Source organism: Pan paniscus, chromosome 18 (assembly GCF_029289425.2).
Source record: "Pan paniscus chromosome 18, NHGRI_mPanPan1-v2.0_pri, whole genome shotgun sequence".
In the NCBI taxonomy this organism is placed as follows: Eukaryota; Metazoa; Chordata; class Mammalia; order Primates; family Hominidae; genus Pan; species Pan paniscus.
Window position 1 is genome coordinate 64,570,727 of NC_073267.2, and position 144,179 is coordinate 64,714,905.

Here is a 144,179-nt window from a genome sequence, read left to right on the forward strand (position 1 = left end):
GGATGTGGTCAGCTGCAATTAATAATTCTTCTACCGTGGCTCAAACAGAAGAGAGTTTATTTTTTATCACACAACCAAGAGTCTATGAATAGAAAGCCTGGGGCTGTAAGTGACTCAACAACATTAGGGACTTCGGCCATATCCATCTTTCTGCTCCACCATGCTTAGCATAGTGGTCTTGAGCCTCAAGCTTGTAACTTCATAGTCACAGCATGGCTGCTGTACCTCCAGACTTACATCCACATTCCAGGCAGGAAGAAAACAGGAGAGAAGGAGAAAAGGGCAGCATATATGTCAGAACAACAAAAACTTTCCCAGAAACTCCAAGTCTGTGTCTTATTAGTCAGAACTGTGTGGTGAACCATAGCTTTAAAGAAGAATAAGAAAGCTTTTTTTCTGGGCGGGGGGCGGGGGGGGGTGCGGTGAGCAGCATATTGCTACCCTGAGAACAAACTGGGGTTCAGTTGGTCAGCAAAAAGGAATAATGAATCTGGAGTGGGAACTAGCAGTTCTGTCTCAAAAGTGGAAGTTAAAATATTATTAACCATCTCCTGAGAACAACCCCTTACCACTGATTCTCTACAATTCAGCTGCAGTGAACAATCAACTAAATTGAACCAAGAGCCAAGTATTAAACAGTTAGGATTTCACCATCACGAATTTGAGAAATATCTCACTGTTTTCTCTGCCACAAGCTATTTATAGAAACTGATTTCTAATAAACACAGATTGGCAGGTGTGTGTGTTGCGGGGGGGAGGTCAATAGTGCACCCACACAGCTTTATTGATGCCTTGTCAATCAACTGCTCTTATTTTGTTGTTTAATTTTTTTTAAGTGCATGTAAGCACTTTCCCTGCTAATAGCAGATTTATTGAACAGCACCACAAAGCAGTTCATCTCCCCCATAGACTGTGGCAGCTGGTTATCAACTTTGTGGCTTCAGGTCGGAGGGTAAATTGACCCCGTATCCATGGCCCCTTCCAGGGGAATTGCAGGGGTCTCAAAAATTCAATACAGTCCAATAAAATGTCCTACCCCTCACTCTCCAGGAACCTAACTCAAGGCCTCAGCTTTGCTGTCAAACCAACGGATGTAATTTGACAAATGGAACATCTAAGCATGTGGTCATGTTGGCAGTTTTGTTAAGACCCAAGGAGAATTTTCTTATCTTAGGAATTTGGCCTTTCCTAAAATTGTGCCTGAGCATGCACACTCCTTGCTCTGATTGAATCAGCTTCTAGTTAAACCATGCCTGGTGCTCACCCCTCCCAAGCCTGGCATTTAGGCCCAACTTAGCCTACCTCCTGTATCTCATTTCCCCTTCTCTCTGTCTCTTATACCCACTCCAACCAAATGTGTTATTTGCTAATTCCTACACACACCTGGGCATTATCCCCACCTCACCTGGAATGCCCTCCTCTCTCTTCTTCTCTGACTTTCCACCTCCCCAGTGACTTCACTTCTTGTCCAAATTCTTCCCATTCCTCCAGGCACATCTCCAAATCTTCATTATTTAATAAACTACCTCTTATCCTTCTCAATGAATGAAGCCTAATCCTCTTACGAAAGCCCAGTATTGGTATTTCTGGAAGTTCAGATGATGATGATGATTGATGATGATGATGATGATGATGATGATGATGATGATGATGAAAGCAGTTCTCATTTATCAACCTCTTACTGTGTGCCAGGCAAGGTGCTTTTCATGGGTAATCTCATTTTATCTTTTCCGTGACTCCATAAGGCAGGTGCTATCCTTATTTCCATTTTATAGACAAGGAAGCAGGGACAGAGAGAAGTTAAGTGGCTTGGCTGAGGATACATAGCTGGCAAGCAAAGGGATTTTGAACCCCTAGAAGCACATTTCAAGGCTGTCATATTTGGCTTTATGTCTTTGTGAATGTGCCTGGTTCCCACCACCCACCTCTGGTCAGTGTAACTACACACTCCAGGAAGCAGGAACCCTTGGGGGCATAAGATAGACACAAGTCTCAGCTTACAACATCTGAGAAAGGGGAATATGCAAAGAAAAGACCAGGAAAAGTTCAGTTGATCCAGAAGAGGCTGTAGTCAGTCCCAGGCCTTGGTGTCCAAAGATATGAAAGAAAAAAAAATGTTCCTGGTTGACACCTCTGGCAAAATGAATCCAGCAGAGACTGGGAGGAGGGCATGGTTCTCAAAGTTTGAAATACTTAAACCAAAGCTCTTTTGACAGAGAGGCTGTCAACAGGCCCTCTAATGTGGAAACAACAGCTGCCTGCACAGGGTTTAACAGACAGATTCTCAGAATAAAGCACGTCTTCAGTGAAGATTAACTCCCCTCTGGGGAGGGCCTGCCTGACAACTTGCCCCTCTCATTTGTACATATTACCAGCCCTTTGGTTCCAGGAAGTGTTGTAGCTGTGAGGGCAGATTGGGGCCCATTGTCTGCCGTCTGCTGTTCTTCCTCTGGTCAGCAAAGCGATGCCAGCGAAGATGGAAGCACTTAAAAAGGCATCATTTGTGATGACTCAGATCTGGAGGTTTGACTTAGGGGAGGTCTGTTAATCCCGCCCCTTCAATTAATCCCCCCAAGACTTGCCATCAAAACCCAGTTAGCTGTCTAATCTTAGAATGAACAAGAGAGCAGAGGACTTGAGGAATTTAAATGTTCCAGGAAGAAAGAGCAAGACTAGCTTGTGGGGAGAGGAGGAAAGAGGATGCTTGGTTCTGTATGCCCAATCAAGAACATCACACTCATCTGGGAATCTGGGGGGCCTGGTCTCTAAGGCTCTGCAAGGCAAGTGACTTTCTATTATGGGACAGTGTTCGCCCCCCTGCTAAGCTCACAGCAACCACATAACATAACACAGCATGTCAACATAACACTGCGAAGGCATTGCATCAGATGAGGACGGGAATGGCGGTGATTACCCCTTTATTAAGGCTAGACAGAATGGTTTAAAGCAGGGGTAATGAAGTCAAACATCTTACAGAGTTATAACATAAGCTATTACTGCCTACCCCTGGACCTTCCAGCAAAACATATCATTCCAGTGCACTGTTTTCTGCCGCCAGTATAAGCCTTTCTTTCCTAGCGCTTTCTCCAGCCAATGCCTCTCTCCCTGCTTGTGCAATCTCAACAGTCAACTGACAGGAGTGGGTGTACAAATACCCCAGCTCCCTTGCCCCTCTGAAGCAATGACTCAAAACATGTTCTTTGCTGACTCTCACATGGTCGCAACATGATTTAACTCCAGCTGCCTACAGCAGTAACTTGCTCATCTACACATTTTTATTGGCTCTCTTCTCCCTGTCTTACTTTCCCATCTTCTACAGGTGTTTTCTAGAATCACTTCCTGAGTAGAATATCTGCTTTCCATTTTTGGTCCCAGGATCTTTTCAAAGTGTGGAGAACAGTCTTTAAAGTACTGGAAACATCTCACCTACAAAGGTGTGACTGTTGTGTGGCTTCCCATGTTGTATGTCCCAGTTCCTGAAACACAAAGTCAGAACTGGAAATCACAGAGTCCAACCCAAAGCTCTGGTGACAAGTCATCCCCTGGCCTCTCCTTACATATCTGTAGTCATCAGGGGTTCACTGTCTCCCATGCCAATCCATCACATGGCTAGGTGGCTGTCATGTTCAGAAAGTCTTCTTTTCTGTGATAAAAGCTACCTCTCTAAAACTCATCCTCAGTGGACAAATTCTGCTTTGTGGAGCTACGTACTTAAGATAGTGAAACTCAGCAAGAAGATAAGGAAGTAGGTTGGGTGGATGCAACAGAATCTCCAGGTGAAAAAAGGGGTAAATGATGTAAATGGTTTGAAATTGCACAATTCAATTTATAATATTTAAAGCTGAGAAATGAAAAATAAATTCTATTTTCCATGATACAAACAACAGCTTGATGACATCTTGGCTGATGGGATACCCAGAGGTCAGAGCCACTTGTGCCCTTTCAGAGGACAGGTACCAGAATCCCCAGGACATCAAGGAGTTTTATGTTTATCAACGGGGGACACGCTCTTGGTTAAGTAGTAGAACTTAGTTTGATATACGTCTTACAGATTTGCCTTCAGACATATGAAGACAGCTGAATGCCTGCGCCTGGAACCCTTCCTGTTAGCAACAATCACCCCCAGTTCTTCTAGCCACTTCTCCTGGACTCAGGTCACAGTTCCCTCCTTGTTCAGGTCACTCTCCTTTAAGCTTCTTCCCAAATTGGCTCATCATGTGCTTTTCAAACTGTGCATGTACATCTGGGGAAGTAATCGGAGATAAGGTAGGGATTAGGTGAAACCTTAGGAAAAATATTATTTTAAACCAGAAAATTTAATATTAAAGAAAACAAGAATTTTTTGGCAAGTGGACTATAATAGCAGAATAAAAATCTTAAATTTTTAAATGTAAAAATTCAGGAAACTTGAGATATACCTGTAAGCCCTGGTTGCTTCAGGGAATACCCCAAAATCATGGGGTTTATGAGTTCACATTCCTCTGCCTTTATCAGTGTTTTGATTGGCAAGTCTGAGGATCCCTGGGATGTCAATGTGTCCCCTGAAAGGGCAATGCCCAGAATGAAAACCAAGTGGAGGGGGCAGTTGCCTCTCTGTTATAGGGCATATATAAGGAGCACACATGCAGCCTTGCCTTATTTATTACTGGCCAAACTTTAACCAGGCTGGAGCCAGCCTTGGAGTATACAGAAAGGAGAGTTTAGAGCTTGAATATCTTGAAAGCAAAACCAGTGGAAACTTTTCAGCGAAAATCTGGAATTTCTGGGCTACAGTCCCCCATGTTCTGGATGGAGGCAGGTCTGCTTATTTTTGTTTGGACCTCAAAATATAACATTTCTTTTTAAAACTTCTATAATCCAAAGAGCATGTGGTGATTTCTACAGTGACAATATGTTCATTTATTCATTACTTCAACAAATATTTATTGAGCCTCTAACCATATGCCAGAAACAGTGTTTGGCAAATAGAGGTCCCCACAGATCTACTTTAATGACTAAAATCTGATGTATCATTAACATGCCCGCCATTGGCATGTGTCCGTGTGTGTGTGCGTGTGCGTGTGTGTGTGTTTGTAGGGCTTATTCCCTTAAGCAGGCCAAAGGAGGTCACTGACAGTCATGTTTACATATTTCCCTTGTTAAACAAAGCCATTTCCTCATAGTTTGAGAGTATTTATAAATTCCCACCTTGAGTTCAAATTAATGAAGTACAATGACGGGTGGATTTCAGACAGTGCAAGCTGGTTTGACCTCAATAGTGATAGAAAACATCTGAATTTAATTCTGTCCCTGTCTACCCTATTCTTCCCTCTTTCTCTGACCCATCCCAGGAAGGCACTCAGGGGGTCCATTCTCAGTGCTCAACAATGAAGATCTGGCACTCCCCAGCTCAATTAATCTCTACTTTTTTCCAAAAATAATTCACACAGCTTAGTAATTTTCAACCCTGACTGCATTTTAGAATCATCTTGGGAACTTTTTAAAAAAGAATAATGCCCAAGTCTTAAACTCAGAGACTGATTCAATTGGTCTGGAGTGTGGTTCAGGTATCAGCCTATTTTTTTTTTAAATTCCCCACGTAATTCTAAGATGCATCTAGTGTTGGGAACCACTGATAGTCATTTCCCTCTGATACCTGTGGGATTGCTCAGATAGGCCACAGCCTTGCTGATGGCATGATGACAGCTAATGAGTCTGAACTAGGTCACAGATCTCAGCTTGGTGCTGATGCCGAGTTGGTATTATCAAGTATAAGCTAGGTTCCCAGAATGCTGCTAGATGCTGCAAGGAGTAGTTGCTTAAGCTCTGAGCTTCATTCATGTCATCTGTACAATGGAACTGTCTCCTCCTGCATGGAGCATGCTGTGTCGATCTACAGGATTCCTACAGTGAAAAGAGTTTAATGAGAACACAAGGCAGCAAGCAGGGGCTGCTTTTGGTCATGGCAGCCTTTGGAGAGTCATCAAATCATATAGCATATTCACCCATTTATCTCTTCATTGACATCCCCAAATGGGAGTGTTTTAGTCTGTTCCTGCTGCTATACAAAATAACTTAGACTGTGTGATTTGTATATGGCATAAATTTACTGCTGACAGTTATGTATGGTTGGAAGTCCAAGATCAAGGTGTCAGCAGGTTCGGTGTCTGGTGAAGGTCTGGTTTGGTGTCTGGTGAAGGCTTTCTAGATGGTGCCTTGAATGTTGTATCCTCTGGAGAGGACAAATGCTGTGTCCTCACATGGCAGAAATGAAAAGGGATCTAACTACTCTTCTCTCTTTAGTAAGGCACTGATACCTTATGCACGAGGGCAGAACCCTTATGGCCAAATCACTTTGTAAAGGCCCCATCTCTTAATACTGTTGCATTGGGGATTATGTTTCAACGTGAATTTAGAAGACACAAACATTCAAACTATAGCAGGAAGAATTAAGAGGCATTACAGACATGTGTCCTAAACTGAAGTGGACACTAAGAAGTTGTCGTTGGCCAGTCTCACAATCAGGCACTAGGGCCATCATAGGCCATGACATGACTACCACTATTTTCTCATATTGTTGGTATCTGGGAGGCAAAGAGCAGAAACCCTTCAAATTTGCACAAGAAATAAAAGGGGGACTATTTATTGCACGCATCTCTCAAAGCCACGAAGAAGGCACCATGAAACTGGACCTCGTGGGGGATTGGAATCAGGGCCCCATAGCCTTGAATTGCTCCTTTTCTCCTCATCTTCATCTTTTTTTCTCTGTAAACTACTTTCTCTGTGAAAAGCAGCCAGCCAGCATTTCCTGAGTCTACACTAACCACAGTTCATGCAGCCGATAGAAACTGACTAGCATTTTGCAAAAGGCCAATTCCAAGTGTTGGGGTGCAGGGGAGATGATCTGATTGGCTCAGCGTTAGTCAGCAGACCACCCCCGTCCAACCGGCTGTGTCTGTGGCTGGGATCTTGTGATATAAACAAGGCTGCCAGCGCCCCTCTATAGGAAGGAATCCGGTGTTCTTAGAGAAAGGAGCCACATGCTGGCGAGACACCCAGTTGGTGTCTTCTACAGTCATACACAGTGTGGTTTTGGCAAAAGTTAGTCTTGAAGATGACTCCATGACTGGTCTGAGAGTGTACTGTTCTCATGCCTAAAACCAGAAGTTGCCATCCAGCTCAGGCACCCCTTCAGGTAAGAAGGCAGGAGGTGAGGGCTCTACCCTGGGTGGTGGTGGATTAGATGTTTCTGAAGTCTTTCCCGCACCCTTGTGCAGCTGTTGGGAGTGCTTGGTGCAAACAGACTCCCACCTAATTACCAGCCGGAATTAATCAATGGTATTCCCAACTGCATGAGCCCTGCTAGCCAGGAATGTCTCCGAGTTGAAATTCTTAAAATACTTTTGTTTATGAGGAAGTTTTACAGTTAACTTTTTCCAAAAGCCAGCAAGAGGAGCAGTCCCTGCAGACATCTGAGAGTTCTTTGGTTGTCTTAATTCACTCATGATGTTTCATTAATATCAATTTTCTCCCTGCAACCCAGCCTGGCAGGTTCTTTTTACATGTATTCCATTTTCCCAACCTTCTGACGGGGGGTGGGGTGGGTGGGTGGGGCGGTTGTTGTTGATGTTTGCTTTAACTTTCCCCTGGGGTTCTTCCTCCATTTCCGAAGAAATTCTCCTAAATCTCCGCAATGCACACGTCTTTGGAATCTAACAGCTTCATTTAAAAAATGAAGGGCACCACAGACTTTATGGATTTTTGTTTTCCACTTGGAAGTTGTTCCACAAGAGAGAGGTTGGCAGGGAAATCCTAGAGAAACAGACCCTAATCTTGTTTATTGATCCTACCCTTGAGGCTAAAGGTACAGAAACTCCATCTTCTTCTTGCTGATCCTTCCAAATTCTCCTAGATTCTCCCAGTCTCTGAGCATCATCTTGCTAGGTCTTCCTTGCTGCAGATAGGCTCTGGCAGCCTTACTTATATCACAGAGGGACAGTGAGAAGGATGAACAGAAACATCCTAATCTACCACCACCCTCACCATGATCAGAAGTAGATTGGAGGCAGTTCCATCTGGCTTGTTTCCTGCTGTCTTGCCGCTGCATCTTGACCCTGCAGTCTTTGGCTTGCTTGCTCTCAGATCTATTCACTGTCCTTCCCCTGCCCTTTATCCCCAAGCTCCCTTGCCAACTGGCTTTTGGGTAGATTTAGCCAATGGAAGGCACTGGCACGAGACTGGAGGATGGGAGGAGGAGGAGAGTCTAGGTGTTTCTCTTTCTCTTTATTTGTCTCTAGTGGCATCCCTGGCAGTGACAAGGTCTCTTCCATGTCTTCCAGGGCCAGGCAGCCCTAGCGGTGGATCTAGCTCCCTGTGGACAACTCTGAATCTTGAGTTTTGATTGCAACACGTACCCCTGTTTTCCCTCCAGACCTAGCAGTGGTAGCAGCTTTCTTCTGCGGCAAATCTCTGGGTTGTGTCATCATCCCTGGCTTGGCTTCCCAAATCTTTCATTACCTGTGTAATCATTTCACTCTGTTAAATTCCCTATGTTTGAATCACCTAGAGCACTTTTTGTTTTCCTGGTGGATACCGACTGATACATCTACTCACTCAAGATTAAATATCTCTGCCTGCTTGTAAATCAGTGTTTCTTGAACTATCTGTTGCAAAGGACTATTTACAATTATTTCTCATCCATCATAGATTGACATGGTCCTGCTGCATAGGGCTGGTTATGTAGCTTGACCACCTGCCATTTATGAGGCAAGTTCGACAATAACTGAACTGGTGTATACCCTGTTCAATGAGACAAGTTCTCTGAGTATGCATTTGGACATCACAGCAATGTAAAATTGCTAGAAACATTTCTAAACATTTACTGTCAACCTTTGTAGTTGTCTCATCACAGATCTCCTACAAAGAGTTTGTAGGCTGTGGTGAGAGCATGGGTCACACTTTGAACAGCACTGCTCTGGGATACTTTTTATTCATGTGTGGGACCATCCCATAGTTTGAGGAATCTGGATACAGCATAGATCAAATAGTCTTTGGGTTATGTGTAAGTCCCTGTCAGAAGCTGTATTTCTCTCACATGCCATGTTCCCCACAACTTCCCCATGATCTTCCCAATAAGGAGAGCAACAGTGACCATCTTTTACCAGAGACTGACTTCCTTTTTAGGCTTTAGACAATTTCATCCTCACGACAGCCCCATGATGAGGTGCCATTATTATCCCCATTTTACAGAACAAAAAGGTGAAGCTCAGAGAGGTTAAATAACTTGGCCACGATCACAAAGCTCAAGAGTGACAAGCATGCCTGACTCACTGCCCTGGGTCTTAGTTGTCACACTGAATTGCCTATTCATCTTGGATCCTGAGGCATAAGAGGAGACATCATTAAAGATCTGAATAATCAAGTGAAAGGATGCATGGTACATTCCATCTCCTTAAATAGGGTTCCTCATGAAAATGCCCTCCCATGGACACCCGATCTTCCCCAGACAAATTGTCCCCATCTGCACCCTCCCTCAGGAAGCCTTCCCCGGCTCTTCCAGGCCGCCTTTCTCTGATTTCCTATAGCTCTGATAGGGCACACTGCACTCTCTGAATTCACATTGAATACCACACAATCCTATTGTCCCCAGACTGTACTTTAAAGGCACTTCTTGTCTCCCATGAGTTTAGAAGTCCTTCAAGAACAGAGGCTTTGATAATAACAGTGGCTTCTGGCACACAGCTAATATTTATTGAGCACTTCTGGGCGCCAGGCATAGCTTTAAGCACTTTCCCTACAATAACTGGCTTAATATTCACAACAATATGAGTTAGGTACATTTTTCATACTCTTTTGACATGTGGGGAAACAAGGGAGCTTAAGAAAGTCTCCTGTTCTCTTATTTCGGACTGCTGTAACAAAGTACCATAGACTGGGTGGCTTCAACAACAGAAATGTGTTTATCACTGTTTCGGAGACTGGAAGTCCGAGGTCAGGGTGCGAGCATGGTCAAGCTCGGGTGAGAGCTCCCTTCTGGGTTGGATACTCACCATATTCTCATGTGGCAGAAAGAGGGTGAAAGAGCTGTTGGGGGGTCCCATTCATGAGGGCACTATCCTCATGACCTAATCACCTTCTGAAGGCCCACCTCCAAATACCATCACATAGACACAAACATTCAGTCCATTATGCCCAAGTTCAACAAGGAAGAGCTGGACTGATATTTAAACCCTTGGATTGTTGGCTTCCAAAGCCTGTGGTCTTAGCCACTGTGCAATAGTGAGTTCTTGAATTTTCAAGGTACCTCCACATCTGTTATCTAAGTAGGTTCTCATGGTGCTTCAAGGAAGGAAGGAAGTACAATCATTGAGAGTGTCTGATAGCTGGGAGGGCCCCTGGAGAATTTTTAACTTCCCCATTATGCAGGAAAAGAGACCATGGCCCAGGGCAAAGTGATGTGTGCAGAGCAAGCCCATACAAGAAACACTGGTGAGTTCTCAGTCCCAGCATGGAGCTCTCCCCTCTGCACCAGATGCCAACAGCAGGCGGGTGGATATTCATCTGACTACTGAACTCACCAGAGTACCATGCAATGTTTTCCAGGACTCATGCCAGGCCAGCGTTGGTATTGGAGAGATCACAAAGGCCATGGATGCTGGGAATAGTCTGTGAAGATGGGGGTTTCCAAGGAAGGAAAGGAAGTTAAGCATAGAGTTGTGATCTTGCCTGGGAGTCAGAAGACCTGGACTTGAAACCCAGTTTTGCTGTGTGAACTTCGGCACATTACATAACTTCTCTGAACCTCAGTAGTTTCATCTGCAAAATGTTCTGGGTTTTGGAGTAGCTGACATGCACGAAAGTCTTAACAGTGCTGAGGACTTTGAACGCATCATCTCATTTAGCCCTCAAAATAACCTTCCGAGGCAGGTGTCAGTGTTATCCCATGAGCGTGGGGAAGCTCTGTGGCATACCCGGGGCTACAATCTGGCAAGTGCAGAGCCAGGCTTCCCTCCCAGATGTGACGTCAGGGTCCAGCCACATACCAACTGCAAAATTTACAACACACGGGAAATGTTTAGCATAGGGCCTGGAGGATTATCTTTGAGTCTCTTCCCCCTCCAGGCCTCAATCTTCCCATCTATTAAATGAATGAAAAAAACTAGAGCAGTGCGTACAAGCTCAAATGTGGATGCCCACCAGGCAATTGCGGAAGTCACGGATGCTCTTCGCCAAATGGCTGCAGCTCGCTCCCTCCTGGACACATAGTAGGATTGCACTTCCTGGGCTCTGTCACTGGGCGGGGCCTGTTACTGGTTCTGGCCAATTGAGTTGTCAGCAGAAGTGACCTGTGCCACTTCTGTGCTGGGGCAATTAATTGCTGGTGGGAAACCCTCAGAGCTCCTTTTCCCTCCACCATATTTAAGATACTGGCTGCTCCAATAGTCTGGGTCCCAGAGTGAGGAGACTCAGAACTGGCTCCTGGCCAAGCTTCAATGGACTACAGTGGAATTGTAGAATGAGTGAGAAATAAACCTTTTTTTTTTTTTTTTTTTTGAGACAGGGTCTTGCTCTGTTGCCCAGGCTGAAGTGCAGTGGCACGGTATAGCTCAGTGCAGCCTCAAACTCCTGGGCCCAAGTGATTCTCCCTCCTTAGCCTCCTGAGTAGCTGGGACTACAGGTACTTGCCACCACACCCGGCTAATTTTTAAATTTTGGTAGAGATGCGGACTTGCTATGTTGCCTCAAATGATTCCCCTGCCTTGACTTCCCCAAATGCTGGGATTATAGGTGTGAGCCACAGCGCCTGGCCAAATCTTTGCTTTTTAAGCCACTGAGATTTGGGGATGGTTTGTTTAGCATAACCCAGCATACCCTGATTGCTACCACAGATAATATAAACAAATGAAATGGATTAAGCATTCAAATTTTATTAAAATGCACGACTCCCTTGTTTAAGCTTTTTTGTTGTCTCTCTTTTGAGGGAAACAAGAGGATGAGTCATATTCCACTGTCTTCTTCCCACTTCTATCAGACAGACAGTGACACAATCATCATAAGTGGCTCCTGACACTTGTCCTCCGGGCTAGGGGGACACAGGGACCAGGGAAGGGGTGATTGTGAACCTGAGGAAACAGCTATTCAGTTCTGATCCTGGCTGTATGGAAATATGAGCCTGATTTGCCAGACCTGATTGTTTTTCAACAGAAACTAAAAATCCAGGTGTTTATAGGAAACCTTCCCATCTGTACAAGTTGATAAATAAATAAGAAAAGTAGTAACAAATGTTCAGGTCAAACAAAAATGTGTCAGTTGGCTGCATGAGGCCTGTGGAGCACCCACTTGAATCCCCTAGACCGGAAGGTCCACCATGCCCCGTCCAGCTCTGACTTGCATGCCACTCTGGCTGGCCGTGAACTCCCTGCAGGCTGGGACATTGGTCATTGCTGTCTCAGCTACACCTAGCCCAGCATCTAATAGCAAGGGTTCAATAAATGTGTGATGAATAAATGGGTAAATGAGTGGACAAATGAATGAATGACATTCAGTCTGGAATGGGGGCCCAGGAAACTGATTATCTCAAGGCTTAGGGCAGGGACACCAGAGTCAAACTCCATTGAGTCCTATTTGGGTGAAAATGAGCACTGAGGCCGTGTGGGGTGGCTCACACCTGCAGTCCCAGCACTTTGGGAGCCCAAGGTGGGTGGATCATTCAAGCCCAGGAGTTGGAGATCAGCCTGGGCAACATGGGGAAACCCTGTCTACAAAAAATACAAAAAGGAAGGAAGGAAAGAAAGAAGCAAGAAGAAGGAAGGAAGGAAAGAAGGAAGAAAGAAGAAGGAAGGAAAAAGGAAGAAGGAAGGAAGGAAGGAAGGAGAGAGAGAAGAAAAGAAAGAAAAGAAAAAAGAAAAGGAAAATAAGCACTGAATGGTGAGACCAGAAGGATTAGGAACCTGCTCCTCCTCAGCATCTTCCCTGAGGCTAGGCCCTGCCAACTGTCCTGCTCCTCACATACTTGGGGCTCCAGAGCCCAGCAGGCTCAGCCTGAGCTGGATTTGACTTGATTCCCCACCCCGCCTCCTGCAGCCCCCATGTCACCCACCTGTGCTATCCTGTACGCTGCTCCTGGGACTTTAGGCACAGTCTCAGTCTCCTGCACCCAGAATGGTCTCTCTGCTCTGCTTTCTCCCATGCCCACTTGCCCTTGTTGAGGTCTAGCTCATGGCCCACCATTCATATCTTGGAGGCTCCTCTGATTCCGAGTTCCTAGGATAGAGGACCGCACAGAGTTGCTCGGTGGAACCCTATTCCAGGAGACACTGCTACAGGCAGTACTATATAGTGTCGTGGTTGAGTTTAGGCTCTGGAGCCAGATGGCACAGGACCACATGCTAACTCTACCGCTTTCTGACTAGGTGTATGTATTAGTTCCCCATTGTTGCTGTAACAAGTTGCAATACATGTAATAGCTTAAAACAACACAAATGTATCATCTTACAGTTCTAGAGCTAAGTTTAAAATCAAGGTGTGGAGAGGTCTGCATTCCTTCAAGAGGCTTGAGGGGAGAGTCTGTTTCCTTGCCTTTTCCAGCTTCTAGAGACCGCCTGGATTCCTTGGCTCCTGATTCCTTCCTCACAACACTCTAGCATCTTCTTGTCATCACATCCCCTCTAACTCTCTCCTGCCTCTTTTTTAAAAGGAACTTCTGATGATGTTGGGCTGGCTCTCCCCATTTTAAGATCCTTAACCTAATCACACCTGAAAAGTCCCTTTGCCATGTGAGGTAACATAATCACAGGCTCAGGGATTAGGATATGGATTTTAGGGGACGGGGCTGTTCTTCAGTCTACCACAGTATATATAAATTTAAGTGAGTTAAACTCAGTTTCCTTATCTATCAAATGGCAATAACAATTGCCTCTAACTTCAGAGAGTTGTCTTGAGAATTAAAAGATTTAATACGTATCAAGGCCTCAGCCAGTGCCTGGGTCATAGTAAACGCTCAATATATGTTAGCTCTTCTTACTGTCATACTGTAAAATAAGGGTTCCATGGCCAATGAAGTTTGAGAAAGGCAGCATACTGCATCTGCATCTTGGAGATTCGTGATGCCCCTCATTGTGTTAAAGGCTTTGATAAATCTTGCAGAAATAAAGGCTCCTGGTGGCTAGCTCAGCATATGAATGTATTTGACCTTCTAATGAAACCATTACTTCCACAAAGCATCTATTTGGATCCTCTATATTTAGAAGTTGGGAAAACTTGGCCCAGAAGTTTTCTGGTACTTATACAAGTGACAGCAATCAACAGAAGAGTACCTGGCAGAGGCAAAGAATGCAAGTTTCTTTACAGGCCCCAGCCTAACACATGTGTTCATTGACATACAGGACACTCATTAGTACCCCCAGCTGGAGAGGCAAGCGGCTGTTCCCTTCAGGTCTCCCCCATGTGGCCTCTGATTAGGATGAGGGTACTTCAAGAAACTTCTTTCTGTGCTTACAGGTGGAAAGGTGTTCTTATACCCTCGGCCCCTGTCAAATATCTGGCTGCTTACTTCCTGCCCTCCAGGTGCAAATAATGAGAACCATAACAACTCCAGCACACACCTGAGCGCTTGCTGCAGGGAAAGGTGGACTTTTCCAGGTGCAGTGGGCTGAAGGATGTCCCCCAAAAACCTATGTCAACCAGAATCTCGGAATGCAACTTTATTTGGAATAATGGCCTTCAAAGTTTTAATTAAGGTAAGAATCTCGAGATGAGATCATGCTTGATTAGGGTGAATCTAGAAATGATGTCTTTATAAGAGACAGAGAAGGAGAAGACATACAGAGACACAGGGAAGATGGCCAAGAAAGATGGAGACAGAGATGGGAATGATGCTGCCACAAGCCAAGGAATGGCAGGAGCTACTAGGAGCTGGAAGAGAGAAAGGATTCTTCCCAAGAGCCTTCAGAGGGGGCGTGGCCACACCACCACCTTGAGTTCATACTTCTGGCTTGCAGAACTGAGAGACAATATATTTCTGTTGCTTCAAGCCACCCAGTTTGCAGTTTGCAATCAATAGCCCTAGGAACCTAACCCATCAGGTGTGCTTGTTCCCAGGTCACCACCCTATGGCAGGTGCAGGCGTTCAGGCTCAGGCTGATACCTCATGGCTGACTCCTGCACCTGTTGCTCAGGCATGTTGCCACCCCTCAGCTTGGTTCAGCTCTGTCTCTCTGGAAGCCTGTGAGCTCCCTGAGGCCAGAGCCCTAAAGATGTCTGGGCCCCTGTCCCCTGCTGGAGCAGGAGTTGTGGCCATTAAAAAAAAAAAAAAAAAGTCTGATGGGCTGGATCAGCAAGCTTCCCTGGAACAATGGTAGGTGAGGATGCATACTGGAGGTCCCCGATGAGTCTCTGAGTCCATGGGATTGCACATCTCTTTGGCCATCTGAGTTACCAGGCTTCATGAGGGCCTCTGAGGTCAGAAGAAGACCCTGGAGCCCAGGATCTAGAGCTCAGCAAAGGATGAAGTGGGCAAGAAAGACTTGAAATGTGAGTACCTGCATTTCCCCCAAAGTATAAGGTACGGACCATCTTGAGGAGCTCACCATGTCCTAGAGATAATCAGACCCTCCAACCTCCTAGCCAACCAAAGTCCTTAGCAATACAGGGAGAACACAAGTCGTGTGAGATCTCAGACACAACTGGGGTCAGCATGGGCTTGGAGTCGACAAGAGCTGGTTCCCATGGGAAGACCTGGAAGGGTGGGCAGAATTTTTTCAATTCAGTGTTGGCATTTTCCTAATGTAAAAAGAATGCTGTCTTGAAGAGATGTTAGCACTGCCATGTTCAGTGCAGCACTACTCACAATAGCCAAGATATGGAAACAATTTGTTTGTTGACAGATGAATGGGTAAAGAAAATGTGATGTATGTATCATATATCATATATATACACATATATACCCACTCTATATACACACTATATATATACACACACTTTTGACACCATATATACACACAGCATATACACACACACTATACGCACACACTATATATATACACACACACTATATACACACATATTATTCCGTTTTTAAAAACAAGAAAATTCTAGCATTGATGACAATATGGATAAAATTTGAGACCACTGCAAAGTGAAATAAGCCAGTCACAAAAAGACAAATACTACACAATGTCACTTATATGTAGAATCTTAAAAAAAAAAGTTGAATTCATAGTAACAGAGATTAGAATGGTGAATACCAGGGGCTAGGGTGGGAGAGATGGAGGAATATTGGTCGAAGGGTACAAACCTTGAGTTATAGGATGAATAAGTACTGGAGACTTCATGTACAACATGGTGAATGTAGTTAATAATGCATTGTACACTTGAAAAAAATAATTCTAGCTTACCATAGAATATTCTAGAAGTTCAGCAAAAAGAGCAAATACATCCAGGAAACAGATACCCATACTCCCACCTTTTGGGAAGTTTGGGCAATGCCTGAGCTTCCCTTCAATCTTGTTCCTGGGCACATTATTGATTTTATACAGAGGCAGTGGAGCATGATGAGATCCAGAGGTCTATATTCAAATTCCAGCCTTAGCATACACAGCCACATGACTCTGGTCAGGTCACTTGAACTTTTGTTTCCTGCGTCACTTTCCTCAAATATTTAAGGGTATAATAATAGTACCTACTTGATATGGTTAGACTTTGTGTCCCTGCCCAAATGTCATCTTGAATTGTAATCCCCACAAGCTCCGTAATCCCCATGTGTCAAGGGAGAGACCAGGTGGAAGTAATCAAATCACAGGAGCGGTTTCCCCCATGTTGTTCTCGTGGTAGAGAGTGAGTTCTCATGAGATCTGATGGTTTTATAAGGGGCTCTTCCTGCTTTGCTTGGCACTTCTTCCTGCCACCTTGTGAAGAAGATGTCTTGCTTCTCCTTCCCCTTCCACCATAATTGTGGGTTGCCTGAGGCCTCCCCAGCTATGCTGAACTGTGAGTCAATTAAACCTCTTTCCTTTATAAATTACTCAGTATCAGGCAGTTGTTTATAGCAGTATGAGAAAAGACTGATATACTACCTTATAGGGTAGATGGGAGGAATAAATCTAAAAAGTCTTGGAATAGCCCCTGGCACATAGTAAACACTATGAAATATTTTTGCTTAACATTACACTTAATGTCTTCCTTTTTGACACCATTAGGATTCTTCACATATGTTTCTCTGAGCTTGCAAAGTGTTCCGATAATGGGTGCACAGTAGTCACTTGAGAAAAGCCCAGAAAACCAGAGGCAAAGGGTGAGGCCTCTTGGTGGTGGTACAGGCTGCTCCTGGAGCCCTTCTTTCAGGGTCCTATTTTCCCTCGTGTGACACTGCAGCAAGAGCTTCTCAGGGAACATCCCCCACACACATACTTCCCCAACCCTCACCTCCCACCCTGCAATGGATACTGTAGCTGCTGTGCCCACATGCCCTGGGCCCCTTTTACCAATTCTGCGAGCTCATCCTCCCCTCTCTCCTGTTTTGCTGCTGACAGCTAGAAGATTCCAGGCCAGCCATTCTCTAGAAATCCCTTATCCAGGATTGTTTGACGTTTCCCTTTGATTAAATTTAGGTTATTCATTTTTGAGGGAAAATAGTAGTTTCATTTTTTTACATGAAAATATTGAATCCGTTTGGAGTTAATGTGGGCTTAAATGGTATGTTTTTCTCATTTATATGAAACAATTCCTTTATCATATAGCGAATATTTAATTGCATGTTTGTAGTTTATTTAATTGCATGTTTAATTGCAACTTTCTCCATATTTTTCTTTATATATATGTATTTTCGTATTTTATCTTTCATACAACCATCTTTTTTTCTCTCTCTGGTTTTCTGAGCTCCTCTCAAGTGATTGCTGACACATTTCTAAAGGTTATCCCAAAGCCAGTGTCACACTGTTCTAATTACCATAGCTTCGTAATCTGCTCCAAACTATAGTGCTGGGCAAGTTCCCTCTAGTTATGCACCTTTTCTCAAAAACTTCCTGGTTCTTCTGTTCAATTAAGCCTTCTGGTGCATCTTAGAATGGTGTTATCAAATTCCTTAAACAATACCTTTGTGACTTAGAGGACTTAGAGTGTCCTAAATTATTCTTTTCTTTTCTTTTCTTTTCTTTTTCTTTTTTCTTCGAGATGGAGTCTCACACTGTCACCCAGGCTGGAGTGCAGCGGCGTGATCTTGGCTCACTGCAACCTCCACCTTCCTGGTTCAAGCAACTCTCCTGCCTCAGCCTCCCGAGTAGCTGGGACTACAGGCATGCGCCACCATGCCTGGCTAATTTTTGTATTTTTAGTACAAGTTTTCACCATGTTGGCCAGGCTGGTCTGGAACTCCTGACCTTGTGATCCAGCGATCCACCTGCCTAGGCCTCCCAAAGTACTGGGATAACAGGCATAAGCCACTGTGCCCAGCCTGAGTGTCCTAAATTTCTAAGTCATTCTGGGCAGGAGGGACACCTTTGTAGTGCTAAATCTCTCTGTGTGGGAGCATTGGATGTGTCTCACTTAAGCCTTTTATGCCCAAAAATATTTTGTGCTCTTCGCTATGAAGCTCCTGTCCATTTCTTGTTGGGTTGTTTATTATTTTTGAGTTGCCTACAAACAGGATTTTCTATCTCTTTTCCATTGCCTTTTCTGATGAACTGCCTCTGATAACTATGCCAGCTGACAGTATAGTACAGTGGTGAGTTCAGAACCCTTGCAGAAGACTACTTGGGTTCAAATTCTGGGCCACTCACTCATTAGGCAAGACATCTGATCACTCTGTGCCTCAGGTTTCCTCATCTGTGAAATGGGAAGATTGGGGATACCTGTTTTAAGAATGGACACACACAGAAGGGAGTCTGGCACATAGTTAGTGTCATCCACTGCTATTGCCTAAACAGGCCCCTCACAGACCCCTGGGGCCCTTCTTGGTGATACAGTGGATGAGTGATGGGATGTCATTTGTTCCTTCACACTGCCTTGCCAAACTCAGGCGCTTTCCTTAGGAAGCTGAGAGTGACCCCATTGTTGGGGGAAGAGCCAGGGACCAGGCTGGAGCTGGGCTTCAGTCTCTTCCCCTCACCTTCCTGCAGAGGCTGCACGGCCTTTCCCTCAAGGCATTTCCATGTGTCTCTGGCTCCAATTTCCTCCCTCCCCAGCCAGTGCCCTCCAAGCATCACACTGTCCCCCAGCCACCCTGGTGACACTGGTCCGCACCTCCCTCATCACTTCTCAACTTGGTGTCCACAGGTTCCTCCCCTCCTTCCTCATTGTCATTTCCAGGTGCAGGAATCTGATGGGCTCTGTCTCTTCAAGCCAGTCTGTGGCCTGGCCATCGTGGCGTGGGGGGCAGAGGGGTCTGATTTTAAAAAGTTGGCTGGGGAAGCAGCAGATTTCCTAAAGAAGGAAATTTTGGCCACAATGGGGCATACCCAGTATGTACCTATGACCATGGGCATTTCAGAAGAGTTCCCTTCCTGGCAGGACCCACTATCCACAAGCAGAGATTAAATGTGCATCCAGGAATCACCTAGATCTTATTATCCCTCTTTTCATAGATGGGGAACACCATGGTTCTGAGAGGTTAGGGGACTTGCCCAGGGTCACAGAGCAGCATTGGACAGAGGTGTATCAACAAACCTGGGCCTTCAGCCTCTGGGCTCCTTCCACCTGTGTGCCCACACACCACTGTGTGTCTCAGGTGATCTGCATCGACACTTCCTTCCAGAGGAGCTCAGGGCAGGGCCAGGCAGGCAGGCTGGGTCTTGGTTGAAGTATCTACTGGGAACGATGGAGACGAGTGGGAACAGCATTAAGGAAAAAAAAAAAGTTAATCCAGGTGGAAAGAATGGTCAAGGCAAGGGCTTAGAGGTGGGAGAAAGCAAAGGATGTATAAAGGGGTCCTTACTTTATACTCTCTGAAATAGTTGTGCTTACCTTTCATGGAAGTCATCATAGTTTGGTGATATATTTATTTTTAGAGACAAATGGTTTAACATCTGTCTTCCTCATCAGACCAGGCTGCCTCAGTCAAAACCTGGCTCCATCCTTTTCTAATTGAGCATCTTTGGAGAGTTCCTTAACATCTCTGTGCCTTCATCATCTGTAAAAGGGGGTTAATAAGAGCTCCAGCCTCACAGCCTTTTTGCAAAGATACAATGAGATATCAATGAAGGAGCATGGCATAGAACCTGGTATAGCCTTAATAGAAGTTCAATGTTATTACTGTCATTGCCACCTCCATCACCACCACCACCATCATCATTATCATCCTTAAGGCCGAGATTAGGTCTTCCTTGTTTGCTGTTGCATGCTTAGTGCTTAGCACATTATACAACCCACACAGTCCTGTTAAATGAATGAACAAGAGAATAAATGAATGAATATGTGCTTCTCTGCAAGCATGACTGTCTTCCTTCTAAGGAGGCATTCCCTTTGAGTCATTAAGTTGATCCTTCTGATTTCTCAGATGGAAAAACAAAACTTTTCTCCAGGTGAAAACATTTAAATGTAGCTGATGAAGGTCCTGAGATGGCACATGTTCTTGGATATTTTGTGGAGATCCTTTATGGGGAACATATTGAGGTGGTGAGGAAGTGTAATTTTCTTGGTGGAATGTCCAGGTCTTTTTTCTTTGTAATTTTTCATGTGTTTGTCAGTTTTCCGGACTAACTGGTGGGCACCTTCCCCCAGCTGTCTGCATAGATTCTTACTCATCTGGCTGGTCCATTGCTCAATGCAGCCCACTTAGGGTGTCGGGAAAAGCACCCAGGAAGGGAGCTAGGAGATATGAGTTGTATGGGGCTTCAGGCAGGTCTTTACCCTTCTGTGGGCCTCAGTTTCCTCATCTAGAGTATGAAAAGATTTAACTAGATGTTTACTAATAGAGCTCCAAGTTCTAAGGGAAGCTGCTGGCTCAAAGTTAAACAATTTCCAACTCTGGGAAGGTCTTCTGGCTTTGTGCTGCTCAAGCTTTGCCACTTCCATCATCATTGGCATTCAGGTGCCCACAATGCCCCACATCCTCAAAGTGTAGTAACTGGTATAATATCTCTGCTTATAGAATAAATGCACAACCCAGGGCATAAATCCATGCACAGATAGAGTTTTAATCCTGGATGCTGGATGCAACACTGCAGGAGGAAATTGAGGCCTGCAATTCAGTTCTTCTGCACCAAAGGGTTGGTGGTCAGCCCCTTGGCACTGGAGGGAGATCGTCCCTCAATCAAGAGTCCCAGGCTTTCACTTTTCCAGATGAACTCTGAAGGGTGACTAGAAAATTTATTTGGTCCCTAGAGCCTCTTAGAGGATCATGGGATGACCCATCGAAGGGGCAGGCAGCCCACAAATGATGCCCCTGAGGTTTCCACCAGAAAGGAGATACTCCAAGTGTTCCGGCTCAGCCTGCAAATGCAGGGCATTTTGGGGGCAGGGAGGGACAATATTAGGTGTGACATCAAGGAGTGTCACTCATATTGTTCTCCTATTTAGTGTTTAGGGGATTTCCCTCAAGTTTCTTAGTGAAATGGACAAAAAGAAATTGCAAGGAATAAGTCCAATAGAAACTGTGAACTGGAGTGTGGTGCAGAGCAGGGAGGCCAGGGTGGGAATCCAGCTCTACCGCTTCTTAGTCTATCTGAGTCATGGACCTTCCAGACCCACAGGGAATCAGGGACTAGGGAATCATTCCCTTCCTTGTAGAGTTGTTGAAGGGATTTAAATAAATCTTGCATGTAAAAATGTCCAGCACATAGAAGCTCTGGACATTTAAAAACTCTAACAAAACATGTCTGCCCTAGATACAAAATTCATAAAAAAGAATTTAGAAAAAGAGAAGAGTGTCTTCTACCCCTGATATCATGGGAGAAGTAGACAGATCATGGGGAAGAATAAAATCCAGTGCAGAAGGCCGGGCGCGGTGGCTCACGCCTGTAATCCCAGCACTTTGGGAGGCCGAAGTGGGTCGATCACAAGGTCAGGAGATGGAGACCATCCTGGCCAACATGGTGAAACCCTGTCTCTACTAAAAATATAAAAATTAGCTGGGTGTGGTGACGCATGCCTGTAATCCCAGCTACTCCCAGGAGGCTGAGGCACGAGAATCGCTTGAACCCAGGAGGTGAAGGTTACAGTGAGCCAAGATCGCAGCCTGGTGACAGAGTGAGACTTCATCTAAAAAATAAATAAATAAATAAATAAATAATCCAGTGCAGGGGAAGTGGGCTGAACAGAGGCTCCAGAAAGATATGTCAAAATGCCTGGAACCAACCTATAAGTGTGGCCTTATTTGGAAAAAGTGTCTTTACAGATGTAATTAAGCTAAGGATATAGAGATAAAGAGATCCTTCTGGACTATCTGGGTGGCCCTAATACAGTGCCAAATGTCCTTATAAAAGAAGGACAGAGTGAGATTTGAGGCAGACCCAAGAGAAGGCAATGCTATCAGGTAGATGATAAAGCCACAAGGCAAAGAATGTCAACTGTGACCAGAAGATGGAAGAGGCAAAGAATGGACTACCCCCAAGAGCCTCCAAAGGGAATGTGGCCCTGCTAACACTGAATTTTCGACTTCTGGCCTCCTGGACTGTGAGAGGATAAGTATCTGTTGTTTTAAGCCACCCAGTTGGTGGTGAGTTATTACAGCAGCCACAGGAAACTAACAGGAGGTGTGGCCAGACATTCAGCTTTTACCATCAGAAAACAAAACAATCAGCAGCCTAAGCTGACCCTTAATTAAGCTTAAGGAGGCTTCTACTGGCTGCCATGGCAGAAGAGCTTGAAGGCTGCTACTCCAGATATGTTCTGGTTTTGATCTCCTAACATCCATTTTCGCCTTTTCCTGGCATCTGCATTATTTCTTTTGGAATATTCTCTCTCCTCTTTTGGGTGAGTCTGTAAATTAAGGCATTTTGTATTCCCCTACTAAGAAGCAAGAAGGTAGCACAATGTTGGTCAACTGGCCTCTCTCTGTCTCAGGACATAGAATCTTGAGTGGAAAACAATTCAAGGGCAGTACCAACAGGACTATTCAATTTCAGCACCCTGGACCCCATTTTCTAAGTCATTGCTCCAGCCTTCCTATCAACCCAGTGAGTTTTCCACTATAGCTTTTCCATCAATTTCTTTGTTGCCTAGGTCAGTCGCTATTGCTTGTGGAGAAGCAAATTGAGTAGAGGAGAGAGTGGTTCAAAAGGAAAGACCCAGGGATAGTTGGGGCCAGAACACAGAAGACCTGGTGGGCTTAGGGAAGACTTTTAAACTTTATTCTCTAGTTCAAAGGCCAGCAGTCTTTTTCTGTAAGAGGCTATATAGTAACTATTTTAAACGTTCCAGGCCATAAAGTCTTTTTTGCAACGACTGTGCTACCCAACTCTGTTGTTTAGTGCAAAACTAGCTATGGACAGTGTGCAAACAAATGGGTGAGGCTGTGTTCCAATCAGACTTTATCTATGAGACGAGGAAGCAGGCCAGATTAACCCCCAGGCTGTAATTTGCTAACCTTGTTCTAGGTAATAGGAGGCCACAGAAGGATTTTAAGCAACAGATTAATGGATGACAGTGGGTCGAGGAGGACACCCGTTGGCCGGGCGCGGTGACTCACGCCTGTAATCCTAGCACTTTGGGAGACTGAGGCGGGCAGATTGCCTGAGCTCAGGAGTTGGAGACCAGCCTGGGCAACACGGTGAAACCCTGTCTCTACTAAAATACAAAAAAAAAAAAAATTAGCTGGGCGTGGCAGCATGCGCCTGTAGTCCCAGCTACTTGGGAGGATGAGGCGGGAGAATTGCTTGAACCCAGGAGGCAGAGGTTGCAGTGAGCCGAGATCGCGCCATTGCACTCCAGCCTGGGCGACAGAGCGAGACTCCATCTCTAAAACAAAACAAAACAAAACAAAAACAAACAAAAAGAAGGATACCTGCTTAAAAAACAACAATAAAGAAACAACTACTGCAGAAGTCCAGTTAAGTGCTGATGATCCTGGACTTGGGAGGTGGTAGAGGAGACGGATTTGGGAGCTGATTTAAAGGGAAGCAGCTCAGAAAAATTACTGTTGAGCTTTGTAGCTGTGAAGTGTGGGTCAAACACAGGGTGTAATTATTAGCATTGTCATCTGCACCTTTTTTCTTGTCAAAGGAGCTGGCTAGCCTGGCGGCCACCAGGACCATGCAATAAGCTTTGCAGAAATTGCCTCTCCAGTTCAAATCACCTACAAAAGCCCAGGCTACAATTATAAAGCTTCATAGCTGTGCAGCATCCATAAAAAGAGGTAATTTTAATATTTGGTTCAACTTCAAAGCAGTAACTTAGAATTATATATACCCCATTAAAATATAATGTTTTTCCCCCAAACTAATCAAATGGCTAAATCAATTGTTGGTGGATTGCCAGTGGCCTGAGGATCAATGGGAATAGAAAATGTATTCTATATTTTCCTTGTTACATAGAGTTAGAGCGCATATTTTATTAATGTTCATCCTTTAGAGACCAGATTTGTGCGTTCGCTAAAATAAACACTACAGTCTTTAGGGCGTGGTTGGGTGGAGACTGCAGAAGTATGAGGGCAAAGAACATTTTGCAAGGAAGTAGCCACTCCAGAGCCATCGTCGGGTGATGGGAGGTGCCCAGAGCTGGGATCCAGGGACCCGGAGTCTTGCATCTACTATTCACGAATTGAATGACTTTGGAATATGTTCTCTCTCATCTTAGACTCCCCATTTGTCAAATGAGAAGTTTGGATATGATCAGTGAAGGCAAAGAGGTTTTGTCCTAATTTAGCTCAATTAGTAGGCACTGCATGGAGCCTTGCATGAGGAAGTATTCTGAAACCATGCCTGGGTTCAGAGGAGAGTGTGATGGTTAATTTCATGGGTCAACTTGACTGGTCTAAAGGGTGCCCAGAGAGCTAGTAAAACATCATTTCTGTGTGTGTCTGAAGGTGTTTCCAGAAGAAATTAGCATTTGAATCAGTAGACTGGGTAAAGAAGATCTGCTCTCACCAATGTGGGCAGACATCACCTAATCCATTGAGAGCCTGATTGATTAGAATAAAATGGTGGAAAAGGGGCCAATTCTGTTTGGGCTGGGACATGCACGGACATCAGTGCTCCTGGTTCTTGGGCCTTCAGACTTCCACTGAATTACACCACTGGCTTTCCTTGGCCTCCTTAATTGCATGAGCCAATTCCCATAATTTCTGTCTCTGCCTCTCTATCTCTCTCTATATATATAATTAAAAGTATATTATATATTTATATATTATATATAATATATAAATTATATATAATTATGTAAAATATATAATATATAATTTAAATATATAATACATATTTGTATACATTATATATAAATATACATTATATATTTATATTTATCTATTTATATAATATGTAAATATTTATATATAATATGTAAATTTATATATATTATATATTTATATATAATGTATATAAATATATTAGTTAACATATATATGGTATATAAATATATACATTAGTTCAGTTTCTCTGGAGAACCCTAATAGAGAGGGTGTGCCATGAATCTCTGCCATGGGCATAAGTGAAATGGGCAAAGCATCCTTCATGCCAGGCGTCTGTGATCTCTGGACTGAATGGAGGTCCCTTCTGTTCTAACAGATTGAGAGAGGGTCCATTTGTCTGGCCCAGCAGTCTTCTCTGTGACTTGTAGGTTCTTCTCAGGCCCTTCATGGATGTCCTCTCACTCTCCTCTATGGCCAGCCTTGGTTGGATGGGGCCTTCTTGAGGATAATAGAGGCCATGCTCTGTGCTCAATAGGCCAGTTGCCAAATATCAGTGATACTTACTGCACATCAGGAGCTGCAGATTCAGAGAGTCATCAGCCATAACTGTGGCCTTCTGGGAGCAGAGACTGTGGAGGAGGTATTCAACTTAAAGAAGGACCAACAACTAATATTAAGTACTAAGTCAATCTGTGTCTCCCTGAATTTTCCATCTGCACCAGGGAGAAGCTCCATCCACACGGTGCTTATTCTCCTCTTCCCTTGGTGAATTCTCAACCCCTCTGTTGGCAATCACATGAACTTCACAGGCTGTTGGTCTTCTCTTCCTCTCCTTTTTTTTCACTGGGCCTTTATTGGCTGTCAGGAGGGAAGAATTGGTTCGGCTACTGTGCATGGGGAAGACATACAATATCTTTTATATAACCTGTTTGTTTAATTACAAAAGTAATCCAAGTTCATTGCATAAAATTCAGAGAAGCAAACTTTTAAAAGTAAAAGCTCTCTAATCCTACATGAGACTACCAGTGTTGATATTTTATATTATTAAATATTGCACATTTACCATGTGCAAGTAAAGAAAACTTGACTCAAACCAGCTTAAGACAAAAGAGAATGTGGGCCCGGCGTGGTGGCTCACGCCTGTAATCCCAGCACTTTGGGAGGCTGAGGCGGGTGAATCACCTGAGGTCAGGAGTTTGAGACCAGCTTGACTAACATGTTGAAACCCCCGTTTCTACTAAAAATACAACAATTAGCTGGGCATGGTGGCAGGCACCTGTAATCCCAGCTACTCAGGAGGCTCAGCAGGAGAATTGCTTGAACCTGGGAGGTGGAGGTTACAGTGAGCCGAGATCGAGCTATAGCACTCCAGCCTGGTGACAGAACGAGACTCCATCTCCAAAAAAAAAAAAAAAAAAAAAAAAAAGAGAGAGAGACACTGTATGAGGTTTGAGGTCATGGGACTAAAATGTTCAGAAGAAGTCTATGATGTGTCCCTGGCTATTCCTAGGCCCTCTTTTTGCACTATTCTCTCTGTTCAATTTGCTCTAACTACACTGTTAGCCTTCTTGTTCCTCCAACATCTGAAGCTCAAGGCTGCCACAGAGCCTCTGCTCTCCCCTCTACTGGAAAGCTAATTCACCACACTGATGCATGGCTGACTCCTTCCCTTCATTCAGGTCTTAACGAACACATCGTATCCTCTGAGTGGCCTTTCTGACCCATCTAACGATGTCTGATCTGGTCACTCTCTCACTAAATGCTCTTTCATTTTCTTCATAGTGAAAGTGACTATAAAATTTATCTTCTAAGTTAGAAGACTTTTGAGTGTGAAAGGGGTTGCTATTGGTAATTATGCCAGGACAGTGGACATATTCAGGAGACACGTGGGCACTCTACCCACAGAGCCACTTTCTACACGTGTGCATTGCCTCTCTCCCACACAGTGTAGTCCCCTGAGAATAGAGGCTGCACCTGGGTGCCGGGAATGGCACTGGGCACTTTGAGCATGGAAGCTCTCTGAATTTACACAGCAGCTCTGTCAGGAAGGTTCTGTCCCCCATTGCCGACCAGCAACTGAGGCAGGTGCTCAGCTAGAAAGTGGTAGTGCTGATTTCAGCATGAAAACTCCTGACCACTCCATGGGCCTCTCAAACACACATGAGCTCAACCGACCCTGCAAGTCAGGAGTAGGGATCAGCGGGTGACAGAAACTCCATTTTACAGATGAGACAACTGAGGCTCTGCATGTTCAAAGACCTTCCTTGAAGGAGTTTGAACTGAGGTCTTCAGCCAATGGCTCTAGCTCCTCTCACTTGACTCTCCCTGAGTTTTCACGTTCCTTCCTTCTACCCTGAAAGTCCACACATCTTTGTTGGTGTCAGCAATCTTCCAGAGGAAGGATGAAGAGCCTCTGCCATGAACCAGCTGAAGCAAGGCTAGAGCCAGAAGGAGCCAGTTGGCAAGCAGTTTTTCTTGTTATAGCAGCAAACCCAGCCTGAGGCAGATCATCTCCAGCAGAGCCCAGAACCTGAGCCTGCCTCCCAGTTGACTTCAGGGCCAGGAATAGAATGAGCAAGTCTTTCACAGACAGTCCTAGAATATTATATCCTTGTAGGTCCTGGGGTATTCTGGCTGCATCTCTGTCCACAAGCCCCAACCTGTGAAGGGGGAAGGAGTGGGGGACCAGGATGATGAGGAGGAGGGAGTGAGCCATGACTGCACACCACTACTGAGCCATGGCTGCATGCTGGGTATCACACTTAGGACACAACAGCCCTAGCACACAGGCGCTATTGTTATTCTCAGTTCACAGATATGGAAACTGAGGCTCAGAGACGGTATGTGACTTGCCCAAGGCCACATGATCAGCAACTAGAAGAGTCAGTACAACTTCCCAAGACTTTGCTGTGAAAGATTCCATGATATTTCACAAAAGGAGAAAGAGACAAGATAGGTGGCTGGCTGGGGGAAGGGGGAGAGGGATTAGAAGGGAGTTGATGAGACAGTGTCTAAGGCCATCGTTTGTAATCCATCCTGGTAGGTTATTTGAAGACATGGGGCAGGTGTGGTCTGCCAAAGAAGCTTATATCTGGATGGTTCCGAGGTCCAAGTAGTCTGTGAAGACAGGATATGGCGAACACAGGGCTTATAAGAGAAGAGGAGAGGTCTTCAGTTGCTTTCCTACTCACCACGTGTTGCAGAACCCTGTTAGGGGTTGGTCAGCAGTCATCTCAGTGAGGTTGAGGGCTTGGGGTCAGACTGCTGAAGGTTCTGGTGGTTCCGTTCACCTTGCCCTGTAGCCTGGATCCCATGGCTGTCTGGACTTGGAACATTGGTACATTAAATATTCACACCTCTTGATGGGCTCTTCTCCCCACCTAGGCTGTCAGCTCTGTGGGGACAAAGATGGAGAAGGTCCCACCAGTTGGTCTCCTTGAGTGCCTCACACAGCACTGGCATCATAGGTGTTCAGGGCAGGCAGCTGCTTTTGATGACAAAAACAATTCTGTCCCACCAGATGTTCATCCCATCATGAAGCACACGTAGGTCCACAGTCCCATTTAATGCACACAAACAAATAACCCTGCAAGGAAGGAATTTATTTTCCTTCTAGATCATCTTCCTTCTGAGATACTGTGAGCTGACCCTGCAACTAAACTCCATTCCCAGCCCTTGGTGCAGGAACTGAGGCCTCTCTCTGGGGCTGGGATAGGAAGGGGCCTCTCCGTAGAGCCTCAGCCCACTCCCTGCCTTGCTGTGCATCTTGCAGAGACTCGCATCGTACCCCCTCCCCAATCTCTGCTCCATCGCAACGCCGCTGCAGCCTGGCCTTAATAGGATGACTTTCATCCTCATTCAGATACATATTGTATTGGCTGGGAAACATCAAAGGGGCCCTGTCGTTACATATTCTATTTCTGAGAGGAGAAAAGCAGCCCCTTGCTTTATTAACGTGGCAAATGTTGACTCTTGTAATGAAAAATGCACAAATGCCAGGCAATTTTTGATGAATAGGTAATACAGAGGAAGACCCCAAATGGGGAGAATTAATTTCTCTTCGGTGCCTCTGCTGCAGAGATGAGGAGTCCCTGTGTGAAGCCACCTATCCTATCCTCAGGCCCATGGGGGCCTTGAGGCCCTGGATCCCCAGCCGTGGGCCCAGTCAGGGGACATTAAACATGACTGTTAAGATAGGGGTTCCAACAAACCTGTTTTGATTCCAGGACAGCATAAAAATCTCAGGAACGAATTGTCAGAGTGCTCAGTGTTTTAAAGCCATCATCCCATAAGCACCCCGTGAACTGGGTACAACTATCCTCATTTTCCATGAGGGGAAACTGAGGTCAGAATTATTTTAATAAGTTACCCCAGCATAAGTCAGCAGATTTTGAACCTGGAACCCCAATCCCACGAGGGCCACCTGAATAGACATTCACATTTGAAAGCTTAAGAATGTGAATATCTTGATACCCTTTAACTTAAGTTGCTCTTTAACTTAAGTTGTGCCCTCTGTGTACAACTGCACAGATGTTGTGACGCAGGAAAGTCTTTGTGATGGTCTTTCTTTCTTCCTCATCTCTGGGCCAAACAGTACTCAGCACCCAGTACCCAGAAATACATGTTTATTGACCCAGGAAGGCAGATCTTGCCCAACCGACTGAACTCAGGTCTGGAGGTGTTTTCCAACACCAACAACCAATTGTCCATTCCCTGTGGACACCAGCTGGTTGCCCTATAATTCAATTCAATTCTGACACTATCTACCTGGAGTCAGCGCCAGCTCCCACAAGTGAAGGGACTCAGTCCCTTAAGGCGGCCCCCACTTCAGATGCCAATTGCAAGTGCCAGGTTTCCACCTGCACTTCTGACTCATCAGCTATAAATTGGGATTCCCATGGCCTCCTCCTCTAGGGGCCCCATCCTAAATTACGTCATTAACATAAACTCAGAAGTGATCAAAAGAGTGAATAACAAAAGATGCTCTCATCACTCAAAAAATTCCAAGGGTTTTAGGAGCTCTGTGCCGGAAACTGAGGACAAAGAGAAAATAGATTTTTTCTTATGCCCCATGAGAGATAGCGGAGAACCAAGAAATGAGACGGGGAGAGGCAACATGATCAGAACTGCAGATTCAGGAGGGGATGGGGATGATAATATTAATAACTACTGTTTGCTGGGCATCTACTAACCAGGTTCTCTGCTGGGCACTTTGTGGGAGTTTTCTCATTTAATCATTACAATGAACTGTGATATAAATGGTCTTATCCCATTTTATAGATGAGGAACACAAGTCTCAGAGGGCATGAGTTGCCCAAGTTTTCACAGCTGGGGAGAGGCAAAGCCCCTGTTAAGCTCCTGATGAATCAGTTTTGGAAGTCTGATGGAACTAGGATGGGGACCCGTGGGGCTGGTGATCATGCTTTTCAGTCCCAGGATACGGCCATGGCAGCTGACCCCACAGCCAGGCTTCCCTCTGGAATCCTTTGCACTGCCCCTTCACGGCCTCCAGGACCTGAGCCCCTGTGTCCCCAGCCCTCCCAACCACAGCCACCTCACTTACCCATTTTGTAGGAAAATCATCCTTGATTCTTTTCTTATGGGTCTCAGGTTACCAGACAAAGTGGGCCTGTGTCTCTAGGAAGGTCACTGGGCCTCACCTGCTGGGCACAGAGCCTCAAGAGAGCTCATCAGCATGCCGCCCTTCCAGGTACTCTGGGAAAATGGGTTCTGTGGCCAGAGTCGTTTGGAGATAGCAAGAGCTGGCACTTTGGGGTCACTTCGGTGTTTGCCAAGTTGTAAGGCCAGAAAACCCTCCTGACTGGGTTTAGGCCAGTGTTTCCCAAACTCTGTGGGCCCAGAATCATCTTCTTACCTAGAATGGGAGCCATGTGTAGAACTGGCATCCCAGAGTACATGCTGGGGACCCACTGGCAAGGACAGATGGTTGAGCCATGTGAGTGGAGACTTGGCTGTGCCCTGCTGTGGCCTTGACTCTGTTCAAAATGTATGGCCTTGGCCCGCCCCATTGCCTCTCTGCCTCATTTTCCTCTGAAAACTAAAAGTCTTAGACTACATCAGCATTTCCCATAATAGTAGTTTCTTGGTAGCATGAATGTGATGATTTTAGAAGGTACATGCATGAACAATTTTTGCTTGAATAGTCATATTTGTTTTAAGGTATATTTGGAAAAAATACAACTAACATATTGTATCTGTGATTTCACAGATACAATTATATTGAAGTAAAAACACGGTCTATTCAGAAAAAAAAAATCAAACTGAGTAAAAATGTAGACATGACAGAAATGTACAAATGCCTCAGTTCTGGGATGGCACTCTCCTCAACGATCTCTGAAACTCTCCTCGCTCTTCACTCCAGTGAATACTCACTAGCAGGTGTGCATGGAAGCCTCTGCAGGCTGATTCAACTTTGCTGAGTGTGACAATTTCTCTTCCATCTCACATTGGGAGCTCTCCCAGAAGGCTCTTCTGCAAGAGCCAGTTAATGTGAGAGCCCTGGTGAAGAGCCAAACAAGTGGAGCTCTTACACCGGTTCTGCCACTTTCCTGCCCAGTTCGAGCCTTCACTTTCCTGAATGCAAAGTGCAAGCAATCACGGCCTTGTCTTCTGGGGTTGTTGCAAGGTACCAGGATCCCAGCATGGACTGTGAAGGGTGGTGCAAACACAAAGGCTTATGGTGATTCGTTTCTCCATTTAAGACTTCCTGGAACTCCCTGGACCAGGAGAGCTGCTCTAAGGCTGGAGGCCTATGTGCACTTCTCTATCGATGGGGCTTGTTCCCGCATCTCACTATGGCAAGGGTCCTGGACCAGTCCTCGGAAAAGCTCACCTTTAGGCCAATCACATCTCCTTTTGAGGCCCAGTGCTGCACAGGGGAAATGCTCTATGTGTTCATTCTTACTATTAACAGTGACTACAGCCTGCGTCGTTTTTTCTTCCCACATAGCAGTATTTTATAAGATGGCCCAGGACCTGGCAATTCAGCCTCCTAAATGCATTGCTGATATATGGTGGTTGTAGTGTCTAGGATAGAGAAAGATATATCTGGGAAGTCAGCAAAGGAAAGGGCAAAGGAATTGGGGATGGCTTATAAAGCATAATAATATTTAATATTTATTAACTATATATTATGCTAAGTACTTCACACTGCTATTTTGTTTAATTCTTACAATTGCTCTATATTTTGCCATTTTATAGATGAAGAAATTAAGTTTTTGGTAGAGAAGATAACTTGTCAAAGATTGCACAGCAAGGACGTAGTTGCCTTAGCTATCACTACATAGCAGAGAATCATAATGATCCGAGGTTTGGCTGCAGCTTGGCTGATCTAGGCTGGGCTCAGCTGGACTTGGATCCAGGCCTTCGGTGTGGTTCAGATCTGATCTACGTGCATCTCCTTCTGGGAACAGTGGGCTCCCCAAGGTATGTACCTATGACAATGACAGGAGAGCAAGAAGGCAAGCCCAACCACACAAGCACATTTCAAGCCTCTGCCTGCATCACAATGGCTAACATCACATTGGCCAAAGCAAGTTACATGACTAAGCTCAGAGTTAAAGGGATGAGATAGTGCATTTTGCCCACTGAGGTTGGGGAGGGAGTGAATACTTGCTGCTAGTCAAAGGCCTCATCTTCCACAGTGACAGAGCTAGGGTTAAGACCATGATTTTAGTCATGACATCATCCTTCCTCCACTGCCATATCCTAGCATGTGGAGAGTTACCTTGGCTCAAGACAGTCCACATTTCCAGCCCATCCTGGCATGCCTCCTCTAAGTGTGCTGGACCACTCATAGCATGTGCTGAGTGTCATGCAGCCTCTGCACTCACATCTTCAGCCCCAAACCTTCCCCTGGATCTTGATCTACTCCTCTCACTGCAGCTTGGGTACAGACAACCCTTTGCCCAGCTCTGCCATTCTGCAGTCTCCCCACCTCCTGACTCAGCTCTTGATTTGAGTACATGCTTCCACCTTTCTAGATATGGCCTGAGCTCTTTCAAGATTCTGGTACCCACCTACCTCCTCCTATGCACATGGGAAGCCGGTGTTCCTGGCTTATCACAGAAAGCTTTCATGTATAGTTGTGTAGGATGTGCACTGCACAAAGGACCCCAGTTGGGGGCAAAACTCAGTCCATACACTGCACACCAAACTGTGTACCTTAGCACGGAGCTACATCTGCCCAGAGGAAGGGGGATGTTTTCTTCATACAAGGTGTCATTGGCTAGCCAAGCAATGCAATAGCTACTTGTTTGTGAGGGTGGCTATGTATTCTGTGTTTCTTTTTTTTTTTTTTTTTCTAAAATGGAGTCTTACTCTGTTGCCCAGGCTGGAGAGCAGCGATCTCAGCTCACTGCAACCTCTGCCTGCCGGGTTCAAGCGATTCTCGTGCCTTAGCCTCCTAAGCAGCTGGGATTATAGGCACCCACCACCATGCCCGGCTAACTTTTGTAATTTTTTTTTTAGTAGAGATGGGGTTTCACCATGTTGTCCAGGCTGGTCTTGAACCCCTGACCTCAAGTGATCCTTCCACCTTGGCCTCCCAAAGTGCTGGGATTAGAGGCATGAGCCACCAGGCTCAGCCTAGACTGTTGACAAAGATGTAATACAGGCCAGCATTCACCCAACCACACCGGGTTTTAGAAGACTCCACTTCAAGTTCTGGTTTGCATCATCTATTGAGACCTAGAAAAAGAAGCATGACTTTGCTCAACTGCCTCTGTTTCCTTGCAAGTCATTCCAGTTACAACAAGAGGGATGGGCTACACAGTGGGGCCTCTGGCCTTTAATGGGAAAAGCAGAAAGCTGGGGCTAGGCCTCTCTGACTTTGAAGGTAAAAGCCAACACTGCAGCCTAATCATTGTCCTGGCCCAAGAATGATGCTTGAGTTCCCTCCACTCAGAGAACTCAGATTCAAGGGGAGAGAGAGAGAGAGAGAGAGGATGGAGAATGAGGTTTCTTTTCAAGGAAGATTGCCAGTTGTTGTGGCATTCCTGTTGCTTCTGCTGCTGCTGCTGCTAATTGGAATAATTCAAGAGCTTTATTTATTATCTGAGTTTTTTGGACTCTGAATTCAAAGGTTCAATTTCCCTCCTTCTCTCTCTCACATTCTTTCCCCCCTCTCTTATCCTCTCCCTAATATTTGTTACAGTTGCATTTTTCAAACCATTTACTGTCTAGAGGGTAAGTGGAGTGACACAGCTCATAATGTGCAAATAAATGGGAGCTAAGCTCATCAGCTCAAGTGGAATGAATTACTGTCGCCGGTGAAATGCAGTGATGGAGAGCAGTGGCCCAGGGAGGCGGGAGGCCTCCAAGCAGGTACCGTGCTGGAGTGGCCGGAATAACACTTACCATGATTTATCAAAGAGTGCTTGAAAGCTCCTCAGAGGCTTTCAATAGGCATAAAAAGAGGCTTCGTGGCACTCGGGCATTGGCAGAACAGAGCGATTAGCAGGCTCAGATGCCTGACCCCATGTGCAGCTTCCGGATGACAGAAGCCGGAAATCCTCAAAGGCACTCAAGAGAGCTGGCCAAGCAGGGGCAGTTCCAGGGGAGGGGACTTGGAGCCAAGAAGCTTCCTAGGATGAGGCAAGTCAGGGGCTTCAGGAACTGATGGGGAAGGGGACATAGAGAGAGGGTGCAGGAGTCTGGGGGTGTTAAGCTGGGCAAACGGGGAACAGCCCACGAGAGGGAGGTGAGTCCATCAAGGAGGCACTGCAGAGAGAGGCCACATCAAAACACTAGGTCCGTGGTCTGCCCACTGGCACCACCCAGAGCCATCTAGAAAAGTCTCCCTGCCCCAGGTTTTCTCCCCTATTTGCTTGATGCAGTGCCTTAAACGCCTCAGTAGAGATGAAGCCTGTTGGGGAAGCAGAGCCTTAACCCAGCATGCTTTTTAAAATAAAAATTCCGGCCAGGCATGGTGGCTCAAGCCTGTAATTCCAGCACTTTGGGAGACCAAGGTGAGAGGAACCCTTGAGGACAGGAGTTCAAAACCATCTTAGTCAACATCGCGAGACCCCATCTCTACAAAAGAAAAATTTTAAAATTAGCTGGGCGTGGTGGTGCACACCTGTAGTCTCAGCTACTGGGGAGGCTGAGACAGGAGAATCACAAGCCCAGGAGTTAGAGGCTGCAGTGAGCCATGATCATGCCATTGCACCCCAGCCTGGGTGACAGAGCAAGACCATGACTCAAAATAATAATAATAATAAAATAAAAATTCCCATGAGAGACACAGTATAGTCGCTGAAGCCACATGTAGTGAATCCTAGGTAGTGTTAGGGAGAGACTGCAACTTCCCTTCTTTCCCACAGCCTGATGCTCATCTCACTAGTGAAGGAGGTCTTAACCTTGGCTATATGGACGTTTGGGATGGGATCATTGTTGGGGACAGGGTGCACTGTGCACTGTAAGATGTTTACAGCATTCCCTGGCCTCTGTCAACTAGATGCCTGTAACACTGCCTTTTCTCCACTTTGCCCTAACTTATGACAATGAAAAATGTTTCCAGGCCAGGTGCCGTGGGTCATGCCTATATTCCCAACAGTTTGGAAGGCTGAGATGGGAGGATTGCTTGAGGCCAGGAGTTTGAGACCAGCCTGAGCAACATAGCGAGACCCTGCCTCTACAAAAAAACTTTAAAAAATTAGCCAGGCATGGTGGTGTGTTCTTGTAGCCCCAGCTACTTGGGAGGCCAAGGTGGAGGGATCGCTTGAGCCCAGGAGTTCAAGGCTACAGTGAGCTGTGATCGCATCCCTGCACTCCAGCCTGGGTGACAGAGAGAGAACCTGTCTCAAAAAAAAGAAAAAAGTTTCCAGATATTGTTAAATGTATGTCACCCCCATCCCCAGTGCTCTAGTGTAACACCTCTCAGAGCGGGAAAGTGTGCTGGATGCTGGAATTATCTGTTATGGCCATACTTTTCCACTTTAAATTTTTCAAAAAAAATTTTTTTTTGAGACGAGTCTCGCTCTGCTGCTCAGGCTGGAGTGCAGTGGCGCGATCTCGGCTCACTGCAAGCTCCGCCTCCAGGGTTCACGCCATTCTCCTGCCTCAGCCTCCCGAGTAGCTGGGACTACAGGCGCCCGCCACCATGCCCGGCTAATTTTTTTGCATTTTTAGTAGAAACGGGGTTTCACTGTGTTAGCTAGGATATTCGCGGTCTCCTGACCTCGTGATCCGCCTGCCTCGGCCTCCCAAAGTGCTGGGACTACAGGCGTGTGCCACCGTGCCTGGCCAAAAATTTTTAATTAAAAATTTATTTTTTATTTTAACAGACAAAAGAAGCAAGCAAGCCTGAAGGAGTTACTAAATTTCCAGCTATATGTTCTATTGCTACAAGACTTATTTGTTCTAACAAGAGCGATTTAAACTTAAGGAAAAAATGATTATATGGTATTAAGAGGTTGGAGTCATTTTGTTTTTTGAGCTACAGGTTTCAACTTCTTTTTTTTTTTTTTTTTTTTTGAGACGGAGTCTCGCTCTGTCATGAGGCTGGAGTGCAGTGGCGATCTCAGCTCACTGCAACATCAGAGCCCCTGGTTCAAGTGATTCTCCTCCTTCAGCCTCCCGAATAGCTGGTATTACAGGCACGTGCCACCACCCCCAGCTAATTTTTGTGTTTTTAGTAGAGACAGGGTTTCACCATGTTGGCCAGGATGGTCTGATCTCCTGACCTTGTGATCTGCCCACCTCGGCCTCCCAAAGTGCTGGGATTACAGGCGTGAGCCACCACACTCAGCCAGGTTTCAACTTCTTATGGAACACATTAAATGTGTACATGCTGATCCTTCTTCCCAACTCTCCTCCTCTGCAATTGTTAGGAGTTGAGTTATATCCCCTCAAAATTCATATGTTGAGGTTCTAACCCCGTGTACCTCCCTGTATTTGGAGACGGGGTCTCTACATAGGTAACCAAGTTAAAATGAGGTCATTATTGTGACTCTGATCCAATATGACTGGGATCCTTACAAAAAGTGGAAAGTTGGATATAGACACGCATGCACACAGGTAGAATGCCAGGTGAAGATGAAGGCAGAGATCGGGAATGCAAAGATGGCCAGCAAACCACCAGAGAAGCCCTCAGAAAGAACCACTGCCAACACCTTGATCTCAGATTATCAGCCTCTAAAACTGTAAGGCAATAAATTCCTGTTGCTTAAGCCACCCAGTCTTCAGAAGATTCTTCCAGCAACCCTAGCAAACTAATACTCTACTGATCATTTTTTCAATCTTATTATTCTTTTTATAGTCTAAGTTTAATAACATGTGCACTCTCTTCTGTATCCATAATTTCCACAATTCTTTAGTCTTAGTTATATATTGAAATGGGTCAATTACCGGCACCAGGCTTTTGTATGACAACTTCTCACTCTAGAATTCTTTACTTTGATTCATCTCTAGGTTGGCTGAATTCCATTAAGTGTTTCTTTCATTCTGTTTTTTTTTTTTTTTTCTCAAGAAGGATCCGTAGGTCCTACATAACTTAAATTCTTGCACACTTAGGGATGTGTGCTATCTCTACCCTTCAAGGGCAATTCGGCTGAGTATAGATTTCAGGGTCTTATTTTTTCTTATCAGAACATCATAAACATTGCTCCCTTGTCTTATGAATTAAAAATCAGTATGGATACATTTGGGGCCAGCCCAATTTTTCCCCTTGTACTCGACTTTCTTCCCTCTACACCCTACATGTCAGATCTCCATATGATTTTTCTTTTCTTGGAAGTTTGAGAGCCTCTGCAAGACAACCCTTAATTCTGTGTAATTTTCCTATGCCTATTCAACATACAGTTCAAGTCTTTATTTCACAGATGTTTTGCGGGAATGTATGTCCTCCTTGCTCTGATCATTATTTCGAGTCCATCATTTGTGTGTGTGTTTGATATCTTTTGTCTTTTATGTCTGCCATCTTCTCTCATTTTTATATTTATATTTTGTATTCTCTTCCATTTCACTTTTATGATTTTTTCTAATCTCTTTGCCACTTCCCTGGCTGACTTTCCAATCCTGTTTATTCTTGCTGGGCTTTGCTGCTTTCAATGCAGCATTCAACTCTGTAAATCTTTTCCTTTCTCATCCATTTCTCTCCTAGGCTTCGTTACCATGCTTTTCATCAACTCTCTGAGTTTTTTCGTAGAAAGATCATATTGTCTACAGTTTCTTTGAGCCCATAGATAACCATTTGTCCACCTCTTATTCTGTTATGTTGGGTAATTTTTCTTGTGATACATGATCGTTAGATACTTTTGTTTGAATTTCTTTCCCTGTTTCTTTTTTTTTTTTTTTCTGGTATAAATACATGGGTCCTAGGCTGACTGTTCCCTGACCATTCCTCTCCTTTAGGCAGGATACTTATTTGCTGTTATATATCTGGACAGTTATAATGTGGGATGAGAGGGCTGGAGGGGGGTCAGAGAGTGGATGGAGAAGCCCCTACTTTGTTCAGAGTTGTGATCACAGGTACTTTCTCACCAAATCTATTTCCTGTACTCAAAGGCATGTGCCCCCTCAGTTTTTCATCCTGGAGAAGCTGATGTCCCTCTGTCTCAGGCTGCCTGCACTGAGCCCAGAAGTCACTGCACCCTCACCCTTCACCCCAAACCACCTCCCACAGTCTCATTGAGTGAGGAATTTAGATCCCAGATAAGACAACTACCTTTCCCCATGATTTCTTCCCTTCTGCTCTGTGGAGTCAAACAGACCTGCACAGCTGTGCCTCTGCTTCTCTCTGAACATCCCATCCTCATTTACGGCCCCTCTAAATTAAGACAGAAGTCTTTCAGGAGGGTAAACGTTATTTCCAGGGAAAGCAGATCTTGCTTCAAGTCTGATGAGGGCCCTGCCAGCTCTGATCACCTGCCATGCTTTGTTCCAGATACAAGACAGACCGTCCAGCAATGGAGACATCTCCCAGCTCCATCAAAAATAAAGATTATTTCAATGTTTACTTATTTCTGGTTGTTGTATGTAGATTTTAAGGGAGAAGAGCAGAGAAGAAATGATTTTATCTTTGGCTAGAAGTCTGTGCTCCCTTAACATGTCATTACTATTATGATAACATTTAACTCTAATTATTATAAAACCATATTCACTTTTTAAAACAGACAAAAGCATAAAGAGGAAATTGTATTCCTATCACCCTGATAACATCTGGGGCATTTCTTCCCAGGCTGGATAGGATCCAGATACGGCAGCAGGGGACGGGGAGAAAACCAGCCCCAGGTGCTCCAGCAGGGTGCTGTCAGTGCCCCATGGTAAGGGGAAAATGAATCTTTTCATGCCTTTTCTGTGTAGCAAATAAGAATAATTTAGAATAAGAAAAAGAACGAGAACATGGCAGATACTACGTGAATCCTTCTATATACGTTAAATAAATCAATTTCCACGATGATCCTATGAAGTACACCCTATTATTGTCATTCCTACATTATAGATGAAGAGACCCAGGCTCAGCGGTGATGTGATGGGCACAGCAAGGAAGTGGCAGGGAGCACAGGGATTTGGATGCTGGCCCAGCCCTTGGCAAAGCACTTTGCTCATCATAGGTGCTAAGCACTATTTGAAAGTTAAATCCCTTCCTCACTAGGAGGAGCTGGAGGTAGGACTTTCAGTTTAAGAATAGCAATTACAGCTCACAACCATTAGGATAGCTACTGTATAAAAACAAAACAGAAAATACCAAGTGTTGGTGAGGATGTGAAGAAATTGGAACCCTTGTGTATTGTTGGTGAGAATGTAAAATCAGCTGCTGTGGAAAACATATAATTAGCATATGACCCAGCAATTCCACTTCTGGGAAAATGCAAGAGACTTGAAAGCAGGGTCTCAAAGAGATAGCTGTCCACCATGCTCCTAGTAGCATTCTTCACAATAGCCAAAGGCGGAAGCAACTCAAGTGTCCATCAATGGCTGAGTGGTTCAACAAGATGTGGGATATCCATACAATGAAACATTATTCATCTTTAGAAAGGAGAAATTCTGACACAGCTAAAGCATAGATGAACCTTAAGGACATTATGCTAAATGAAATAAGTCATTCACAAAAAGACAAATGCTATATAATTCCACTTGTACAGGGTGCCTAGGGTAGCCAAATTCATAGAGCCAGAAAGTAGAATAGAGGTTACCAAGGGCTGGTTGTGGGGAAGAGAAATGTGGAGTTAATATTTAATGAGTACAGAGTTTTAGTTTTACAAGATGAAAGATGTTCTGTGGATGGAAGGTGATGATGCTTGCACACAATGAGACCATACTTAGTGCCACTGAACTGTACACTTAAATTGGCTATGGTGCATTTCATGTTCTGTAAATCTTACTACATTTTGAAAGCTAAGAAAAGAAGAAAAATGAAATCAATGATTGGAGAGAAACTGAAGAGAAAGGACATGGAGCAGAGTTGGAAGGCTGGTGGACACCTCCAAGGATGCCGTAGATACCTGCTAGATTTGGCCCCAGATTGGCTGCAGGTGTCCAAACCCTCCTTGCTCTCTTAGGGGTTCCCAGGACAGCTGCAGAATCCCAGTGAATGACCTAGGAGTCATCAGGAGATAAACCAGCAGAATATGATAATTGAGCTTCAAGGGAAGGGGCAGGATTGGGTAGGCAGTTTTTCAGAGATAAAATGCCCCATGGCTGGAATTTAGACAGCCATGCCTGGGAGAATGAGAAAAGATTCAAATCCATTTAGTTTTCCAGAGGACTCACTAGGCACCCTGTGGTGCATTGCAAGTGTCATATGTGAGGTTCATTGCCATCCACGCCCACTGGGAGGGGAACCGCACTCGCAGCAGGACCTGGCTTTGTTTCCTGCCATACCCAGAATTGCCTCCTATGTTTATTACCCATGCTCTTATTTATTCATTCATTCATAAGAGATCTATTCATTCATTCATTCATCATCCATGTATACATGAAGACAGAGGGTGAAAGAGAGCACTTAACCCCCTCAACATATGAATTTTGAGGGGATATAACTCAACCCCTAACAACTGCAGAGGAGAGTTGGGAAGAAGGATAAGCATGTACACATTTAATGGGTTCCATAAGAAGTTGAAACCTGGCCGGGCAGGGTGGCTCACACCTTGTCTTAGGTTTGGGAAGCAAAGCAGACACAGCTCCTCCCCTGCAGAAGCTAACATTGTCAGTGGGAGATACAGGCATTTATCAGGTAATCACACAAAGAAATCTAAACTGCAACAGAGACAAGGGTCATGCGGAAGAGTCTCATGGCAGAGAGAGCCCATAATTGGAAGGGATGATCTGTCTGCTCAGGCTACAGAAAAACCTTCACTGAGGAGACGATGTTTGAGCCAAAAACTGAAGAATAAGCAGGGAAAGAAAGAAACATCCTGGTGGAAGGACAAGTGTGTGCAAAGGCCCTGTGGTAAGAGGGAACTTACAAGATCAAGAAAATAAAAGACAAGTGCAAGGCAGCTGTGCACTAGAGTGAGACACAGCGGCATGCAAGTTGAAAAGCCTCTCAAGGAAGCCATATTTAATAGACAGCAATGCCTCTAGCCAAGTTAGTCCTTAATAGTGGTATCAGGCACCAATGGCAATACTTAGAAAAAGGTGACATGCAAAGACATCTAAGAAGGATAAACAACATGGGTTAGGGTCCCAGGAGTGGGAATGAGCATGCTGAGGCCAGGAAATCCACCCATCTGGAGTGGAAACCTTATCCACCAATTTTGATACAGCCTTCTCTCATTCCCTCTTGGTCTTCTGTAGCATTTGCCATGCTTGTCCTCAACTCTAGGGCCCTGTCAGCATCAGCTTCCTCCTAATTTCCTCCTGGGCTTCCACTGTTGCAGGAACTAGACAGGATGTTCGAAAGCTCTAGTCATCTTCCCCATCTTACAGTGACTCTAAGCTTCCAGAACTCAGAGCTCAGCCCTGTCCACCCAGCTGCACAGCCAACCTGTTCGTCTACTTCATGGAGAACATGTTAATCCTAGGCCTCAGCTTCCTTCCTCTTTCCTCCTCACACAGCTTGCTTCAAGGTCTCTGTCTTTGTCCCACCTTTCCTGGCTGAAAAACTGTCCTCTTATCCAAGACCAGATACTTATCATAGATCATCAACTTTGAGATGGGCACTTTAAAAAATATTTTAACAGAGTTGAAATTGGGATTGATGTTGCCCACGAGCAATTCTGATATCATTGGTGTTACCAATGATATAGGCAGCAAAGTTTGCCTGAGGGTGTCATTGCTTAGAAGAAAATCCCAGACAATAGTCTTGATGGCTAGGGGCATGGCTTTAGCCAAGAAAACACAGACACCAATGACCCTGAGTTCAGAAAGTTTGTCTCTGAATATAAAGAAGGTTCAGGAATACCTTTGCCAACTTATTTCACTTACATTTTCCTTTTCTTGTGGGCAAAGTGATCTATGATAAAAATCTTTTTACACAAGTATAAAAGAGCATTTTCATTAAGTATGAAATGAAAATTCTAAATGATTAAAGAAACATTTTACATACTTTACTTGGCAATGACTTTTTACTTTCTCAACATATAAAATGATGATGCATCTTACCATTGATGGAGTCAAGGAAATCCAATAAAATGCAGTAATAAATGTTAATTCTGTTTGTCACCTCCTCTCCACACTCCATCCCCCATGCAACACATACAGAATATCCTCTGCTTAGTCTTAAGAAACTGGCTAAAGCTTAATAAAAACTTCTAGAATTGACTTGGATGAACAACCAGACACTTTTAACTGACAGTCTCACTATCCAATATCAGGAGGAAAAATATGTTTGGGGCACTCAGAAAATAAATTATCGAGAGAACGCACAGGAGGAAGTCTGAGTCAATACCAGAGGATAATTTATTGAAATATTAATTAGAGTTTGTTCTCTCTCTATCTTTCCCTTCAAGCAGGTAGGCGGGCTTTGTAATGCTTGGCCTCGGGAGTTTTAACAGGGCTGCAGACAGAAGTCGCCTAAAGTTAAAAGCTCTTCTGATCATTTGGAAAATGAAAAGTCATTGAAGAGATGGGATCAGGGTCATGGGGTGGGCTCGGGTGCCTCCGAGGAGCCTGAACTTGGGAAATCGTGAGCTGGTCTGAGGCTGAGAAGGTGATTTGTGGCGACTTCTACAAGGTACGATCTTGTTCCTGTTCTCCCATGAATGTGAGACTTCAGTGGGGCCCAGCTGCCTCCCTGGCCCAGCTCCAGGGACTGAACCCCAGATGTGCAGTTCTTGGCTTCCCCAAAGGATCTTGTGTCTCAGGCATGGAAGAGGAGCTTCGGGGCCTTGGAGACTGAAGGGACCAGCAGGCTGAGACTGGAGGGACCTTTGAACCTTGCAAGAAACTGAGTGCTAGCCTCTTTCAGGAGGTGGGGTGGAGAACTCTATTTCTCTGAGGTTACATGTCTCACCAACCCGGCAGCATGAGTCTCCAAGTTAGAATAAATACAGCTAAATAAAATGAAAGAATATGCTATTTCTTGCACACAAGTTTGTAAACTGAGATCTACAATGCAAGACGTTGACAAAATTATTACCGTGCCTTGTGCAGCTAAGGAGTCCATCTCCCGCTGCCTGTGCATGGAGCTAGAATTCCTGAAAGTCTAAAATACTGACTATTTCTACTTCACCAGACCTTCGAGATGCTGGGGTGAGAGCCTCTGGAGCTCATGCTCCCCATGTCATGATGAAGGCAGCTTTAATGGCTTTGAGTCACGTGCCCCTCAAAGGCCAGCCCCCCGGACAGCTGTTTGCAAACTCCTCTCCAAAGCAGCTTCCCTTGAAGAGAGTTGCTACACAATCATTACAAATTGATTGCAAAAGAGCTAACAATCATGATTAAATCATTAAATTCTTGTCTACGCTTCAGAGAGCGGTGAGAAAATTAACTTCCCACCAACCTAATTTTTTCCTGAACATGAAATAATGATTTTCTGCCCGTCTAATTACAAAGCCAACATCTGATCAAGCCAGCATCCAGAGGGGATTATCGCATGCACGAGTATTAGACCTCATTACCAGCTTGAGTGCAAAATTATTACATCTTGTAATTGGATGGTGAGATTTATATACAGATCGGCCCGGTTTCTGTAAGATTGTAATTACAAGCTTCGTTGGTTAGCTACTTATCACTCAGCACAGAAGAGAGGAAAATAAGCAACAGAAAAGGCATTTCATTAACCCATAACCCTATCAAGGGAAAGCCACTGTAACACTCATGTCTGCATTAGGGAGAACAGCTAAATTCACAGATGAAACAATTTATTATACTCTTTGCAAATGGGATTGCATTTTGTTTAACCCCTAATGAACTCTTTGGGTAAAGTGTCTGAACAAACCATTCATTTTATAGACAACTAGGTTCAATACAGTAATTATAAGGGGTAACTGACTGAGATAAATGCTCACCTGCTTAGAGGCTGTTGATTAGAGGCACAATTGCTGGGCGCTGGGCTCCGGCACAAAGGGCCGGGGGGCTGGAACAGCCTTGGATTTCCCGGGGAGCTGCTGGGGGCAGCAGGACCCCACATAGCAAATCTACTCTGCACTCGGAACGCTAGGCATTCGTTGTCAAGCCTGGCTGGAACAGGCGAGGTCTAATAAAGCCGCAAGGGCGATGCAGTTTAACAATTTTAGAGGCACTGGTGTGGAACGCAGAAATTTCAATACAGCCTGATGAAGGCTCCTCACATGCTCCAGATGTGTGACCTAAATTAAATGTTACCTTTTCACATGTTTATGGCGCAACAATGGTCTTCACACAAAGTCGGCTCGGCAGGGTGTAAAACCGGAGGAGGATTGCGATGCTCAAGGTGAGTGATTTCTCAGTCCGCTGGCCCTCAGTCCTCTCTTCCAGGAGTCTGCAAACTGAAGCTCCCGGGTCAAACGCAGCCCGCTGCCTATTTTTGTACCTCCAGTGAGCATGGTACATTTCATGGCAGGTGAAAATGCTATGAAATTCACATTTCAGTGTGCATAAATAAAGTATTATGAAAACACAGCCACATTCATTTGTTTGTAATAGCTATGAGGGTTTTCTGCTACAACGGCAGATCTGCAAAGCCAAAAACATTTACCGTCTAACCTGTAACAGAAAATATTTGCCAACTTTTATTCTATTGCATTTAGGCATTCACTTATCTGTTTATTCCACCAAAGAAAAAAAACAAAAAACAAAAAACCAAAAAAAACAAAAACGAAAACTGAGCACCTACTGTGTACCAGGTCCTGGGCCAGATGCTAGGAATACAAACAAAAACAAAATCAAAAAACACAATTCTTGCCCTCCAGGACCTAGTGGTCTGTTGGGGAAATAGACCTGGGCACCTTTAGGGGCTTTGGCACAACTGCACATCTGTTTCCCCTTCTTCTGGTAACAGGATCCTGGATTTCCTCTGGGGAACCAGCCTCACCTTGACCCACTCGACATCACCTGGCCACCATGATTGGTTCAAGGATGGGCACGTGACCCAATCAGAGCCCACGAGCTGCAACCCAGGCTCTCTGTGAGGAGAGAGGCACTTTCTCTTTTAGTTGGAGTTAGACTTAGTTGGCCTAGTTCTGCAACCATAGAAAGCACCTTGCTGCTCCCGTAGAGCCTGTGAAAAGCCTCCAAAGAGGTGAGTTGGAGCTAAGTGATGGAAAGAAACCGGGTCCTGATGTCCTGTTCAAGCCACTGAGCCCAGTTGTGCCTGAAATCCCTCTACCCTTGTACATTTTCATTTTATGAGCCAATAAAATGACTTTTCTTGTGCTTGAGCCAGTCTACTGTCACTCACAACAGAAAGAAGGTACTGATTTACACACAAAAGAAGGCAGAATGAAGTGAGTGTTATGTGAGGGATCTGATCAGCATATTGTAGAAGGACACAGGAGAGCGTGATTCTGCCAGGGACTCCTGGAACCCTTACTGGAGGAGGGGGCCTTTGCGTCTGGGTTTGAAAGGTCAGTTGGGCTCTCAATAAATGGGAAAAGCATGTGATCTCTTTCATGGTGAAGACTAGGCATGGGCAGTGGGCAGAGAGCACAAAGTATGTACAAGGAATAGTATGAAGGGATTCTTCATACATTCTCCTGCCCTTCATACAGGCAGGGAGAGAGTTTAGGACCAGGTGAAGCATGCACACTCATCTCTTCTCCTCCTGAGCCACTCAGAGAGCTTATTCTCAGAGTACCGGGAACACCAGGACCCTCTGAGCCAGGAATTTGTGTGGGCCATCACCCAAAGATGCTATACCAGGCAGACTGTAAGTTGGCCTCCAACAATCCCCACATCCAGGTATTCACACCTTGGTGTAGTCCCCTTTCCTGGAGGGTGGGAGGGAATTTGGCCTTGCTTCTAACCAATTATGACAAAGGTGGCAGAATGCCACTCCTGTAACTGGATTACGTAAGATTGTGACTAGTCTTGCTGGCTGGCTCTCTCTTCTTCTCGGCTTGCACTCTTTGATGAAGCAAGCTGCCATGTCAGAGAGGCCCATATAGCAGAGAACTGAAGTTGGCTTCTGGCCAGCAGTCAGCTGGAAACTGAAACCCTCAGTCCTACATCTCTCAGGGAACTGAATGCTGCCAGTAATCACGTGGCCTTGGAAGCTGATCCTTCCCCAGTCAAGCATTCAGATGAGACTCCAGCCTGTTTCACAGCTAGATTTCAGACATGGGAGAGGTCCTGAAGCAGGGGACTCAGCAAAGCTGTGCTTGGATTCCTGACTCACAGAAACCAGGAGACAATGAATGAGTGTTGTTTGAAGCTCCTAATTTTGTAGTCATTTTTTACACAGTAATAGATAACTAATACTTATACCAAAACCACCAGAATAACAGTTCTCAAAGTTTGGTTTTCCTCAAGATAGTACAAGAGAAGGAGACAGAACAGAAGAGAGCATCAAGCAAGGGGAGGGAGGTGAGTGTGAAGTCATCTTTATTCTGGAGTTAAGTTTAATATCAGCACCTCTCAAATGTTTTCTTCAAAGTGCCATCCATGACAAAAGATCATGTTTAAATGTTTGGTTTATCAATTTGATTGGCTTGTGGTTATCAATTATTAAAAAATTATTCAGCACAAAAAGAAAAAAATTGACTTCTCACACATACAAACACACCCTCACACATTTCTGCACAAATATATAATGAACATTATATCCTGTATGCTTTTTCTTTAATTATTGTCAGCCTATTCCCATAAGAATGTCAGCTTCATGTGGCAACAAGGTTGCTTTTTTTATTATGTTGTGGTTGGAATGTTGTTGTCTCACCAAAATGCATATGCTGGAATCTAATCCCCAATGTGACAGTAGTAAGAGGTGGGGCTTTTAGGTCATGAGAGCTCCACCCTCATGAATGAGACTAGTGCCCTTGAAAAGAGGCTGGAAGGAGCTCCCTTGTCTTTTCCATCATGTGAGGATGCATAGATGGCATCAAATCTGTTGGCATCCTGATCTTAGATTTCCTAACCTCCAGAACCATAAGGAATAAATGTAAGTTGTTTGTAAATTACCCAGTCTAAGGTATTTTGTTATAGCAGCCTGAAAGGAGTAAAACAATTACTACTCCCTGAGGGTTGCTAGATCAATGCTTTGTTGAGTAAATGAATGAATATATGCATGTCATACACTATGCACATATACAACAAAGTAAATTTTTTAAATGATGAGATAAAGATAAAATGAGCAGTATTTTATTTTTTTGTTGGTTATTTTTGCTGAGATGAGTTATCGCTATGTTGCCCAAGTTAGTTTCAAACTCCTCACCTCAAGTGATCCCTCCCCCTCAGCCTCCCAAAATGCTGGGATTACAGGTGTTATCCACCATGTCTGGCCCAAAATGAGCAATATTTTAAAACGTTATCCCAATTGTGAGGGCTTCATACTACCATCAGTTAATATCTCATGGCACAATATGCCTTTAGGGAGAGATGGGTGTCAACAATAGGGATGTAAAACCACATTTCAGATTACCTTTTTGATTATTTCAATTGGCCAACTTCTTTCGGATCTTATTAGATAACCATTGTTTTACCTCATAATGTGGCTGGTCAAAAGCGTTTGTACAGAAAGGAAGTGACAGCTTGGCCATGTTCTTCTTTACTTCTACTGGCATTATCATTATTAACTTTAATTGTGCTTTCTTTGAGGGAATCGTCTTCAGCCACTTGTCTTTTTTTGTGAAGACTGACTTAATTAAAACAAGATAAGATAATCTGTAAATACAATTAACCTGGCATGTGAAAAGCACAACTTGAGATGTGCCAAAAGCAAAAAGAAAGAAAAAAATGGGTAAGAGGGACACGATCCACCCCTGTCCCCTGCCCACACACACACAGTGTGACTTGCACTCTTTCCCTCAGGTACCTTGTAGAGTTTATGGGACATAAATATAACCTTTTTGATATAGGACTGAGTGAAGGAATCATGCCAGTCTGTGGATTAAAAAATTGCCAACACTATTTATTTCTCAAGTTTTAGTTTTAAAAAATCAATACATTTATTTCTGAATTCTCAAGTCTATTCCATTGACCTATATGTCTATCCTTGTGTCAGTACTATACTGTCTTGATTACCATTGTTTTGTGGTAAATTTTGAAACCTGGAAGCAGGGGTCCTCCCATTTTGCTCTTCTTTTTCAAGATTGTTTTGGCTAGTTGGGGTTCCTTGCAATTCCATATGCATTTTAAAATCAGCGAATAAATTTCTACAAAGAGGTCAACTGAGATTCTAACAGGGATTGCAGTGTATTCATAGATCAGTTAGAGGAGTATATTTTCACGTGTTAAATCTTCTAATCCATGAACATGGGCTATTTTTAAAATTTAGATTTTATTTAACTTCTTTCAATAATGTTTTGTAGTTTTCAAGGTACAAATTTATACATTTTTTTTAACATTTCTTTCTTTTTTTTTTTTTTTTTCAATTTTTTGAGACAGGGTCTCACTTTGTCTCCCAGGCTGGGGTGCAGTGGCATGAACATGGCTCACTGCAACCTTGACATCTTGGGCTCAGGCAGTCCTCCTCAGCCTCCCAAGTAGCTGCAACTACAGGTGTGTGACACTACACCCATCTAATTTTAAAATTTTTTGTAGAGAAAGGGTTTCACTATGTTGCCCAGGCTGGTCTTGATCTCCTGGGCTCAAGCAATTCTCCTGCCTCAGCCTCCCTCCCAACGTGCTGGGATTACAGGTTGTTATATTTATTTCTAAGTATTTTTTGATGCCATTATAAGTGAAATTTGTTTTCTTAATTTCATTTTTTGACTGCTCGTTGCAAGTGTATCTAATACAATTGATTTTTGCATATTGATGTATCTTGTAATATTGCCGATTTTCAACAAGGTTGCCAAGACCATCTGATAGAGAAAGAATAGTCTTTTCAACAAATAGTACTGGAACATATGGATAGCCACATACAAAAGGATAAATATGGACCCCATTCCACCCCATATACAAGAACTAACTCAAAATGGATCAAATACCTACATGTAAGTGCTAAAACTATAAAACTCCTAAAAGAAAACATAGGGGTAAGGCTTCATGACTTTGGACTTGTCAAATGATTCCTAGATATGGCATCAAAAACATGAACAAGAAAAGAAAAAAATCGATAATTCAGATTCATTAAAAATAAAAAATTTTGTGTTTCAAAGGACGCTATTAAGAAGGTGAAAAGCAGACCAGGCACAGTGGTTCACACCTGTAATCCCAGCACTTTGGGAGGCCAAGGAGGGAGGATCGCTTGAGGCCAGGAGTTCAAGGTTACAGTGAGCTGTAATTGCATCACTGCACTTCAGTCTAGGTGAGAGAGTGAGACCCTGTCTCAAAAAAGACAGACAGAGAAGGAGTGAGAGAGAGAGAGAGAGAGAGAGAAGACAATTCATAGAATGGGAGAAAACTTTTGCAAATTTTAAATCTGATAAGAAACTTGTATTCTGGAATATATATGAAGAACTCTAAAAAAAACAACCCAATGAAAAAATGGGCTAAAGGAGATGAAAAGACATATCTGCAAAGAAGATATACAAATAACCAATAATACATGAAAAGGTGCTGGACATCATTAGTCATTGCAGTAATTTAAATCAAAATCATAATGTGATATCACTTTATACCCAGTAGGAGGGCTATAACCAAAAAGTCAGCCAAACATACGTTGGTGAGAATGTGGGGAAACTGGAACTGTCACACACCACCAGTAGGAATGTAAAATGGTATAACTGCTTTGGTAAACAATCTAAGAGTTCCTCAAATGATTAAGCATAGAGTTAATGCTTAATCTCTATCTTTAAGCATAAGCATACCATATGACCCAGCAATTCCACCCCTAGGTATATGCCCAAGCAAATCTAAAACATATGTCCACAAAGCAACTTGTACATGAATATTCAAAAAAGGAATACTTATAATAGCTAAAAGGTCAAAACAATCCAAACGTCCATCAACGGATTAATGGATAAATAAAATGGGGTCTAGCCATATAATGGAATATTATTCTTCCATAAAAAGGAATGAAGCACTGACCCATGCAACAACATGCAAAAACCTTGAAAACACTGTGCTAAGTAAAGGAAGCCAGTCACAAAAGACCACATATTACACAATTCCACTCATATGAAATGTCCAGAATAGGGAAATCTACAGAGACAGAAAGCAGATTGGTGGTTGCACAGAGCTTGAAGGAAGTGGGAATGTGGGAAGTAATGGCAAAATAAGCATTTAGGGATCTTTTTGGGGTGGCAAAAATGTTCTAAAATAGATTGGTGATAGTTGCTTGGACTTGCAAATATATTACAAACGAATCAATTATACACTTTAAATGGATAAATTGCATGGTATGTGAGCTAATATCAACAAATCTATTAAAAATTAAAAAAATAGATATTCTTTTCTGCTGGTTGGACTTTAAACAAAATGGCTGGAGCTTGAGCAGTCGTCTTAAACCCTGAGGTAAATTCATGGTAGTAGCCCAAGAAGATAGGCCCTCAATCCCTGTCACTATGGAACATCACACCACCTCTTACCTCTACAGTTCTATTACATGAGACATAGTCTTCTACTTTGTTTTATTAAATAATAGAAGTAGATGTGCTGATATTGCCTTCCCATATGTCACTGAGTACCCTCCTTAGCAGACCTGTGCAGGACAGAAGAAATAGGATAGATCTGGAGACAGAGCCCAGACAACTGGGATAGTATTAGTGCCATTCCCCAAATGTTTCTGGCTCTTTACCTTTCAGGTGTTTAGATTGTACTTCCTGCTTCTTTGTGGTTGGGTGAGCAATGTGACTAGTCCTAGCTGATGAGTTGGGAGTAAAAGTCACATGTGTTTCTTCTGGGATAAGCACTTAATTGGGATACAAGACTCTCCAGAGCTCGGTTTCCTTCATTCCCACAGTGACAAGCAACATTCCAAATGGAGGTTGCTTCATTTACCTGGATCCTGGAGTGAAAATGAAGCGGAGCACAGACCCTGGACAACAGGCAATAGATATGTTGTACCAAAAAGAAATAAACACCTGTCATTTTAAGCCACCGAGATTTTGGAATTCTTTGTTATCACAGCATAACCTAGCCTTTACTGATTGATACAACTGCCTATATCAAGATAAAAACTCTTTGAAATTTTGTGTTTTGACTTTTAAAATGTCGTACTCTGTAGTATATCAGTGGTTGTGTTTAATACAAAAATGACATTTTCCCTCAAATTTTTGACTTAAATTAAGGCTTCAGGAAGATATTGCTTGTTTATCCTGTGGTTTTACATATCCCCGAGAACATCTGGTGAATGCATAACTCAGTTTAAAGAAGTGTTTTTTGTTTGTTCGTTTGTTTGTTTTCAACCCTGGGACCACATGCTGGGCCCTAAATCCCAGGTGATACAATGGAAGAACTTTAAAGAATCATTGAAATGTATTTGCAAATGTTCTTAATTAACACTGTTTGGTAAATGTGCAGGAGACCTTCCATCTCACTAAGAATGACTCTATTATGAATGATGACAATGAGAGAGGCCACTGAGAACAATGGTAAGGTATGTGCATGTCTTTGGGGTCAGGCCTGAAGACAAATCCTCACTTCACCAAAATTTTAATTTTTTTTCAGCATTAGCTTCTTCTTTGCAAAACTGGAATAATAGTAGCACTTATTTCAGAAGATGAATGTAAGGATCAAAGGGTATAATGAGCTAATAAAGGCCTTCACACAGAGCCTGAAACTTAGTAAGCTGCAACACACATTAGTTACTACCGTGGTTTGGATGTGGTTTGTCCTTAATAAAATTCATGTTGAAGTTTAGTTGCCAAAGCAATGACGTTGGGAGGTGGAAACTTTAAGAGATGGGAGGGGTTTGAGGACTCTCGTTTTTTGGGTGTCATGGCGTGCTGTCAAGGAAGTGAGTGAGTTCTCACTCTTGAGAGACTGAATTAGTTCTTGCAAGAATGGATTGGTTCCCAAGACAGAGTTATTATAAAGGGAGGATGCCCTTTCTGTGTGCTCTCCTAACACATGTCCACTTCCCTTTTGACCTTCTCCACTATGTTTTGACCCAGCACATGGCCCTCACCAGAAGCATAGCAGATGCTGGTACCATGCTTCTTGAATTTCCCAACCTGCAGAACCGAGAACTAAATAAACCTCTTTTCTTTATAAATTACCCAGCCTCACTCAGGAGGTTTCCTGTTATAGCAACATTAAATGGACTGAGACAGAAAATTGGTATCAGCAGAGGGATGTTGCTATAAAGACACCTGAAAATGTAGAAGCAGCTTTGGAACTGGATAATAGGGACAGGTTGGAAGAAATTGGAGGATCAGGCTAGATGGGGCCTGTGTTGCTATAAATGAAATTAAGGTTGATTCTCATTGGGATTGAGAAGATGAGTTAGAAGTTTGCAGACATTGATTAAGTGGTTTTGACTAGAACACTGATAAAAACATGGACAGTAAAGGCCATTCCGATGAGGTCAGAATGAAATCTGATGAGCTCAGATGAAAATGAAGAGGAACTTCTTAGAAACTGGAGCAGAAGTCACCCGTGCTATACCCTAGCAAAAAAAGTGGCTACATGGTCTCCATGCCCTAGGGCTTTGTGGAAGACTGAACTTAAGAGTGTTGAATATTTGGCAGAGAAATCTCTAAGCAGCAAAGCAATCAGGCAGTTGCATGGTTACTTTTAACTGCATACAGTGAGATTCTGTAGCAAGAGCATAACCAACAGGCAGAATTTATTGTCAAAAGGGGAGCAGAGCACAAGTATTTGGAAAATACACAGCCTGGCCATGTGGTAGAGAATGAAATAGCATTTTCAGGAGAGGAATACAAGGGTGCAAATGAGTGACTCCTTGCTAAAGAGATAAGCACAGATAAAAGAGAGCCAGGTGCTAATCATTCAAACAATGGGAAAAAGGCCCAAAAGCATTACAAAGATCTTTCTCATAACAGGACCAGAAGCCAAGGAGGACAGAATGATTTTGAGGAACAGGCCTAGGGTGTAGCTGTTTGAGGATGCTGTTCCCTGCATCCCCATAGCCTGGCTGGAGTAACCATGGCTCAAATTGCCCCAGATATGGCTCAGGGTGTCATTCTGGAAAGCATAAGTGGTAAGCCTCTTTATTATGAGCTAATACTGATACCACCATGTAGTGGTAAATCTGCAAATTCCCAGGATGCAAAAGCTGTGGAGACTTGACAGCTTTCACCTAGATTTCAGATAATGTATCAGAGATCTGGAAAGCCCAGGAAGAAACCCACCAGAGAGAGTTGCCATTGGGCAACGCCAAGTGGAGTCATGGGAGTGGGGTTGGCACTGGCACCCCAGAATTTTAGTGCCACCAGTAGCATTCAACCTCAGCCCAAAAAAGCCACAGGCATTATGCTCCAACCTGTGAAAGCAGCCATGTGGGCTGTACCCAGCAAAACCATGGGTGTAGGGCTACCTGAGGCCTTGGGGATCCACCCCTCATATCAGCATGCCCAGGGTGCAAGACATAGAATCAAAGGAGATTTAAGATTTCATGTCTGCCAAGTTGGGCTTTGGACTTGTGTGGGGCCTGTTACTCTTTTCTTCTTTTAGCCTGTTTTTCCCTTTTGAAATAAGAATGTCTACCCTCTGACTGTTCCACCACTATATCTTGTAAGTAAATAACTTACTTTAGATTTTACAGGCTCATAACTGGTCTTTGGACTTTTAAGTTGGTGCTGGAGCAAATTGAGACTTTTAAGACTATTGGGATTAAATGACTATATTTTGCATGGGAGAAGAACATGAGTTTTAGGGGGCTGGGGGGAATGCTATGGTTTGGATTTGGTGTGTCCCCACCAAAATATATGGTGAAATTTATCTCCAATGTGGTAGTGATGGAAGGTGGGGCCTAGTGGGAGGTGTTTAGGTCATGGAGGCAGATCATTCTTGAATAGACTAATGCCCTCCCATTGGGATGACTGAGTTCTCCTGGAAGTGTATTAGTTCCCAAGACAGTGGGTTGTTAAAAAGAGTCTGGCTTCCTCCATTTATCTCTCTTGCTTCCTCTCTTGCCACGTGATCTCTTTGTACACACCTGCTCCCATTCCTCTTTCTGCCATGAGTGGAAGCAACTTGAGGCCCTCACCAGACATGGCTGCCCAATCTTGAACCTTCCAGCCACCAGAATCATGAGCCAAATAATGTAATATAATTTCCTTTACAAATTGCCCAGCCTCAGGTATCCTGTTATAGCAACACAAAATGGAGTAAGGCAGTTACTGTTTGTAATGATATTGTGTTAAACAACAGGCTGGCAATGTTAAATGATGATAAAATCCAGCAGTAATAAAAACCAGTGGTGGTCAGAGGATGGGTAAATAGGAACTTTTATACCAGCTAGTCAGAATATATATCAGCTTAGTCCTTCTAGAAGACACATTAGAAATGGACATAACCTTACGACCCATTCTGATTCCATTAGAAAGCCTGAGGAAATAATCAGAAAAAATACACAAAATTTAGTGTTCAAACAATACAAAGGTCCAAGAATTGGGGATGGGTTAAACTGATTCTCTTGTATCTTATTGAGAACACATCAAAAATTTTAAATCTTTTTTGACTAGAATTTACATAAAATATTATCACAACCTAATACACACATAGATGCTTAACTATACAGATCCTTATAATATACTTATCTTCACCAAGATATACACAATAGTATTTTTCTTTTCTGTTCAATGCTATCTTTTTCTGTTTTATTCATTTTTAAATATTGACCTTAACCCACTAAATTCATTTTCTAACCCACTGATGGGTCTCAATCTGTACTTTGAAAAACACTGCTATGTGTAGCTTTTATAAAATATGATTTGCACTGTATAGTCATTGACATGGAGAGGTATTCAGAGGATAACGATAAATTAAAAAGTAAGTCACAAAATAGAATGAGTAATATCATCCCATTTGGAGTGTCTGTGTGTATGTGCAGGTATGTGTATTTCATCAAATGGAATAATAGTCTCGAATAATATACAACAAAATAAACAACAAAACAATAGTCATCAGAATGTTGAGATTATGGATTTATGGATAATTTAGTTTTCTTTTGGCTCATATTTTCCAACATTTCCTACAAATGGCATACATTACAGTATACTTAAAAAAAGATTTTATTTCATAGGAAAATCAAGAGTAGGAGTATACAGAGTCTTCTCTAAAGTTAGTAAATGTGGTTGTTTAGACTCGTAGCAAGAAACTGAGAACGACACTCAGTCAAGAAAACCTAACCACACTTCCTTCCTTCTTTCCTTTCTTCCCCCCCCTCCCTCCCACCTATCCTCCCTTCCTCCCTTTTTCCTACCCTTCCTCTCTTCCTCTCATGCTTCTTTCATTCCTCTAATCTTTCTCCCTCCCTCCTTCCTTCCCTCCCTCACTCCTTTCCTTCCTTCCTTCCTTCTTCCTTCCTCCCTCTCTTCCTTCCTTTATTGTTTCCAACAAACAGTTATGACACATTACTCCACATTCTTCCATGCAAGGAAAAATAATGACTCTGGGACATAGTGAAGGCTGAATTGTGTTTATTGGTGAGGAGAGCAGAGGAAACCTGATCCAATACAGGAGCCTAGGCTCTGTGCGATGGGGCCTTTTGAGAAAATAGTTGGTAAAGGTTCTTAAAACCAAGAACCTCAAAAGATCCCCTAGACAAAATTTTACTTGGGATATCTGCTGAGCATCACCATTTGGGTGAGTTCAGATGGAGCAGTTAAGTGACCAGTGTAAACCATCACAGTTTTACCATTTTGCTAGTTCTAATCAGTTTTCTGAGAACACATTGATCTATTACTTACTTCTGCAGCCCCGGCCACCTGCTCTCCTGGAATTTCTCATCCCCTCCAGGCTCTGGGTCCAGCACATCCTCTTTTACATTAAAGACCAAGATACTTCAGAATATAGAGGTAAACGAACAAGGCGGGCCAAGTCTCCGCCCCTTAGAAGCTCACATTCGAGAGAGGAAAATATTCAATAGAAACATAAATAAGTAAATGCTTTGGGTTTTGGTACATCTGTGAAATTACTAAAAATAGAGCATTGTGACAGAGAGAACAGGGTGGCTACTTTAGTGCCTGTGTAGTCAGAGAGGGCTTCTTGGAAGAGGTAACATTTTGTGCTGAATCCTGAATAAAGATAATAAGCTAGCCTTAGGTAAGGACACGTTGCAAAGGGAGCAGCAAGTATGAGAGCCTTAGAGAAGGAAGAGCTTAGCTTGTTTTGGGGCCTCAGGAAGGCCAGAGCACCTTGAATGTGAACAAGACTGCATGCAGGGGCTCAAGGCGAGGGCAGACAGGTACCAGGGTACTTCCATGCTAACGGATTTAGAAACTTGTCTTAAATGCGGTGAGAAGCCACAGGAGGGGAATTGGCAGGCTGTCAAAAGATGATAACTTTAGCTAATATTACTGGCAAAAGCTTTATCAACATCATGTACTTCCTGATGCTCTAGGAAGGACCCAAGTGATGGCTTACGTGGTGTCCATGCAAAAAGGAATTTAAAAAAGCACAATCTCAATACAATCATGAGAAAACACTAGAAAAGCCCATATCAGGAGACATTCCACATACCACCTGACCAGTGCTCTTCAAAAGCCATAAAACACCAAGGTATTATCAGAGAAAGGAAACTAAGGAAACTCAAAAGCCAGATGTCACATGGAATTCTGAATTACATCCTAGAACAGAAAAAGGCTGAGGGGGAAAACTGGTAAAATTTAAATAAATTCTGTAGTTTAATTAATAGTGTTGTACTATTGCTAATTTCCTAGTTTTGCTCATTGTGTGGCTCTGAAAGTTGTTAACATTAGGGAAAGCTGAAAGAAGTGTACATGTGAATCATTATAATGTCTATAACCTTTATCTAAGTCTAAAATTACTTTAAAATAAACCATTTAAAAAGCAAAGTACAAAACATGTCTCATGTACTGCATAGTTTTAAAGCTATGCACTCCCACATGCTCACATATGTTTAGAAAATGAAAATATCACCATCCTCGCTAACGCGGCGAAACCCCATCTCTACTAAAAATACAAAAAAAAAAAAAAGATAGCCGGGCGTGGTGGTGGGCGCCTGTAGTCCCAGCTACTCGGGAGGCTGAGGCAGGAGAATGGCGTGAACCTGGGAGGCGGAGCTTGCAGTGAGCCGAGATTGCACCACTGCACTCCAGCCTTTGAGACAGAGGGAGACTCCGTCTCAAAAAAAAAAAAAAAAAAAAAAAAAGAAAATGAAAATATCACATAAAATGTAAGACTGGGTGTCCCTGGAGAAAGGTCTGGAATGGGAGACAGATTTACTTTTTTAACTCCATTTCCTCTTATACTGTTTGCATTTACTGCATATACTTTTCATAATGATAATAGGAACAAAAAGGATGCATTAACCCATTTATGCCTGAGGTTGCAATTTTTTGTATTTTTGCAATCAGACCTTGGCAATGACCTTGAGCAGTAGGATATAAGTAACTCCCACATGCTTAGCGTTCCAATAATGGAACACTAGGCATAAATGGCTATTTAGTGTTTGGAGGTTAAAAGAAAAAAGACAAAGCCTTTGGCTGTCGTTATAGCATGGATCATAGGGATTAGGTTGGAGGCAGGGAGACAAATGAGGAAGTGGTGGTCGGGTAGAAATGGGCTGGTTTGTGCTATGGCTGTGTAAGCTGTTAACATTAGGGTGGCTAGGCGAAGGAAATAATGCTGCGGTCTATGTGTCCCCGGCAAATTCGTGTGTTAAAATCCTAATCACCAAGGTGATGGTTTAGGGAGTGAGGCCTCTGGGAAGTGATCAGGTCATGGGGGCAGAGACTTCATGATGGGGAGCAGTTCCCTCATAGAACACTCCAGAGACATAGATTGTCCCTTCCACCATGTGAGGACACAGTGAGAAGTGTTAACAGTAAAACAGCAAAAGAATTAACATAACTAACTCCATTTTTGTTTAAGGGGCTTTTACCCATTCCTGTACATTGGCTAGGTAATTTTAGAGCCCTGAGATGGTATGCAAAAAGCAGCAATCACGTAGTTTTAAAACTAAGTCTGGGGTTAAAGGGGAAGTGTGTAAACAACTAACTATGTTTTGTTAGAGATTTATAGAAGCACTGTGACCTCACCAAGGAAAAAGAAGTTCCCAGCCTCCTCAAACCCTCACTGATGCTCAGATGTTTGTGGTTATCAGTTCCTCTTGATCTCAACTCCCTCCTTTTCCCTCTGCCCATCACATAAAAAGCCTAAAATTTGTACTGACTTATGATGGTACTTTAGAGCTCCAGTTCACCATCTTGTTCATTTTGCTGGCTCTCCAAATAAAACTGCTTTTCCTCCCACACACCCTTGTTTCTTGAGTCTGGCTTTTAATTGGTGAGCAGCCCAATCTGGGTTCAGTTACTGAAGGTACCGCCTATGAACCAGAAAGCAGACCCCTGCCAGACACCAAATCTGCCAGTGCCTTGATCTTGAACTTACCAGCCTCTGGAACTATGGAAAATAAATTTCTGCTGTTCCCAGTCTAAGAAATTTTGTTATAGCAGCAGGAACAGACTAACACATATGTGAACTCTCTGCACTATTTTTGCAGCTTTTTTGTAAGTTTACAATTGTTTTAAACGTTCCAGGGAGGAAGCAGTGGAGACTGAGCTCTGGAAGGAGTGGAGCATGTTGTGGAGATACACAGGACTCCGCAGTGGACTGGATTGGGGTAAGGAAGAGAGAGGGTCAGAGTGGCCCCACAGAACTGGCTTGGATACTCGGAAGAATGAGGGAAGCACAGGATGGAGCAGTAGCCCAGAGTTCTGACTCCAGTGTGCTGGAACAATGGCAGAATGAGAAGCAGTCAGGAAGGGTGCCTGCTACTCCGTTCTACACACAAAAAAATCAGCCAAAGAAGGACATGAAGGGTGGGACATTCAGGAGCCCCTCTCCAACCCAGTCTTCCCACAGGTAGGGTAGCTAGGCCTGAGAATGGGAAAGGGGACTGCTCCAGGTCACTCTGTTAATTGCAGGGGGTGTAGTGGGAGCAGAGAAGAACCAACCTCCTGCTGACTTCTCTCCTGTGTGCACTGCATGTGCCCTTGACGTTCAAGCACCCATTGAGAAAAGCAAATGCTGCCTTAACTAGGGAGCACCAGCACCCCATAACATTATCCACTAGGAAATCCACTAATCTGCTCCTGGTCTCCATACTCCTGACAGCTGTCATTGTTACGAATTGGTGTATTGTTCTGTTAACAGCATGAATGTTTCTGTAGTGCTTTACAGTCTTATCTCGGTAAATTATTTCATTTAATTATCTGTAATCCTCTGAGACGGAGGTTATTTTTAGCCTCATCTCACAGGTATCTGCTCTAGCTGAAGATAAGTTTCGTCTCAGAGAAGTCAGGTGACTGTCCCACAGTCACACAGCTAGTAAGTGGCAATGCTAGCGCTTGAACTCGTATCTTCTTTTCATAATTCCCATACTACTATTTTAGACTACACTGCCTCCTCTGTAGCAGAGCAAATAAATGCCTTGGCACATAAAACATAAGCCTGTTTCACCACCACTACCAACAACAGTCTAGAAATTTATAATGAGGGCCTGCTGTGGTTGGTAGTATAAAATGTTACTTTCTACTGCATTCACAGGACAGTCAAAAATAAATAAATAAAAAGTAAATAAAATGTTACTTTCCTTGGTCTTCTTTTTCACATCAGGGAGATGCAGTGGAATGAAGGAGCTTCCAGCTTGAGCTTTCGAGGCTGGCGTTCATGGATTTAAAACCTAGTTCTTTGGCTTCCTGGTTATATGCTAGGTGCTTAACCTGTTTGCGCTCTACAAAATGGAGATGCTACCTCCATGTGATGAGGATCAATGAGACGGCCACACAAAACACTTTCCTAGCTTATGCACACAATGGGTCGCAACAAACTGATACCCTGTTAACAATGTCAGCCAGATAGAGGACTGCTAGCAGGTTTCTGTAAGGGAACTCTGGCCAAATATTTAGGGCACAGTCTGGCATACAGTAAGCCTACAGAGTGAGTGTTGATATTATTATTATAACAAAAATTCCAAAATTGCGTGGTTGACAAAGAAGTAATTCCTGAGTGAGTTGATCTTTCCTCCCAGCTGCAGAACAAGCCTTAGACCCTTACACATATGTAAAGGCAAAATCTGTCTATATCATAATTTATGGCTACTGTCTTCCATAGCCATAAATTATAAACTGATACTTCAGTCCTAGGCTGCTGTTTATTTCTTTTCTTCACTGCCTCCCATCCCCTTCTCCCTTTGGACGACCCAGCCAAAGTCAATAGGAGATGATAGCCTTGAAAACTGGACTTTCATGGGCACAAACCACCCACTGCCGATTGATGTCCAGGCCTTGGGAAATGGTCCCAAACCCAGCAAACACGAACCCGCTCCTGGCAGCAGGTGGTCTTGTTGGCCACCTCTACAGAGGCTGTGTGAGATGTCAGGTCTGCCAGGGTCAGGAGTGACAGGGGGTGGTCAGGTGGGGCTGGTGAGCCCCTTCCTTTCCCAAGGGGCAAAAGTCATCCTCCAGTTTAAAAACATGTCAGGATAATCCTGCCCATCGTGATGCCTGTGGCTTCTGGCCACACGTGAAAGGATGGGCAGAGGTATTTTAAATCAGTCTTTCTGTCCCCATTCCTTAAAGCCTGCCACATGCAACAAACAGAAAACTGCGTGTGCCTTCATTTCCTAAGTTACTTTGATGGGTTTCTATTACTGACAAAAAATTAAAGCAAGCACAAGAATAACAGCTATTCCCGTTGATGGGTGTTTATGCCCTTCGTGCCTAGCCCTACAGGTGGGTTAACTCATCTGGTCTTCCCAATAACCTCTAAGGTAGTCATGGCTACAATCCCCATAAACAGGCTCAGAGGGACTGAGTACCTAGTCTAAGGCTGCACAGCAAGCATTTAGCAGAAAAACAATTTGAACACATCTGTGTGAATTCCAAGTCCCAAGTGTTCCGACCAGTGTAAATGCCCTTGGCTTGGAAAGACGGGGGCTGAGGGCATTAACCTAGGGCTCAGAGGCCTCCCTCCCCATAACTATTCAGGCCAAGGGTCCAGCCTAAGCCTTGGCGCCCCAACTTCTAAAGCTGGGGGAGGGGGCAGGACCATGAAGGAGGATGGGAGAGGGGGAAGCATCCCACAGCCTGGTGCTCACCTCCTGTTCCAACCCCCTCCCCACCCTGAACACCACAATGGCCAATCAATACAGGCTTACATTTTATGAGACAAGGAGTCAACTTGTTCAATTACGGGGGAGACAGCTCTATTCTTTCGTAACAAGTAATCTGAGTAGGGAAATCGATCCTGAGAGGCCCCATGCACGCTGGCTAATTTTATATTACCCTTAGCCAATGGGCGAGCACAGAGTAATGAAGTTGTTGTTACAGTTGATTATGGGGGAGTGGGGATCAATGGAGGGAAAATCTGAGGCTCAGCATCACTGCTGTGGCAGGAAGGGGGTGGGGGACTCAGGCTGGGGGAGCAGCCTTCCTTTATTCGTATTCCCTGCCCAAACACGGTCAGCTCCTGCCGAAACCCCTAAGACAGAAGCATCTCTCAGGATGGAGACCCAGAGACTCCCCACCACCCAGGTCCTGTTGCCCGCTGACAGCCAGACTCCAGGAAGAGGCCACCAGAGATGCAAGGGTGGATGGAAACGGGGAGAGGTAAAGCCCCCGTCGTCACAAGGCTGGGCTTGTGACCACCACATTTCCTCTCTGTCCTTGCAAGTGGCTTTTGGACAGGGGCCAGGTTTGGCCTGGCAGTGAATCCTCCTTGGCATCTTGATGACTCTGAACACTAATTCCTGTTTTTCTTCCTAAATGCATGGCTGAGAGATAGACAGGCTGCCTCTGTCCTCTGTGTGTTCAGGGACCGGGAGATGCCTCCCCAGCTCCCCCTGGCTCCTGGGCTGGAATTTAATCTCCCTGGGGCAGGGGCCTCCGTTCCAGGCCCAGCTCTGACATTTAGGCTGTTCCAATTTCCCCCCTTGTAATAGAAGTGGTTTGTACTAATTCAGCATTTTAAACTCCTGCCCTGTTTGTACCTCTACAAGCATTTTGGAAGCTGCATTTATTATGTCCATGGCAGGAACTGTGGTTAGTTTCTTTATCCACATGATCAGGTTTATCATCAGACTGTTGAACTTATTTACAATATGATTTAATAGCTATTGTGTGTGAACCATCTACTAGGCATTTTCTGTGCATCGTCTTCCTCAACCCTGATAATGTTCCAGTACACAGGTGAGTAAACTGAGGCTCCAAAAGGAAAGCAATGCACTCAGGACACATAGGTAATCAAGGCCAGAGCCAGGATTTGAACTTGATTTCTCTGAGGTGTCTCCAGCACTGAGAAGTGCTCTCTATGAGGGCAGAGACCATGTCTTTTTGTTAAAATTCTCTGTCTTCTCATGACTAGCCCAGCACCTGGCGTGCAGACATGAAGATGTTTTTTAAAGTATTAAATCAGCGTATTTTGTATATGCTGCCTTCCCCATTAAACATGCTCCCCTGCAGCCTCCCTGCCATCAAGACCCCAGGGCAATGGGGCAAATGAATGTTCCCTCTTGGAAGGGAACATTTTTCCCTTGTTCCATCAAGGAAGGAGGAATGCTGATACTCAGGAAGGGGGTAAAACAGTAGCCCTCCTCACCCAGGGGAATGTGAGAGGTAGAAGGAAAACAAGAGGCTAGGGTACTAAGGGTCATCTGTCTTGAGGGCTAACTGCACCAGACACTGTATTTATTGATTAAATGTATGCAAATGCACATATATGTATCCATTAATATATATTAAAGTTCTACACATTCTATACGTATTAATTTAATTCTTACAACAAACTTTGGGTTAAGTACCATTGCTATCCCATTTTACAGATGAGGAAACTAAAGCATTGGACAGTTAAAGATCTCAGTGAGTTTGAAGCAGGCCCACTAGTTCCAAACGCTGCTATCCACCATGCTATTCTGGAATGGAAGTCAGTAGGATATGTCTAGGTTCCTCTCTCTGGATCAGAATCCCAGACAGGAGGATATTGGGCTGTGGGGAAAGGTGAAATTGGAGGGCTGGTGCCTAAGGCCCTGCAGTGGTCTGTTCTTACTCTTCTGAAGAGCTCTATGGACACTGAGGGAGGTGAAAAGTAGGGTTCTTCAGGGACAGTGAGGTGGATTCTCAGAGGACAACTATATATGGGCTGCAAGACAAGTATCCTCCATGAGAACCAAATACAATGCTTTAAACACTACCACACATAGGACAATTAACACCTGTGTTCCAGGCTAGAGGTCAGCAAACTACAGCTGTGGACCAAATTCAGCCTGACTGTCTTTATCAATACAGTTTTTTTTTTCTTTTGCCTTTTTTTTTTTTTGAGACGAAGTCTTGCTCTTGTCACCCAGGCTGGAGTGAAGTGGTGCGATCTTGGCTCACTGCAACCTCCACCTCCCCAGTTCAAGCAATTCTTCTGCCTCAGCCTCCCGATTATACACGCACATGACTGGCTAATTTTTGTATTTTTAGTAGTGGTAGGGTTTCACCATGCTTGCCAGGCTGGTCTCGAACTCCTGACCTCAGGTGATCCGCCAGCCTTGGCCTCCCAAAGTGCTAGAATTATAGATGTGAGCCACCGCACCCAGCCATATCAATAAAGTTTTATTAGAACACAGGCATGTCCATTTTTTTTCACATTGTCTATGGCTGCTTCCAGCCATAGTGCTGAGTAATTGCTACCATAAATCAGGCTGAATGGCACCAAAGCCTGAAATATTTACTATCTGGATCTTTACTACAAACAATCGAACTACAAACAATGTTCCTGTTAACAACGACGGCTAGATTTTCTAGGAAGGTTGGAGTATGGCTTGAAAGATTTCATTTATTCATTCAAGTATTCAGTCAGTCAGTCAACAAATATTTTCCCAAAGGACAGTCATGTAGTAAAAGCTGTGCTAAGTACTAATTATCTGATACTGAACAAAAGACACACACACCCTCCCAAGATACTTAAAACCTGTCGGAGACATAGACGTTAAACAAATAACTACATATTTGTGCCATGCTAAGCTGAGACAAACTCAGTGTTGGAGAATTCAAGAAGCCATTAAGGTGTATCTTCTGGTTCCTCCAGAAGTGCACCTGCGATAAGGGTGCAAAGGTAATTAGTTTACCGGGAAGATGGTCCCAGGAAGTACCAGCAGGGGTGTGGGGAGGTGATGCAGGGAAGGGAAGGACCCCAATAAGAGTGGGTAATTGAGCAAGTGCCTTTGTGGCCCTCTGAGGACCTCAGTGACACAGTGGAGAATGTCCCGCAGCTATCTCATCACGCAAGGGCAAGAGAGGAGAACTGTTAACCCCATCCCTATCATTGGTTGAGGGCTGCTCCCCTGACATATTTACTATCTAGATCTCTACAGAAAAGACTGTTGCAGGGCATGAGGTATCTTGCCCTGATCTGGTGGAATTGCCTTCATGCCAGAAAAAAACACCCTTGGACAGAGAATTGCAGGTGATCACTAAGCAGCTGTCTCTGTGCAGAGGTGAATACAGAAGGAATAAGGATGTCTGGGTTTAGGGTCGCATTTGAGCTGCCCTGAGTTCCAAATGAAGAGTAGAAGCTGGGCTGGGCAAGGTGTCTCACACCTGTAATCCCAGCAGTTTGGGAGGCTGAGGCAGGGGGATCTCTTGTGGCCAGGAGTTCAAGACCAGCTTCAGCAACACAGCGAGATCCTATCTCCACAAAAATAAAAAATTAAAAAGAAGAAAAGAAAAATAGAAGTTGACTAGTTGGAGGGGCCTTAGAGTGGACTATTCCTGAAGAGGGGACCTGTGCCCCTCCCCCTAGGCACAACAAGCTGCTCTTTCCTTGGGGTTCTGAGAATTTCTTACCTCAATCAAGACACCTACTTGAGGAGGTTTGCTCAGTTGTCTGGTTGGAGAGGATAGTTCGTGCCAAATCCATTATCCTGGGCCCAGGGCCTAGTTCTGTAGCCAGCACAGAGTAGGATAACAGAGAATGAAGGGTCAGCCTCCTTCCAGCATTGCTGGCTACCAAGAGCACAAGCTCATCCTCCTTTTGTCTAGTGCTTCCTACAAACAACTCCTAAGGGTGCCAGGATTATGAACTATGGGAGATGGATGCCCTGCCATCATATATGGCAGAAAGGAGGGAGGAGCTTGGGCTCAGGAAAGTCTTGGTTACAGAGGACATGATCTAGGTATTGGCTTTTGTCTGACCACTGACTTCTTCTGTGTGTTATAGCACCTGTTCCCAAAGTGAGGTCAGGGAACCCCTGGGAGTTCCCAAATGCTGCCCACGATTTTCAAGTGCTACTAAAACATTATTTGCCTTTCTTACTGTCATTCTCTTATGAGTGTACAGGTAAGTTTGCCAGAGGCTACATGATGCGGGGTGACACACTGGATTAGTACAGGAGCAAACAGAATCCAGCTGCCCTCTGTTAAGAAAGACAGTAAAAAACTGTGAAAATGTACAATGCCACACATCTCATTAAATTGGCTTTATGTAAATATGTAGATATTTACCTAAATAAAACTGTGTATAAATGTTTCTGTAAATATGCAGCAGGTTTGTTATTGTTATTTTAATTTAATTATGGAATAATTATTTCTTATTAATAGATATAACCTACTTAAACAGAAGTTTTCTCAATAAGGATAATTTTTTAATGGTGTCCTGGCTGGTCTCAGACTCCCTAGGCTGAAGCAATCCTCGTGCCTCAGCCTCCTGAGTACCTGGGACCACAGGCTTGTACCACAATGCCCAACTGATTTTTGTATTTTTAGTAGAGATAGGGTTTCACCATGTTGGTCAGGCTGGTCTCAAATTCCCGGACTCAAGCAATCCACCCACCTCAGCCTCCTAAAGCACCGGGATTACAGGCGCAAACCACGGCGCCTGGCCCTAAAAGATAATTTTAAAAGATAGTTCTGAGGCCAAAATGTTTGAGGACAGCCATGCTCAGGAATTCTTCAACATGTGAATCATAATAGGGCAGAGCTTTCATCCTGCTGTGGACGTTAAAGTGGCTGGCCAACCACTTTCCCAGTTGTTGCTGCAACTGGGATGTGGTTGTATGACCTGGGTCCAGCCAAATGGATGTTTCCAGCCCTGTCTTGGATCGAGAGCTATTAGAAATGGCAAAAGTGTTCTTCCTACTCTCACAGAGTCACTCAACACAACGCTTCTGGCAACAGATGTGTGGGGGGTTTTCCTCACACACCAAACAATCTATCCTCAGGTTGAGGGCTCAGTTCCAAAGACTGCCCCCCACTCCAGATGTCAATTTCAAGCCCCAGGTTGATTTACCTGTGCTTCTGACCAACTGGCTAGAAATCAGGATTCCCACAACCCCCTCCTCAGGTTCAGTTAGTACACTAGAGTGGCTCACAGAACCCAGGGAATCGCTTTACTTACATTTACCCATTTATCATAAAGCATGTTGCAAAGGACGCAGGTGAAGAAACAGAAGAAAGCACAGACCAAGGCACAGGGAAAGGGGTGTGGAGTGTCTATGTCCCCTTTGGCTGTACCACCCTTCAGGACTCTCCTCATGCTCAGCAATTTGGAGGCACTCCGAAACCTGTCTTTTTGGGTCTTAATGGAAAGTTCATTACATAGGCATTTTTGATTAAACTATTGGCCATTGGCTATCAACTCAACTTTTAGCCCCTCTCCTCTCCCCAGAGGTTGGAAGATGGGGCTGAAAATTTCCACACTGCCTCTAATCCTTCCTTGGTCTTTCTGGTGACCAGCCCCCATCCTGACACTATCCAGGGCCACTAGCCACCAGTCACCTCATTAGCATACAAAGGATGCTGTCATCACTCTGGTGATTCCAAGGGCTTTAGGAACTATGCCAAGAAATAAGGAAGAAGACAAACTATTAATACATCTATCTAAATACGTATCTATGTACAGCTATGTAGAAAGATATAGATATCTTATTACAAATCACAAGATCATAGGACCTAATGATCCCAAGTAGGGCACAGAGTAGAGGTGTTCTGACAGTGGAAGCCACAACCTGATTAAAGGTCAGTGGAGCCCACAGGGCTGCAACGGTGACCCAGTTTTCCTGGTGGTATCTTCCCTGGACAAGGACTGTGGCATGATTCAGCTGTGTCCTGGCTACTGCCTGGTCTCCTATCTCTGAGCCATTGTCCAAGCCTGTTTCTCTAGGCAGCCTGGCAATGCAGTGTGAGCTTGGGCAACTTGCTTGTCCACTCTCTGCCCCAGTGGAAATAATAAAGACAACCATCCCATAACTTGATTGTAAAGACCATAAAGATTAAATGAAATAATACGCATCGCATGCTTAGTGTCCGGCAAGTAATAACATCTCAACATGTTAGTTGCTGTTAAGATGATAATGATGATGATGATGATGATGAGGGTGATTGTTAGCCTTATGATGATTTGCCATCAGTAGCTTTATTGTTTTATTGTGGAGTAATCGATGAGGACCTCTTGGGACCCAAGGCCTTGGCCCTGACCTTGGCACTCTATGCAGAGGTGTAGATGGCACTAGCCAGGAACATTCTTCCCGTAATTCCTTTGCTCCTTACATCAGAAAAAGTTGGTTTCTGTTGCCTGCAGCTGAGAATGGGGATTGATCCAGAGAAAACCAGGTTCTATCCCATTCAACAGGTCTCCATCGAAGAGCCAGTACTTACCCATATGTTAGGTATAATATTTACATAATGTTCTTTCTTATAGTAGCTTACATTTTTACTTAAATGAATTTGCATTAGAAGTTTGATGTACTTGTTTTTACTTTTCTCCTGACTCACACTGAAGTCAATGCACAATCATTCAGTAAGATCGCTTGGTCTCCATACACTCTAAAATCCTTTCCCCTACCACGAGCACCACAATTTGGGGAAATCTGCTCTGATTGTCTTGGCTTCCTGAGTAGGGTGGTAGAGCAGGACAGATGGGTGTCATGATTTTGTCCCTCAGTCCTAATTTCTTCAACAGAAAAATGAGATAGTTATAGCTTTTCTATGGGTATTGGGACAATTGAATGAAATAACAAATGCAAAGTGCATGGCCAGAAGTCTTGTGTCCAATAGGGTCTAGATAGAAGTTTCCTTCCTCCTTCAACAGGTGACATTTTTCCATGTGACTGCTGCCCAAACCTTGCCTCTCACAGTATGGTTCTACTCTCCCTTCTACACCCTGCACTCTAAGACCCCAGGCGCCCTCATGAAGAAATAGAAAGGCCTGGGAACCCAGAAGAGGAGAAGCTGAGGAAGACGATGAGGGAAGGAGGAGAAGAACAGGAAGGAGGGAGGAAGGGGAGGAGGGGTGAGGAGGGAAAGAGAAGAGGGAGAGGGGAGAAGAGAAGGGGAAAGAGGATGAGGAGAGGGGAGAGGAAAGAGGAGTAGGTAGGGAGAGGAAGAAAGAGGGAGAGGGAAGGAAGAAAAGAGAGGAGGAGAAGGATGGAGGGTTGGGGGAGAAGGAGATGGAGAGGAGGGGGAAGGAAGAGAGGAAGAGAGTAAATCAGAAGGGAGGAGGGGAGGAGGACAGGAAGGAAGAGGTGAAGATGGAGAGAAAGGAGAAAAGGAGGGAGGAGGAAGGGAGTATAAAGAGGGACGAGGAAGACGAGAGGAAGGAAGGGGAAGAGGAGGGGGAGGAATGAGGAAGAGGAAGGAGAACTAAGTTTTTAGCCTGAGGCCATTCAGCGCTTAACTCCGCTCCTTTCCCTTCCCCACCATGCATCTACTCAGACCTTGGCTTCCTTTCCAGAAATGTCCAACAGTTCACATTTAATTACTTCATAAAAAAACTGGAAAGTAGAAGAGGAAGAGTTAAATGTTCTCCTAAAAGGAGGAAGCTGCAGCTAATCCCAATTAGGAGGAAGTCCCAGGCTATTGAAACGCTACAATCCAATTACATCAGGTAAAATGAATTACTCCTTTAATGCTGACTTATTATGAAGACACCTTCTTATTGCTCTCATTAATAATCTTTAGACATCATTTTAGCGCATATTGGCTGCAATAACATTTCTATTAGCATCATGGTGGAGCAGGGCTGACAATTAAAATAAAAAATAAATCAACCCAAGGAGCGAACAAACGTAATTATAGTTCAGAGAGAGCTTTTATGTGTATTTGATTAGTCAAGGGGACAGCGCCTCCCTTCTTGCCTTAAATTTGAGTTAGCCTCAATCTATGCAAATTCCTGGGGTTGGGGAAGAGGAAAAAGGGTGTGTGTGTGTGTGTGTGTGATCATGTGTGCAAGGGTAGAGGCTTGTCCATCAGGTAATGGTTCAGACCCCAGGCCCTGGCTTGCTGTGTGTCTATGTAAGCTCCTTCTCCTCTCTGGGGCTCAGTTTCCCCATCTCTGAAATTGGAAATTTTCAAATTTTATAATTTATGAATATCTACTTTAATCTAGGGTTCTACAAAATTTTCCCACTCAAGTGGACTAAAGATCCCCAAATACTGAATGCTAGGTGGCAGAGGCCAAAAAGAAGAAAAGTTATTATTTCCACAATGGTTGCTATTATATATGCCTGGAGTTTGGTGTCTTCTCAAGCAGACATTCTCAACTGGGGGCAGGTTGCTTCACAGGAGACTTTGTTGAGCAGGAGGGCGGAGCTCCTGGCATCTCATGGGTGGAGACCAAGGATGCTGCTGAACATCCTACAGTGCCCAGGACAGTACCCATCAAAGGAGAGACATTCAACTCCAAGTATTCATCATGCCGAGGCTGAAAATCCATTTCAAATCCTTCCTCCGACGGTGTATCTTTGCACAGTTGGGACCAGACTTCCAGGGCAGCCTTGACAGATACCAAACCTCTTTAGCCTCCTCGATTAGATGACCTCCTTCACCAAATACAACAGGAAAATTCAGCAGAGGATTGAAGTTTCACTTAAAGACAGTAATATTAAATTCTCAAGTAATTGTGTATACAGTCTCAAATAGTTATATGTAATATATACACACAAATGAGCTTTTATCCATCAGTGACCTGAGCTCCACCCCTTACTCAGACCTCAATTCCCTTTCCAGAAACTTTAGATACACATACATATTATATATATATATATATATGTGTGTGTGTATATATATATGTGTATATATATATGAGAGATATATGTAATGCCTCATATATATAGATATACAATGCATCGTGTGTTTGTGTGTGTATAAATATTTATAACCTAACACTTATTTAAGGTACTATGAAAGAAGGAATAAGGCACACTGACTAAGGTAAAGTGATTTTTTTTTTCAGAGCCAGGGTCTCACTCTCTCACTAAATTAGAGTGTGGTGGCTCAATCATAGCTCATTGAGGTCTCAAACTCCTGCTCTCAAGCGATCCTCCCGCCTCAGTCCTCCAAAGAGCTGAGATTACACGCACGAGCCACTGTGCCAGGCCATAATTTTAGATCAATAAGAAATGTGCACCTAGAAGGTCCTTGGGTAAACTGCCAGTGCTGGGATTTTGCCTATGTCTTCTGGAACCCTAAGGTTTGGTGAAAGCCATGCTGCTTCCAGGGATTTCTCAAACATTTGATTGAAAATTATTTTTTAAAACATAGGTTTAGCTATTTTAAGAACTGTAATATTAAAAAATCCCTATAACTCTCAAGGTGTTGGATACCACATTTAATATACCTGGGACCACCAAGTCATTAACATGCACTGCCAGGCATAGTCATTCGTGGACAGGCTGAACTGAAGCCTCTCTTTCCAGATCTACGTAAGTGACCAGAATTTGAAAATTGAGTTGTTCATAGCTACTCATCTGAGGGAATCCAGATATTCTTGATACTGAGCAATATTTGAGAAAAAACTGGATATAAGATTAAAATAAAATTTGTTATTGTCACCCACGATTTCTAATTTCAAATGGAGAAAGGTCTGTTAAATGTGGTCTGTCAAATGAAGAAGAAGAAATCTGTCCCAAAAAACCCTCCTTGATTGACTTTTAAAAATTAAGTGTTGCATGTGAACTTTCTATTAGTTTTCTGTTGATGCAAAGCTCTTTACGAAACACACAGTGGATTAAAATAACACGTGTTCATGACATCAGTTTATTATCCATAGTTTCCAAGACTCAAAAGTCAGAACACAACATAACTGGGTTCTACTCTCAGGGTCTCTCAAGGCCAAAATCAAAGTGTTGGTCCCCACGGTGGTCTCAGCTGGAACTTGGGGTCTTCTTCCAAACTCATTCAGGTTGTTGGGAGATTTTAGTTCCTGGCAATCACAGGACTAAGGTTTCCATTTTCTTGTTGGCTGGTGGCTAAGGGTTGCTGTCCACTGGTAGAGGCAGCTTCAGGTCCTGGACACATGGCCACCCCATAGGCAGTCCACAACACAGCTGTTTGCTTTTTTCCAAACCAGCAAGAGAGAATCTGCTGCTGCTTCACATCTCTTTTAAGGAGTTGCCTGATTAGGCCAGGCCCACCCAGGATAATCTCCATTTTTATTAACTGTGAGTCAGCTGATTAGAGACTTTAATTACACTTGCAAAGTTTTTTTGCCTTGGCCACACTGCATTGGCTAGAAGCAAATCACATGTTCCACCTGCACCCAAGGAAGGTGATTACACAAGGGGATCACCCCAGTAGATAGAGATCATGAAAGCCGTTTCAGAAATCTGTCTACCACAGAGGTATAAAATCATTATATGCTAGTAATAAAACATTTTCATTGGTTTCCATTTTATTCAGATGCCACATAAGATTTCATCTGAAAATAGCTGGCCTGAATCAACCCTGTCACTCTCCAAGTGGGAAAGAAAGACCCAAAAGTAGAAACTTGCCCAAAGTTAAATAAGCAAGGGCAATACTAGCATAAGAATGGAATTCTATTGTCGTCAGGCCCCAGGTCATCTACAGGTGAACTAGGATGGAGGCCTTAAAGGTATTTTTTCTGAGCACATGGTTTTCTGCAAGGTTCTTGGAAGCCCCTTGTAATGTATCTCTCTGGGTGACCCACATACAGTATTATTTCCATTACTGTGGACATAGGTCCTTCATAGCCCCTGAATTTCCCTTGTGACATTGTTCCTTGTTGAAATGTAATGCTAGGAAAAAATAAGCCACTAATAGAATGCCAGCTCTTAGTGTGCAGGAGTCTCTTATCTGAAGACAATGGAAATCAGGACCCTCTTGGGATGGGAGATAGGGAAGAGGGTTGTGATGGAAATGAGGTACAATTGGGCAGGTGCGTTGATCACAGAATATTGGGAAGCGACTCTAATGTAGGGGGGACTGAGTAGGCTTCAAGGAGGAGGCAGGGAATGCCCAAGTCCCTCTTCCTGGCTATGGGTTATCTATGGGGAGATGGTACTCCCCCTCCCCAATACTATGTCTGAGACCTCTAGGAAGCCAAGACCCAGCTGCCTGGAAGTGTGTGGGCTACATTCAGAATCCTACATGGAGCTGGTTCCTTTTGCTAGAGAATGCAGTGATGTGGCTAGAACATGTGATGGAGATCTTAGACCTTGGTGGATTCACTATCTGGGTGTTTGGTGAAGAACAGAGGCCAATTCTACTGGATGTTGGTCCTAGACAAACACTCAGGTTATCTGTATTAAAAGTACTATTAATACAGAGACTATTACTTTTAATATTAATAATAGTATTATTAATACAGAGACTTTCAATAGTAATATTAATATTACCATTACTTAAGGGGTGATGGTAAAATCAGCCCCTCCATTAAAAAGAAAAAAAAGAAAAAAGCACTACCTGTCAGAATGAGAGAAGGAAAGGGAAAATCTTAACAAATGGCAGATCCTTACTTTGTAACTGGAAAAACCCCAAACACTCTTTAAATATTTATTATCAGCAGTCTTTCAAACGCTGTTAAAAAATTTCGAACTACTTTTAACCTACAGAAAAGTTGCAGCAATAGTACAGAGTGGGAACACTTTACATACCACACCCTTATGTTAGCATCTTATAGAGCCAGAGTGTAATCACAGTACAAGAATAATCAAATAACTTCTGAAGTTTGCTTTTCACACTGGCAAGGTCCACCTTCCCCTTCCCTGCTGAGCATTATGTGGTCCCCCGTCTATCCCAAATGTCAAGAGACCCCTCTGCCCTGAAGATAGCAAGGCTAACCTTGGAGGAGGTCTGAAATTATATTTCTCTAAGAAACAGTCTGATGTGTTAAGGAACTGAAATGAGGGAGCCTCCAGCCTCTGACTAGTGAGCGCACCCTTTCTTCGTTCCCACACTTCAGTCCTTATAAACAAGATAATCCTGTTTTAAACTTAAAATTTTAAAATTTGACATCTTCTGATTATAGTTTTTATTTCCCCCACAACAGAATATACCTAGTTTGCTCCAAGTTAATCCCACTCAGCTGCGTATACGATCTGCATGAACTTTTCTAAACCTCTCTGTATTAATTATCTATTACTGCTTTCAAAGTACTCAAAAATTCAGCAGCCAAAAACTATAAACATGAATGCTCTCACAGCTTCTGAGAGTCAGGAATGTGGTGGCAACAGCTTAGCTGGGAGGTTCTAACTCAGGATTGAGGCTGTGGTCAAGCTGTCCATGGCGGAGTGCAGTCATTTGAAGGGTGGATCGAGGCAGAGGATCTGCTTCCCAGCTCACCCTCATAGTTGTTAGCAAGAGGCCTCACTTCCTCACCACATGAGCTTCTCCATAAAATAAGACTGCTTGTGACAGGCAGGTGGCTTCTCCCAGAGCAAGTATCCTGAGAGAGAAAACAAGTCATATGTGAGAGATAGAGAGTGTGAGAAAGTAATCAAGACAGAAGCCGAAGTGTCTTTAATTACCTAATCATGATGGTGACATGGTGACATGCCACCATCTCTACCATAGTCCATTGGCCAAACAGATCAAGCATGGGAGATAGTCCGCAATGGCATGGCAACCAGAAAGCAGGGAGCATTTGGGGCTGTCGTGGAGGCTAGCTATCATACTTCCTGTGCCACAGTTTACTTATCTCTAAAATGGGGTTAATGATGATTTAATAAATACGTATATGTAAAAGCGGTTAGAATAGTTCCTGGCATATAATAAGCACTAGAGAAATATTAATTATCATGACTATCACTATCAATTTTGTTCAGCTGGTAAGTTGCAGAGTAGGAGTCAAAACCCTTTAAATTTTTTGTTACTAGCCACTATAAACGCAGGGCCTACAATCTTAAAAATTTAGGCCAGAATAAAAATTATATGCAACAAAATATGAAAACTGCAATATTATAATTAATACATGCTGGGCTTCCATGTCTGACTGTGAGTTTGTAGAATACTTTTCCATTGAGAATAACTAGAAAAACTGGATCAATTTAAAAAAAAACACCATTTGAGAGAAACATCAAGCAGCCAAGACACAAGGGATGAATATCTCAACGAAAAGAGAGAAATTTTGGGGGGTAAATTTAACATTCTATACCACTCCAAGAAACCTACTAATTCTTAAGTGACGTGGATGAAGAGGCTGATACTCAATCTCAACTCATCTCAATGCCTGATTGGATTAAGGCAATCGGCTTCTACTCTGCCTACCAGAAGCTAAACTCCCTGAGACTCCCTGATGGTTCAATAAAAAATTATTAGACATACCAGGAGGCAGAACCAAAACAATAAGAAAGACAATAGAACAGACTCACAGGTAATCTAGATATTGAAGTAATCATATACAAACTTTAAAATGACTGTGATTCTTATGTTAAAAAATAGATTTAAGAAATGAAGAATTTGACCAGAGACTTTGAACCTATATTCAATAAATCAAATGAAAATTCTAGGGCTGGATAATACAACTGTATATGTTTATTAAGAATGCAATAAATTGATTTAACAGAAGATTCGACACAGCTGAAAAGAAGATTGAGGGACTGGAAGGTAAGTGGGTAGAAAACATCCACCCTGAAGATTTTCAGAAAGGGAAAAGAGAAAGAATAAGGAAAAAGCAATATTTAAATATGCTTCAAAAATGGCTGAGAATTTGCCAAAGCTGCAAGAGACATCAAGAGAACACACTCAAGATTTGCTGTGAGCCACAAGCAGGATTAAATACAAAGAAAAACACACATCATAAAATAACTGCTGATAACCAAAGACTAAGAGAAAAATCTTAAAAGCATCTGAGGATACACACACACATGCACTGTCATCTAGTCAACTACATCTCAATTAAAATCTTGAGGTTATTAATATATTTATTTAACTACATTAAATGAAAAATGAGTGTTCCTTTTAATATGTTTACTACTAAGTAGGACTACCAACCAGTGTGAAGCTTAGAACCCTGCCCAGATTCAAATCCAAGACAGCAGACCTGGTCCAAAGCTCCCTTTGGTCTGTGTTGCCTCCTACAAGACCACTTTGCCTCTCTGTTTCCTATCTTCTCGCCTATAAATTGTCCATCCCACAAGATTGTTAAAAATATTACATAAGATACTACATATAAAAATTCTATGTAAACTGCAATTCATGCTTTAAAGGTAAGGTTCCTCTTCTCCAGGAAGCCCTGCCTGATACCAGCACCTCTGAAACCCCTCTTGGGGCTAAAGACTCTTCCACTCTTCTCTCATTGCACCTGTTCTTACTTTTCCTGCAGCTCTGTAATGAAATGGTTTACTTCCCTACCTTCCACACTATCAGTGAGGCCCTGGTAGCAAGGTAGAACTAAGTCCGTATTTACAGTATCCAAAACATAGTTCTCAAATTAAATATGCATTGACATAGTTATAGTGTGGTGGCCCTGAATACTTTTCAATTAGCTAACACTTCTGGGAGGTGACCACGTGCCAAGCTTGATGCTAAGAGTTTGCAAACATTTTCACATATAATCTTCACAGCAGCCTCAGGGAGATGCTATTATTATACCCATTTTACGGACAGAGAAACTAAGGCTTAGAGAAGTGAAGTAAAACATCCAGAGTCAGTGAGCTAGGAAGTAGAAAAGCCAGGATTACAGTCTGTGACCATCAGACACAACTCTTAGTAATTCTTTTCTTCCACCTGTCACAGGCTGGCCTCTGCGACCTCAAGGAAAAATAGTTACTTTCACATCCTCACCTAGAAATGAGTCCTGAAAGCTGCTGGGCGCCATACACAACTAGAGCACCCCTGAGAGGCACTGGCCAGGACTACCCCAGCAGCCAGCTGCTCTGGCTGAGAAACTGCAGAGGAACTCAGAGCCTGAGGAGCTCACAATGAATTCCCCTTATTCCATCCTAAGAAAGAGAAATCAAAAATCTGTCTCTTGTCTCCAAAGCTCGAGGTTAAAGAAAAAAATCCCCAGCCACAGGTAGTTAAGTGATTATAAACTGTAAAAATAAATCAGCCTGATATAATAGCTTGAAGGGAAAAGATGACCAACATATTTAAAATGTCCATGGTGCCCCCTTTCCCATCTCCATTTGGCATCCTCTAATTACCTTCACATTTCATTTCCATCAGCAAGATGACCTGTATTTCCTTCGAGAAGTGATGGGGAGGGGCCTGGTGGAGGAGCAGGGCCCCTGGTGATAAATCAGGCTTGCCATTAGGAGTGAAGTGCTCATCTCGGCAGCGCTAAATGCAGGATTTATAAAGATGTCTCTGCCATCCAGCCCAATTGTGGACACCATAATAAATTCATGAGCGGGTGCCAGGGTAGCGCACTTCATTATGTGCGAGGCTTCTGGCCATTAATCTAGCCAGGAGGCGGGCAGGATTCCTGGGGAAGGAAGACAAATTTATGTGGCCCAAACTTACTCATTCCATTACGGATTTAATCGGCCCAGGCTCCGGGCTGCACAGAGGCGAGAGGACCGTTTTTTACACTTTGGATCAAGTGTTTGTAACTCCCTGTTGTGTCTTATTTCTTCACAATAACGCCCTAATTTTATCCTTCACTCCACTCTCAGAGAAAGTCTTCCAGAGACCTTCATTGCTGCCACTTACTCCAGATAAAATATTTATACAATCAATTGACAGAGAGCATTTTCCCTTAAATGTTCTATTAACATGGAAATGCTTATATGCAAAATGGGCCTGGGAGCCTCTCTAGACACTTAACCCTTCACTTCACTGCAAAGAAAGTTCACAAAGAGTGCAGAGGGGGAAAGAAAATGTGAGTCACAAAATTGAAAGCATTTTCATAATCACAGTCTGGTTGCACATGTGCCTGATGTGTGTGCAGTGTTTGTGTGTGCACATGCAGTCATTTCTACGATGAGGGACTGGAAATTCCTTTGGCATTTCCATGGAACTAAACTCTAGAAATTGACTAGAAGTTGGCAGATCTATACCATATATGTCCATGGTATCCCACTAGAATAACAACTTTTCAGCTTCCTATTGCCCTATAGCGAGGTCAACAAACACTTGGTCCATGAGCCACCACTTCTCCTTCTTGCATACTTGACAATATATATTTTTTTCTAGCTAAGCCCAGATAAGCCCTCCAAATCCTTCTCAACACAGGTAGGCAATGCCAATCTGTCTTCATCGATGAGAATAAGTGTAATTGCATCACATATATAACACTTACTATGAGCTAGCACTATGCTTAGAGCTTTACATCTAGTAGGTCATTTAAGCTTTACAACAATCTTACAAGGTAAGTACTAATATTATTCTTATGTTACATATGAGACCAGGAACAGTGAGTAATAAGTGTGACTGAGAGCACAACCAGTGAGTGGTGTCATTCTTACCTTCCCCAAACTCTGGAGCGCTGCATTCGAGGCCTTCCATGATCCACTAGTGTCTCCCCACAAAACTGATCATGTTAAACAGACCACACTTAAGAAGCCTCCCAAAGAGAGGGGTAGCACCCTCAGGGAATTACTGGGTTAGCAACACCCCTCATACCACTGGACTGCCAACAGGTGCACCAAGGCCTGATCTTATGACATTAGGACCTTCTAACTTGAGACTTGCTTCTGACACCAACTTGATAAGAGACTTTGGGCAGTCCAGTCAATTACCAGATACAAGACAGGCATTATCAACCCCTTCGACAAACATTGACATTGATATGTCAGGCACTGTGTCAAGCCTAGGCCTTGCCAGGGGTGGGGGTAAAAGGGTGAATAAAGTCAAACTTTCATCTGTGAAGAACTTGCCATCTTTCAGAGAGCTAGATGGCAACTAAACAATAGTTAAAATAGATGATGGAATGAGCTGTATAAAACCGGTTCAAATCCTATGGGAGAACACAGCAGAGATGAAAACATCAGAACAAAGTCTAAAGAGGAAAGATGGTGACATTTAACTGGTTCTTGGGAGATGAGCAGGACTTGACCACGTGGGCTGAGTGATGGGAATGTGGAAAACAGGCATCCCAGGAAGAGAAACGAGCACAAGCAAAGGTGTGGGGAGGTGAAGGAGCTGTGCTTGGGAGTCATGAACAGAACAACCCTCACAAGAGCATCTAGAACCTTCATCCTTGGTAAAGTTTTGTTGACATTGAGGAAAGAGAAGTGAGGGGTGTTTGCCTTTAAGGAGCCCTTCCCCAGATCCCTCATGTTGGCTCCTCTTTGGAGGAAGTGTCTTCATTTATTCTCAAATGACTGTTTCTTTATCTGTTGTCCTAATCCTAGAACTTTGTGTCTACCTGCTGAAATGAAGCTCCAAAGGGTGTGGGAGAAGGATTTGGAGACAGAAGGAGGTTTGCAAACATTCAAATCAGGAGAAGATGGCTGGGTGAGGTGGCTCACACCAGTAATCCTAGCACTTCAGGAGGCCAAGGCAAGAGGATCTCTTGAGGCCAGGAGTTCAAAACCAGCCTGGAAAACATAGTGAGATCTCATCTCTACAAAAATAAAAAAATAATAAAAAAATTAGCCAGGGGTGATGCCACATATCTGTGATCCTAGCTACTCAGGAGGCTGAGGTGGGAGGGAGTTTGAGGTTGCAGTGAACTATGATTGTATCACTGAACTTCATCCTGGGCAACAGAATGAGACCCTATTTCTGAAAACTTTTTAAAAATAAAAATAAATTTAAAAAATTAGGAGAAGACTCAGAGAGAGGGAGGAGATGTCTCTGTTTGGGTTTATTGGAGCCATAAGAGATGAAAGTCAGCTAGTGTTGTGATTTAGGTTAGGCTAGGCTAAAATTAGGCACATCGACATGCCATTCAGCTCAGATTAGGGGTGGGATTTTCCTATTACGCTGGTGAAAGAGAACTGGGTAAAGATATGCAACAATTCTTTGTGTCTGGTAAAAGCTTTCCTGAGAAACAGAAAGAAAGCTAACACTGTGGATTACCAAAGCCTATAGAAGAGAAGGCAATGAGACCAACATTCTGAAGACTCTGAAGATGAGCAGGTCTTTCAAAACACAATCTACAAAAAAAGAGATAATAATAATAGAGAACTGTTTTGTATAGAACACAAAGCCCAAAGAGTATGAGTCAAGACCAACAGAATGAGATGCGAATAAAAATAAATGAGATCAAGAAGAAGTATATGAAAACTAAAAATGCATTAGGAGAAGTAAAATCCATATTTCATATGGAATAGAGAAGAATTGCTACTGTAAATATTAAGTCGTGAAATGGAGGGTAAGCTAGAGAAACTCCAGAATGTAGAAGAAGTAGTAGGGAAAAGTAGATAAAAATGACAGAAGAAAGATGATAAATGTGGAGAAAAGACAAAAAAATGCGAGGGAAATTGCCTCTCTACTTTTTGTTGGTTACAGTTTGTTAACAGAATTCCTAGTACAGTGTTGCTTAAGCCCAGTTAATAAAAGCAGATTTCTCTGGATTGTATTTTTTGCTGTTCATATAGTACTGAGACATACGTCAATGCAGGGCTGGGCTAGAAGAGAAAAGTGAATGGTTATGACCACTGAAAATCATTAATCCCCTCCAAGATCAAAGCTTCAGTGTCAGTTATCTATTGCTGGTTCACAAACTACTCCAAAACTAAGTGATTACAAAACTAAGTGATTATTTTGTGTATGATTCTGTGAAAAGGAATTCAGGAAGGGCTCTGCTGGATGGTTCGTCTCTGAATCACATGGTGTCAGCTGGGGTGGCTGGGACCGGACCTCTTCCAAGATGGCTTCTCTACGCACATACTGGTTCCTTGGGGATACAGCCAGGAGACTGGGCTCAGCACGGTTCCTTTCACTCTCTGTGCGGTACAGCATTTCCTCATGTGAAGCAAGAAGTCATACTTCTTACATGGCAGCTTAGGTTGCCAAAAGTGAGACAGGAAGTGAAACTTGCCTAGGCTCAGAAATGCACAATGAATCTTTCACCATATTGTATTAGTCCAGCAGGCATTGATCCCACTCAGGTTCACAGGAGATAACATAGATCCCCAGTTCTCAATCTGAGGAATGTCAAAATTTCTGGCCATCCTTCACCATTGTCTCTCTTTTTCCTTAGGATCTTTTCCCCTATGTTTTTCCCTTAGGATGATTTCTTTTCCAGGACACCCCTCAGTCCCTTATGAAAACAGATTCCTGGCAGATGCCCCCATGAAGCTCACTAGGCTCATCCAAACCCCTGCATAGCCCATGGTTCAAACTTAACCTAGACGCCTTTCTTGAAAATGTAATGGTAAAAAATTAAATATTTTTTAAAGAAATTTTAAGGGTTAACAGATTAGCAACTTGCTCCCTCTCCCTCTCCCTCTCCCTCTCCCTTTCTCTCTCCCCACGGTCTCCCTCTCCCTCTCTTTCCACGGTCTCCCTCTGATGCCGAGCCGAAGCTGGACGGTACTGCTGCCATCTCAGCTCACTGCAACCTCCCTGCCGGATTCTCCTGCCTCAGCCTGCCGAGTGCCTGCGATTGCAGGCGCGCGCCGCCACGCCTGACTGGTTTTCGTATTTTTTTGGTGGAGACGGGGTTTCGATGTGTTGGCCGGGCTGGTCTCCAGCTCCTAACCGCGAGTGATCTGCCAGCCTCGGCCTCCCGAGGTGCCGGGATTGCAGACGGAGTCTCCTTAACTCAGTGCTCAATGGCGCCCAGGCTGGAGTGCAGTGGCGTGATCTCGGCTCGCTACAACCACCTCCCAGCTGCCTGCCTTGGCCTCCCTAAGTGCTGAGATTGCAGCCTCTGCCTGGCAGCCACCCCGTCTGGGAAGTGAGGAGCGTCTCCGCCTGACCGCCCATCGTCTGGGATGTGAGGAGCCCCCCTGCCTGGCTGCCCAGTCTGGAAAGTGAGGAGCGTCTCTGCCCGGCCGCCATCCCATCTAGGAAGTGAGGAGCGCCTCTTCCCGGCCACCATCACATCTGGGAAGTGAGGAGCGTCTCTGCCCGGCCGCCTATTGTCTGAGATGTGGGGAGCACCTCTGCCCTGCCGCCCCGTCCGGGATGTGAGGAGCGTCTCTGCCCAGCCGCCCCGTCTGAGAAGTGAGGAGACCCTCTGCCTGGCAACCGCCCCGTCTGAGAAGTGAGGAGCCCCTCCGCCTGGCAGCCACTCCGTCTGAGAAGTGAGGAGGGTCCTCCCTCCTCATCCGGGAGGGAGGTGGGGGGGTCAGCCCCCCGCCCGGCCAGCCGCCCCGTCCGGGAGGGAGGTGGGGGGATCAGCCCCCCGCCCGGCCAGCCACCCCATCCGGGAGGTGAGGGGCGCCTCTGCCTGGCCACCCCTACCGGGAAGTGAGGAGCCCCTCTGCCCGGCCAGCCGCCCCATCCGGGAGGGAGGTGGGGGGGTCAGCCCCCCGCCCGGCCAGCCGCCCCATCCGGGAGGGAGGTGGGGGGGTCAGCCCCCCGCCTGGCCAGCCGCCCCATCCGGGAGGGAGGTGGGGGGATCAGCCCCCCACCCGGCCAGCCACCCTGTCCGGGAGGTGAGGGGTGCCTCTGCCCGGCCGCCCCTACTGGGAAGTGAGGAGCCCCTCTGCCCGGCCAGCCGCTCTGTCCGGGAGGGAGGTGGGGGGGTCAGCCCCCCGCCCGGCCAGCCGCCCCGTCCGGGAGGGAGGTGGGGGGGTTAGCCCCCCGCCTGGCCAGCCACCCTGTCTGGGAGGTGAGGGGTGCCTCTGCCCGGCCGCCCCTACTGGGAAGTGAGGAGCCCCTCTGCCCGGCCAGCCGCCCCGTCCGGGAGGGAGGTGGGGGGGTCAGCCCCCCGCCCGGCCAGCCGCCCCGTCCGGGAGGGAGGTGGGGGGGTCAGCCCCCCGCCCGGCCAGCCGCCCCGTCCGGGAGGGAGGTGGGGGGGTCAGCCCCCCACCCGGTCAGCCGCCCCATCCGGAAGGGAGGTGGGGGGGTCAGCCCCCCACCCAGCCAGCCGCCCCGTCCGGGAGGTGAGGGGCGCCTCTGCCCGGCCGCCCCTACCGGGAAGTGAGGAGCCCCTCTGCCCGGCCAGCCGCCCCGTCCGGGAGGGAGGTGGGGGGGTCAGCCCCCTGCCCAGCCAGCCGCCCCGTCAGGGAAGTGAGGGGCGCCTCTGCCTGGCCGCCCCTACTGGGAAGTGAGGAGCCCCTCTACCCGGCCAGCCGCCCCGTCCGTCCGGGAGGTGAGGAGCGCTTCTGCCCGGCCGCTCCTACTGGGAAGTGAGGAGCTCCTCTGCCTGGCCACCACCCCATCTGGGAGGTGTACCCAACGGCTCATTGAGAACGGGCCATGAAGACAATGGCGGTTTTGTGGAATACAAAGGGGGGAAAGGTGGGGAAAGGATTGAGAAATCGGATGGTTGCCGTGTCTGTGTGGAGGGAGGTAGACATGGGAGACTTTTCATTTTGTTCTGTACTAAGAAAGATTCTTCTGCCTTGGGATCCTGTTGATCTGTGACCTTACCCCCAACCCTGTGCTCTCTGAAACATGTGCTGTATCCACTAAGGGTTGAATGGATTAAGGGCGGTGCAAGATGTGCTTTGTTAAACAGATGCTTGAAGGCAGCATGTTCGCTAAGAGTCATCACCACTCCCTAATCTCAAGTACCCAGGGACACAAACACTGCGGAAGGCCGCAGGGTCCTCTGCCTAGGAAAACCAGAGAACTTTGTTCACTTGTTTATCTGCTGACCTTCCCTCCACTATTGTCCTGTGACCCTGCCAAATCCCCCTCTGCGAGAAACACCCAAGAATGATCAATAAAAAATAAAAAATTAAAAAAAAATAAAATAAAATAAAATAAAATAATAAAAAAAAGAAATTTTAAAAAGTAAACTTTCCAGATTTTAAGAAGAGAAAAAGAAAACCCACGGGACTTATAGCAAAAAATCAATAAACACATCATTTAAAACAGAAAACACAAAATAAAATGAAAGAAATGAGAACAAGAATGCTAATTATAAAAAATAAATCTATATTTCCCCAGGCAACACTAACCTATGATGTAGCAAATAGTGTACTGGCTATAGTAACTACCCTTGTGTTTGCTTTTGTCTCCACATGCAGGGTTCTAGGTCCCAGAAATATGCCCCTTAAGTTGTCAAATTTGTCCTGAAGTCTTCTGGGGGAGTCCCTTATAGGCTTATTAGAATATGAAGTTCAAACAGCTGCTAGTTTACAACCTCTAGGCTCCAGCGCTGCGTGCCAGGCACCTACCAGGGCCAGTTGACATTACTGCTACCTCCCCTAGTACCTGCTGACAACCACAGGCACCAAGGTCCTTGAGGCATCTCATGGTGGGTGTGGCAAAAGTGAGACAAGGTTTGCCCCACCCTTTTGGGATACAGTGTGTTAGAAGGGCTGTGAGATAATGCTGCTTGAGGGGCTACACCCTACAAAGTTGGTAGCCATGTTAGCTCCACTTCCCTTTCTCCCTCCCTCCTGCCCTCCTTCCGTCTCTCTTTCTCTGTCTCTCTCTCTCTTTGTCTTTTCCTACCTCCATCCTATTCCTTTCCTATTTCTCTGTCACACATGACCTGGCCCCAGCCCCATGTGGATGAGAATACACAAAATTAGGAGGTATTATATTGCCCTAAATAAACATCACCTCCCCTCCCCAATCTCTAAGTCTTTGCCTGTAGGTAGTTTCTCTCACAAGTGACTTTCTCTTTTCCTGAGAAGGACTTTATCCCCAGGGCATCTGTCAGCCCCTAAATATATACCATGGGCTGCCAGGTGTGCTCAGACCCAGCCGCAGCTCACTGTGGCTCCCAGTATATGGAAATGATTTTAAATATCCCATTAAAAGACTCCCTGATGGGAGTAAAAGTAAAATTTGATTACATGCTACTTCCATGAATTATGCGTAAAGAAAATGGGATGGAGGGGTATATGAAAAGTGTTATAAAGAAGAACAAGGCAAATTGAAACAAAAAGAAAGTGAGTTATAATTCAAGTCTTTAAATTTAAGAGTCATTTTATTATGATAGAAGTAACATCTTCAATGAAGATAAAATAGAACTTTATGAAAATTCAAAACATTTAAATTTTTTTGAAATGTAAGGAGAGTTAGACAGAGATGTAATTGTGAGAAGGTTAACAAACCTTGGATGCCTTCAATACATCAAGTAAACTGAGAACATTTGAATAATACAGTTAATAAGACAAAAGATATGTAGTATTTCCAACTTTGTTCCCTATACATACTTTTTCAAGTATTAGGAGAACATTTTCAAAAGCTTTCCATGTACTACATCATCAAGAAAACCTTAATTTAAAAAAAAGTTTATAGGGCAAGTTTTCTGATAGAACTAAAATAAATGGAAACATTTCCAACAACCACAAAGAAAATGATAGAAACTTGGATAGTAAATAGATAAGTAAAAAAAGTTCTCATAAATAGTTATTGAGTCAAAAGGGAAATAAAAACCTGAGTTGCAGGCTATTTAGAAAATAATAAAAGAACAAAACAATGCTTCCTCAAAGCCTATGAGCTGTTGCCAAAACTACATTTCTTCAGAGCAAAGAAATGTAAAGCAATAAATTGTTTCATTATTTAAAAAGAAAGAGAAAAAATAAATGAATTAAAATTTGCTTTCAAGAAATTAATAAATGCACAACAAATACAGCAAACCTAAAGAAAGCTGGATAAAAATTAAATTGATAAAAACAAAAAGGGATTGAATTAACAAAGAGAAGCATAATACAAATGTATGAGCTGACTCTTTAAAGCTATGAGAAAACATATTGTACTCCAGCACATCTAATAATAAAAAAGAAAGCAAGATTAAACTCAAATAAAACTAGAATGAGAAAGAGAATATAATAAAAGATAAGAACTTTTAAAATGAAATAATGAAGTCCTCTATGTATAGAAATAAAGGAGGAAGGCATAAAGGAAAAAATAATAGACTACATAGAAAAGAAACGTTTTTGCACTTCCACAAAATTAAAAATCAGAAGTATATGACAACCTAGGAAAAATACTTTTAATATCCACAGTTGACAAATGATATGGTTTGGATCTGTGTCCTCACTTAAGCCTCATGTTGAATTGCAGTCCCCAATGTTGAAGTTGCAGCCTGGGGGGAGGTCGTTGGCTCATAGGAGTGCATCCTTCCTGAATGAGTTAGCACCATCCCTTTGGTGCTGTTCTTGTGATAGAGTTTTCATGACATCTACTTGTTTAAAAATGCCTAGTACCTCCCTCTTTTCTCTCTCTTTCTCTTGCTCTGGCCATGTAAGACATGCCTGCTTCCTCTTTGCCTTCTGCCATGATTGTAAGTTTCCTGAGACCTCCTCAGAAGCAGATGCTGCTAACTTTCCTGTACAGCCTGCAGAACCGTGAGCCAATTAAACCTCTTTTTTTTAAATAAATTACCCAGTCTTAGGTATTTCTTTATAGCAGTGTGAGAACAGACCAATAAAACAAATCTTCTAAATTCATAAGAAAAATATAAACACCCATCAGAAAATGGGAAAGAAATATGAGTAGACAACTCAGAAAATAAAAACTCTAAATGCCCAATACATATAAGAAAAAATGCTTAATTTCAATAATAATGAAAAAATAAAAACACAAACCATGATGCAAATATTTAAAATGTAATAGTCTGAGCTGCTGAGCGTGCAGGCAAGCTGACCATCCCATATGCTGTTTGTAGATCTGTAAATTGCTTTAAATTTTCTAGGAGGAACTTGGAGTGTAGAACCAAAAAGATTTCAAATATCTATAACCTTTCACTTAATTATATTTCTAAAAAATATACATTGGGGAAATAATCACATATGTACACATATGTATATTTACAAAGCTATATATCCTAGCATTATTTGTTAGAAAAAAATAGAAGTAACTTGCATGTCTAAAAATAGATTGAAAAAATAAACTATGGCACATGTATATAATAGAATATTATGCAGTCATTAAAATTACATTTTTGGTAACTGATGACAGAAAGTTCTTCGTGTCTTATTAAGCAAAACAGTGAGCCAGCTAGCCAAATAGATAGTTAATAGACTGAAATATTAAAAGGAACTTAGAATACATATGATTTTTATTTTTCAAATTTACTTTTGTATACTTTTCAAATGTTCTAAAATTAATACATATTTATCATGGTCATCAAATTAAAAATATATAGCTGTATTTTATAAATTTAAATATTAAGTAAAATTTCCTGAAAAATCTTAATAAAATAGATAGTTTCTAAGAAAATATAATTGGTCAAAATCGATTTAAAACATTTCAAAAACTATCAGAGTTGCCTTTGAACAACTCTCCAGGGGTAGACTGTCTTATTGTAAATATTTTCACACTTCCATGGGGCCAAATTAGTTCCACACTAATAAGTTTTCCAAAGTTAGAAAAAACTTGAAAGCTTTCTGATCCATTTTATAGCACAGTGAAATATGACAAAGATAACAAAGAAATAGCCCAATCTCACATATGAATATAGATGCAAACATTTTCTAAATTAAAAAATAATAATAACAAATTGAAACCAGCAGCACATTAAATATAAAAACCAAATACTATATCATTCCAAATATTACTTATATCAGGAAATAAAGAATGGTTTAATATTGGTAACATCTAAGACAAAATGTTACATCAATAAATCAAGGAAAAAAACATACAATCATTTTAATAGATGCCAAAAGAGAATTTGATTGAATTCAACACCCAGTTCTTAGTAATCTGGAAAGAGAAGCATACTTTTTTACTGTATTAAAATCTTGTATAGTGGTTTCAAACATGTGTTCTGGCACCAAAGTCCATGGATATGAATCTTGGCCCTTCTACTTGTTTTGAGATGAACAGCAAAATCTGGATTACTCTGGATGTTCTAGCCTCAGTCAGAACTTGAGAGGGGCAAAGATATTGTTTTTGCAGATGACATGAAGTTTACCTAAAATATAGAAGAGAAAAATATATGTGACCTTCTTGATGGAGAAGTACTTGGACCTCAGAAAAGATGTTAATTCACTTTGTATTGTGCATAGCTTTCCACTGCTTGAAATTTTTTAAACATTTTATCTTAAACAAGTATTATCGGTTTAATCAAAAACAAGGATGAAACCATACTGGGACAGCCAAGACAGGTTTTCTGAACATCTACAATTTGGAAAATTAAAATTAAAGAAGGAGAAATCGTGATTAAGGTTAAAATTTTGATATATGAAATACAGATGAAGTGATATGATCTTGCAGGGTTTGCTTCAGAATCATTCAGTGCAAAAGTGTGTGTGTGTGTGTGTGTGTGTGTGTGATGGGTAGAGGTTGGGTTAGTATAGATAAAAAGATTGGTGATGTGTTAAATATTTTTTTAATTTTAATTCATAATTTTTCTGTGTACATACTAGATATATATATATTTATGGGTTACATGGGATATTTTGATACAGGCATGCAATGTCTGATAATTACATCAGGGTAAATGGGATATCCATACCCTCAAGCATGTATCCTTGGTGTTACAAATAATCCAGTTACACTCTTTTAGTTATTTTTAATGTACAATTAAGTTATTTTTTATTCACCCTGTTGTGCTAGCAAATACTAGGTCTTACTCATTCTTTCTATGTTTTGTACTCATTTACCATCCCTACATCGCCCCAACACTCACCCCCCACCCAACAACTACCTTTCCAAGCCTCTGGTAACCATCCTTCTACTCTCTATTTATGTGAATTTAGTTGCTCTAACTTTTAGCTCCCACAAATGAGAACATGTGATGTTTGTCTTTCTGTGCCTGGCTTATTTCACTGAACATAATGATCTCCAGTTCCATCCATGTTACTGCAGATGACAGGATCTCATTCTTTTTTATGACTGAACAGTACTCCATCGTGTGTATGTACAATTTCTTCATCCGTTCTGTTGATGGACACTTAGGTTGCTTCCAAATCTTGGCTATTGTGAATAGTGCTGCAACAAACATGAGAGTGCAAATATCTCTTCAATATACTGATTTCCTTTCTTTTGGGTATATACCTAGGAGTGGGATTATATGTTGAAAAATTTTAAATCTAGGAGATAAGCCCATGTGAGTTCATTATACTATTGTCCATGAAGAGATAAAAGTCATGCTTTAGGTTGGCACACAAGAAATTGTAGTTTTTGCCATTAAATTTCTTTTGTACCAACCAAAAGCATTTAACTTTAGAAAAACAACTAATAATATATAAATTATAATTCTAAATTAATAAATTCAAAAATAATTTATGTCTTACTTGATCTAGTCACAGTGTCATTTCTAATTGTCATAATAAAAAATTGTTCAAATTAGAACATACAATTTCAATTTGAAAAGTAAAGATTTTGAAAAACTATGCAAAACAATGAACTGAAAAATTTATTAGAACCAATTAAAATCCAGTAAGATAGCTGAATTCATAACAAAGGTACAAAATAAAAAGCTTTCTTAAATAGCAGTAAAAACCAGTTAGAAAAGAGTATTGATATGATGACCTCAGACACAAAACAACAGTATACATACAATATTTAAGAAAAATGTTATAACATATGCAGAAATCTATACAAAATATTTTATGAAAGTACACAAAACAGTATATTAACAAAATGAATATGATGACATGTTTCTGGATGGGAAGGTGAAATATTGAACGGATGTCAATTATTTCTGAATTTAATAATATAGTTCATATAATTCAAACCAAATCTCATTGAGATTCACCTTGGAGTGAAAGGAGCAGTAATATTTGAACAATGAATCAAAAAGTTTCCTGGAAGTACAGATAGGCAAAATCATTCTGAACAGTTTTTGGGAAGGAAGCAAAAAAGACTTATTTACTTGACCATGTATTCAAATGTATTCAATTAAAACAAAATGTTCAGCAGGACCTTGAATAACATCATTTTATTCAACATCCTTTCATTGTAACATTGGTGAGGGAAAAAAGTCAGTTCCCAGCCAGGATCTTTGTCGGTGTCGAGTTTACACGTTCTTCCCATGTCTACGTGGGTTTTTTTCCAGGTACTGTGGTTTCCTCCCACATCCCAGAGCTGTGACCATTTGGTGAACCGGCATGTCTAAATGGTCCCAGGATCAGTGATTGGGGGTATGTGTGAGTGCAACCTATGATGGGAGGGCATCCTGTCCGGGGCTGGTTCCCACTTTGTGATTGACAGGTGGGTATTTACACTCAGCTGTAAATGGGCAAATCAATCCCTGAGCTTCTAGGATAGGCTCCAGTGATCCATGACTTGGCTGGCATAATTGGGTACATAATTCTCTCACTTGTTTTTATTAATCTTTCTTACACATATGTATATATCACATTTATTTCACTATTTAATATTAGACGTGCTTTGGGTCTTGATTTAGAGATTTAGTGATGTTTTTGTGACCAGAAATATGCCATAGGAGCTCAACTCTTATTTATGTCAATTAGGCTATGGTAAAACTGGTTTTCTTATGCATTGTTTTGCCTAAAGATCCAGTTTCCAAGAACCTATCAATGACATTAAGTGAGGACTTACTATTAATATATGTGTCTCAGTCAGCACACACTAGGTTCTGCTAGCAGTAACAAACAACCCCCAAATGTCTTTTAAACAGACTTACATCTTATTTCTGATTCATGTCCATTACAAGTTGACTGGGGACACTGCTCCACTTCTCCTTACTCCAGCTGATGGGGTCACTGGTGGAGTAGAAGAGTTCTGAGTAAGGTTTCCTACTGACAGGTAAAGCCTATCTGGGAAAAGATTCACATCACATCTGCTCATATTTCCATGACCAGAGCCAGCCACATGACTTCATACAACCCTAGGAAGGCAAGGTAATGCAATATAACCACATTCCCAGAAGGCAACAAGCCAGAGATTTTGGTGAATATCGTTAATAACTACTACAGACACTTGCAGAAAAAAACACAAAGCAGCAGCTAACCCACAAAAAAACCCTATTAAGTATAAGAATACCATATGTGATGGTATCATGTCAGAGGGAGAATGCAGAATTAGGTAACAAAAACCACTGAAAAAACTGGTTAAATACTTGAAGTGAAAAAAATTGGTTTCTTACTCTGGCCCATAATAAAGTTCAGATGCTAACTAAACAAACAAACATAGAAAAACCTTTAAGAAGGTAGGAGAAACTCTATATATGTATATATTTGTATATACACTATATAATCAATTATATTTATATAAGTAAACACCTCTCTATATGTGTGCATATATACAAATCATATTTATATGTGATTAAGAAACAGATGGAATGACTAATCTTAAAAGTAATGTAATAAATATCAAAAGAAAAAAGGATTTGATCAGACGTATTAAAATTTCTCAACGTAACCACACACGTGTGTGTATGTGTATATATATGTATGTATATATACACATATATGCATATATGTGTATATATGTATGTATATATACACATATATGCATATATGTGTATATATACGTATATACACACATATATGCATATATGTGTATATATACGTATATACACACATATATGCATATATGTGTGTATATACGTATATATACACATATATGCATATATGTGTGTATATACGCGTATATACACATATATGCATATATACACACATATATGCATATATGTGTATATATACATATATACATATATACACATATATGCATATATACACACATATATGCATATATATGTGTATATATACATATATATGCATATATACACATATATATGCATATATGTGTATATACGCATATATACACATATATGCATATATACACATATATGCATATATATGTATATATACATATATACATATATGCATATATATGTATATATATACACATACACACACACACACATATACATTAAACAATAGACTGGAGGAAATATTTATAACAAATATACTAATTTTTTTATTCCAAACATAAAACACTTTATTTTGTGTAAGAAGAGTTATCCCTTGCCTATCCAGAGTGATACCAGTGACTGCACATATGTTCTTTTTTTTAATTTATTTTATTTTACTTTATTTTTTACTTTTTCATTTCTTTTTTTTAAATTATACTTTAAGTTTTAGGGTACATGTGCACAACGTGCAGGTTTGTTATATATGTATACATGTGCCATGTTGGTGTGCTGCACCCATTAACTCGTCATTTACATTAGGTATATCTCCTAATGCTATCCCCCCCCCACCCCACAACAGGCCCCAGTGTGTGATGTTCCCCTTCCTGTGTCCAAGTGTTCTCATTGTTCAATTCCCACCTATGAGTGAGAACCTGCGGTATTTGGTTTTTTGTCCTTGTGATAGTTTGCTGAGAATGATGGTTTCCAGCTTCATCCATGTCCCTACAAAGGACATGAACTCATCATTTTTTATGGCGCATAGTATTCCATGGTGTCAATGTACTAATCTTAATAAAGACTAGTGTGTTCAAAGAGTTTATACAAAATAAAACCAGAAAAAAATCTTAAAGAAAAAATGGGTAAAGGACACAAACAATTCACACAAGAGAAATATACAAATAATTACAATCATTTAAAAAAGTTCAACCTCATTAATAAATGCAGTCTTAAAAACAATATACTATTTTATTTCTTAAAAGACAGCAAGTTTCAAAAATTGTCATTTTTGATAAAAATTTAGAGAAACTAGCCCTCGTATTCCTTCCCAAGAGATGTATAATCTAGAGTCATTTTTCTAGAAGAAACCTGACACTATGTATCAAGGACTTTCATAATAATTCTTATAACCTTTAAGCCAGTCATTCCTCCACTCATAAAAATGAAGTGTAGGAAAATACTCATCCAAGTTCAAAAAAATGTGTATAAGTTGTTTATCTTGTAACAATAGCAAAAAAAAAAAAAGAGAAATAAATAAAAGAAACCTGGAGGAAACCCACGTGACCAACTACAGGATATTTATTAAATAAATGTTAACAATCCATTGTGCAGTGTATCATTACAGCCTTTGAACTAGCAAGGCTTACAAAAATATTTAATGACATGGGTTATGCACATATTTTAGTGTTAATTTAAAAAACAGCAATAAATCATCATGAATTCAATTTCAGAAAAATTTAAGAGAAGAAGAGATACTGTATAGAATAAAAGTCTAAAGGAAACTATCAAACTATCCTTTGTGGATATAGAGGATTTGTATGTATGGAATATAGAGGATTTGTATTTTCTTCCTTATTTGTCTTTATTTTCTACAACAAGCATGCATTACTAAAAATTGGATAATTTTATTTTTCAGAAGAGTATGTTAAAAGCATCTCTTTTAATGCAGCCTAACAAGATTCTAAATATGTTTTTAAATGGCCTTAAATATGTTTCTCTATGGATAGTTGAGGCTAAGAAAAATGGTGAAGTACAAGGAAGGTAAATATGTTTCCCAAGTGCCATCATTCCTCTTACCTGCATCTGTGGCAGACATCACAAATCAATCCCAGTACTCTTTTCTGCTAGGTTCAGGTGCTTGCTGGGCACATGCACTGGAAAGCTGCTACCAGTTAATCTCTTAAAATGATTGCCTATCTCTGATTTTGAAAAGAGCCCTGATGTGCTTTTCAAGAGACAACGATCCCGATTCTATATATTAGCCACCATCTGAGCCTTAGAACCTATCTCTGTAAACTGAGGGTTATAGACAACTGCGTCAGCACTGGGAAATCCTGACCAGCTGTTCCATTTCCGAAGACCACCACCACGCTCATCCATCTCCCCAAACTCCTGCCTTTCCACAGTAGTCTTGCAACAAATCATCACATACCTGTAGAAGTTTCTTTGAGCCATCTAGTACCCCATTTTGATTAACATTCGCTCTTTTCTGTAGATCTGAGTTTCTTGATGGTGGCATTATTGATGCTTTGGACCTCACAATTCTTTAACTGGGGGCCTGTCTTGTGCATTTTAGAATGTTTAGCAGCATCTCTAGACACCACTCACTAGATGCTGGGAGCTCACCCCTAGTCAAGACGTTCAAAAATGTCTCTTGACATTGCCAAATGTCCCCTGGGGGGCAAAGCGGCATTTTTTGAGGACCACTGTTGTAGATCCTCCTCCTCTGTAGGAAGAAATTAGTTCCTTTAGATTCTGAGGTTCACTGAAAGTCACTTCCTACCCTCAGCAGGGATGGAGTGAAAAAGGGATCTGAGAAAGCTTCCCACCTTTCAGTCAGGCCTCTCTTCGGGAAAAGACCACGTCCCTGAGGGTCTAGGGTGGAGACCCTGGGGATGCAACCTGCTGCACTTTACTCTCCCTACTGTGCACACGGCACAGCTGCCAAGGACCAGAGCCATCCATTGGAGAGCATAAATCACCATTCAGGGCCGGCTGGGCACTTAGCATAATGGGTTGATTGACAGGTGGATATTTACACTCAGCCGTCTTTAAGTGGGCAAATCAATCAGCTGGTGGCAGTGTAGAAAGGGGGTAGCAGAAGGAATTAACAGGCTCCAAGACCACTGTGTCCACTCCCTGCGGGTACCACAGAAGATTCTGGAAAATTTTTGTACAGAGCCCTGCTTTGAGGCATTTATAATGAGGCTCCTTTATGGCCTCCTGGCTTTCCAAGCTGTTACCTTACACGGGCAAAGTCTCCATTTTCTCCATCTCATGGTGAGAAAACTGAGGCCCAGTGAGGTAAAGAGATGGGGCCAACCACTGGTGATAAAGTCAGGCTTGCTGACTTATGTTCAAAGGGTCTAGTTCTTCAAATTAAACAAAGAAAATAAACATGCCCCATTTTTGTCAGAGCCAACATGATTTCTAACTTTCAGTTCATCATTTTGGGCTGAGGGGGATGTAATTCAATTAAAGACAGAAACATTAAGTACACAGTAAAACTATCACACGTTGAGGATTTATAGGGGTATGGATTAACAGCATCAGTAAAGTATTTACCTTAATCAATAGGAAAAGGTGATTTAAATGTTTGGGAGCCTCCTGCACTTCTGCCGGCCAAGGCTTCTTTTAAAAGCTTGTATTTGGTTGACACACTCCTCAGTTTCCCCCAATGTGCTCCCCTTAGCAAAGTTAATTACCATGGTTGACGTCCTTCCCTTCAAAGTTAATTACCATGGCTGATGTCCTTCCTTCCTTTCCATACCACCATGGCTGCCTTTGACCCCTCTTTTAGGTTCTCCTAAAGGAGATGCTGCAATCAAGTTCGGGGTACGAGATTTTTTTAAGAATCAACATCTGTGATACTTAGGAGGAAACAGGATTGAGCACAGGAAGGATCTGAACTCTGGTGCAGCCCATCGGAGACATGGCCAATCTGGCAGGGAGCTCTGGAGTGGGAGCGCTGCTCTCAATGGCTCCAATTAAATTAAGGCACAATGACCAGGCCTTTGTACCATCCCTCACCCAAGTGCCCACTAACCCAGGAAGGGCATAACCTCAGGCAAGGTGGTTCTCTGCAGCTCAGACAGACCCTAAAGGAGCTGCCACAACCCCTCAAGGTCCCATGAGAGAGTGTCTGTGCTATGTGAAACCTTGATTGCTAAAGGTCCATGTTCGAAAGGGTAGCAAGTCAGAAGCCATTGTAAATCAAGCTTGGGGTGATAAAATATGACTTTTTTTTCTAAAACACTCAATTCCATTGAGTCTTTATGGTGACCGAGTTAAGGCATAGAAATTTTTCTAGTTATTTTGGTATATTGGAAAAGATACCTGGCCAGGTGGGAGCTATATCACCTGAAGTCAAGCCGCAGTTGGAACCTTCTTTCTGGGTGACTTTTGTCACTTCCTTTTCCCTTTTATGGGCCTCACTCTTTATATCTAAAAAAAACCAATAGGAATTGCATGACAGGTGTGTTTCCCAGCTTTCCAAATCAGTGGCTTTCCCTCATAGGGCACTTGTTAAAATCCAGGTTCCAGGGCTCTCCAGGAGAGTGGCCCAGGAATCTGATCTGTTTCATCAGTGTCTCAGATGATCCTTATGATCAGTTGGTTTTACACCTGGAGTAGGATTCCCTAAGTCAGACCTGCTGCAACAGAATCACCTGGGAAAGTGTGTAAGGTGGAGATGCTCCAGCCCCAGCTGGAAGATCGGATTCAAAGTCTGCATTTAAATAGAAACAGGGCGGATGATAATCAACATAATAGATCAATTGCATTAATGGCCCCTATTCTTCACCTTGCCTGCACCCATGCCCTTCTCATGTGACATTGGAGTTCCTCCAAAAAGGGAGAGTATATGTTTTCCTATCCCCACATGATTTGTTTGGCCAATAGAAGAGATAAAATGGACTGTGTGCCAATCTCTATTCTGGACTTCCAGAGGCCCTGCATGTTTCCATTTACTCATTTACACTCCCATCATTGCCTTGAGAAGTCCATTCCTGGATCAATCCACTGATGCCAGGAGAAGGATGAGAGATGTGTGAGGCAGAACTGCCCAGCTAAGATGTCCTAGCCAACCCAGCCTACAGCACAGCCCCAGCTGACCTGCAGATATGCAAGTGTGCAAGCCTAGATCAGCCAACCTCTAGCTGACCACCATAACTAATGGGAAACAAACTATCCTGGTATGCCACTAAAGTTATGTGATTGTTATATAACATTACTGTGGTACCAATTAATCGATAAAATTAACATAATAGATGCTAATAGTTATTGAGCACTTACTATTTGCCAGACCATGTATTAATTATTCCGTATATGTTAGCCATTTAATTTTCATGGTGACCATAAGACACCGGGACTGTTATCCTCATTTTACAGATGAAGAAACTACAACACAGATTATTGACATCTGTGCTGAGCTCCAGGAACCCCAGAAGACTTGATTTGGGGGAATGGCATATTGAAGGGTCATTGACAGGGCTGAGAAGGGGAAAACAGAAAGTTGGAAAATAGTTGACTATGCTATGGGTCTGAGTGCAGAGAAGAAAAGGAATAATTACTGCCATGATTATAATTATGCCAGAGTCTCAAAAACATACCATTTGCAAATCCTTCCCTCACAATGCAAAGATGATGAAATCCAAATCATCTATGGTTATGATGGAGGAAGCCTGTTGTGTTTTCTTCTTCCTTTCACGTAGGGATCATAAAAAGGGAAAGTTGGGGCAGAACAGCCAGGCACAGAGGCCCCCCATCCCTTTGCATACAGGAGCCTCTGAACTTTGGAGGCAGACCCCGCACTAACAATTTCTGGTCAACCCTACCCAAATTATAGTTATAACAGGGCTCAGCGATTACAGAGAGCAAGTGTTTTGTGGCATTCCAAAGGAATTCAGTAAACCAGGTTTGTCTCTGAAGTAACTTACAGGTGTCTTTTGTTATGTGGGAGTAAGACAGGTAATAAGGTCTTTTGCAAAGTGTGTACCCCCCAAATCTAGGATAATCTCCCCTTCCCCACCCTGTGGGGATGTTAGGCTTTCTCTTGATACAGAGCCTTTTTTCAGTTCCTTTTTTTGGCCAGCATTGGGGACTCTGCTGGGGCCTTTCCCAATTTCTGGGTACTGATTGGGGGCCCCAGGGCATGCAGGCCTCTCCCTCCCACCTCACTCAGCAGGAAGCTGGTATTCCAGGGCTGACCTGCACAATTGACCATTGCTGTAGGCAACCCCTGTGGTGGAGAAGCCCAAGCTCAAGTGCCCTGGCCTATAGAGAGGCAGTATGGTCCAGCTGTTAGGAGCCTAGACCAAGAGTCTCATGGTTGTGCACTGCCCCTGGGCAAGTTCCTTAATCTCTCCATGGCTCCATCTCATTATCTATAAGGTGGGGATGATAACAGGATCATTATACAAAGATTGGGTTAATTCATATAAGATGCTTAGAATAGTATGCGGCACCGGGTAAGGTCTACAACAGTATTAGCCTTACTTGGTGTTGATCAATCTCCCCTTCTCCCCTCTCTTTTGACCCTCTTTCCTCTCTTCAACCTCTGCACCTGGAAAATATGCCCAGGGAGTTAGGAAATACGCTACCCACTAGAAAAATGGGAATGCTGCTTTGGGAGAAGGAAACTCAACAGATCAACAGATGAAATATGGAGCCTTCAAAGGAAGAGCTGGGATTTCAAAGTCACCCTCCCATGACCAGAGGGGAATGTCAAAATCTTTCCATCCTTAGATCCCAAAGGTCTGTGCCTCCCACCCCTATGATCACTCTCTAACCTGGCCTGCCTCAATCCCTCCTCAGCCAGAGGGTCTAACATCATTTCTGCGTCTCCTCCAGGTCCCTTCTGTTTTCTCAGGGGAGACCATGGAGTTGCCTAGATCTCTTTTATTTTAAATCCGTTCTTCATCTGAAATGAGCCTTTAATGCAAGCCATATCAAATTCTTTTGGGAAGTAGGAAGCTAGACATCATAAATAAACACATTTGGATTAAGTGGGGAGCAGGTCAGAGAGAAGGCGGAATTACAGGATAATTTTTAAGTGGATGCAGCTTTATTCCTCTCAAGAATTTACAGTGACTCTTCCCGCGCTGTCATCCTATGAATCTAACTGCTGACAAATTATTTCTAAGTTGAGGTCCTGCTGGGACTTCTTTGTTGAGTAAATTAGAGGACAGGTTTCCATACTAATTGTAGGCTAGCAATTGTACTAATGACAAAGGAATCCTCCCTATTCATCATAAGTAGGGTGAAGCAGGGTCTGCCTCATTCTCCATCCCCTTCACATAACTGATGCATTGCTCAGGGAGCCTCGGCTTCATGGCTTCAGCAAAAGCCCTGCTCAGCTGGGGCAGCTTTAGGCTGGAGTGCAACGCGATCTCGGCTCTCTGCAACCTCCGCCGCCTGGGTTCAAGTGATTCTCCTGCCTCTGCCTCCTGAGTAGCTGGGATTACAGGCGTGAGCTACTGCGCCTGGCCGGCCCTGATTATTTGTTGTTGTTGTTTGTTTGTTTGTTTGAGATGGAGTCTCACTCTGTCACCCAGGCTGGAGTGCAATGGCTCAGTCTTGGCTCACTGCAACCTCCACCTACCAGGTTCAAGCGATTCTTCTGCCTCAGCCTCCCTAGTAGCTGGGACTACAGGCGTGTGACACCATGCCCAGCCAATTTTTGAATTTTTAGTAGAGCGGGGTTTTACCGTGTTGGCCAGAATGGTCTCGATCTCTTGACCTTGTGATCTGCCCATCTGGGCCTCCCAAAGTGCTGAGATTACAGGTGTGAGCCACCACGTCCGGCCAGCCCTTGGTTTTTAACCCAGATTTGGCACCTGTGACTGTAGTCAATGCCCTTTGAAGGTGCTCTCTGCTCATTTCTATTTTTCTGAGAACTGCTCACCAAAGCAGGATGGGGAGGTGGTGGGGAAATGATGGTTTGTACTACATGGCTCACTCCTTTTTATTCACTCAGCACTGAGCAGCTACTATTCACCAGTCATTATAGACTACTGGGTACTGAAGATACAGTACTAACCAACATAGGGCAAGTGCTTTGTCCTCCTGGAGTTTGCCTTCTGCTCCAAGGGGAAATAAGACGGTTCATATAGTGGCAAGTGCTATGGAAAAGTGAAAGCAGGAAATGGAATTGTGAGTGACAACGGAGCCAGGAAGAGGCCACTATGGCATCAGAAAGAAGGATGGCGACTTGGACCCAGATGGTGGGGGTGGTGCAGATAGGGAGAAGTGAATAGATTTAACTGATATTTTGGTTATAATATTTGCTGGATTTGATGATGAGTTGATTGAGAGGGTGAGGGATAGTGATACAGGAGAGGGGCAGGGAAGTGCTGGGTAGAGAAGGGCAGGGTCCCTGGCAAGTTCTCCACCCTTGGGCCTGTGCCCACAGACCTAAGTGAGGACAGGCACTCCTGTTTTTGCACCCAAAAGTTGCATTTTCCAAAACAGCTCCCGCTTGCCACGCCCTGCCAATCTTGTTCCTATAAAAACCCCAACACTCTAGCAGGCACACACACAAGCGGCTGGATGCCGAGAGGAGCAAAGGAACAGAAGAGCACACCGACAGGCACCAGCAGATGAGTGCAGGCGGTCAACTATGAGACAACGTGGAATTTGGCCGGAGGCAGTCAGAGCAGAGTCAGGCCACTGGGCAGCCCAATACCAGGGGAAGATCACCTTCCCACTCTATTCCTCTTCAGGTCTCCCCATCCATCTCACTGAGAGCATCCACCACTCAATAAAACCTTGCACCCATCCTCCAAGGCCACATGTGATCCAATTTTTCTGGTACACCAAGGCAAAGACCTGGGATGCAGAAAGTCCTCTGTTCTTGGGATAAGGCAAAGGGTCTAATTGAGCTGATTAACACAAGCCACTTGCAGATGGCAAAACTGAAAGAGCACACTGTAACACATGCCCACTGGGGCTTCAGGAGCTGTAAACACTCAACTCTAGACATTGCCGTGGGATCGGAGCCCCATGACCTGCCCGTCTGCATGCTCCCCCTAGGGGTTTGAGCAGCGGGGCACCAAAGAAGCGAGCCACACCCCTGTCACACACCCTAGAAGTAAGCCACTTCTGTCACATGCCCTGCCAGGGGGATAAGGGAAAACTCCTCCCATTTCAATAAGAAGAATGAAAGATGATTGAAATGTTTAGCCTGTACATGTGTGGCTGATGGTACCATTGATCAAGCTGGGGAAGGAAGGAAATGAAAAGCTCTAAGGGGAGAATCAAGGTTCCCAACACATGGGCACAGTTTGAGAGGTTGGGATGAGTTTGTCTCTCCCAGGAATGTGAGGTTAGGACGCACACTATTGGGATAGTGAATGATGTGGCAAGCCATGAAAAGCCAGGGTTGTAAAGTTCAAGGAGAGGCACAAAGGCACAAAAAAATGTGGTCAAAGTCAGCAGAGAAAGCCACTCTGTGGAGGAAGAAAAGTGTGAAGAAGATGCTCAGCTTGCCATAGAGATGTGACACCACCTGGCTTCCAAGGGGCAGCAGCTGCCTTGGTTTAAGATGACTTCCAGTTTTGATTCCTGATCTGCAGAGACCCTATTCTCCTTCCTGCTTTTGGGTTCTGTAATAAGTTGGTTGAATTAAGGGCACCTCTCTGTGCTGACACCCTTTGCTGTGTTAACTCTGTTGTGTCTTCCCACTCTGAGTGGGGATGTACTACACTACCTTTGACTCTGGGCTCCATTGTCAGACTTGTTTTGGGATGTTAGCAAGTGACCCAGTAGAAGCTTGAGAAAGCACTTGGGCATTTCCACATATGCTGTTGCTTCTCAGCCTTTGCCATGAGAACACGCCCCAGCTATCCTGTTGGAGGATAAGACACACAGAACACACCTGGGCCACCCAGGCTGCCCAGCCAAAGCCATTCTAGATTAACTGACCTGCAGCTGACCCAGACGTGTAAGTGATCTGAGCCCAGAAGGACTGCCCTGCTGAAGCAAGCCTAAATCGCTAATCCAGACTTATCAGCTAAATTCATGTTATTTGTTTCAAATTAGATAATATTTTAGCTGGTTTGTTACACAGCATTACTGTGGCAATAGGTAACTGACACAGGTTTCATAAAATTCCTCCACAGCTTTCAGAATAACTCCCTAATTTGGGGATTTCTTTTTGCTTAAATTAGTTAGGTCAAGTAATCCCTGCCTAAATCAGTGGAGACCTTGCCAAAATAAGACCACACTTCACAGCATGCTGGTATTTGCAGGTGGTGTAAGGACATGGGAATGCTCTCAGTTGCCTGTTATGCCTCAAACTGGGAAGAAAAATATATACTGGGGGTGGAGTAGGTAAAGCATTCTAATCATAGCCCTCAAAGAAGAAGAAATATTTAATATTTTATGAACTTTCTCTTCTCATCATTTAAACAACAATAAATGTAACATATCAATTTACATTATGATCCTTTTATTGCATTATAATCAGGTGCCAAGCGGTTAAAGATTTATGAAGAGATATTATTACAAAGGCAGTACTGAAAATGAATGGGCAGTGGGTAGAACCGCTTAGGGGTGAGGGGAGCCTCATAGAAGGTGCCCTGTAGCAAAATGGGTTGCCAGGGAGGTCACGAAGGCTACAGTCATGAAATGAATGAGAGGAAAAAGAATAGCTTGGGGGTAAGTGCAGAGAACACGGAGGAGGGTTTGAGTCCCAACTCTGGCACATAGTAGGTCTGTGATCTTTGAAAAATCATTCAACTCAGCCTCAGAGTTGATCCCTGAAAAGGGCATGATACCCACTCAATGCACTTCATAGGTTCATGGTAAAGATTTTATGACATCCTGGAAGTAAGCACCCAATATGCTGTTTGCTTTGTTTTTTATATTTTTAATGCTATTATAATTATTATTACCCATAGTAATATTTCAAATTATTGAATTCCCAAAGATATTATTATTATTATTATTATTATTAGTTTGAAACAGAGTCTCCCTCTGTCACCCAAACTGGAGTGCAGTGGTGTGATCTCAGCTCACTGCAGCTTTAACCTCCCAGGCCCAGGTGATCCTCCCACCTCAGCCTCCCAAGAAGCTGGGACTACAGACACATGCCATTAGACCCAGCTAACTTTCGTTTTTTGTTTTTGTAGAGACGGGATTTTGCCGGGTTGCTCAGGCTGGTCTCAAACTCCTGAGCTCAAGCAATCCACCCATCTTGGCCTCCCAAAATGCTAGGATTAGTGTTGAGCCACCAAGCCTGACCCCCAGAGATATTCTTGGGGCTGCTTCCTTTTATTTACTGAGATGGAATCTAATGGTCCAGCTATAATTGTGGTGTGTGGAAAACCATACTGCAATCCCTTGCCTGGTCCTGGAAAATCCATGAATGAATTGTAATTAATGTCACATGGATTGAATTGTCAGGCCCTGAAGAGGCTCCAACACCCAGCCCTATTCACCTGTGTCCATTCACGCATTGCCTAAACTGTGGGCACCTCAGTTTCATTTGTGAAATGGGGATAAAGCCATCTCTGCCATAGCGGTAATGAGGAACAAATGTGATAACATTCGCAGCAACATCAAAGTCAGGTTTTTAAATGCAAGGCCATATTCTTTTGTGATATTTTTTTGAATCAGTAAAATATGAAGCCAGTCAAGCCTGCGATGTCTGGAATCAGAGTTCCTGGGTATGAATGCTGCCTTCACCACTCATATGTCCTCGAGCGAAGGGCTTAACCTCTAGGTTCAGCTTCCTCATCTTTGAAATGGGAGCAGTTCTAGCACCCAGCTCATGTGACTGCCCTAAAGCTTACACGAGGTGGTTCTGGTAGAGTCATGACCCACGCTTGGCACAGCCCATAAGCTCAATAAAATCTCAGCAACCACAGAGAGCTGCATTTCCAGAAAAGTGAGAGAAAACCCACAGAGTGATGTTGGTCTTGTCTGGGAAGAATGGTGTGTGTATTGAGTAGGGAGGCGTCACTTGCAGGCACAGGGTACTCCGTTTCAACAAGCCTACATGAGGCTTCGGGAGACTCCCCCTAAAAAGAATGCACACAGACCATGATGCATAGATACCCCCTCTCCCCTGGTGTGTGACATCAGTTAAACACGGTGAAACACAAAAACAGAGAACATCCAGTTCTTAAAATCAGGGATATCTACTAAAAGATCAGGAGTAATGAAATGTTCTCTTAAAATACAAGTCAGTGGGAAACTAACTCTGTCAAATTTTCTGGACCATTTCTAATGTCTAAAATAGGGGCATTGAAGCTGGGTGTGGTGGCTCATGCCTGTAATCTCAGCACTTTGGGAGGCTGAGGCGGGTGGATCACTTGAGGTCTGGAGTTTGAGACCAGCCTGGCCAACATGGTGAAACCCCGTCTCTACTAAAAATACAAAAATTAGCCAGGCATAGTGGCATGTGCCTGTAATCCCAGCTACTTGGGAGGTTGAGGCAAGAAAATTGCTTGAACCAGGGAGGCAGAGGTTGCAGTGTGAGATCGCGCAGAGTGAGACACAGTCTCAAAAATCAATCAATCAATAAATTAATAAAATAAAATAAAATAGGGGTGTCACCAGTAGGCTCTAAAGCAGTGGTTTTCAAAGTGTGGTCTTCTGGACAGCTGCATATATCAGGCTCCACCCAGAGTTATGCAATCAGAAATTCTGGGGGTGGGGTCCAGGTATTTTTGTTTTAACAGCCCTCTGGGTGATTTGATGTGTACTCATTTGAGCATCACAGCCCTAATGGAGAGGAATGGAGGCAACTCACAAACATGCCTGTGGCAATCCTTGGGGACCCAACCCTCCCGTTTCACACCCACTTCTGTCTCTCCATCCTCCCTCCTCACACTTATAGATTGTCTTTCTCTTCTTCAAAATTGATCACAAGCCAGTTTGGAGCATCAATTTCTGCATCAAGTTTTTTGGACACAAGTGGATTTGTTAAGAGTTGTGGGCACGTCAGGTGTCTCTGCTATTTTCTTTCCAAGCCCATGGCTTTATGGCACTGTTCTGCCTGTGTCACTGAATCACAATGCATTGTCACAATAAGCTCTACTTTGAGTATTCATCCTATAAATACTTCATATGGCTTGTTTCTTTTACCCCTCATAACAATGTGGTTTGATATCTGGTTTGACATCTGTCAAAAGAGGATGATACTTATGTGGTAGGTGTCATTATCATCCCTTTTGATATATGGGTAAACTGAGGTGCAAAAAGGAAAAGAGTATCTGAAACCACAGAGCTAGTAAGCAGCCCAGCTTGGGCTTTAGCCCATGTAGTCTGAATCCAAGGCCAGTTCTCCTGCCCACCAGGCTATGTGGCCTCCTGAAGATGGGATCATTCGCATTCTTACTAATGAATTAGGAAGAACAGTAAATTTATAATATGAGAACATAGACACAAGTCCTGACACTGTGACTGACCAGGTATATGCCTTGGGCAGAGGGCTTCAGATCTTAACACTCGGTTCTTCCATCTATAAACGGGATACTACATTCTGCCCAGCTTTCCCTCCAGAGTTGCTTACAGGAGCATCAGCAGTGATGTGCTGGAAGATACCTTACAAACTGGAGAACGCCTGGTAACTGTAAGTGATTATTATTCTCATGACATGCCCAAGACTGAGATTGGCTGGTCCTCTGGGTGAAGGTAACATACACGTAGCTAGTGACAATAATTGCTTCCACTTCCTATGGTCACACCCACCAGCATTCCCCGAGCTGCATCCCACCAGACTGCTCCCCTGCTCCTCAAAACTAGAATTGTTTAATGAGGTGGCTAATTTTCCTGGGGTGAGTCCGAAGGTCAGGTGCTACATTTTTCACTTGCAAAAGACAAATCAAGGAGACTGGTGGACTTCAAGTGCAGTGTGATTCAGGCTCCAACAGTATCAGCAGAATTCGTCTTGATTCTGTTTCCCATAGGTTGACTCCATTCTCAAGCATCTGTGTGTATTAGTCCATTCTCATGCTGCTGATAAAGACATACCTGAGACTGAGTAATTTATAAAGAAAAAGAGGTTTAATGGACTCACAGTTCCACATGACTGGGGAGGCCTCACAATCATGGTAGAAGGTGAAGGAGGAACAAAGGCACGTCTTACATGGCAGCAGGCAAGAGAGCATGTGCAGGGAACTGCCCTTTATAAAACCATCAGATCTTGTGAGACTTATTCACTGTCATGAGAACAGCACAGGAAAGACTCGCCCCCATGATTCAATTGCCTCCCACCAGGTCCCTCCCACAACACATGTGGATTATGGAAGCTACAATTCAAGATGAGATGTGAGTGGGGACACAGCCAAATCATATCACTGCAGTAGTTTCAGGCTCACATATTCCCAGTGCCACTTCAGAGAAAAAGAGGCCCTCTCTCATAGCTCAAACAAAGGCCCCAGAGTTGAGTCAGCTTGGTTCTCTGATTGGCCCAGCTTGAGTCATGTGCCCATCCCTAAACCAAACACCATGGCAAGAAGGATGGAAAGAGCTGATTGGCTTATCCTTGGTCACAGGCCCCTCCCATGGAATTCTGAAGCATATGAACCAAAAGTAAAGGAGGATGAGACTCCCCAGAGCAAAATCAGGGTGGTTTTTGCCTCAAGAAGAACATATAGAAAATAAAAAAAGAATTGCAAATGATTTTTTTTGCCAACTTTTTAGGGAGCAAAAATTGCAAAAAAATTGCCAGAGCCTCTGTGGCCTGGCTCCAGTCCCTCCGCATTCATCACTGAGGGCAGGTGACTTAAGCCTGCAGAGGCAGTGCATGCTTCTTCCTTCAGCAGCTCTCAGAGGCCAGCGGGGGCCCCACAGTAGCGCAACGCTAGATAGGGGCGGATGTGTTTCGTGGCCTTTCTGGAAGGTGGCATCGAGCAGGATAAACAGAGTCTGCTTTTCCTTATTGCTCTGTCATTGTAATCCAGAAACAAACACACCCTCAGATGCCCTCTCAGTATCTTACCAAAGCCACTATCAGTTACTTTATCTCCTCCTTGGGATTTCCTGCTTCTTTTGCTGAGCTCCGTGTGTGCGTGTGTGTGTGTGTGTTGGTGTGTGTGTGTGTTTTCTCTTGAGGCATCACGATTCAGCAGCATTTTTCAAAGTGTAAGAAGTGTGAGCTACAACACTACACAGGATAATTTCAGGTGACACATGATACTTTTTATTTTAGTAGTTGGTATCTATTTTTAAATGTACTAAAAAAAATTTACTGGTGTTAAAATAATAGCTAGCATTTATTGAGTGCTTCCTATATTCCAGGTCCTGTTAAAGGACTTTCTGTACACTGATTTACTCCATCCTCACAACTCTATGAAGAAGGTACTCTTCCTAGCCTCATTGTACAGATTAAGAACAGAGGCACAGGGAGATCAAGTAACTTGCTCAAAGTCACACAGCTAATAAATAGTGGAACCAGAACTCCATCCCAGGCAGTCAGCCAGTCTGGCTCCAGAGCCACCCTTTGTTTTTTTTAGAGACAGTATATCACACTGACGCCCAGGCTGGGGTGCAGTGGTACAATCATAGCTCACTGCAAGCTTGAACTCCTGGGCTCAAGTGATCATGCTATTTCAGCCTCCCAGGTAGCTGGGATTATGGACACGCACCACCCCCCCCCCCCAGCTAATTGTTTAGTTTTTTGTAAAGACAAAGTCTTGCTATATTGTCCAGGCTGGTCTCAAATTCCTGGACTTATGGGATCCTTCCCCCTTGGCCTCCCAAAAGAGCTGGGACTACAGGTGTGGGCCACCGTGTCCGGGCTGAGAGCCAAGCTTTTAACCACTATGACAAACCTATGATTTCACAGCTATCATGATAGTGATATCAAGTACCCCTTCCCAGTTAAATTAAAATATAGGAAGTCAATTTATAGGAAATATTAAATAAACATCGGAAAAGGAGGTATGGGGATGTGTTAAAATGTTTCTAGGTGGTAAAAAGCATTTGGGAAACCCCAAAATACTTCATGGAAGTCATTATTAAGCCGAACTCCATGGATTCCTAGTGGGTGCAGAAGTGGCCTTCGGGGGAGCCTGGGAACCCTATTATCATGCATAATTTTGTATGTATATGCGCATTTTTCTTAGGAGAGGGCACATTGCTTTCATCTGTCTCAAAGGAGTTTCTGACCAGAGCTGTGGCTAATCTATATAACACCTTTGAGAAAAAGGTGATCCCTTGGGGAGAATGAATTAGAAAAAGATGCCACATCTTCCTCTAGGATGACATGACCCTGAGCCAAGACACACAGCTCAGCGAGCAGTGCAAGGCCCGGTTTCAGTCCCTCCTTGCCCTCATCATAAGCCCTTGTGATGGGCAGAAATTGCATGGTCATTGCTGTGGAACTCCTCTTGACCAAAAACAGATTGAAAAGCACTGCTGAATCCAAAGATAGCCAGGAATTTTCAGAGGGGAACATGAAGGCACTTGGGTATCACAGGATCCTGTCAGAAACTGGAATGATGTCTGGAAGGGGATCAGGGCTGAAGAGTGTGGTCTTTAGGGTTGGATTTTAACACCATGGACTTACTGTGTCACTTAAGGTAAGTCCCCTGCCCAAACTGAGCTGCAGCCCAGATGAGAATCTTGAAGGTGAGGACAGCGTCTTCTATTTCTTCTGTCTGCTCATGGGGGAATCACTGGGTTCTAATGAGATTTGATAACATGAGGAAACAGGATGCCCTCAAACTTTAAAGGAGGATACATTGGTCAGGGTCTGATTTGGAAAATGGGGCCCATTCCAGAGGCTCTAATCAATGGAATTGAATGCAGAAAATTAGATACAAAAGTGGTGGAGAACTGCAGAGCCAAATAGAGGGGGCTGAGGCAACTCAAAGCTGGTGGCAGCAGCGCTGGAAGGCCAATGGTAGTGTTACCAGAGTCCACGGCCTGGAGGCAGAGGTTGCCTAGCCCCCAAGCTGGAGCCACAGAGCCCAGTGGAGAAGCCATCCAAAGCAAGAGGGAGTGGGGTGGGAGAGAAATGCCCAGGCTCTTCACTTTCTCCTGTCCTCCAGCCTCCCCACATTCCCTCTCCCTTCTCCCCAGTTGGCCCACCCCATCCAGAAGTCAGTTGGCAAGGGAACCTGGAAAATGTAATTTTCCAGAGAAGGACAGGAAATGAAGCAGGCACATGGCCAGCATGCCCTGCTTGAACATCTTGAACCAGGGATATGATTTTAGTTGCCTAACTACACATGGAACTAAATTCCTAGTGGTTGAAGTTGATGATACACAGCAGCTGGTTAGAGTAAGTCTCACAGAAATCAGTCTTCTTTCAATAAATACTGACTGAAAGGCCTACTGTGTGTGTGGCACCACCCTAAGCTCTGAAGCCTACGAACACCTTGTTCCTGCTGCCCTGCAGGACATAGTAGGCTGCCTTCTAACATGACTCTCAAAGATCCCCAGTTTCTGGTGCTCCTGCTCTTCTGGAAACCCTTCCCCCTTCAGCATCGGCCATACCTGGTAACTTGCATGTAACAAATGGAATATGCAAAAGTGATGGGACATCACTCATGCCTAGGTTATAAAAGACTGTGATTTCCATCTCTCACATGCTCTCTGATTCTTCTCTCTTGCTCTGATGAAGCCAGCTGCTGTGTTGTGAGCTGCCCTACGGAGAGACCTACTTGCCAGGGAACTGAGGGCAGCCTACACCTGACAGTCTATGAGGAACTGAATCCTGACATTACCACACCAGGGAGTGTGGAAGTGGATTCTCCCCAAGTTGAGCCTTCAGATGACTGCATCACAGCCAGGACCTTCACTGAAGCCTTTGAGAGACCTTGAGACAGAGCACCCAGCTAAGCCATGCCAAGATTCCTGACACTCCGAAACTGTGAGATGATGAATGTTTGTTGTCTTAAGCCACTAAGTGTGGGAATAATGTGTTATGTAGCAATCAATAACAAATACACAAGATCATGCCAATAAAATGCAGTAGACATTGATGACTGCCTATGGACAAGAAAAGTAAATAACTGACATTAACATTTCACCCTATACTTTCCAGAGCACTTTAACAGATCTGCTCATTTCAGTCTCATATTCAGTACTATTGACCTTCCACAGGGTATGGGGATAGTATCCCCATTTCTCAGATAAAGAGAAGAAGCTCAGAGAAGTTGAGTGATATTCCAGAGAGGTTAAGTGACACCACTAGTAAGTATGAGGCTGGGAAATTCGGGTCTGTCTGACACCCAGTCCTCCCAAGCAAGTGTTCTTTCCGTTAAATAATATCACCTGAAAATGCTACTGTGAACCATGGTTGAACTGACAGCTTAGACTTAGGGAAAGCAAAGTCAGAGCACCAAAAGAAAAGCTTTCTAAAATGTCAATACTTCAGAAATGCATTGAGTCCTAAAACAATGAAGGAAAGGGTAGTCTTTTCAGGAAATGGTGCTGAAACAAGTGGGTATCCACAGACAAAAGGATGAAGTTGTACCTTTCTTACACCATTCCAAAAAAAAAAAATTAACTCAAAATGGATTGTAGACCTAAATGTAAGCACTAAAACTATGAAACTCTTAGATGAAATCATAGGAGAAAATCTCCATGACCTTAAATTAGACAATGGTTTGTGTCTTACATATGACACCAAAAATACAAGCAGCAGCAACAACAAAAATAGATAAACCTGACACATTAAAATCAAAAGCTTTTGTGCTAAAAATAATACCATCAAGAAAGTAAAAATGGCATTCACAGATGGGAAATATTTGAAGATTGTACATCTGATAAAGGACTAGTATCCAGAATATATAAAGAATTCTAGCAACTCAAAAGTTAGAAGACAATCTAATTTTTCAAATGGGCAAAGGATTTAAATAGACACTTCTCTAAAGAAGATATGCAAATGGCCAATGAACATATGAAAAAATGCTCAAAATTATTAGCCATTAGAGAAATGCAAATTAAAACCACAATGAGATGGCACTTTACCCCACCCCCACTAGGAGGCCTAAAAAGATAGGCAATAACAAGGATGTGAAGAAATCTGAACCCTCATACACTGTTAGCTGTAAGGTAAAATGGTGAAACCACTCTGGAAAACAGTTAAGCACTTTCTCGAACATTAAACACAGATATATCATAAGACCCAGAAATTATTCTAGGTATATACTGACAAAAAATAAGAACATGTTCACAAAAAAACTTGTACGGGAATATTCATAGCATCATTATTCATAATAGCCAAAAGGAAAGACAACACAAATGTTCATCAACTGATAAATGGGTAAATAGAATGTGAAATATATTTACAATAGAATATTATTTCTCAATAAAAAGGAATGGAGGGCTTATACATGCTACAACATGAATGAACTCTGAAAATACTATACTAAATGTAAAGTAAAAAAAAAAAGACCACATATTGTATGATTCCATTTATATAAAGTGTCCAGAATAGACAAATCTATAGAGACACAAAGTCAATGAATTGCTGCTAGGAGAAGAGAATGAGAGTAATTGTTAATGGATGTGAGCTTTCTTTTTGGGGTGATAAAAGTGTTCTAAACTTAGTGATAATGATTGTGCAAAGCTGTAAATATACAAAAACCATTGATTCTTATGGTTTAAAAAGGTAAATTTTGAGGTATGTGAATTATATCTCAAAGCTTTTTTAATGCATTGAGAGAACTGTACATTTAAAAATGAATAAGATGGTAAATTTTATGTTGTATGTATTTTACCACAATAAAAAATTAATTGAGATAGATAGATAGATAGATGGATAGATACACAGACAGACAGACAGACAGATAGATAGATAGAGAAAGGTAGATACTTCCTTCCTCTAAGAAGTAGATCTTAAATCTCTTTCCCTCAAGTATGGGCTGGACTTAGTGACTCCTTCCAAAGAATAAAGTATGAAAAAGGAAAAGTATTAACCTTACAGTGGAGAAACCTAGCAAATACTACCTTAAGCAAGTGGTGAAGGTTAGCATCACCAATGACAAATCATGGTGATATCATAAACTCCTGATATGAAGTGATGAGAAGGGCATCTCACCTCTGTAATATTCCCCCTCTCCCCAGACAAAACCATAACTCCAGTCTAAACATCAGACAAACCCACAGGAAATTCTACAAAATACCTGACCAGTATTCCTCAAAACTGTCAAGGTCACACGAAACATGAGAAGTCTGAGAAACTGTTATAGATTGGAGGCATAAGAGACATGACAATTAAATGTACTGCAAAAATTTGTATTCTACATTAGTGGGGAAACAGTGAAATGCTAATAAAGTCTGGAGGTTAGTTAATAGTAACTGTAGCAATGTTAGTTTCTTAGATGTAACAAATGTCTCATGGTTCTGTAAAATGTTAACATTAGGGGAAGCTGGATGAAGGGCATACAGGAACTCTCTGTACTATCTTTGTAACTTTTCTGTAAATTTAAAATTATTTCAAAATAAATAAATTTAAATTTAATTTTATTTTAGATTCAGGGATTACATGTGCATGTTTGTTACGTGGGTATATTTTGTAGTGGTGGGGATTGGGTTTTTAGTATACCCATTAACCAAATAGTAAACATTGTACCTGATAAGTAACTCTTCAACCCTGACCCTCCTCTGACTCTCCCCACTTTTGAAGTGAAAACAAAAAGTTTGCTTAATGAGTAAAACCATAACTTTGTTAAACTTCTGTATACTTAGTTCATAGTTTAACACATACATAGAGAATGTATGACATGTATGTGTGTAGTATATGAAGTAGGAATGCATATATAATTGTTTCAGTTTTAGTAACATGTAGTGATAAGCGGCCTTCTTTTTGGACCTCAGGGGTAAGAAGTTGAGTTAATTTTATTCTCTGTTCATGATACCTTGCCATCATTGGTCTGGGCAAGACCTCCTTCACTGTACATGTTTGGTTATCTGATTATTCCCATTAACTCCCATTTCCCTCCTCCCCCATAGGCAACTCTTCTAATATGTATCTTCATGATTGTTGCATGTGTCCTTACAAAATCTGTATTTTTTGTTTGCATGAATATTTAATCTACATAAGTGGCATTGAGTTACCTATCTCATTATATTTCTTACTTTTTTAACCTAATACCATGCATTGAAGCTCTAGCCCCAATGCTGTCCATACACCTAGTCCGTTGCTTCTATCTGCTTCACAGTTCTCCATGGTGAATGTTTTCAGTTTTCCCAGTGGTAAATCCCTGGACTTTCTCCAAGTTCCCACCACCAGAAAGTAGAACACAATGAATTTCCTCTTGATAGCCCTTCACCACGGACTTGCGTGGGAATTTCCTTGGGGCATATATACAGGGGCAGAATGACTGAGGCTTGATTATACATATGCTAAAGTTGACCAAGTGCTGCCATATTGCTTTCAGAATTATCTTACATCATAGAAGGAAGTTTCTCTACAGCCCAGTCCTCTCAGCATCATGTTTTCAATGCTTAGTGCCTCAATACACCTGGCTATGATTTAAGGAGTGACATGGATGAAAATAGGAAACAGCATCCTAATATTTGCTAAGATTCATTGAGCAGCACTAGCTTTGGACCAAGTATTGTTCTAAGCTTTATATGGGGGATAAAATTAGTTCTTGCAACATCCTTTTTGGTAAGTACTATTATTATCTCCATTTTACCCATGAAAGAATGAAGTCGCCGGGTAGTAACATGACGTAGCTGGATTCATTCAGCTGTAACCATAATGTTCTATGGTTCTGGACAGCCTGGCTCTGCTCTCCCATCTCAATCCAGAGCCAGCCCAGACTTCATGAATCTTCCCTCCCAGCCAGGCTACATGGGCTTGGGGCTTCTGAGCAGCACTTAAATTAATTCTGAGGTTTATTTAAAACATAAACCATGCTCAGAATAACATTAGCAATTCAGCTCTTCCAAGGCACCTTTTCTGCCCAAAAGGGGTAACATACTGGATTCTGGAGTGGTCAGAAAGTTGTTCTGAGGTCTCTGAGACAGGTGGACTCACTGTTGACCCCAATTTATAATGCTAAGAAGTGGAGCACAGAAAAAAGTTGCTGGAGAAATAGTAGGGGCGGGAATACTGCCCATGCTGGCGCCGGCTGCACCACGTGCCAATCAATAGTGCTTTATTAGGAGACATAATCAATGTGCAGCAGGCAGACCCAGCCAATTAGGCTTATCGGCTGACAGAGAGGAGCAGGAAGTCTCCCTTTCCTCCTGGTTGTTTTCCTGCTCCATGGAAGAAGTCAGTTCCCGTTTTTTTATCTCTGGGTTCCCACCACGCCATCTCAGTGGGGAGGGAGTTCTGACAGAAAGCAGGTTTAAGCTATCTCAGTCCCCATGAGCCCAGGGTCAGACCAGCCAGCCCTTAAGGCCAGCTTGCAATAGGAGGCAAAAAAAAAAAAAAAAAAAAAATCAGAAACACAATCTATGGGCTTCTTGGCAGAGAAGAAATACCAATTAGGCCTGACCTGGTCATTCCCTCTTTCCTCTTTATCCCCCTCATCCTCCCTACAGGCTTGAGAAATTTCTCACTGGGCTCCTTTAGTGTCTCCTGGGCAGACAGAGGTGGGGGCGGGGAGAACGCACCCCAGTTGGGGCACTTCGAAATATCAGTTTCACAGCAAAAAGGCAGCCCTTTAACATTTAACTGAGACTGATTGTACGCTGGAAAATAGTGTATTTATCAACTGCATCTGTCTTTGCCGCTGCTTTCTCCTTCCAAAAAGATAAATTACTGCAGCAGATAAGGATCCAGCTTTCAGGGCGATCAAATGAACGCCAGGAGTCCTCAAGATAGGAACGGTTTGTGAAACCCGGCTCCTGCCCACTTGAGTGAGCCAACTAAGAGGGTGCCAAGAATGTAATGGCCACATGGGTTATTGGCCTTTCCTCCCTGCCGTGGTACATTACACGGGGGTAAGAGAATTTGCTTTTAAAGTATCTTTTGCAGTCTCTTCTAATAAATCACTGAGCAATCCCTGGTGCTTGTTGTGGTCGGTGGTGGTGATCCATGGTGAAAGGACAGGCGGGTTTCAGGGCCGTATTTATTTTCCACCAGTGCAGCCTGCGCGTGGTAGGTGAGTGGCAAATGCAGTAAAACAAGATGGTGGCCTCCAAGCAATGAGAGATCGAGAGACACTGCCCCATGCAAGTATCGGGATCTCCTTGACCTTGGCTAGGATTTCACGGGAGGTTTCCGGAGCAGCCCCATGGACTCCCCAGCTTATGATTTAGAACCAGTTGAGCATTTCAGTTAGCAAATTGTATTTAATGCTGTGTAACCTCAGGGCTCTTAATGCAAGATTTGTAGATGCGGAATTCAGAGCTTTAAGAAAACTCGCCCAACCTCTGGGAAACCAAGAGGGATTTTCAGTCTCTGTATAGTATTACCTGCCTGTGCATAGGGAAGATGCATAGGAAATGTCTCAAGGGTTCAAGTGTCTATTATGTCCCTTAGGCGGCTCTACCTTAGTTAAGTGCTAGCTCTTGTCAGTCACGATTGTGTGATATTTGTCGTAAATGTTCTTTATTATTATTATTGTTGTTATTATTATTTAGGTCATTTACTTACTCTTAATCTGACCTTGTCTCCCTGTGTAAATATCCCCCTTCTTCCTTGCCATGTGTCTCTGTGCAGATTAGAAGGCAGTTATCAAATCAATCCCTTCTCCGCACCCCACCCCATGCCAATCACCACCTAACCAAACTACATACATATATATTTAGCTCTTTTAATCTTTTTTCTCATAAGGTTCTAATTTTACATTTTCTGGGGTATTTTAGATTTGGCAGAATGGCCTTCGTCTGTGAAGAGTAGAACTTAATTATCAAAAGCTGAGCCGGAGTGAGCTATCCATCACTGGGTGACATATCCTTGCCTGTGTTCATTTGAAAAACATTTTTTTTGTAGCTCTTGGAAGAAGAAAAAAAAATAAAGCTGTCAGAAGGAAAAAAGAAAAAAAGGAAGGAAAAGAGAAAAAAGGAAGAAAAAGAAAAAGAAGAAAAAACTTCATTCTGACATTCATCATCCCGCAACACAACCACATAACATATCAAAATATCACAACGTGAGGTATCAAGTGTTGAGAAGGCTCATTTGATTTCTCTCTTGCTTTTCTTTTCTTTTTCTTCTCCTTTTTATTTTGTTGAAAACTGAATCTAGCATGTGAAAGTTAGTCCTGTAAAATGCCTCCTACAGTAAACCTCATCTTTTTGACAAGGTTTGCATTATAATTAAGGCCTGTCTGAGTAGCTACGCAACTGCGTGTTGCACTGTTTTCTTTAAGAGACGGGGTTTTTTAACAGCCAGATAAATGCTCAGCGTGGCCCAGCCCAGTGGGACAGCGACACCCTGTGGCCGTGTCTGCTCATGGACCCAGGGTGGGGCCACACAAGTCTTGGCTGGAGGAAGGCCTGTTCAGAAGGGTTCCCAGGGTGAATTCTGGTATTATATTGCCATCTGAATGCTGACAAGATTCGCCAAGAGGGGGCCAGTTTTGAGGCAGAGGAGCCTGTCCTGTGTGATTTAAATGAGATACAGCAGACAAAAGTACCTGGCAGAGGGCCCCACCACAGCAGGCTCTTACCCTGTGCCATACCCCAAATTGCCAGACGCAGAATGAGAGGCCAACTCTTTTCTGACAGGTCCGATTCAATGACACACTAACTCCAAAAGGCTGCCCCTGGAATCTTACCAGAAAGCAACCCTAAACCCCATGTCAGGAACTTCTATCAGCGATCAACAAGACTGGTGACAAATCCACTCAGTCACCCAGAGGCTTCCAAAAGCCTTTGAATAATGAATTCAAATATTTCATCCTTGAGAGGAACGATTGTTTTTGTCAGTTGATTTGTATTCCAGCCATTTATTTAAATAACCAATCGATAAAATACACGTTTTCATAGTAAATAAAATCTGCAGATCCTCACCCCATAATTGGTTAGTCCATCAGCACTTTTATCCATTATATATGGACTTAAATGCAACAAGATGAGGTGGCATGCTCCCTCCTCTGCAGGAGGACGGCAAGTGTTTACAACAGTGGTTGCAGTTTCAGCTAATATTTTCCGGAAACATATATTTGTCATCTCTCTTCTCTAAGTTATTCCAGGTTTCTTCAAAACACATGAATTGAGATCGCTTTGTCCAAATTGATTTATTTTTTCTCTTTTAGTTTGTTGTACTTACCGGGCATAACCAAAAAAGACATTCCCTGTGGCATGCCAAGTCCTGGCGGGTCCTCAACGGCCAATGGCTATTTCCACTCTTTGTTGATTGAGTCCTGGCGCCGTACCCTGAATGCCAGATGCAGAATGAGAGGTCAACTCTTTTCTGGTGGGTTCAAGTCAATGACAAACTAACTCCAACAGACTGCCCTGGAGTTAACAAACACTCAGAGAAAATACGCAATGAAAATCATCAATTTACCAGGTGGAAAAACAGCCGCCTCCAGCGGCTAAGCCAGGCCAAGCCAGGCCAGGATTACTTCCTATGTCTACCCTGTTGAGTGCCTTTATTTATTTTATTTATTTATTTATTTATTTATTTATTTATTTATTTATTTATTTCTTTGAGACAGAGTCTCACTCTGTCACCCAGGCTGGAATGCAGTGGCACAATCTTGGCTCACCACAACCTCCGCCTCCCAGGATCAAGCGATTCTCCTGCCTCAGCCTCCCAAGTAGCTGGAACTACAGGCATAAGCCACCACACCCGACTAATTTTTGTATTTTTAGTAGAGACAAGGTTTCGCCATGTTGGCCAGGCTGATCTCGAACTCCTGGTCTCAAGTGATCTGCCTGCCTCGGCCTCTCAAAGCCCTGGGATTACAGGCGTGAGCCACTGCACCCGGCCTGTTGAGTGTCTTTTACACAGAACACACCAGTTGGTGTTTAAGGGACATCTCTCAAATCCTAAGGCACAAGAAGAGAAAAAAGAGGCCAATGAGAAAAAAATGACAATTATGGTCAAAATACCTAACATTTGTTGAGCATTTACTTTCTGCCAGCTACTGTTTAGGCACTTTAAGTTCATTAACTCATTTAATTTTCACAAGAACTCTACAAGGTGGCACTGCTATCATCACTGATGTACAGATCAGAAAACTGAGACACGAAAGGATTAATTTTTTAGCTGCAGGTCACCGGCTTACTCAGGAGCAGTGGTGGGTTCCTATTCTGAGAGGACTCCAGTGACTAACTGCAAGGTGGCCATGCTGCAGATAATCAACATATGAAATAAACATTTTAGTAGTAAATAAAGCCTGCAGATCCTCATCCCATAATTTGTTAGTCCATCACCACTTTTGTCTATTACATATGGACACAAACGTAGCAATCTAGAGATCAAATCCATTTTAAAGGTGGGGAGACTGGGAGCCAGGGTGTGGATGTTGGGTGTCCACCGTCACACCAGGTAGCAATGAAGTACCAGGGCCCAGCTTGGCTAATTTTCATGATACTGCACTTGATGTTGCGTGTCAGCCACCCAGGTGCCTGCCAGATGGCATCCACGTTGTGGTACCTTCACCTTGACAGCAAATATGTAAATCTCTGCTCTCAGCCTTGCAGAATCACCATCATTAGAGCCTCAGGAGGGTTTCAAGTCCATTCTTCTTTCCTTTTCTCTGGATCTCATTGTCACCATCAAAGAAAAATAATTACCATGTTAGAGAACAACTCTTTGTTACATGATACAAAAATAGGGCCTCAGGGCACAGTGAGCAAGTGAAAGATGAGAGTGCTCAGTTTTGAGATAAAGCAGATGGCAGGATGTCCACTTGGGACTGATTCAAGAAGGGCCTGGAGATGGTGGCCCTGATTGCACGGATATCCTAAATTCCCTTCTCGCCCCATTAATTCACCTCCACACAATGTCTGACCCCAGATACATCTCTTCCAATCCCACAGGGCACATGGTGTTTGTCCTACTGTCTTCCCTTCTCACAGTCTCTCTCCTCCTTCAGCTCTCTCCACCATGATGGCATTAGTCTACACTACAATTGCTGCCCACCAGGTCTTTCTAAAGCAATTCAGACCTTTCCATCCCCTGCTCCAAAGCTTTCAATAGTCCCTCACTGCTTATAGAACAAAGTCCTAGGTCCTAAACCTAAGCCCAACTTTTCACTCCTTTTCAACCCCCTCCAAGTCCCTTATGCTCCAGCCAAAGCTAACACAAATTGTCCTGCCTTTGAGCTTTGCTCATGCTTTTCCATCTACCTGCAGGGTTGTTGCACTGCACAACTCCAGGAGGCTCATCTCCATCAGAGGCAATGTGACTAGCACCCAGTGGGGTTGGTCAGTATACAACCTGCACAACTATACCTGGCCACCTGGCCATCTGGATCTTATATCCCACCACACCCATGTCCCTCCATCTAAAGCAAGGTTGTCCAACATGTGGCCTCTAGGCCACATGTGGCCCAGGATGGCTTTGAATATGGCCCAACACAATTTCATAACCTTTCTTAAAACATTATGAGATTTTTTTGCAATTATTTTTAGCTCATCAACTATCATTAATGTTAGCGTATTTTATGTGTTGCCCAAGACAATTCTTCTTCCAATGTGGCCCAGGAAAGCCAAAAGATTGGACACCCCTGAACTAAAGCAAGATTTCTTTAGATCAGCACTGTTGACATTTTAGAACAGATCATTCTTTGTTATGAAGACATGTCCCGTGCATTGGAGAATGTTTAGCTGCATCGCTGACTCTCTCTCCTCCTAGTTGTGACAACCAGAAATGTCTCCAGGCATTGCCAAAGGTCCCATAGGAGGCAAAATCATCTCTGGTTGAAAGCTGCTGCTCTAAGTCCTACCCAAATTTGAAACTTTGCCCTCAAAGCCACCTATTCCACTGAGCTGAGAGTGCACTCACTTGCCAGGGAGTATCCCCAGAACTGTGCCCACTCCTCCTCCATTGAAGCACTGAGTTTTTTCTACTTCAAATTATGCAGATATATATGTATGTGTGTCTGTGTATAAATACATATATGTATGTGCATGTGTACATATGTATGTGTGTATATAAGTATGTATACATATATTTATGTGCATGTGTATATATGTGCGTATACAAGTGTGTATATATGTGCATATGTGCGTATATATCTCTAAGTGTGTGTGTATATATATACTTATGTGTATGTGTATATAGGTGTGTGTATATATCTAAGTATGTATTTATATATTTATATGCATGTGTATTTGTGTGTACAAATGTGTATATATGTGCATGTGTACATATGTATGTACATACATAAGTATGTATATATATTTATGTGCATGTGTATATGTGTTTGTGTGTATATAAGTAAGCATATATATATTTTTGTGCATGTATATCTAAATATGTATATGTGAGTGTGTGTATATATGTGTGTATATATAAGTATGTATTTATAATTTATGTGCATGTGTACGTGTGTGTACTAATGTGTATATATGTGCATGTGTATATATGTGTTTATGTCTAAAGTATATATGTTTATATGTATGTGTATATATGTATATGTGTATATATAAATATGTATAATTACATGTATGTGTATATACGTATGTGTGTTTATATATCTAAGTATGTATATTTGCATGTGTATATATGTATATGTGCATATATATATATAAGTATGTATATATTTACATGTATGTGTATATATGTTTGGGGTCATGTATCTAAGTATGTATATATGTGCATCTGAATGTATGTATATGTGTGTATATAAGTATGTATATATTTACATGTATGTGTATATATGTATGTATGTATATCTAAGTATGTATATTTCTATTACATGCATGTGTTTGTATCATGTATGTGTATATTTATCTAAGGATGTATATCTTTATGTACATGTGTATATATGTGTGTATGTGTGTGTGTGCATGTGTGTGTGTGTATATCCCTTACCAGAATGTAATCTCTCTGGGGGCATGTTTTTTAATCGCATATCCCTCAAGGACTTACATATAGTAGAAGCTCAACAAACATTTATCAAGTGACTGGGGGCAGTGAACCAAACAGCTTGCTGTGCCTCCCTCCCAGTAGGAAAACAAGTTTCAAACCTGCCTTGTGATGGCTGCCGTACCAGTCACATAGAAGTACAGCCTGTTGCTCAGATGCAATAGAAACTTAATATTTTACCTGAAACCCTGATTTATGTGTAACCACTCTTCTCCTTGCGAAAAGAGAGCTTGTTTTAGCAAATGGGTCCAGATTTAGTCCATTAGCTTAAGATAAGTGAAAAACTCTAGGGTTTGGTGAAATCATGCAATAAAATATCATTAAGCACTACAGCTTGTCAAGGCAGACGGCAGGTTTGAGTTGAAAGTCAGGAGACCGTCTGAAGTCTGAAGTGAAGCAAAATGCACAATGGATGAGATGAGGGCAGCTGGCTTTCATTTGGGGAGGTCGTCAGAGGACTCTCGAGGCTGTGATGTAAATGAACAACAGAGGCCCTGACAATTTAACTGTCATCGGTGCAAATGCTGGGACTGGCACGGCCACAAGCTCTGGCCTTCACTCCATCTGGGCAGCTCCTGGCCTGAATTATAGGATGGGACCCCAGGGCTGGAAGATGAAAGAGCTGAGTTCGGCTTCTGGAAGCCCAAAAAATCCTGCTGGTGTGCCCAGCTGAGGACTCATGGGCAGCTGGTATCCAAGCGACAAGGGCCACTACCACTTCTGGTGGTCCCTGGGTGTAAGATCCAAATCCCCACATAGGCTGAATGAACTCCATTCCCTGCTGCATCCGGCTTTGGGAACCATGGGCAGCCACTGAACTCTCCCTCTTCTCCCTCCTCTCTCTGTCTCTGTTTATCTCTCCATCTCTCCTACCCTATCTCTCTGTGCTCCTATTTCACTCACTGTATGTGTGTCTCTCTCTCCCTCTGTATGGCTGTCTCTGCATTTGTGTGTGTCTGTCCGTCTCTGCATTTGTGTGTGTCTGTCCATATGTGTGTCTGTCTCTGTCACACCTTCTCTGTGTCTTTGTCTCTCTGTGTGTTCCTCTTTTTCTGTCTCTCTTCAACTTTAGCTCTTTCTTCTCTGTCTTCTCACTCCTTGTCTCTTCCTCTTCCCTATTTTCCTTTCTTTGTCTCTGTTTCCTATCTGCTTCTCTGTCTGCCCTCCTTAGTCTCATACTTCTGCACGCTCTCTCTCTCTTTCTCTCCTCTGTCTCTGTCTCATCTCTGTCTCTCTCTTGCTCTAAGAGAATCAACCTAAAATAGACTGTTTTCCTGGAACCTCCCCAGCCTGTTCCTGGAGATGCCAGCAGCACAGTGGAATTACAATCCAAGCTATGGCTTCATTCCACCTCACTCCTTCACCCTGGGTGTCTTCTCTCTTTACCGGCTGACCATGTGCAGGCAGCAGTTTTAATGCCTTTTTGCTAGAGTCTAGGGTCAAACACGCTCTTGTGTCCTCACTCCTCGCCCTTCACTCCTGGCAGAAAGTGCCAATCTCTCTTTCCCAATGAGGCCCGCAGAGCTTCTTCTGAACAAGCTGCTCCAGACATCTCCAACCAAGCAACCAGAGCAAATGCAGGAGACAGATGGATGTGCCATCCCAGACCTAGAGAGTAAAGGGCTCAAACTCCTTCAGAAGTAGCCCAGCCATGGCCATTGTGGAAAATAACAGTGGCATTCATTGTCGGTGCTTGATATGGTGCTACGTTTTCTACATAAGGTGCTTCATGTAGTCGTTATAATCCGTTATTTCCCCCATTCTCCAAATTGAAGAGGCTCAGAGAGAGAGAGAAAAAAAAAACTTTCCCAAAGTTGTTTCCTAAAGAGCAAGTCAACTAGTTGGGGTGCAACCCCACAGCTATCTGACTCTGCACACCAAATGAAGCAGTTCTTCCTCTCATTTTGGAAAAAGACTCTATTTTCTTCCATTTATTGAGTGCATACCCCATTTGAGTCCCTGTGCTTAGCACCTTATGTGCATCATTTTGTTTCATATGTGTAATTCCATAAGGTAGCTACTATGCCTATCATCTCCCATTGAACAGATGCAAAAACTAAAGACCAGAGAGTTTAATTCATCTGCCCGAGGTCACACAGCCAGTTAAGCAGTAGAGCTAGGGTGATGGGCTGCAAACAAATTAATAGATTCCAACTGGCATACCTAAATTTATATTTCCGCCTCCGCCAAGGTCCCTACCACTGCAAGTAATCCTGAAAATTCGTCATGAAGCTTTCAAAACAATTTATGCAAACAAACCTCAAGTGGGGCTATTTGTATTGGCAGCCCATTTCACTTAACCACCCACAACAAGGAACAGATGGCCAGAGAACTGGAATCTACAGCAAAGAAAACAGGAGGGGCAAGGGCATCCGAAGCTGCCTTCCTTCCCCGATGCCCGCCCAACTGCGTGACGATTACAGGCTTGTTCTTGTTTATGTCTTTGATTCTGTTGTTATTTTATGTACTTGTGAAACCGACCCAGCATTTCATGAGACAAGTTTGTTCAAAGACCATTTGCCAACCATCTTTGGTTACCAGGAGCCTGGCTTTCGACACCAGACTTGGAGGCCTTTCCTCACTGAGCCTTCTGGCAAGGGGGCACGGGAGGAAGGAGAAACAGCCTGAAGATGTTGGATTAGGGATTGCCGAACAGTTCGAGACACACGTGGAGGGAGTCATATTTACCTGCCTGTTTTCCCACCTTTGTTTCAACTGGGTATCTCCCACTCTGCGAGGGGACAAGTCCTGAACTGGAAGGTAAATCCTGGGTTCAAATCTGCTCTCCAGCTGTGTTGACATTAGACACATTGTCTAACTTTTCTGAGGCCCCAGTGAGCTCATGGGTGAGGCTACCCTTGCCTCCTTGGCAGGGCTATTGTGATACTTAAATGACATATGAATGATGCATCTATCTGGGTGACTTGTCAATGATATAATGCTATTCAACTCCAATTGTATTAACGTATGATATTTATGTGGCTGGCTCCGTCACAGGCCATTTCATCAACCAATAAATATTATTGAGCATGTATTACTTTTAAGGTACTGTGATGGGTCTGGAAAAGTTCAAAGAGAAATAAGTCATGGTCACTGTCCTGGAGGGAGTTCCTAGACCAGTGGCAAAAGGTATTTTTTTAAAGATTACTGATGTTATAGTGTGTCATTAATACTCTTTCTGCTGAGAGGTGGGGTCTGTTTCTCCTTCTTGAATACTAGACTTAAAGTAGAAGTGGTAATATGTGACTTCCAAGACTAAGTCATAATAGACAGTAGAGCTTCTACCTAGTTCTCTTAGGGCATTTGCCTTTGGAGCCCTGAGATGCCATAGTAAGACTTCTGTGGCTGCCATAATGGGAGGAAGCCCAGTCCACATGAAGAGGCCATCTGAACATTTTCCTGTCAGCAGTCGGTGTCAAATGCCAGACACAGGAGTAAAGACATCTCCAGATGATTCCTGTCCCAGCCATCAAGTCACCACCATCCTCGGGTTCTTCCCAGAAAGACCCCAGACATTGTGGCACAGAGACCAGCAATCTCAGCAATCCCTGTTCCCAATTATTGACCCACAAACTCCATAAATGTAATAAAATGATTTCTTGAAGTGCTAATTTTGGGGGTAGGTTGTGTGCAGAAATAGATAACTAGAAAAAAAAGCAAAAGGAGATGTATACACATGAAAAGCTCATTTAAAATACATATTACTATATATCATAGATAGTAATCAAATAGGAGATGAGAGGAGGGGAATGTTTGGGCTGAAGGTCAGGAAATACTGTTTGAGGCAGGAAGGAAAAAGTTGAGCTTTAATTATATGGGTATTATTTGGATTGGGGAGCTCAAGGTGCAGGAGTAAAGTTATTAATAAAAGAACCCATAACTCAATATGTCTGTAATGATTATAGTAATAACAATTACAGTAATAGCTAATGATGTAGGGTGGTGATTTTAAATGCTTACCAATTATTACTTTTCCTTGGTATTTCCTGTTACCCCATGACCCCTTCTTAGCTTTTAGGCAGCTGCACCATGTGGCATCCATTCCCTCTAGAAAAAGATGTGAAAACAAAACTGGTGAAAAGTATTGGTGAGCCAGGAACGCAGGCCTCAAAATCTCCTTGGAAAGGAGCTTATGAGCTGCTGCCCTATTTACTGTCCCTGAGGTTAGATAAATAGCCCCTGGTGGTGGAGGATAATCTGAAGAAATTAAGAGCATTTAGATACCCTGGGGTCTGAGTGAAGGACATTGAAGCTTGACTCACCTATCCCACTTCCAAGCAGATATGTTTAAGGAATTCCAAAGCTGAAGATGCCAGGGTCTCTGTTCCCACAGAAGGAGCAAGACACCCCCCCCTCAAGTATAGTGGAAGAGTAGAAGAAAGAGGGGTAGGTCTGACCAGAGGATACACACAGCCTCACAGGGTCTCGTGTGGTGGCCAAAGACAATGGCTCCCTCTACTTCTATGGGGAGGGTTTCCAACAGCGAAGAGACAAGAGGCAGATGCAGTCTTCTCAGACCTTCTGAGCAGCCCAGCTGCAGCCCAGGGAGCTGACAAATAGAGGAGGCCTTGCTTAGGAAGGAAGGTCACAGTAGTGACCAGTGTAGACAGGTGACCAGAGGCCAGATGAGAATGAGAATGACTTACCAGATGCCAGCAAGCTTACTGATGGCCACCCTTGTCCCCCTAGCACCCTGTTGGCACAAAGCCTATCCCCAGGGAAAGTGGACAACACTACATTGGCTGGTTTCTAACTCTTGCCTTAAAATAAAGATTGAGCTGTTTAACAAAGCAATGACATTTATGCTCAATGAACTTTGTAAAATACATTTCACTCTGGCTGCATCAACATTTATTGAATATTTACTAAACTGGAAGCACTTTGCTAGGCCCTTTGTATTTTCTAATTCACCCCTTACAACAATCTTATGAAGTGGGTCCTGTCCCCATTTTTTGGAAAGGGGAAATGAGGCCCAGAGATGTTAAGTAGTTTGCCCCAGGTCACTCAGCCTCTAAGTGGCATAGCAGAAATTCAAACTCAAGACTGTCTGGCTTCAGAGATTCTGCTCTCATCACCAGCTCCAGAACGCCTCCTCTGGATGTCTGTTGTCCACTTGGAGGCCTAGTTCTATTCAAGCTCCTAAATCAATGTTGTAACTTCTGTTCTAAAATAATCACATGTACCAGGCAGGATAGAGCAGGGAATGCTGCAGTAGCAAATGGCTGAAAATCTCAGTGCCTTAACACAACAAAGACATGGTTTTTGCACACACTGCATATCCACTGCAGGTCCACTGGAGGGTTATGTCCCTCAAGTTCCTCATTCAGGGATTTGCACAGCTGGAGCTTCTGGAGCATTACAAATTGTGTGGCAGGGGAAAGAAGCAAAGACTAAATTGCACATTGGCTCTTAAAGTTTCTGCCCAGAAGTGACATGTGTCACTTCTGCTCACACCCCATTGGCTGAAGCAAGTCAATGGCTACACTGGCAGGGGGTGAGGAGATGTAGCTCTACCATGCGCTCAGATGGAGGAGAATTTGACTATAGTAGTGATGTTGCTAATGACCAACACATCTGAAAACTCCATTTATCATAAGATTTTGTTTAACAACGGAGAGGATGCAGGACATGGCCTCTGAAGAATCTCAGCCCTCAGCAGTTCAACCAATCAACAAGACCACGATTATTGTGACCTATTGTAAACCTTCTTTATGGTGACTTCTCACAAAGTGTCAGAGCTACTGGGGCAAGTGGGTTATTTAAATGAAGCTGCAGGTGATATTGAAAAGAATTTGCAGTCTTGAGAGGAAAAGAGATTGCAAAGGATTAGCATCTCCTTCCTCCTTCAGGATCACCCTCCACATATTGCAAAGCCATCTCTCCCTGGAATGGACCCCAGACTCCTCCTCTGCTATCTCAAAAGCAGATCCATTTCAATGCCACATACTCTTTCAGAGTGGGAAGCACATTTCCTGCTGATGTCCCAAATGTGCCACTTATCTCTCTGATCTCATCTATGCTCAGATATTATGAGCCAAGGAATGCTACTGTAGCATGGTTGAGGTGAGTAGCATTTCCCTGGTGGTGGCTTCACACATTCCTATTGCCCTTCCCAGCCACAAACCGGACCAGCATGTCAGCAAGGCAGGGGCTGAGTGAAGAAGTGAGACCTTAGTTCTGAGATTACAACTTCTCCTGGGGATTTTGGTTGCATCTTTAACACCAAATGGCAATTAATTCTCTGAAGGGTCTCAGATGTTAATCCCCTAGGAAATGTTAATTAAGTCTTATTAGGATTATACTAGTTCTGAAACTTGGGAGAAAACAACAGACACATCTAAGGAATGATGAATTGTGAATGTGTCATCTTTCATACAAAGGGCTCACTATCCTTTCATTCCTCCAGCCACCCATCCATCCATACACCTATCTACCTACCCATTCTTCCATCCATCCATCCACCCATCTATGTATATATCTGTCAACCATCCATCCATCCTCCACCTACCTATCCACCTATCTGTCCATTCATCCATCTATCCATTCATTCAACCAGCCACCTATCCATCCAACCACGTATCTATCCACTCATCCATCCAGCCACCTATCCATCCACCTATCCATGTATCCATCCATCCATTTACTTATTTATTCATCTATCCATTCATCTATCCATCCACCCATCTATCTATTTATCCGTCTACCTGTCCACCCATCTGTCCATCTATCCATCCATTTATTCATCCATCTAACCATTTACCTATTCATTTATTCATCCAACCATCCATCTATCCATCCATTCACCCATCTACACATTTACTTATCTATTCATTCATTCATCCATTTATCCATCCACCCACCCATTTATTCAACAATAAGCAAATGTAGACATGGTTTCTGCCTCATGGAAGTTACATTCTAATGGAGATTGGGGGAAGGATGGACATTTATCATATAATCACACAAATATGCAATTACAAACTGTTATAAATAAGGTGCATGAAGATATGAGAGCAATAAAAAAAGAGACCTGGCTTAGTTTGGAAGACATGACTAATGTTCACTCACATCCAATTCTCTTCTGCTGCCTGGGCCTTCAGGAAACTAACTTCCCAGCCCTTTGGGGTCAAGTGAGAATAAAATGTGAGCATACATGAACAATTGAAACACCTCTCCATGATTCTCTAGCCTCTCATTCCCCTTTGAGGCAAATGTGTTGAGAAGGTACAGCCACAAGGTGGAAATAACCTGGAGTTACCAAGTGGAGGAACAGAGCCCAGGAGAATTGCCTGGACCACAAGCAACTCAGCATGATTGAAGCGTAAACTTTACCTGTGATGATTCATTGAGATTTTGAGGTTGTTTGTTACTGCAGCATAACCTATTTTAGCCTGACTAACACCCCCCAGGGTGGGGCAGGGCAGAGGGTTAATAAAACTTCCTAAGGGGATGGTAATTCCATTGAAATCTGCAGGATGAATAGGCGCTAACTCTAAAAAGGAAGATAGGTCTGCTGCATGAAGTCACCGATGGCCTCCTGTGACCAAGGCCAGGTCTCTGCACTGGATGATGCCAGATGAATGCATACTCCTACAGTGGAGCCCTGCAGTCCTTGTCCCAAAGTCTGACAGAATAAGCCCATATATGCAGGGGTATTGGAACAAGGAAGCACTCATTCCCCAGTGAGACCCAATCTAATCACCAGAATGACATTAAAAACTGAAGCTTTCACTTAAAGAAAGAGGCAGCATGACTGTAGTGGTTCAGAGCCTCGATTCTAGAACCACAATGTTTGGCTTCAAATCTTGATCCACCACTGACTAGCTGCATGACCATGGGCAAGCTCCTTAACCTCTCTGCCCTCCGTTTCCTCATCTGTGAGATGGGGATAATAATTGTACCTACCATCTTGGGTTTCTCTGAGGATTACTTTAGTTAGTGTTTGGAAAGGACTTACAATCCTGCCTTGTACACAGTCAGTGCTAGGCAAGAATATGATAGATAAATAAATTAAAAAGAAGAAAGAAGAGATGGACAAGGCAGCCTTGGGTTCTAATGGCCCTTTCTCCAGTCTAGGGGTGAACACTGTGCCAGAGAGTGAGCCAGGCCTTCATGGATGCCCTGTGGCTCAGCCGGTGCCCCATAGCCTGGAGAGGCCCTGAGTCAGCCACTATCTAGATTATTATTCCCTTCTCTTGAAATGGATTAAAGAGGCAGGAGGAAAGAAGAACATCTCCCACTTATAAGCAAAATATCTTTAGCATAGAGTAACATATTAAAATGGGCCTTAAAGTTCAAATAATAGAACTTCCCCTTTTAAAGTTTTAATTCTCTCTAAAATATTCCTATGAGGCAGTCACAGTTTCTTTGGTTACACACATCCAATGTCAGGGAATTCACTACTTTATGAGTGAGACAGCCCATCCTTCACTTGAGCAAAAGTTTTGTCAAGTAGTTTCTGTTCATGGGTTTAACACCCAATCAAGACCGCATAGATTGAATGTGTTCTCTCATCTGCACTATATTAACAATCATAAAGGTAGCCAGGGTCAGAGGTGGTAGGATAGGCCCTGATAAGAAACCTAGATGCTAGCCTCGTATAACGGGAAGTGCAGGGATATAGAAAGAAAACAATAACCTCTCAGCTTTTTTATTTTAAAAAGATCTCTTTGGAAGTAACCAAGATGCTCTTCCATAAGTTAATGGATAAATAAACTATGGCACATTCCAACAATATAATATTATTCAGCATTAAAAAGAAATGGGCTATTAAGCCATGAAAAGACAGCATGGAAACTTAAATGCATAGAAGTGAAAGAAGCCCATCAGAAAAGGCTATGTACTATATGATTACAGCTATGCGACATTCCAGAGAAGGCAAAACCATGGAGATGGTAAGAAGATCATGGTCATCGAGGGCTAGGAGGGGGGAAGAGATGAATAGGCAGAGCAAAGAGGACTTTTAGGGGAGTAAAACTACCGTGTGTCATGCTATAATGGTGGATACATGTCATACACATTGGTCCAATCCCTAGAATGTACAACACCAAGAATGAACCCGACCGTAAACTGTGGACTTTGGGTGATCACCACGTGTCAGTGTAGGTTCATCAACTGTGACAAATCCCTCTAGTGGGGGATGTGGATAATGGGGGAGCCTGTGCATGTGTGGAGGCAGGGGCATATAGATATTCTCTGTACCTTCCTCTCAGTTTTGCTATGAACCTAAAACAGTTCTAAAAAAATGAAGTCTTAAAAGAGAAAAAAGATCTCTTTTGGCGGCTGTGTGGGGGATAGGCTGCAGGGGAGCGAGGGTGACAGCAGGGGGCCCAGGTGCCCCATCACTGTTCATTAATTAATATTGAACACTGAGGAGAGACTTGCCTGCAGCAATGGCCAGTGATAAAAAGACACTTCTTGGTGGGGCTCCCTGAGCCCTGGGCTTGCTTCTCTCCAAGCTCTAATCACACTGTGCTATAATTATCTGCTTACTAGTCTGTATCCCCTCAGAACAGAGTTCCCTGGATGTAATGCCTCAGTCTTACTCAACACCATAGCTTTCCCCTCACCCCTGTGCCCAGAATAGTGTCTGGCAGAACTTCACAAAAACCAGTGGTTCCCTGGTTGTTGGTGCAACCAACGTCAGGACCATAAGAGCAGGCTGTGATTACAGCTGGAAGGATGTAAGTTAGATGACACGCAGCCTTTCCAACGTCATGGAATATGTTGACGGCTCAAATACAATGTGCCTGAAGATTAGAGGTGACAATACAACTTGTCACCTGAATTGGTATACTTTTTTTAGGGACAAAGTCCAAACCAAATGGGACACCAAGGCAAGAGGTGCACACTGGGACTGTCTTGGGCAAGCCAGGATGGTGATGACCCCTCCGAAGACTCACCATTATTTTCCCCTCTTTAAACCAGTTTTTTGGTTTGAAATATTAATAATTCTGTTAATGGCACCACCAAGCTTCCACTGCTGACCCTCTGATTCCACACTCAGGCTCAAAATTTGCATCTTTTCTTACTGCCTCCACCAATCACTTGGCAGGGTCTGTGCACCTTGCCAGGCTGATATCCCTCCTTCCTATTTCAGTGCTACTCTCATTGGGTCCTCTACTGCCTTCCTCTTAAACAACCACAGCCACAACTAACAGTGTGATTCACAGATGTGATGTTAATCTTATGTGTCAACCTGACTGGGCCACAGAGTGCCTAGATATTTGGTCCAATGTTATTCTGGGTGTGTCTGCAAGGGTGTTTCTGGGTGAGATCAACCTTTGAGTCCGTAGACTGAGTCAAGACGATTGTTCTTGCTAATGTGGGTAGGCCTTATGCATCAGCTGAAGACCTGAACAGAACAAAAAACTGACTATTGCAAGTAAGAGGAAACTCCGCCTGCCTGAGTGCCTTTGAGGGGGATATCGGTTTGTTTCTGGCCCTTAGATTTGAACAGAAATGGCTCTTCCTGGGTCACGGGCATGCTGGTCTTTGAACTGGAACTCCGGCACTGGCTCTCCCGGGACCTCAGCTTGCCGACTGCTCTTGGTTCTGTTTCTCTGACTAATACAACAGCTACATCCCAGTACCTAGCACAATACTTGGCACTACGCATTTGATTCATACATGCTTAATGCGGGACCAGATTTAGATGTTTCTGAATCCCTGGGCCTTCAAAATATAATGAAGTCCTCAACTGTCTATATATAATTCAAAATAAAAATAATATGGCAAGTGCCTGTAGCCCAAGCTACTCAGGAAGCTGAGGCGGGAGGATCACTTGAGCCGAGGAGCTCAAGGTTGCAGCAAGCTATAATCACACCATTGCACTCTAGCCGGGTGACAGAGCGAGACTATGTCTCAAAATAAATAAATAAACACAATAGTAAAACACAAAATGTATATGCATGTTAATTTTCTTTATTATTTGTGGATTTTTGGATTTAACAATTCCGTGAAAGTCTATTGAAACTGAACCTCGAGGGAAGAAAAGTTCTCCTACTTTGCTCATGCCTTAAGCATAAGTTTAGTCTACGATTGGGCAATCCCACAAGAATAAATATAAGAATGAATGAATGAGCATACAAATGTCTCAGGTAATAAAGAGAAATTGACCTGTAAATTACCCTTTATTATTCTTTTGCCTCTCTTCATTTCAGCATTGGCCTCTTTCCAGGGGAAACCTTTGTCTTTTTTGTGGGTAGTGGTTACTTGAAATTTGCAAATTTGCCTTTTAATTTCTGTGATGCAGCAGTTTAAACTAATTAGCTTCTGGATAGGACTCCTTCCCAGCTCGCCATCTGACCCCAACACTCGAGCTTGCGGCTGAAGCCCTCTCTGGGGTTCAATACAGATCTGTTCACGTGGCAACTTCGCTGCTGAGGAGAATGGGCCCAGCAATGCCCATGTGCTTTTCCAAGACACTTGGAAACTGCAAAGAATGGGTTCCCTGCTTCCTGCTTCAAATCTTGCTTCTGGCTCTGCCATCTCCTTGTTCTAGCTCAGCCTTTGTTCCTCCAGCAGAGCCACAAAAAGGCCATTCTCTAGGAAGTGATCTCTCACTCCCACGGTGGAGCCACGATTTCTGCACCACAACCTTAGGCAGTCTGCCTCAATAGTGGACCAGCCCACTCAGGACCAGCCTGCAATCTGTGGACTTTCCTCTAAGGGCTGATGTGGGCACTTGTGTTTATCTGTGCCCTTTGGGGGCATTCATAATCATGCATGACAGAAACTCCTGGGTCACTCAGACATTGTTGGCTGTTAAAAAAAAAATGAATGAAATAAAGCCCAGCCTAAACCTCTGCCTTTTGCATCAGCTCCAAGAAAGGCAAAAGAGGAACTCCTTCTAGTCATGCTGTTGTGCACAACACTGAGGCTGTGGAGTGGGTGAGGTTTCCCCAGGTGATTTTGATGCTTGTATTTGAGTTCTTTCCTAGGATGGTCCGAGTACTTACAGTGAATCGGGTACTCCTTGTAGCCATTTGACCTTAGCCTCTTTGCAAGATAGAACATATGGGCCACTGGTTCGGAGCCCCTCTTACAAGACTGTCCTGCCTCAAAGTCAGGCATTTGCCAGTTTTGCAGCCTTTGGTAAACTACTTAACTTCTTTAAGCCTCAGTTTTTCCTTTTGTAAAATGGGAATGGTAATTTTTTTAAATACCTGTTCCGTGGAGCTATTATGCGGACTAATTCAAACAAAGTGATTCAAATGTGGCCTGAGTTGGGTGTGGTGGTACACACCTGTATTCCCAGCTATCTGGGAAGCTGAGGTGAGAGGATCACTTGATCCCAGGAGGTCGAGGCTGCAGTGAGCTACGATCATGCCACTGCATTCAAGTCTGGGCAACAGAACGAGACTCTGTCTCGATTAATTAATTAGTTAATTAATTAAAATAAAATAGGGCTTGGCTCCCAGTAAGAACTCAATACACCTAATCTCCTAGTCTCCAATTTTACCCTTAAGGATCAAGGAGGAGGCTCAGGGAAGGCAGGCCAGTTTCCCAAGGTCACAGTGCTAGGAAGTGAAAGAATCCACATTCAATCCCAGGCCTGTCTGACTTCAGAAGCCAAGCTCATAACTGCTGCTGCTCCACGGTTCAAAAAATACAAAGGAGTGCTGCTGTGGGTAACTCCAGGTCTACTAGATCAAAAGAGAATGACAGATCTAACATGTCACAGCATTAGACTTGTCTGATGGGACATTTTTTACGTGACTGCTTGCCGGAACCTAATATTCTTTTAAGAGTTTGTCCCTGGATTTTAAAATGTCTCTCTCCAGGTGCGTTTGTTTGTTTTTTTTGCGCTGTGTGGGACTTAAACCTCATATTTCAACTTGCTATTCTTTTCCAATATAAAGTTATACATCACATGTTTCCAAAACCTCATTCACCTGGAATCACACACATGTTAGGGCTGGAAGAGACTCAGTCCCACCACCCTTAATTCAAGCATGAGGAAACTGAACCCAGAGAAGACAAAGGACCTGTTTGAGGTCACCCAGCCTCGTAACAGGCAGGGCTGGGGCTAGAACCCAGGGTAAGGGTCTGAGTTCACGTGGACTCTCAGTCCTGGGACACCAAGCCACACTTGCCACCTAACTTCATCCAGAAGTTCCCCTGCAGAGCCTGAGGTCACGAGGGATGACAAAGAGAGACAGCCAGTTTTTCCTTTCAGTCAATTATTGCCACAATAATGCCGAGTAACCAGAAACAACCATAACCTGTCAGAGACATCTCACAAGAAGAATATAATTCCCATGTGACTGGCGGGCAGGCGGCGGATTGGCTGGTCTTGCTAGGCTTGTCGGGGCAGCCCTGCTTTGAGCCACTGTTCGGGCTCAGATCTGCTGCTCATGTGCTTATTCTGGGCTCACAACAAAGGGCCAGTGACTTCCGGGGGAAGCCTGATCATGGCAAAAGTGTGACAGAGCCAAGGGCAGACACTGAAGACTGGCTTACAATGGCTCACTGCACCCTCATCCCATCCCACTGGCTAAAGCAAGCCACAGGATGAAGGCCAATGTCAAGGGCTGGTGCATTACACCTAAAACAGGAGAAGCTAAAACATCACAAAGGGCATGGGTATAGAGGGGCTGAGGCATTGGGGCCAAGAATTCAATCACAGTGTGCCAGGTCACAGAGTCAAGGTGGCAGGTATATGACAGGGTGAAGGTTACTACAATATCATGCAATCTGGTTACCGCACCATTTCAACTTCAGGATCTACTCGGTGTGGAGGGGTTGTGGCGGGGGGAGCAGGGAGAGAAACTGGGAGATCCAGCTTCCATTTCAGCAGTGCTATTGGTTGTGTGACCCTGGGCAATTTTTTTCCCCTTTTGGTCTGGATTTTTGCCTTTAGAAAATGGGAGACATATCACAAGGTCGGGAGATCGAGACCATCTTGGCTAACACGGTGAAACCGTCTCTCTACTAAAAATACAAAAATTAGTGGGGTGTGGTGGCAGGCGCCTGTAGTCCCAGCTACTCAGGAGGCTGAGGCAGGAGAGTGGCGGGAAGCCGGGAGGCAGAGCTTGCAGTGAGCCGAGATCGCGCCACTGCACTCCAGCCTGGGCGACAGAGAGAAACTCCGTCTCCAAAAAAAAAAAAAGAAAAGAAAAGAAAAGAAAGAAGAAAATGGGAGATATAAATTGTTGCCATTAGCTCTGGGTTTCAGGGCGTAGAGAAGAAAACAGAAGGGGGCCCTTTTCTAGCTTTCATAAAGGGCCAGAGGTCCACTTCGAGTGGTTTGGGAAGAATCATAACTAGATGTGGCCGGACAGGGCTTTTGTCCAAAAAACTCATTTGTTCACCGACAAGCACACATTACATTTCTACTGTGTGCCAGACAATGCACAGGACACCAGGTGAAGTTCCACAGAAACAGTTCTGAAAAGGAGAAACTGTCTGTCTTCCTTGGGTATGCAGTCAAGGACATGGTCAGTAATTATAAGTGCTTACATGGCCCTACTATGCATCAGGTCCCCTTTGAGGCACTTTGCATGTATTAACCTCTTGAATCCTCATGACAACCCTGTAACACATATGTGTGTTACTCTTGTTTCCTTATTTTCCAGGTGGAGAATAAGGCACCAAGCATTAAAGTGATTTGCCTAAGGTCATCCAGCTAGAAAGTGACTAAACCTGAATCTGAATCCAGGCAGGTTGGTTTCAAAGTCTGTCCTTGAACTACTCCACCATTCTACTTCTTAGAATGCCAATGTGGAATGAAAGTGTTGATGGCATATGAGGCTTACAGAGGAATGTGGCTACCTGTGGAGTGGTAGGTCTAGGCAGGCTTCCTATAGGGGTGACTCTAAGCTGTTATTTGAAGTAGAAGTCATCCAGGAGCAGTGAGTGGGAAGAAGGTACAAGGTGGAGGGAAGAGCATGAGCAAAGGCCTGGAGGTAAGGGAGGGCATGAGGCAATTGAGCAACTGAAGGTAGCTTTCAGGGGTGTGTCTGGGTGTGGGTCAGCACCATCTCACACCCAGATCAAGTGCAGAGGGAAAAGGCACACCCTTCTCCATAGTCACAGGCTCAAGAGCAATGTCTGGAAGGGACTGCAAGACCTGCTGATAGTTGTCCTTTGGATCAATGACAAAAAACATGAAGAAGCCTCAGTTCACGCAAAGCTGGAACCCAGCCCAGAAGTAAACTGGGAGCATCTGTCTCTGGCACCCCCTGCCTCCTCTTCATAGCAACCACCTCTTCCTCCTCTTCCAACCCAAGGGGAAGAAGAGTAAGGTGCTCATGACCTTGAGTTATGGACTCTTGCAGCCCACATCTCAGCTCTCCAGCTTTTTAGCTCTGTGACCTTGGGCACGTTACTTAACCTCTGTTGGCCTCAGTTTTCTTGCATAAAATGAATACTATTATACTAACAATAATGCCTACTCCCTCAGGTCTTTTTGAGGGCAAAATGGGGAAATACATATAAAGTGCTTTAAAGGCCTCCTGATATGCAGTAGGCACTCACCAAAGATTGGTCATTTTTAGTATTCCCAGGGCATCTGGGTTCCCTTTTTTACCCTGTTGACATGCCCACCTCACCCCATCCCAGCCAAGATCATCTGAAACACTAAGATGTTTGTGTCTGAAATAGTCCTTCTTCTAGAGTCATTTGTATAGAAAAGAATTTCAAGGAAAGAGGATATAAACCACCAAGAAACAACTTGCAAATGGCAGCCAAAGCTAAAATGTTGAGGAGTTACTCTGGCTGGATGTGTATGTGTGTGTGTGTGTGTGTGTGTGTGTGTGTGTTGGAATGGAGTACACATGTCCATTTCCTTGCATCTCCAGAACTACAATATATGGGCACATATCTCCTCTGATTGAACATAAACTTGGCTCTTTCCAGAATGGTTAGAGGAAGTCTGGCCCTTCCGGACATGTGGTGAAATGTCCAAGAAACCAGAGTGAGGGAAAGACTGAGATCAGAAACAGCATTCTCCAGGGGTCTCTGCTTTAGGTGAAAGGAAGAGGTGGGCTGGTCCCTGCTACCTGGCTCCATCGAGAACCAGACATGCTTCATCATGTTTAGATGGACTCTGCTAATTCCAGCATTCTCAACTGCTCAGGGGCTGATTAAGCAGAACCCCTCCTACCCCAGATCTGTGCCATCAGAATCTGCACTCTAACAAATCCCTGGTGACTCACAGGCATATCACAGTTTGAGAAGTCCTGTTTTAGAAAGTTGAGCCAGGTAAAATGTGCCATGAGCACTTTAAGAGGAGTCAGTAAGTCAGGTGTGAGGTTGCAAAAAGTTTCAAGAAAGTGTCAGAGATAGGGGTTTAATGAATCAATGGAAGAAAACCAGAAACTCTATGAGGGTCTGTTTCTGGAATGAAGTGAATATGATGGATAGAGGCGAGAGGGCCAGTAGGCTGTGATGCAGCTTTTGCAGGGAAAGAGGTGTCTCTGAGATTCCCAGAAGCCTCACTGCCCAGCTGGCAATGCCAACCTCTGTGGCTCCTTACAAACCTCACTGGGCATAGAGGGTCTTCCTCAAGCAGCAAGGTGGGGCAAGCTTGAGAAATTGCACAGCGAAGATCCCCAGCGACCTAGTCCAGGGCCGCCCAGGGAGCCCTCAGCCCACAGATAAAGCCCGAAGTAGGAGAAAATTCAGCAGAAATTTACCTGCCTCTCCAGCACAAGAGACAGGAAGCCTGCTGGGCTGGTTTCTCTCTGCCACACATGCTACAGCCTCTCTGAGGTGGTTTCCACATCTAGTGATCATGCCCAGAATCCTTATGAAGCTCAAATGAGTAATTTGACAGAAGCTATGAAAACTTTGAAAGCGTAGCCACCCCCACCCCACAATTGAACTTGTAGGAGGAGTCTGACCTTGTAGCCAAGAACACCACTCACTGGAGTTGGCCTGGATGCTCATAAGCAGGGGACTCTGTGCATCGGTGATGGTTTATCGTGGTGCATCACCACAGAAAGCATCATTTATTCATTTGCACCATGGAAAGACAGCCACGATAAATCAGAAGAGAACCCGGAGCAGAGCTCAGAAACAGCACTGTTGCGAAATAACTAGAATTTTTTAAGGATCTGAAAGGACATGCACAGAACCAGGTGTTACTCTGGTTAGTGGGATTAGGACAGTGTTTCCACTTTTTAAAAAAAATTGCCCCTAAATTGCCCCACCCATGAAAATTTAAAACCATAGCTATACTCTATATCTGTTAATATAGTGTATATGTATCTGTGCTTTATGCATATTTTTTTAAAGTTAGATTTTTTTTTGCCTGCTCCAAGAACCAATTTTCACCCCCTTGGGTGTGATATCACCTCCGTTGAGAATGCAGAGATGAGAAGGGACAAATGCCAGGCTTTTCCCTTATTACTATTATTTGCTTCTTGATATCTAAAAAAAATAGTAGTGAATACTTATATAGCACTAAGCACATGCCACACACTACTCTAAGCACTCTACATATTTTTAATCATTTAAGCCTAACAATAGCCATGAAGTTAGTGCTGTATTATCTCCATTTTATGGTTGACGAAGCTGAGGTCTAGAGACAGTAAGGAACTTGCCGCAAGTCACACAGCTAGTAAGTGAGGGAACAAGATTCAAGCCATGGTAACCTGGGTTCAAAGTTGGCGTTTAAATGAAATATGAGTGTATATTGCATTTGCAATTAAAAATAATAAATAAAAGTTAGAATGAGGGTGGGTTCTCTGTCTGTTAAATGGGTTAACGCAGGTGAAAGTATTTTTAAAGCTTGGTTTGTAAACATAGAACTATATTCATTATTATGATTAATGTATGAATACTACCACTACTATTACACTAATAAAATTAAGTCCAAATAAAACCAGAAATGAGTCACAGCCACACTTGAGGATTTAATATCAAGTCTAGGGGTGAGAGAATTTTGTGAATCCACAAAAATCCAGAGGCAGAATGAGAGCTCTCCTTTAATTAAGATGAATCAGAGCATGGGCAGTTGTGGGGAGGAACCTGGAGACAAAATATTTAGGCAGCTGCAAAGCGTTCAGATGGCAGCCCCTGCTGCTGGAGCGGTTCCCAGCTCATGCCCTCCTCTGCTCAGCCCCCCAGGGTGTGCTGCAGCTGGACGGATCAACCCTCCACAGGGAGGAGTCACCCAGCTGGAGGGTGGGAAAGGGATCCCGAGGGTTCCATGCTTTGCCCATGCATAGAGTAGATACAAGTGAGGTTGCTCTTGGGAAATGAGGAAGGGGGTCCCAGAACCCTACCTGCTCTGCCACACCCTCCTCCCACCTCATACATCATTCTTGAATCTTTGGGGTCCAAACAACACAGTTCAAAGACCACTCATCTAGTCAAAAACCTCATTTTACAGATGAGAAAACAGAGGCTCAGAGAGGGTATGTCAGTTGTCGAGGGCCACACAGCAAGTTGGCAATGAGGTTAGAACTGGAACCCTCCCTCCTGGCTCTCTGGTCACCAAGCCTAACTGCATAATACAATACCTCCGGGTATTGCAAAGATGAGCTAGTTTTCCTCCTCTGGGCAACCTTGGTGGAAAGAAATATCCTTCAAGTTGTGTCAACATTATTTGCTCACTCTAGGGGCTCTGACTACATAGCTGATTTTTTTTTAAGATCTTTAGCTGAATCGGTCTGACCTTGTTAGAACCCTTACTGGAATCTTTTCCCAGTGTCCTATTCACCAGTATTTCTTTTCATTGAGCTAACTTAGAATAACCTAGAACAAAACAGAAAATGAAAACATGCATGGAATTTCCATGCATGCAAAAGACAGTTTGGTATCTTTTTTTTTTTTTTTTTTAAGACTGGATCTCATTCTGTTGCCTAGGCTGGAGTGCAGTGGAGTGATCACAGCTCCCTGCAGCCTTGACTTCCCAGGCTCAAGCAATCCTCCTGCCTCAGCCTCCCTGGAAGCTGGAACCACAGGCATGCGTCACCATGCCTGGCTAATTTTTTAAAATTATTATTGGTAGAGACAGGGTCTCTCTATGTTGCCCAGGCTAGTCTTGAACTCGTGGTCTCAGGCGATCCTCCTGCACTGGCCTCCCAAAGTGCTAGGATTACAGGCATAAGCCACCATACCTGGCCCAGTTTGGTATCTGTGAAGTTAAAACCACTAAACTAAGAATCTTACTAGGGATGGATTCAATGCCACTTGTTCATCTCTGAGGTCACCCTCACAGGACACATTTGCCACTACAGCTCTGAAGCAATCTGCCCTTGATGAGACTCGTAGGTATCAGAGAACACCTGGCATTGCTATGGCAGCTATTGGTGTGCAGGTTCCTTCTCTCCCTTCCTGGGCCCGTGCTATTAATTGGCTATGGTACTCTTCCCTGCGAGTCCGTGATCCAACCTGAGAATCCTTCTCAACACAGTGCCCTAAATAGCTGTTTTCATCTATCAGTGTTGGCCCTCCAGACAAAGTCCACTTGTTATTCTTGACCTTATCTAACACCTCCATTTTACAGATGGGGAAACAGAGCCCAGGGAAGCTAATTATACCAGTTGACCCCCAACTCCCCACAGATTAATAAAGTCCAACCATAGGACTCCCACAATTTTGTCCTCCTCTTACTTACTATTGACTTGTATGTCTTATGAGGGTTTAACTCAGACCCCTGTCACCCAGCTCTTGACTCTGCACTACTGATCCTGCCCTGAGCACTTGAAATTAGTATTTGATTCTGCATAAGTTAGGCAAGCTGTAGTAACAGACCCAAAACATGATGTTTCAAACACAACTGACCTTTACTTATCCTTATGAAACAGGCAGATGTTTCTAATCAGTGGCCGCTTCCCTCCATGTGGTGATTCAGGAACCTCATCTCTTTCAGTTGTGTGGCTCCTCCATCTCCTTGGGTCTTGTCATCTGCCTGCAGCCAGAGGAAAGGGGGAGAGAGCATGGAAGGACATACTATTTCCACACATCCTTGGCCAAAAATACTACACTCAACTTCTACTTTCATTCCATTGACAAGAGTCAGTCACAAAGCCAGAGCTAACAGGAGGGGAGGTGGAGGAATGGGGCCCAATTCTGTGACCAGGAAGAAACAGAAGGAATGGGAGAGAGGAGGAAGATGGTGAAGGAGGAAGAGAGGAGGAGGAGGATGGGGAGAAGAAGATGAAAGAGAAGAAGAAGAAAAGTGGACGGGGACTTTTAAATAGCAAACAATCTCTACCACAGATGTTTAGCAACCCCTAATGAGTTCATTTGACTCACTTTTTTTTTATCGGACATGCCATTCTTGGTTCTAAGTCTCAGAACTGACTCAATCTTCTATCTTTTTTCCTAATTGGACACTCCATTCCTGGTTCCAGTTCTTAGAACCCAATCTGAACTACCAAACCAATGTCCGCTCACAACTTAGAGTGACTTGCCCAAGTTCACACAACAAGATGGGACAGAATCATGACCCCAGGACCATTATGCTTCAAAGATTAATTGAATAAACCTGTTTTTAGCAGTAGTATCTCTAACACTTAGAATATTATAAATAAGGTACAACAACAGCCTGTATTTACATGAGGGAAGAAAAGCCTTTTTATTTTTCCTAATTTTCTTATTACATTTAAATCTGTTTCCCACAGCCATTCAGTCTTTGGGTCTACTCAGGAAGTCTCATTTGTAAAAGGAAAAACAAAGATGAAAACTGGAGAAAGAAGAAAAGCCCAGGTCCAATACTTAGCAGGTCCTCAGTAAAAGTGTATTTATTAATTTGAATTGAGCTGTGCTTGCATCAGTGTAAGACCCGTGACCAGGAGCAAAATAAAGAAGCAAAACTATTGGTGAGTTTTCATTTTTCTTCGTATTTAAACCGTTTTTGTTTTTCTTATTTCTAAAGCCATATTCTTCGGATTTAGAAAATTTAGAAAATATATAAACATAAGAAAGAACATTAAACTCTCTCATTACTCACCACCCAGGAATGGCCACTTTTAACGTATTGGTGGGCATTCAGCCATATTTTATACACATAATACTTAATAAAAACAGGGTTTAGGGCTTTTAAGAGATTTTGCATAATTAAGCAAAAGTGACTGAGTCCCACCCTGCTTCTTGGGAACCCACTGATGTTTTGCAAGCTATGCTTGATGAAATCTTCGAGCACCAGGGCAAACTCGTGACCTACATATATTCTTAATATGCTAATTTTTGTTTTGGTTTCTGAACAAAACTAGTCTTTTAAAGAAAAATTTAACAGATTTGAAACCAGAAACCCTGTCCTCCCTGGAGGCATTAAAAAATGCAAACTGAAGGCTTCCCGTGTGTGGAGGCTATTACTGATTTCCTTCCAAAAACAGGAGAAGTGTTGCCCTAGCTGTAACGCTTGAGGTCCCAGAGCCAGAAACTGTTTGCTTTCTGCGCACTCATTAACCATGGTGTGGGATCCAATGACTGCTCTAATTTCCTACTTTAAATGTTTTTCTTTCCCCCCACTTTTCAAAAATGTCTTTTTATGTTGTACATTTACATACGCATATTCAGCCACTTAACGCTGATAGGCTGGTCGCTGTCAGACACAATAAAAAGAGACAGAAACCACTGCGAATTACAGTAGCATTAGTGTTGAAAATGGAAATTTAATTTCCAGAAATGAACCTCAGCAATAAAAGCTCCCTTTGTTGCTGCTTAGATCAGAAATGAATCGGGTCTGAAAGGAAGCTAACGTGCAATTAAAAACATCTCAAAGAGGTATTTGTTATGTGTGAGAACAGATGCCTTGTAATGATGTTTGAAACACAGGGGCCCTCAATAAATGTTTCTGATGAGTATGAAGATAATAGTAATGCCTTACATGTGTATAGTCCTTTTTGGTTTACAAAGCACTTTTCGTTTCAGGTCTTATTTGGATTCTCACAGGGAGCCTGGGAGAACCTCAATGCAGGTGTGGAAACTGAGGCAGGAAGAGAGGAAGTCACACAGTCTCCCCAAGGTGACCTGGAAAAACTAGAACTAGAATGAGGCCTTTGTACTTCAAACGACACTTGAAATGATGAAAATATCTCAAGCTTCCAACCAGCACTCTGGAGTACCATGTTCACCGACACCGTGGGGTGATGAAGCCATGTTTTGAAATATTGTCCCGAGCCTCCTTGGTCAGTATTTCCTGCCAGCCCTGCTCTTCCTCACACTCTGACAGCAGTGACTGGCATTTTAGGTGACTGCCTTCAGGGTTCAGAAGGGAAAGAGAAAGAAAACATTTTCAAACTCTGAGTTTCGAAATGGATGTTGCAAACTCAAGGCAAAAGCAATAGTTTGAGGGGAATGGTTCTTGAGCCTCCAAAACCTGAAGTTTCGTGGTTTGAATATTAAAAGGTGCAGCCCTAAATGTCATGAACAAGAGGTTTAAAAGCAAACAAGATCAACCAGGGCCATCCCCCAGTCCAGTGCAAGTTAAGACCTTGGGGGTAGCTACAGAACCCCCAGAGAAGGGAAGGATCCCAGAGAAGAATCTCTGTGGCTCTGTTCCTGGGTTGATACCAGGGAGGCAGCAAGCCACTTATTGTTTTCTGGGGGAAATACGAATTGAATAAATTTATCCTAAATTGACTAACTGTTGCCACCACATATTAAATCAAAAGAGAAACAATGGATTGTCCAATATACAAAGCTGGAACCACTACACAAACAATTGAAAGAAAAATATAATAGTCCATACCTCATACCTGGAAAATTAAAACTTGATCAAATATTTAATTTTTTTAAAAAAGTAAGCCATAACAATTCTAGAAGAAAACATTGGAAAATGTCTTTATCATCTTGGAGGGTCAAAGATCTTTCTAATTATGGTTCAAAACTAAGATGTCATTAAAGATTGATACATTTGATGAAATAAACATTTTTAAAAATTTTTGCAAGCCTCTCTCAGAAAAGAAAAGGAAAGGGAAAAATACAACAATTATCTATGGGATTAGATAAGAAAAAGCCCAGCCGTTCAATAGAAAAATAGACATGGGAAATATAACTGACTTTTATTGAAAGTACATTGAGCTGTTGTTTTTTATCTGTAAGATTGGCAAGAATCCAAAAATTGTCTAAATACATTCTGTTGTCAAGGGTACTGTAATAGGCATCCCTCATTCATTATTAGTATAACAATAAATTGCACAATGCTTATAGAGGGTAAATTGACAATATTTATTGTAATTACAAATGTAGACACCCTTTGACGTAGTAATTATAATACTGGTAACTTATCCTGAATGTATGAACTCATGGAGAGGAGTAACATAAACACATGGTTACCCATTGCAGCATAGTTTATAATATCACAAGAGTGAAAGCAACTCAAATGTTCACAATACAAAGAAAGATTATGTAGTTATAATTTTTTAAACCTAAGAAATTATCCTAAGCACTAATATAGAAAGATTCTCCAAATACTTTGAGTGAAAAAAAATCAGTGTGCTATATTTTATTTGGGAGAATAAGAAAACAAACTTATATTCATCTGAATGTACAAAAGACATTTGGAAGGCACACGAGAAACAAATAAAAGTAGATGTCTGGAGGGATGATAAGAACTGAATAGACTGGGGACAGAATTAGGGAAAAACGTTACTATATTTTAAAAAATATTTTACTTTGTGAATTTGTCAGTGTATGAACGCAATAGTATTTGATGATGCATTAAAAATTGAGTATCTAATGAGAAAGTAGAGAATACAACACTGTCCAAATATATTTGACCAAAAAACCTTTTCTTCTGGAATACTTATGGAATTGCTGCTCTAGATCAATCATGGATCCAAATTTATGTAGTTTTGGACAGAGATGACCTTTTTATTCAAGAACTCAGTGTCATCTGCCTTCAGAAGGAACTATGAGATTTCTACAGCTGATCATGACAGAATAACTGGTTCCAGATTTTACCAGACTTTTCCTCATACCTGGAAAATTAAAATTTGATCAAATATTTAATCTTTTAAAATTAAATAT